The 121,896-nt window shown below is 37.6% G+C and overlaps 2 protein-coding genes and 1 pseudogene across 5 annotated transcripts; 1 reads left to right on the top strand and 2 right to left on the bottom strand.

The window, feature by feature from the left end:
* Positions 1–18,995: 18,995 nt before the first annotated feature.
* LOC101787133 (zinc finger and BTB domain-containing protein 44-like) lies at positions 18,996–20,252 on the bottom strand (annotated as a pseudogene).
* A 3,681-nt stretch (positions 20,253–23,933) lies between these two features.
* Positions 23,934–92,306, top strand: Znf699 (zinc finger protein 699). 3 transcript variants are annotated; one of them, XM_063228609.1, is made up of 8 exons: positions 23,934–24,094; positions 24,318–24,404; positions 26,096–26,148; positions 27,253–27,379; positions 35,023–35,133; positions 67,490–67,615; positions 90,430–90,508; positions 92,133–92,306. In XM_063228609.1, the coding sequence occupies exons 2-7, from the start codon at positions 24,329–24,331 to the stop codon at positions 90,501–90,503; spliced, it is 567 nt and encodes a 188-aa protein (XP_063084679.1). In that variant the 5' UTR covers positions 23,934–24,094; positions 24,318–24,328; the 3' UTR covers positions 90,504–90,508; positions 92,133–92,306. The 3 variants fall into 3 exon arrangements, with proteins under 3 accessions (XP_063084679.1, XP_013004645.1, XP_063084678.1); XM_013149191.3 differs by lacking the exons at positions 67,490–67,615; positions 90,430–90,508; positions 92,133–92,306 and adding exons at positions 35,519–35,708; positions 36,525–40,191 and having other exon boundaries at positions 23,937–24,094; XM_063228608.1 differs by lacking the exons at positions 67,490–67,615; positions 90,430–90,508; positions 92,133–92,306 and adding exons at positions 35,519–35,708; positions 36,525–40,191 and having other exon boundaries at positions 23,962–24,017.
* On the bottom strand, positions 84,478–87,752 carry LOC100723305 (olfactory receptor 4A5-like). 2 transcript variants are annotated; one of them, XM_013149258.1, is made up of 2 exons: positions 86,852–87,752; positions 84,478–84,524 (listed from the first exon to the last, which is right to left on the bottom strand). In XM_013149258.1, the coding sequence occupies exons 1-2, from the start codon at positions 87,750–87,752 to the stop codon at positions 84,478–84,480; spliced, it is 948 nt and encodes a 315-aa protein (XP_013004712.1). The 2 variants fall into 2 exon arrangements, with proteins under 2 accessions (XP_013004712.1, XP_003461225.1); XM_003461177.1 differs by lacking the exon at positions 84,478–84,524 and having other exon boundaries at positions 86,823–87,752.
* Positions 92,307–121,896: the final 29,590 nt, after the last annotated feature.

Raw genomic sequence — 121,896 nt, 5'->3', positions numbered from 1 at the left:
GAATATGCCTAGAAGTGGAATAGCTGGAATAAATGGGATTTCCAATCCCAACTTTTTGAGAAATCTCCAGACAGATCTCCACAAAGGCTGTACCAGTCTACACTCCCACCAGCAGTGCAGGAGAGTTCCTTTTTCCCCACAGCCTCTCCAGCATTTGTTGTTGGTTTTCTTGATCCTGGCCATTCTTTCAGGAGTGAGATGGTATCTCAGTGGTTTTAATTTGCATTTCTCTAATGACCAATGATGATGAGCATTTTTTCATGTATTTATTTGCCATTTGCATTTCTTCATCTGAGAATTGCGTATTCATCTCAGATGCCCATTTTTGGATTGGATCTTTGAATTTTGGAGGTCTGAGTTTCTTTAATTCTTTATATGTTTTAGACAAGAGGCCCTTGTCTGAGAGAGAGTTCACTAAAATCTTTTCCCAGTTTGTGGGTTTTCTTTTCACTATGCTGGAGATTTCTTTTGACATGCAGAAACTTTTTAATAAGAAGTGGTCCCAGTTATTGATTCTGGGAAGTATTTCCTGTGCGGTTTGAGTCCTGTTCATGAATTCTTTACCTACTCCTATGTCTCCAAGGTTTCTACCTAATTTGTCTTCCAATAGATTTAGTGTTTCTGTTTTAATATTCAGATCTTTGACCCATTTAGATTTTAATTTAGTACATGGTGATAGACATGGGTCTAGCTTTAGTTTTCGGCAAATGGAGAGCCAGTTTTTCCAGCACCATTTATTAAAGAGACTGTCGTTCTTCCAGTGAACCTGCTTGGCTCCTTTATCAAAGATAAGGTGGTTGAGTGTGTTCGTAGTTGTGGTTGTATCTTCTAATCTATTCCACTGATCTTCGGCTCTGTTTTGATTCCAATACCATGTTGATTTTACTACTGTTGCTTTGTAGTATAACTTCAAGTCAGGGATTGTGATGCCTCCTGCTTTGTCTTTGCTGCTTAGAATTGCCTTTGCGATTCTAGGTCTCTTCTGGTTCCAGACGAAATCTAGGAGTGATTTGTCTAGATCTATAAGGTATGTTGATGGTATTTCTATTGGGATTGCATTGAATCTGTATAACAGTTTTGGGAGAATGGCCTTTTTCACAATGTTTGTTCTTCCTATCCATGAGCAAGGGATGTCTTTCCATTTTCTGAGATCATCTTCAATTTCCTTTTTCAGTGTATTATAATTTTCACTGTATAAGTCTTTCACTTCTTTCATAAGAGTAATTCCTAAATATTTCATTTTTTGCTTGCTAATGTGAATAGTCCAGTTTCTCTTGTTTCCCTCTCTGTAATTTTGTTGTTCGTGTATAGGAATGCTATTGATTTCTGAGTATTGATTTTGTGTCCAGCCACATTACTGAATTTATTTATTGCATCTAAGAGTCTTTCAATGGAGTTTAGGGGGTCTTCTATGTAGAGTATCATGTCATCTGCAAACAATGATAATTTAACTTCTTCTTTTCCTATCTTTACCCCTCTTATTTCTCTTTCTTGCCTAATTGCTCTGGCTAGTACTTCCAGTACTATATTAAATAGGAGTGGTGATAAAGGACATCCTTGTCTTGTGCCTGATTTTAAAGTAAAGGCTTTCAATTTTTGGCCATTTAGTATGATGCTGGCTGTTGGTTTGTCATAAATGGCCTTTATTATATTGAGGTAAAGACCATTTATTCCAATTTTCTGTAAAGTTCTTATCATGAATAAGTGTTGGACCTTATCGAAGGCTTTTTCTGCATCTATAGAAATGATCATGTGATTCTTATTTTTGGCTTTATTGATATGGTGGATTACATTTCTTGATTTGCGTATGTTGAACCATCCTTGCATTCCTGGGATGAATCCCACTTGGTCATGGTGTATAATCTTCTTGATGATTTGCTGGATCCTATTTGCCAATATTTTATTGAGGATTTTTGCATCTCTGTTCATTAGGGAGATCGGTCTATAGTTCTCTTTTTCAGTGGGGTCTTTCTCAGTTGGGTCTTTGGTACTAGAGTAATATTTGCTTCCAGGAATGACTTAGGAAGGATTGCTTCCCTTTCAATATCATTGAATAGTTTGAGGAGTGTCGGCATTAGGTCTTCTTTATATTTCTTGTAGAATTCTGCAGTGAATCCATCTGGGCCTGGTCTCTTCTTGGTGGGTAAGGCCTTAATTACATTTTCAATTTCATTAGCAGAGATTGGGTTATTCAACAGTTTTACATCCTCTTGCTCTAGCTTGGTACTTCATATGCTTCTAAGAATCTGTCTATTTCTTCTGTGTTATCAAACTTTTGAGAGTAGAAGTTTTCGAAATAGGTGTTGATGATCCTCTCTATTTCTATTGGGTCTGTAGTGATTTCTCCTTTTTCATTTCTTATTGCATGAATTTGAGCTTTTTCTTCCCTTTTTAAAATAAGGTTGGCTAGGGGCTTATTGATTTTATTTATTCTTTCAAAGAACCAACTCTTTGATTCATTGATTCTTTGGATTGTTTTCTTAGTCTCTATTGCATTGATTTCTGCTCTGATTTTTATAATTTCCTCTCTTCTTTTGGCTTTGGGCTTGACTTGCTCTTCTTTTTCTAGCTGTTTGAGGTGTAGCATCCAGTTATTTATTTGTATTCGTTCTGTTTTCCTGATGTGGGAACTCAGTGCAATAAATTTTCCTCTCAGAACGGCTTTCATTGCATCCCACAGATTCTGGTAAGTTGTATCTGCATTTTCATTTTCTTTTAGGTATTGTTTAATTTCTTCTTTAATTTCTTCTGTGACCCACTGATTGCTCAAGAGTGTGTTATTCAGTTTCCATGTGTTTGCAGAATTTTTGCAGTATCTTTTATCATTAATTTCTAATTTCAGAGTGCTATGATCTGATAATATGCAAGGGATGATTTCAACTCTTTTGCATTTGCTTAAATATGTTCTGTGAGCTAATATATGGTCTATTTTAGAAAATGATCCATGTACTGCTGAGAAGAATGTGTATTCTGATGTTGGGTGGAACATTCTGTATATGTCTATCAAACCCATTTGTTCACAGGTGTGATTCAGTTCTGTTATTTCTTTGCTCATTTTCTGTCTGGTTGATCTGTCCCTTGGTGTCAATGGCGTATTAAGGTCTCCTGTTACAATTGTGTTACTGATAATTTGAGTTTTCATTTCTGTTAATAATTGTTTTATATAACTGGGTGCTCTCGAGTTTGGTGCGTATATATTTAAGATATTTATCTCTTCCTCTTGGAGTTTTCCCCTTACAAGTATGTAGTGACCTTCTTTGTCCTTTGTGGTCATTGTTGGTTTAAAGTTCACGTTGTCTGCAAACAGAATGGCTACTCCTGCCTTTTTTTGGATTCCTGCTGCATGAAGAATTGTTTTCCATCCTTTGACTTTCAGTCTGTGAGTATCCTTCTGGGTTAGATGGGTTTCCTGTAAACAGCATACGGTTGGATTTTGTTTCTTGATCCATTCTGCTAATCTGTTTCTTTTGATTGGTGCATTGAGACCATTTACATTAATGGTTATTACTGTTAAATGCTGGTTAATTGTAGGAATGTTATCTCTCTGCTGTTGCATCTTTATCTTTCTGTTCTGTTTAATTATTTGCTTTGCTTAGTGTTTTTTTCCTTTGTGTATCTAAACTGTCTTTCAATATTTTTTGCAGGGTTGGTTTGGTGTTCATGAAGTTCTTCAGCTGTTCTTTGTCATGGAAGTATCATATTTCACCATCTGTTTTGAATGATAGTTTTGCAGGATATATCAGTCTTGGTTGGAAATCATTTTGCTTTAGGATCTGGGAAACTTCACTCCATGCTCTTCTTGACTTTATCGTTTGTGCTGAGAAGTCTGCTGTGATTCTGATAGGTTTTCCTTTATAAGTGATCTGTCTTTTCTCTCTGACAGCTTTTAATAATCTATTCTTGTGTTGGATTTCTGGGATGGTGATTATTATATGTCTGGGTGTAGTTTTATTTTGGTTATGACTGTTTGGAGTTCTATAGGCTTCACTGATCCTGATGTCAGTTTCTGATCTCATGCTTGGGAAATTTTCAGCTATTACTTCTCTAAATATCCTCCTGACATCCTTCATGTTGTCTCCCTCTCTTTCATTAATCCCTATCATTCTTATGTTATTCTTCTTTGCATCGTCTTGCAGTTGTTGAATTGTTGTTTCCTGATTCCTTGTTATTTTCAAAAGATCTTTCCTTTCCTGTTCACTAGCTGCAATCCTGTCTTCAAGGTCTGAAATTCTATCTTCACTTTCATTAAGGTGGTTTTTACAACTTTCAGTGGAGTTTTTTATTTCCTGTATATCTCTGTGCATCTGCATTATGTATTCTGTTTGTTTCTTGTATTGCTCGTCTAGGGATTCTATCTTTTTCTTTAGTTCCTCCAATTTTTTATCTGTGTTTTCTTTAGATATATTTAGAATCTCTTTCATTTCTTTTATCATTTCTTCTTTTATCTGGGAGATTATTTCAAATTTCAATTTCTTTAAAGCTTCCTGGAATTGCTTGTCAATTTCAGTAGCTATTGTGTCCGATATATGAGGTGGATGGGAAATATTTTCTTCTATATACATCGCTCCTAGGGTTTCTTGAGATGGGCTGGAGGTTTGAGGTTGTAATTTGGTCTTTTGTTTTGTCATTTTCCTATATTTCTGTGTTTCAAGTGTTATTTGAAAGCTTCCTCAGGATCTGTTGAAAATCCCCTTCTATGTTTGGAGCTACTGAGACTCTGGCACTGTGCTACCCCAAGCCATTAGGCCTACCAGTGGCCCTCCTCTGCCTGCTCAGAACTCTGCAGTTCCAGACAAGCTGGGCCTCAGGGACACTGTGCGCCCACCTGCCCCTTGGAAGCTCCACAGTTCTTCAATCGCAGCCGGGTTAGGGTACTCACCACAGGCCGCAGTGCCTCAGTAACCTGTGGACCCTCCCTGCTTGCAGAGATATCCACAGTCCTCCAGACACACGGAGAGGCCGATGCAGGCACCCCAGATCCGCCCAGCTCCTCCTCTGTACACTGATGGCTCGGCGTGGCCGCAAAACAGGCTGGGCTCGGCTCATAGTGTGGGCCGGCCCACCCGTCGGGAGCTCAGCATTTCTCCAAGTGTAACCGGAATTGGGAGGCTGATGTGTAAGCCTCAAACCCACCTCTCCCCTTCACTGCACCTGGAAGCCTGGGGGGACTCCAGCAGTCTGGGCGGAGATATCCAGAGTCCTCCAGACACGCAGAGAGGCCGGCGAGGGCACCCCAGATCTCGCTTCTGTACTTTTAAAATCTGTCTTCTCTAATTATGCTGAGAAGTTCATCATTTCTTTTTTTACCTGAGAAATTATTTCTAATCTGATTTCCTCTATAGCCTCATGGACTTGTTTCTTTATGTCACTTGTCTTTTCAGAAATTTCAGGTGCGTGACTTCCAGTGTCCTTAGTTTTCATGTCTCCTCAGATGGGCTTGGCATTTGAAACTGCATTATGCAGTTTTTCCTTTATTGTTTTGTCATTTTCACCTCTTGGTTAATATTTTGGTCTTTTTCAGTCCCATTGGTCTTTACTGCCCATCGCTTATGGCTGACATTCACCCAGCTGCTGGGTTCTACAGTGTAGGGGAGGTGCTAGTTACCTGAATTCCTCCTGGGGGTCAGTTGTATAAATCCTATATTCTTCCTAGGATGACTAGCTTAGGTGTACTGATGTGAACCAATGCTCAGCCTGTGTTATTACTGTGGCTTTAGGCTGTTGTAGGCTGTCAGATGCACCTGTGTATAGTGTGCACCCCAGCTAGGATCCTACTGTGTCACTGGGTTCTTGCAGGTCCAGAAGGGTTCCTGAGTGGAGGGAGGCTTTGTAGCCCTCTTACCAACCCACCCAGGTTTCTCTGTATGGAAGGACTCACCCGTGGTCTCACCAGCTCCCAAGGTCCTCTGGGTGGGGAAAGAGTTTGGTGAGTCTCCTGTTGACCCACTGAGGTCCTCTGCTCTCCTCACCATGCTGTCACCAACCTGCTGAGGTCCTCTGAGTCAGGCGAGGGAATGCTGTGACTCCCACCAGCCCACCAAAGTACTGTGGTAGTAGAAGGGGTTGCTGATGGTCTAACAGCTGCTGAGGTCTTTCAGGTGCCAGGGATCGTTGGCCAAGGCTCTCCCCTCCACCGTTGAGGTAGGTGTGTGGAGGGAAGGGTGGGTGAGGCTCCACTTAGCTGCTGAGGTCATCCAGGTCAGGAGAAAAGTGACCAGTGGTCCTGTGCACTTCTGAAGTCATCTGGGTGCAGGGAAGGATGTCCAAGTCTCCCCTTGGCTGCTGAGGTCATCTGGTTGTGGGGGAGGGGCAGCAAATGATTCTATTGGCTGCTGAGGTATTTCTCCATGTGTTAACTTCTTACCATAGAGCTTTATCCCGTTAAAAGCTTCAGGACCTAGAGAGGTTTAAGATCACTGGGGCCTGCCTTGATGGGGATAGAGAGACCCAGCTCCTCCTGTCCTTTCCTGTTTTGCTTTCTGGCTGTGAAGTATCTTTACCACATACCTCCTGCCATGATGGGCTGCCTCACCACAGGTCCAGAAGCAATGGGGCATTCTTTCTTATATTGTTCGTTCAAGGTTTCCATCATTTTGAAGTGCTCCTGTAGTTTTTAACTATGTCTGCTTTAGGTGTGTTCTGCATTTCCTTCATTTCATTTATCATTTCTCATTTTAGCTGGGCAATTATTTCTGAGCGGAGTTCCCTTATTAGCTTCATGGAGTTGTTTCTTTACTTCAGTTGCTATCATTTCAGAGGTTTCAGGTATGTGACTTAAACTTTCTTTTATGTCCATATCTTCTAGGCTTGTTTTAGCTGGACTGGAGGTTTGAGATTGCATTTTTCTCTTTCATGTTTTCATTTTCCTGTATTCTCCTGGGGCAGCTGAATGCAAGTCTCATTGTTTTCTGGGTTGAGGATGGCTGTCTGTACTTAAGGGAGTTTCTCTAGCTGGGTGGGGTTGTTAGGCAGGCCTTATCAGGTCTTAAGTAATACTCAGAGGCTTTCTGAATGGGGGAGTACATTGGGTGGCCCCTCAGCAAACCCCACATGGTACACCAAAGTTCCCCAGTTGCTTGATGTTGCTAGATGGGGCCCTTCCAGGTTCTGAGTGGCATACCAAGGCTGCACATCTAGGTAGATTATGCAGTGCAGGCCTTCAGCTCACACCACATGGCATACTGAAGCTCCCCAGTTGCTTTGGACAGCTGTGTGGGGCCCTACCAGGTTCCAAGTGACTTACTGAGGTGGCATGGCCAGGTGGAGTTTGCTGTGTAGGCCTTCAGCTCACACCACTTGGCACACAGAGGTTCCTTGGCTATCCACATTTTAATTCTATTTTTGATCCCCTTCCCTCCCTCCAAGCCTGCTTTCCCTTCTCATTTTAAAAAAAGTGTTAGTAAGATATTTTAATAAGGATAAAACAAAACAAAAATAAGTCTTAGTCTCATTTTATCCAAAAACATGGAAGACTATTTTTTCCTTGTCGAACCCTTCCAACTGCCACTTTTTCATCATGTAGTAAAGGTCAGTGTAATGATTTTTTAAAAAAAATTTAAATCCTTTTAAAAATTTAAGTAACTAAGTATATTTAAATTTTTTATTCTAAAGAGAACAAAACAAAACAAAACAAATCAGAACAGAATAGAACAATGCAAGCAACAAAGGACTTCAAAACAAGACAAGAAATCAACAGTGGCTACCATAATGTCTCTTGTTTTCTTTGAAATAGTGGTCCAAACCTTCACACACAATAAATTCAAACAAAACAAAATAGCATAAAACCAATTAAAGGAATGAAAGCATTATGGGACTTCAAAGCAAGACAATAGGAATGAACAATGCCAACCATAATGTCTCATGTTTTCTTCCATACCTTCACACATAATAAAACCAAATAAAACACAACAATAAAACCAATCAAAATGAGAATAAAAGCATTATAGAACTTCCAAACAAGATGATAGGAAATAAAAAATGGCTACCATAATGTCTCATTTTCTTCAAAATAGCTATTCATACTCTCATACATAAATGAAATCAAACAAAACAGAATTAAACCAACTAAACAAAAGAGTGAAAGCATTATAGGACTTCAAAACAAGATAATAGGAACCCAACAATGATTACCATAATAAACTCTGCTATGTTCAAAATAGCTGCCCCTACCAGCAGACAGTAAAATTTAACAAAATGAGACAGAACAAAGCCAAACCTAACAAAATTGTGAAAATGATACAAGAGTTCAAGACAAGACAATAAGAAATTAAGAGCTGGAGGTTTAGCTTAGTGTCTCAAGTGTCTGCCTGGTAAGCATGAGGTCGTGAGTTCAATCCCCAGTACCGAAAAAACAAAATTAATAGTGGTTACCAACTTCTCCTCCTAGGTGTTTCCTCCCCTATCACTTTCAAAATATTTACTGTGCTTTTTAGATCTCATTAACTCTTTCTGTTTTTATGGTAGGGTTCAGCCATATAAGTTCAAATTTTTTTTGAACTTGATCTCCTGTTGCATCTATTTACCTACAAGAGCCTTGATATTACCCTATTTTATAGCTGGGTAGCTTCCCACCACATGAAAATACCATATCTTTCTTACCTCCCTTAGCTGATATTAATTTCTTCTATATCACTGAATTCTGGCCTTTCATCTCAATCTGACTTTCTTATTATGCTGTCATGGAAAAAGAATACTTCCTAAACCTAGAAAAGATGAGAACCTTAAAGGTGAGAACACAGGAATAATAAAGTAAAAACTGTTGTAAAAGTATCTACTTAGGGGCTGGGGATTTAGCTCAGTGGCATAAGCGCCTGCCTTGCAAGCAGGCAGTAGTGAGTTCGATCCCCAGTGCTGATAAAAAGGAAAAAGACAAAAAAAAAGTATCTACTTAAATATTAAAATAGCTATCTAGGATTTTTATAAAATGGGTTTTAAAAAGTTAGCAGAGGCACAATGAAGACATACATGATCCTCCAAATTGGACATAAAAATGCCAGAAAGGTGCCCTTCAAAGAGGCAGGCAATCTCTATCTGATGCAACAGGAATCAGTAGTAACAGAAAAATTATATATATATATATATATATATATATATATATGTGTGTGTGTATATATATATAGTATAATATATTATATATTGTATATAATAATATTATATTATATGTGTCTTGTTAAGGACTTTTTGAATAAGAATACCCCATCTTGAGAATATATAAATATAATAATATATTATGTATAATATGTATTATATTATGTATAATATAATTATATAATGCATATTACATATATATATATATATATATATATATATATATTTTTTTTTTTTTGGTACCAGGTCACCAGATAGGCACTTATGCTGCTGAGCTAAATCCCCAGCCATGTATATATATATATATATATATATATATATATATGTAATTTATTTATTTATTATTATTTATTTATTAAATATATTATATTTATTTATTACTGGGAATATGGATGAAAACAAGTTACTATATGAGGCAGTGTTAGTTTTTAAAAATAAAACCTTTGAAATACAAGCATTAGAGGCCATAATTTTATACAAGGAAGATAATGAAAAAGTTTACTGAAAGGGTTTTGGCTCACACATTCACTGTAGCCAGGAAAACCTCAACCAGAAGCAGGAAGCCCCTATCTCTCCCACCCCTAGGAATTTACCTGTGACGCCATCTTCCCCACCCCTGGGAATTTGCCTATGGTGCCAAACCTAGGACCAATGGGCTACCCGTGCATCTCTGATGCCACCTTAGGTTCCACCCCAAACCGAGGCTACTTATATACACATATGTGTCTGTCAGAGAGATCGCCGGACTCCAGCGGTGGGGGTGCTGGTCATTTCTCTCCGTGTTCTCAAAATAAAGGCCTCTTTTTGTGTTATACCTCTCATCTTTTGGAAATAATCCTATCATTTGGTGCTGTGACTCAATTGGCAGGCGATTGACTCCTGGGACACACCCAGTTGAGTCCCCCAGCCAATTCACAAACCAGATAACATCCTGGATTAATTCCATGCTTTTTCCTCTCCCAAGACGTCCTTGTTACCAGCCGCCTGCACTCACCATCGGCCAGATATTTCAGGTGAGCACTCTCTGGGGAACTCTTGACACTGGGCAGCCCCAGTCCACTATTCTCCCCGTTCTCATGGGTCTGTGGCATTTTCACGTCCTTAGGACAGCTGAGGGCAGGGTTCTTTCTGGGAAAACCTGTGTCCACACTCTAAAATCTCTCATGTTCTTTGGGTTCAGATAGCCCAAAGCAGAGATTTTTGGACTGCCCACACTGAAAGACCCTTACTTCCCTTAAAGCCTCGCGCTTTCATGGGCAAAACTGTTATTGACCCCATGTGAACTCCACTCGTAAATCTCTCAGTGATGACTGGAATATACAAGTTTTTGGAACCTTAGCCACTGTGTGGTGCCACAAACGAGTAATGGCTTGTTCTCTGGACCACGGCTTATTTCTTGCTTGAGTCAGTCATGGGAAACCTATTTTCTAACTCCCAAAAAATGCCTTTACAATGCCTAATTTCCAATTTACATACTCTAAAAATTAAAAGTACCATAAAAACTAAACAATTAACTTTTTACTGCCGGGAGGTCTGGTCAACCTACCCACTTAGTGGCAATTGTTGGCCCAAGGAAGGAACGTTCCTCCAGTGTTTTCCCAGCCGCCGCCTCCCTACCCCTAAAATGGTTCCTCGTCGTTATCTCCTGCTATGCGATCAACTTCCCCTCTGACTCCCGTGACTCATAACTCTCCCAGCGGCTCTAATCCCTCTGTTAGCACTTCCTCACAGTCTCTGACTTATTCTCCTGAGAATTCTCTACCCCCTACAGCATTCTCACCGCCCACCCACCATACTAGGTCTCAGTTGCTATGTCCTTCCAGCAGGCCGCATGATTGTTCCAGCTTGTGCCAGGAACAGCCGCCATGTTGCAACCCTCCACCACGTGACAGTGTGCTGCCATCTTGGGATGGAACTCATGGTCAATGGGTGCCCTCTTGTAGCTCCACTTGTGAACAGCAACAGCCACCGTGTTGTGGTCCACATGACGGTTCATTGTGCTGCCGACAGCAATTCTCTTGCTGCAAGGCACACAGTGAGATGCCATCTGCCTGTGTTTCCTCGTTCCAGGATAACCAGCAGCCGCTCTGTAGCTGCTCTACAGATAATTGCTCACAGGGATCTACCAGACGGATGGCTACCCAATGGCCCTCTACTCTGAAATCTTCTCCTCAAGTTCTGCTACCACTTCAGGAGCAAGCTGACCCCAAGGGACTTGTTAATATACATGTGCCTTCCCCTTTCTGACCTATTTCAGATTACTCATAAATTAGGTAGCTTCTCTGTTAACCCACAGAATTATACCAGGCAATTTGATAACAAACTTTTACAACAGGTCCAGGAGGGCAATCAAAACCCAGCTGTGTCCCTAAATTGGCTCTCTAATCCTCCCGCCCCACAAGCAGTTCCAGCTTCGTTGGGCCGCCTCCCAGCCCCTCCCCCATGCGCCATCCCAGCCCCTCCTTCCCCCATGCACTGTCGTCACTGCTTCCATACGCGTTTCTGGGGGCTGTCCCAGCCCACCCCTGCGCGCTACATCCCGACGCTCGCCCCACCCCCATGCTGGGCGTGCTCTACCGGCGTGCCACAAAACAGCAGCTCAGCAGCTCCGCTCAGACATGCTTTTTTTACAATTCAGCTCCACTCAAGAGAGGCTATTTTTTATTGCAATTCTTAAACCATTTAATCAAGGTTAGTGGCCTCCTGGTAATTTTACCAGCCTTATTTATCAATGAAGGCCTTCACTAATCTCCTGTTTTAACGACTAAAATTAAAAGATATTTATCAATTCCTTTTGCTGTAGACCACCACTACTGTTATATGTTGAGCTTATTGCCTGCATCTTATTGCCTGCATTATACTCTTGTTGCCAATCTCCTGTTTAGGTTTAAAAACAAATAAATGTGTTCAAAATTTGACAGTATTAGATCAGCTTTGATAGATTTATTCATAAGATTGGTAAACCTTTACTGCAAAATGTTTCCATTAAGATTTTACTCCAAAAGGGGGAGGGCAGACCAAAGCCTTTTTTGTTAATTCCACGTGGCACCCTATTAAAAAAAAAGCAGTGTGCCATCCAGATAAAGGCTAGTCCCTGATCTAAAATGCCAATATTAAACTCCTGCATACTTACTTAATTCTACTGTAGTCCAAATCCCAAACAAAAAGGCAAAACTTGACCTTCAAACCTTAGAGAGATCTTAATATGGTTTTTCATATTTTTAACACTGTGACACTTGGAGCTCTGAGGCAGGTAAGCCTACACAAGGTGAAGCTGCCCCCCCCACCATGGACCACACTCAAATGCAGCAGGAGACATTGGGCAAGAGAGTGCCCCATCCTGGCGTTCTTTGAGACCTTACTCCAGGGCTACTGGACTGTCCTAGCCACCAGAGAGTGGGTAAGCCATCCTAATTTCTAGCCCTCACAGGAAATGTTGACACTGCCAGATTCATTGCTGACAGAAAATTGCTGCCGAAGACTGAGGGGGTTCAGGGCAACAACAGCCTCCTTTAAGGTGTCGGTCTCAGAGTCCAAGTCCCACTAAGTCTCAAGTAAGACAATTTTCTATATTTGTGGACATAGAGGCCATATATACAGAGGTCTTCCTAAGTTTTCAGGCTGCTATATTAAGTCCTCAATCTCTATGATGGGGTATTGATGGTCAACCTATGCCACTTATAAACAGGGCCTATTTTGTGCAGGTCCCAGTCCTAAATCTTAAAATGCTTTTATTCCCTTTTATACAGTCTGACAGATACATTTTGTCTTCTCACTCTGTTTATACTTTTTCAGGTTACATAAAAGCCTTTCCCATGGGGCTGGGGATTTAGCTCAGCGACATAAGTACCTGCCTTGCAAGCAGGCAGCCGTGAGTTCAATCCCTGGTACTGATAAAAAAGAAAAAAGAAAAAAAGAAGTGTTTAAAAAAAAGCCTTTCCCACAACCAGGTAAACTGCTGATACAACCAGGTTACAGCGGCCCATGCCTAAATCAAAGTTGCTAGACTGCCATCCTGGTTTCACATCACTCAGGCCCTAGATCTGACCATCCTTTTCCTACTCATCTCTGCCTTACCAAGGCCTCACGGCCACGACTCACAGGTTATCATGTTTTGTTATCCACTTTGGTTCCTAATTTCTTACATTCTATTAATGATCATTTTTACAGCAAGACTCTTTAACAGTATTGCCTACAGACTCCAATGTCATGCATACCAGAGACAAGCCTTACATACCTACCCTTTTTAACTTTTATGCTTTCAGATGGGGGAGTAAGCACCTCTCATAACTTCACTCCTCCTAATCCCGTGTTTAATTTTCAGAATTCTGCCTTACCATGGAACATGTCTAAATCAAAGGCACCTTTCCCTCTACCTCACCTGGGTCCTTAAATATGACAGTGCCATGTCTCTTCATAACATCTTGTCTCTTTGTTTTTCCAGTCTAACATACATGCATTCACCAGTGAAGTTGTCCTGGCTAAAACATCTGGCACCAGCGTCTACCTGGGCATCAACCTTCATCCCGCTGACTCCTCTAGGCTCCAGTATAGTGCCCTCTGCCAGCAGGAAGTAGTTAAAGAGAGAAATCTTCACCCCTTTTCATAATAATAATCATAAGATGGGATATGAAAGGGTTTTGGCCCAGACAGGACTCTGTAGCCAGGAAAGCCTCAACTGGAAGCAGGAAGCCCCTATGTCCCCCACCTCTAGGAATTTACCTGTGATGCCGTCTTCCCCGCCCCTGGGAATTTGCCTATGGCACCAAACCTAGGACCAATGGGCTACCCATGCATCCCTGATGCCACCTTAGGTTCCATACCAAACCAAGGATACTTACATACCCCCCACGCCACATGTCTGCCAGAGAGATCACTGGACTCCAGCAGTGGGGGTGCCGGTCATCTCTCTCTGTTTCTCAGAATAAAGGCCTCTTTTGGTTTTATACTTCTCATCTTTTGGAAATAATCCTACCATTTACGACCTTATTCCTTCCTGTCATGGTTTATGCCTGTGTCCCCCAGGCCTCATGAGTTTGAATTGTGCATTTGTTATTCATTCAGTGTCTAGTGCTTGGATTGATGGTGTCAGTGCTCCACTCACAAAGGGGTGGAGCCAGGATGTGATGTAATGGCAGGAAGAAGGTGTGTCTTGCTCTTTGCTGGTTTCTGTTTGCTGTTTGCAGCCGCCATGAAAGGCAGCCCAGCCATGCCCGCCTGTCTTGGAGCCAACTAAGTGTGGACTAAAACCTCCAAAAACTGTAAGAAATAAACCTTTCCTTTCCCAACTTGGGCTTCAGGTATTTTGTCTCAGCAGCGAGTAAAAAGTAACTGAGACACTTCCAAATACATGATGCCAATTATTTTAGGTACCTGAAAGATGAAAAACCAACTTTCAGAAATTTAATGGACTACTTCTCAGTATGAGAGACTTTACATAGCATCTGTCCATTTGAAAATTAAATTGATACTGAAATAAAAAGATCTAATAAGAAAACACTCCATAACCTAATTGTAGAAAAGATTTTCTCTAGAAAGCAGATGTTTCTAAGATCTTCACAAAAAGCTTCCCAGCTCATGAACATAACCTCTGCTAATCTGAAGGCAACAATGTCCATCTCAAGGAGATAGCAGGCTTCTCTTAGAGCAGGGAAGATGCATCCTTCCTCAGCAGGTGGTGCATTGTGGAAGGCTGAATATTCTCTTATGGAATTCTTTCCAACTTATTTAATCAAATAAAATCTGGATGATCAACTGCCATTTGAGAAAACAAAAAGTTTAATAAAAGCCATGATGCTGCAGCCCATTAGATAACTAAGCAGTGATTATATCAATTTATTTATTCATTTATTTTTTGGTTCCAGGGATCAAACTCATGATCTTGTGTTTACCAGGCAGGCTCTTACACTGTTGAGTGAAATCCCCAGCCTGATTATATCAATTTAAATTAAACCACCACAAGTGAGCTCATGACTTCAGACTTAAGTCAGCAAAATTTGTCAATTTAGGAGAGAAAGGAAATAAATTGATTTTTAAAAATAAATTGATTTCACAAACTAGTCATTTCAAACTAAACACACACTAAAGTTAAGAAAATTTTTTTCCTGAAGTTTTTTTTTCCATTCCATGGTCTGAACTCTTAGAGAAGTAGTGTCTAGATACTCTACTGCCAAACTCAGATTCTGTTAACAGTGTTTGAAATTTCTGAGAGAACTATTTTCCAAAAACATAGAATTATTTTTTTCTATAATAAAAATATAACCATGACTCTTGATGGTAACTATTACTATACTATTACTCTATCTGACATATGGTTTTACTCCTCATGAATACAGAGACACCAATTTCAACATATGTAATTCAAGAAGAAACATCCATGCAGTATTCCACAGCTCAGTCTGAGGACTGGTGCAATTCTACTTCATTGTGTTAAGATGGATCATTATTGTTTTTGGCTAATGTGTCTTGTTAAGGACTTTTTGAATAAGAATACCCTATGTTGAGAAGCAGCAGGCAGCTCCACCCTTGCACATACACCTGCCACCATCAGGGAACTCCCTACAGGTAGCCAGCTTGGTTGGAAGAGAAACAGCCAGCCCTGCACCAGCATACCTGCTGGCCACCATGGTTACCCATAGCCAACACTGGCTGGGAGAACCAGTCAGCCATGCCTCAGAGAAATAATAGACAACATGGGAAGTGCCCACCCCACAACTCACTTGTCTGGAAGAACTCAGGATAAGGTAAAGATGAAGGAGCAAAAGGTAGTCTCTGGCCTCCAAACCATGCAGAACAAGTTCAGGAGACATAAATATGGAAAATATTGGAAGTCACACACCTGAAGTTTTTGAAGCGATGGCGGCAACAGAAACAACTTCATGAGGCTACAAAAGAAATTAGATCAGAGATACTATGTCAGGTAAAAGAAGTGAAAAACATACTAAAAGAATTGCTAAGCATCTCTAAAGAAAGACATAGATAGAACATAGACATAGAACACAGAGGAGCTTAGGAAAATGAGGGAATCACCAATATAAGAAAGATTTAGAATGCATGAAATAGACTCAAAGACATATCCAGGAAATTGAAAACTCTATTTAAAGCTGGAAAAACCACTCAAAAGAAACTGAAGATAAACTTTCAGACCTTGAAGACAGGTATGCAGCTAGCAATTGCAAAAGGAAAGATCTCTTAACAATAACAAGGAGCCAGGAAACAATTCAACAACTGGAAGACAACACACACACACACAAAAAAAAAACAAAACAATTTAAGAGTGATAGGTGTCAGTGAAAAAGCAGGGCTCAACACAAATGAATTAAAAGCTTATTTACAGAGGTAATAACAGAAAACTTCCCAAGCATGGGAAAAGGACATGACACACAGCTAAGTGAAGCATGTAGAACTCCAGCTAGCCATAACCAAAATAAATCTGTAATGCAATACATAATAATCAAGATCTCAGAACTTCACCAAAAGAAGAAAATACTAAAAGCTGTTAGAGAAAAGAAACAGATCACCTATAAAGAAAACCCATCAGAATCATGGCAGACTTCTCAACAAAAACCATCAAATCAAGAACAGCTTGGAGTGAAGTATTTCAGGTCCTGAAAGAAAACAACTTCCAGCCCAGATTGATGTAGCCTGCAAAACTATCATTCAAAATGGAGAAGCAAGATACTTCTATGACAAAGAACAACTGAAGGAACTCACGAGCACCAAACCAACCCTACAAAGATTGCTGAAGGACATTCTAGAGAGAGATAAAAATATCCATGGTTCCAGGTACAGTGGCAGAGGGGGATCACCAAGCAGGGAAAATGATTGAATGGAGGGGAAAAGTAGGGAGCCAATGGCAGGAAAAGAGCATGGCCGAGACCAGCCTGTGCATGTTGGCTATAACCATTAATATAGATGGCCTCTGTTCACCAATAAAAGGCAGCACAGCAGAGTGGATCAAGAAACAGGATCCACTAATACGCAGTATACAAGAAACACAATGACTAAAAAGGAAAGTTAAAGGAGAGAAAACAATGCTCCATGCAACAGGAAACCAGAAAAAAGAAACAGGAGTAGCTTGTCCATAAATCACAGAATGGATAAGAAACATATGGTGTTTTTATACAATGGAAAGCTATCAACTATAAAGAAGGATAACCTCAAGGCTCTTGTAGGTAAATGGCTGCAACTTGAGATCATGCTCATGGGTGAAATGATTCAGTCACGTGGGTGAACATCATGTTGTCTCCCTAATATACAAAGGTGAAGGTGTTAGGGTCCAAAATGCACAATAGATATTGTGAAAGGGGAAGAAATGTCTAAAAAGGGAAGCTGATAGCCATTGTTAATTTCCTATTATCTTATTTTAAAGCCCTGTATCATTTTCATTATTGTTTTGTTTCCTTTTAGTCTGTTTTGTTTTGTTTGACTTTTATTACATCTGATGGCATGGGCAGCTATTTTAAAGATAGCAAGATATATTATGGTAGTCATTGTTGATTTCCTGTTATCTTGTTTTGATGCCCTGTATTGCTTTCATTGTTTTGTTCAATTTCATTAGGTCTGATGATGTGGACAGCTGCTTCAAAGATAATGAGAGGCATTACGGTAGCCATTGTTGATTTCCTGTCATGTTATTTTGAAGTCCTTTATCACATTTACTGTTTTGTTTTGATGGAAACTATTCTGTTTTATTTTGTTTGGTTTTTATTCTCTTCAAAATAAAAAAAAAACAAAACCCTATGTCACTACAATCTGTTGAACAAAAATAATAACATACGAAATAAATTTAAATTTTGATGCTCTTAAAGCCTGAGACTATGCTTATCTCTAAATATTCCTTATAGATATGTGTCTTAGTTACTTTTTACTCATTGCTTGAGACAAAATACCTGATGGCCAAAGTTAGGAAAGGAAAGGTTTATTCCTTACAGTTTTTGGAGGTTTCAGTCCATATTCAGTTGGCTCCAAGGCAATGTGGCATGGTGTGGCTGCAGTTCATGGTGGCTACAAACAGCAAGGCAGAAATCTGCGAGAGAGCAAGACACTGCTTCTTCCTGCCATTATATCACATCCTGGCTCCACCCCTAGGCCAGTATAGCACTCACACCCCCATCCAAGCTCTAGACAATGAGCAAATCACAAATGCATAATGCAAATGCATGAGGCCTGGGGGCCACCGACATAAACCATGACAATATGTTTACTGAAACACAATGCCCCATCTCGCCAAATTTGTTTCACTATTTCAGAAACTAAAATCTAGTTTCTATATATTATTCTCAATAATTTTCAAAACTATATATTTAGTCTTTTTTTGATACAGGGTTTCCCTGTGCAGTTCAGGCTGGACTTGGACTCATCTTGTAGCCCAGGCTGATGGCAAACTCACAGTGATCTTCCTGCCTCAGCCTCCCATGTGTGGAAATTACAGACATGAGTCACCATGGGAATACTAACCTGTAAATATATAATAAAGCATCTTTTATCAATAACTTACAGTGAAAACTGTGTTTACTTCCTGTTGAGGACCTCTGCAATGTCATTTCGCAGACCCAAGTGTGATTGTGCTTACATGCGAGCGGGGCAGGCTGTATATATAGTGGACTTCTGTAAATCAGCTTTCTGTTTAGTGATTCTGGCTAAGGCTGGGTACACATCTTCATGAAACCAGTCAACTAATAGTGGACCAACATTGTTTATCACCAACCCCCAAGAAGCTCAGATAAACAAGCAGTGATACCAGGGGCCTAAGGTAGGACATAACATCTCTACTGAGGTCTGCATGACTCCAGAGGCAAATTCCTTCCCAGAATTGGCTACAGAGGTTATTCATTCACCGTTACCTAAATCTGGTTGTTCTGTCCCTTCCAAGAGAATGCAGTGTTCCCTGTGTTCCAAGCACTAGACTATGCATCTATCTTCAGTGCGTAAGCCTTGGTGAAACTTTACCTGCCGTGGTCACACTGAAAAGGCTTTTACATGGGTAAGCATGTGGTGTTTTAGGTTCTTAATATGGGTGCATTGCACCCCACAGGTTGGATACTGTAAAGGTCTGTCTGGGCCATTTGGACTCAGTTATTCTGTACTACTACACAGGAAGCCTGTGGACTAATCTGAAGGCTCCCTGGGACTTGTTTACTTCTTGGTATAGTCTTGATTGCTCAGTGAACTCTGAGATGCACTGACAGGCTGGGACACCCCATCATGGGTCTCCTCATCACTTAACCTTTGTCCTCTCAGCATCTTCTTTGGCACCCAGGGGTAAGGCAGGTTTTGTGCTCTCACAAGTCACACAGTCACTTTTCTATGTGCCTCAGATGGGCCCAGTGATTCTAAGGTCTGGGTGTTCTCTTCCTGCTTGGCTTTCTCAGGCTTAATCCTGTCAGTTCCCAAAGGAACATTTCAAGAAGCTAAAGATGAGTCAACTGTCTGATTCCTATTTTCTGTGCAGGAAGCTGAAGAATTCAATACCTGGGGTGAACTTGTTTGTATGCTACCCTTTGCAGGACTTTCAAGAGATGCAGCAGTGTACCTTTTGCCCTTTACCTGGTATTCTCAGAAGACAGTAATGGTTGGGCTGGGGATTTAGCTCAGCGGCATAAGCACCTGCCTTGTAAGCAGGAAGTTGTGAGTTCGATCCCTGGTACTGATAAAAAAAAAAAGAAGACAGTAATGGTTCTTTCCACACTGAAGATACTGGAGAAATGCTTCTATCTTGAGAAGTAAAGTCGCAGTTAGAATTATTTTCTTGTCCAGCATCTAGACGCTTTTCTGGCTGGCTATTGGATGTATTCCATAAAATACCTGATTTTATCAACTCTGACCAGGTACTAGAAACACCAAATGTTTGTATATAGTGGCTGCAGCTAGAACATGAGAACATTTTCTTTGTTAATTGACAGAGTGGTTGTGGAAGCATATTCTTTTCTTTTCTGTACCAGGGATCGAACTCATGTCCTCACACTTGCCAGGCAGGCTTTTAGGCCACTGAGCTAAATCCCCAGCCCCCAAATAATCTGTACTTTTGGTTTCTTATACCAGGGAAACAATGTGCTATTTAGTCTTACGTGTCTTATTTCACTTAGGATTGTGGCCTTGAAGTAGCTCCATTTACCTGAAAACACATTGAGCACATCCTTCTTTTTGGCAGAGTAGTACTCCATGGCATACAAATATATTTTCCTTCTTCCTTCATATATCAATAGGCCTATGGGCTGTTTCCAGTATTTAGCTAGTATTAACTATGCTGCTAAAACCATGAGTATGTGCATGCCACTGTGATATGATGACTAGACCTTTGGGGAAGATGTGTATAAGATGAATAGCTGGCCAAATGGAACTTCTAGTTTTAGTTTTGTGAGGTATCACCATACTGCTGGTACCAATTTACACTTCCAACAACAACAGAGACGAGTTCTCTTTTCCCTGAAGTCTTGCTAGGCTTTGTTATTGGTTGAGTTCTTGATGATAGCCACAGTTTTTGGAGTAAGAGGGAATGCCAGTGTGACTTTAATTTACACTTCTCGAATGGCCAGCAATGTTGAGCATTTTTCTATGTACTCATTGGGTGTCTGTGCTTCATTTGAGAAGTGTCTATTCATTTCCATGCCCATTTTTGGACTGAGTCCTTAAATCTGAGGCAACTACTTGTTTTGTGTTATTTCTATATATTATAGATATTAGTCCTCTGAGGAGTAGCTGGCAAATTTTTTTCCTCATCATGTAGGCTGTCTCTTCACTCTGTTGGTGGTTTCCTTTGCTGTGATGTCTTTTAATTTGATGTGATATCATTTGTTGACTGTTGGTAATATTTGTTGTGCAATTGGAGAGTTTCTTTATACAATCTTTGCCTATACCTTTGTCTTTAACAGTTTTTCCTGTTTTTTTTTCTCCCAGCAGATTGTTTCAGTTTTAATATTTTAGATCTTTGATCTCATTCCATTTCAGTTTAGTGCGTGGTGAGAGATATGGGTCCATGTTCAATCTTTGGCATGTGAAAAGCCAGTTTTCCTAGGACTGTCTGTTTCATAGACTTATCTTTCCTCTAGTGAAAAAGTTTGGCCCTGTAATGGTTGATACATTGTGTCAACTTGGCAAATTTAGAAGTTTAACTAAGAGACTCAACAGAGAGCCAGGGTCCTCCAAGTCTATCAGCCTGTAGTTGATGTCTTGCTCCTTTGACCCAGCTTCAGAGGACCCTTTAGTCCACATCTCCCCTTACTCACAATGGCTCCTTTCTGACTCCCCTCCCCATAACAATCACCCTATTGCTTGACTATAAATTCTCCAGTGCCTACGATATGTCCAGAACTCAGTCCAATTATACAATGAGGTCTCTTTCCAAACTATAATTGTCTTGAATAAAATCCTGCTGGCAGCTGGGTTGTACTTCAGTGATAGAGTCTAGCACGTGAGGTCCTGGGTTTAATCCCTTGTATTGAAGAGGTACGGGATGGGGAAAGAACACAAGTCAGTATTTCCTTTATACAAATGGATGAGAATCAGCTGAATTAATGGTAATTAAGTTAATGCATGTAAAACTCAACACACTGCCTGATCCATAGCAAGTAATGCTTTTCACTCTGTATAACAAAGAGGAAGAGAAAAACAGCCTCCAATAGTAGAAGAATGGTTGCCAAGAATCAAGACTTGGTGGTGTTAGGGGCTGTTTTGTTGCAAAATGTAACAAAGGCAAAGCTATGTGTTCACCATTGTCCTAGTTATGGATTTACTACCCCTGTTACATAGTTGCACTTTTTTGCCTGCTCTCTGATAATGGAGCTGGGCCTTACAACTATTTCTCCCTTACCAGTTACTGTCCTAGGGTGCTGGGAGACAAGGAAGAGCAAGAAGCTTCCTGTCCAAGTCTGACTAAGGGCGTTTCCTTCAACTTTGCTCTGTGTGTTCTTTAGTGCTAACTTCCTGTAGGGCTCAGCCTTTAGATGTTGCAAGCTTTCTCTGGAACTCAATGTGGGTAGTGCTGGCCCATATCCTTGGGTTTGTGGACTAACCCTGATTGTTATAGTCCACATCCTTTCCTTAGAAATGTGGGGTGCACCCACATTTTTTGGGTGAGCTGCCCACTCAAACTTCCTCTCTTGTACTCAGCAGCCAACACATGAGCTGGTTTTCTCCAGAAAAGTGCTTGTCTGGATCTTATCAACTTGAGTTACTCTTTGCTGGTGGGAACAGCAACCTCTTGGAAAAATACATTGGTTGTTTCTTATGGATTAAAACTATGCTGTCAACTTGAATAAGAAATGCCTAGTGGATTAGTTTAGCACAGTTCTGGCTGAGTCTGGACGATGGATTTCTTGGATGAGTATTGCGCTAAGCAATAGGCATCTAGCCTGAACGGAAAAAAATAAAGTCTGCCCTTTTGCTTTTTCAGAGGAATTGCAGTCTTTTCCATGGCATTTGGATGTTTGCCCAAGCTTCCAGCAGACTCTAACTACAGCCTTTCAGTGAAGACCCTTTAGCTTTCCAATATGCACCCACACCAGACTCTGTAGAGCATGACTTCATCTTTTGACTGTGTGAGAGTCGACCCCCCTGCTACAACCCCCTCCCCAGAGCGGGGAATAAAAGGGTTAACTCCCTAACTCCCCAGAGCGGGGAATGAAAGGGTTAACTCCCTAACTCCCCAGAGCGGGGAATGAAAGGGTTAACTCCCTAACTCCCCAGAGCGGGGAATAAAAGAGTTGACTCCCTAACTTCCCAGAGCTATCAAAACAGAGCAGTAAAGAGTGCTTCACTCCCTAAACCTTTTCCCAGGAGATAGTCAGAGCGGGGCCAAAAGGAATGTCTCTGCTAGTCATTAGCCACTAGATGTTCTGTTCTTTGTAAAGATAGAGATAAGCAAAAAAATGTACTGTATAAACAGGACCAGGGAGCACCTGGCACTCTAAGGTCAACCCAAGACCCTCGGTCTCCATGGTTACTCAGCCCCAGACCCTCAAATCAGCGTTAGCCAGGTCCTGCGCCGCTCAAAATTAACCAATGCGATTTGCTTCTGTAAACTTGCTTGCCTCCTGCGTGTACCTTTAAAAACCCTGCACAAATTCCCCTCGGGGCCCCTCCGCACACGTTTGCCTGAGGGACCCCATGCGCATGGAAATAAACTTTCTTTTCCTCACCAAGAGCTGAGTCCTTGGGGTCTCTTTCCCTGCGGCGTTGGCCCTAACAACTGGATCCTCCAGCTCTCCAGCATATACATGGTCCTTTTGCATTTTTCCACACTGGACTCTGCAGATGGCCATTGTATGCTTCCCTTGAAGACATTAGTGTAGTGAAATAAGCCAGTAAAGGGACAAATATTGTACTATTCCTTTTCTGTGAAGAGTCTAATAAAGACCTAAAGTAAGATGGTAGGTGCCAAGGGTTAGAGGCCAGGGTTATGGAGACTTAGTATTTAACGGGCCCAGAATTTCAGTTTGAGAATACAAAAATGTTCCGGAGCTGGATGGAGGTGATGGCTACATAATATGAATGTACTTATAGCCAAGAACCATACACTTAAACATGGTTAAAAAGGAGATATCTGCTATATGTATTTTACTATTAAAAACCCTACGTATGCATATTTATGGAAGTTTTATTAATAAAAACTGAAAACAATCTGAATTGATTGAACATTCGCTTCTTTGGCCCAGGCGGACCTGGATGGGGAAGTCTTAACCTGAGCCCCTCTTCTCTGCCTCATCTAGTAAGCCCCGCCCCACTTCTCCCTTGGTCCCAGGCTAACCTCGCCCTCTTGGGGTAGTAAGCCACGCCCCTAGGCCTCCCCGCCCCTCGAAGTCCCGCCCCTTACGCCGTGCATCGCCTAGGTGCCGGAAGCAGAAGTGTGGTTCTGCGCGTGCGCGAGACCCTGTCTTGTCACCTTGCGTCTGTGGCAGCCATGTCAACTTGCGTGTCTGTGCGCGTCTGAAGTAAAATTTGGCCTTATTTTGTAACCTGCTAGTCCTGGCCTCGCCCTATCCGTTTCCCAGGCCCTGGAGGCGGAGAGGTGGGCCTGGGGGTCCGTGGTCAAAGTGCTTTTCCTCGGCGCTGCCCGCTGCCGGGATCCTCTTGGCCTCCCGCGAGCCTCGTCAGCCCCGCCCGCGGCCGCCCCGACCCCAACCCCTCCTCGGGGACTCCGGGCGGGCGCGTCCCAAGAGGGGCGGGCTCGAGTTGGAGGACCACTGTGGTCTCTAGTTAGTCTCCAAACACGTCCTGTGCTCTCTTTGCAGAAAGAGAAAGCATGTCTGCTTTGGAGCCGGGGACGAGAATCTCCACGTCGCTGTTGCTGCGCAGGTCCCTGGATTTCTGCACGCTGGGTGAGCTGGGTCCCCGCCTCGCTTCTCCCGGTGCATTGCGCAGAGTTTAAGCTGTGAATGTTCCTCTGCCTGCTATCAACTTGGCACATTATATTCAGATACATAAAAACGAATTGATTTATTTTACATATCGTGTAACCTGCCTTCTTTCCAACTGCATTCAGTGTATAATAAAACGATACATTTTAGTCACTTTTCTATAGATTCTTAAGTTTTACACAGAAAATTTGCCCAGTTTCTACTTTGTCCTTTTTAATTCTTGTGCCGTACATTTTTAAAAGAATGTTTAATTTCTCTACTGCACCTGTCAGGATTTTCAGTTGGGTGGAGAATAGTATATAATCTACATCCTTGCTTTGTTTTGGCTTCAGAGGGAGCTGATCTTATCTGCTATCACTATTACATAGGATGTTCCCATTAAAACAACAAAGCACCTTTTCTCTTTCAGTTCTTCTGGTCCCCTATCCCCGGGGACCAGATTGACTCCAGGGTGCTGTACTACTGAGCTACATCCCTCCTCTTTTTTATTTTAAATTTCGAGACAGAATCTAACTAAACTGCCCAGGTTGCCTTTGAATTTGTCATCCTCCTGCTCTCCCCCCACCTTCCTCTGAAGCTGGGATTACAGGTGTAACAGAGCTGTTGATATCAATGTCAAGAATGACACAGATCAAGCATTCTGCTGTGATTGTACTGTAGAGGCAGGTTTAGCATGTGAATCACAGCAAAAAGAGTCTTCTCAGTCTCCTGCATATGGAATTTTAAAGATTCATGCTGTTTCTCAGAAACTAGGTTTTGGTGACCCTGCGGCTCAAGGGTAGGGGGATCTGATTTGCCAGGGGCTGAACAGTAAAGCTATTAGCTTGTCAAAGAGTCCAAAACTAAGAAATATTGAGAGTAAAACCCTCAGAAGCCTGGTGTATGAATAATTAGTGCTTCCTTAGATTCCAAATAGGGAGTGTGTATTTTTATAGTTCAAGGTACTCTTTGATACAATTTATGTTTTTTGTTATCTTTGGCAAACTGACAGCCCAGGGTTTTAGACTGCAGTTAATTTAATTCCAAAATGTTACTCTTAACCCTTTTTTTTTGTATGTGTGCATGGGATTGAACTCAGGGTCTTTACTCTGAGCTACCTATCTATCCCTTCTTTACTTTTTATTTTGAGACAAGATCTCACTAAGTTGGTTAGTTACCCAGGCTGGATTTGAACTAGTGATATTCCATCCTCAGCCTCCCAGCATGCTGGGAGCATAGCCTGGTGTCCCTATACTTGGCTTTACCATTTTCTTTTTGATCAGCGAGGACCAGCTGTTTTGTGGATCTAAGGTGGAGATAAGTTTGCTCTATCATCTTTCTTTCTTTTTCTTCTTTTCCGGAGACAGCATTTTACTATGTAGTTTAGGCTGATCTTGAACTTACTAGGTAATCTACGCTGCTCTCAAACTTGGAGTGGTCCTCTTGCCTCACCCTCTTGAGTGCTGAGAATACAGGTATGCACAACCACACACACAAGAGCAGCTTGTATTTTCTTGGGCATCTTAGAGTGTGTTGTATATTTTGAAGTCATTACTCCTAGTGGGGTGTTGCAGTATCCAGGCTTATAAGTGTGGGAACTTTGGGGAGCTTAGATTATCATGCTGGCTGCTAGTTGCTTATAATTTTTCAATGTCCTACTTTTCTTCATAAAGGGGATATGGAGAAAGCAAGAAGAGCTACCAGGATACAGAAAAATATGACACAGGTAAGCAAAAGGTACTAATTCTCCAAAGGATACATCCCTTCCATTAGTTGCCTTCCTAGTTAACACATGGGGGGGGGTCCTTGGATTGTAATGCTCTGGTAGGGTGTAGAGCTGTGTACCTCTTCCTGCCATGCCATCCACTGACCATCTCTTTGGCTGTACATTGGCTCTACATTTTAAATAAACCAGTAAACAGTATTTCTTTGAGTCTGTCTGCCCTCCCAGCACATTGAGCTCAAGTACAAGATAGTATGGGCCCTGATGTACAACTGGTCAGTCAAAAATGTAGGTGACAACCTATTGCTTACAACTGACCTCTCAACTCAGGGGCAGTGTTGTGCCCTCAGCTCGTGAGAGGATGCTGTCTCCAGGTGTGTAGTGTCAGGATTGAATTGCATTAAAGGATACCCAGCTGGTGTTCTCTGGAGAAGTGCTTGGAGTGTGCATTAATTAGTTTCCTGTCACTGGGACAAAATACCCTGCCTTTGAACTTTAGGGAGGAGAGGTTTATTTTGGCTCACAGTGGGGTTCACTGGTTCGGTGAGTTCAGTCTATTTCTGGCTACAGGGTAGAAACAGTGTGACAGAGAAAATTTATTCACTGTATGGTGGCCAGGAAGCAGAGAAGGTGGGAGCCAGAGATAAAAATATACCATTCCAAGTGATGCCCCAGGGACCCAGCCCTTCTGACCAGCCTCCCCACTGAAAACGATGCTCTTGGGGGAACATTTTAGACCATAACAGAGAGTATGGGAAAATTCTTCACAGATGTGAGAAGCATTCCGTATCCTATCAAATGACTGAATAAGAGAGTAGGAAAAACCATTTTGACTTTTCCTTTCTTGTTACGAATCAACTGCTGAGAAAGAAATTTAGCTTTAGCAGTATAGAGGCTATAAGGAAGAATTTTACCAGCCAGGAAGTACGCATGAGCAGGAAGGGAAAGAGATAGCTATTGAGCCCCAGGGTAGATACTGGAGACCACAGGATCTTCGCAACATCCTTGGGATCATTTCTTAGTCTCCAGTGTTATTATCATTCTCCATCGTTTTGTACACAATGGAGGACTTGTGACTTCCTGAACAGAATTTGTGGGATCTTTTAGGACTTAGTGACCTTTGAAGATGTGGCTGTATACTTTACCAAAGAGGAGTGGGCTTTGCTGGATCTTATTCAGAGGGACCTCTACAGAGATGTGATGCTGGAAACTTTCCAGAACCTGGCCTCACTAGGTAAGAATGGCAGTATTTGTTTTACACAGTTGTTTAGATAGCAATTTTCTCTTGCTGATTGACCTTGTTCTAGGATTTGGGTTGAGGAATGGGAAATCAATGGTAAAAAATGTAGTCACTGATTCCAACATCCTTAACAATCTGAAAGTCCCAATATGAAAAAAAAACCATGGATGTAATTACTTTTTGTTTTTCTTGTGGTTAAAAACGTGAGGTGTATTAAGCATTGAAAGTGTGGACATTAAAGAGTCACTTTGGGTTACAGGAAACTTGTTTGAGATCGGAAAATTTTGTTGGTGTAAATGCCTTTTGCCCAAAGACTACTAGGGACACATCTGTAGTTAAACATGTTGGGCTTACTTCACAGTGCATCATGGGAGTTGTGGGGCATCTTAGTAAGATAATGTCAGAAAGTACCTATTACAAGATTTGTGCTTTGGTTGAATGATTTGGGGATGAGTCTATGGAAGCAATAGTGTTAGTTTCTTAGGCCTTCTGTAACAAAATATTACACATTGGTGGTTAAGAACTACAGAAATTTATTCTGTGATATTTCTGAATAGTGGAAGTCTAAAATCAAGGTGTCAGCTGGGCTGTATTCTCTCTGAAGGCTGTTGGGAAAATATCCTTCCCTTCTGTTACTGGCCTCTGGTTGCTGCTAGCAGTCTGTGGTGTTCTTTGGCTTATAGATGGGTCATTCTAGGCTCTGTCTCCATCATCTTTTTTGCTGTGTACCTGTTTCAAATGTCTCCTTAGAGTGACACTTGTCATTGTATTTAGGACTGAGTCTAACTCTAAATAACTTCATTTTAATGTTAATATCTGCAAAGATTTTTTTTTCTTTTTCTGAAGAAGGTAACATTCTGAGGTTCTGGGTGGACATTTTTTAAAAATAGAATTTAGTTTTTAGAGTAGTTTCGGGTTCATAGCAAGATTGAATATGAGGTAGATTTCTCGTATAATCTCTGCTCCTATCAGCATTTCATACTCCTGTACCACAATAGTAAATTTATTTAAGAAAAATTTTTAAATTTTATTTTAAAGGGAATAAAACCCAACAAAACAAAAACAATAAAACCAATCAAAACAAAGCAGTGAAAGTGGTACAGAACTTCAAAAGAATAATAGGAAATCAACAATGGCTACCATAATATGTCTTGCTGTCTTCACAATAGTTGTCCATATCATCAGCTATAGCAAAATCAAGCAAAACCAAAAATAGAACCAACCAAAGCATATCATTGAATAAAACAAAACAGTAAATCAGAACAAAACAAAACAGAACAATACTGCACATTATTATCTTCAAAATAGTTGCTCAGGTTACCAGATGCAGGAATAAAACAAAACAATAAAATGGAACCATACATTGATTTCAAAAGCAGGACAGAAGGGTGCCTTCCACAGTTGATACAATGCATCAAAAGGATACTATCATCCTTCAAGTAGATGCCCAGACCGTCAGCCCCAGGCCCACAGAGTCAACCAAACAACATAAGCATCAAGCTACTCCCTGCCCCTCAGTTGCTATTGTCTCATCCTATCCTTTAGATCAGTGTGTGAGTGTAGGAGGATGCTTTTCTGGGTTTTCAGCCCATGGACTGGCTGGCTTATGGGAAGCTGTGGTTTCTCCTCTGGCTGGGGATTTTACCCATGGAGCATGGTCCGGCTTGCTTCACAGGAAGCTGTGGTTTCTCCTCTGGCTGGGGTTTTTACCTCTAAGCATAATGGGGCTTGCTGTATGGGAAGGTGTGGTTTCTCCCCTGGCTGGGGCTCTTACCAATCAGCATGGCGGGGCTTGCTTCACAGGGAAGTGTGGTTTCTCTTCTGGCTTGGACTGTTACCTATCAGCATGGTGGAGCTTGTTTCTCAAGAAAACATGGTGGTAAATTTATTACAATTGATGAACTTACATTAATACATCATTATTCCCTAGTGTTCATTGTTAATATTAGGGTTCACCTATAGGGTTATACATTCTGTGGCTTTGGGAAAATGTATAAGGAATGTATACACCATTATAATATCATACAGAGAAGCTTCACTGCCCTGGAAATCTTCTGTGTTCCACCTGTTTATCCTTCACTTCTCTGTAACCATTCCCAACCATTGATATGTATCCTGTCTCTATAGTTTTCCTTTTACAGATTACCATACAGTTGAAATTATACAGTATATAGTTTTTTCAGATTGGCTGCTTTCACTCAGCAATATGCATTTAAATTTCCTTTATATATTTTCATGCTTTGATAGCTCACTTCTTTATAGCGCTAAATAATATTCTCATGTCAAAATGCAGTTTATTTTTCACTCACCTACTGAAGGACAGCTTGGTTGCCTTCAAGTTTGGATGATGATGAATAAAACTATCATAAACACGTGAGTGTATCGTTTCATGTGGATATAATTTTGCAGCTCCTTTGGGTAGTTGCCAATAAACCTAACTGATTTGCTAGATCATATATAAAGAGTTTGTTTAATTATGTAAGAAGCCCAAAACTGTCTTCTAGAATGACTGTATTTTGCATTTCCTCCCACAGTGAAGAATAGTTCATGTTACTCCACATTGTCACTAACATTTACCAATGTTCTGGATTTTGGCTATTCTAGGAGGTGTTGGTGGTATGTCATCGCTTTAATTTGCAAGTCCTTGATGACTTATGATATGTAGGCTGTTAGGTGCTTGTCATTTGTTTTCTTTAGTGAGATGTTTTTGAGTCATATTTTTAATCAGTTTTTAAAATATTTTATTTAAAGAAAGACTAAACAAAGCAGAAAATTGGTATAAATAATACATATTTTCAAAGAAAGAATAAATAGTAAGAAATCACTAGTTGATATTTACATATTGTCCTCTTACAAATAGTTATTGAAGATACAAAAGTGGAACATATAAAGTGGGGATTCAAACAGTGATACTGCAACCAGTTCTGTTCAACTATCCAACAAAAACTTAGTAATATGGTTATCAATCCTATCCACTTACACATACATGCAGTTATCCATATCTTGATTTATGTTGAGATTGAACAAACCCAAGCAGGCTAAAATCACTTTGAGCAAAGAATAACAGTATTGCTGGATTTCACATTATGACACTCCAGGATCAGCACTGGGTACTGCAGTGTCTCTTTTTCTTCAAAGTATTTGTTCATTTCATCATATGTCATAAGATCAGTTTTCATAAACTATTTATAGGTTCTATGCATGCATGAGTCTTAACATGTATTTCTATCCTTTCTATATTAGAGAGAGGAACAAAACAAAGCTAGACAATGCAAAACATATTCCTATAAACACATGAAATGAAAAAGACATATAAGACTGCTGTACAAGGGGTTGTACCATGGTTACTGTGTTGTCTCTTGTTCAGTAGAATTGGCTATATCATCAGGCATAGTATAATTGAATGTATCAGTACATAACAGTATTAATAAAAATACAACTTTTTATATAGTATAAAACTTCAAAAACAGGTATTAATCAAACCAGAAGGGGTATCATAGTGAGTCTTGTCATCTTCAGTGTAATTGCCTGTACTCTCAGACTTGATTCTATCAATCATATCAGTTTTGAATAAAATCTGTCGATACCAAACAGCAATCAAACAAACCAGATTTAACTAAGATCAGTCGTGATAAAACAGTATAAGTCATACAGGGCTCCAGATTAAGTTAATAGGAAATTAAAGATGATTACCATGCTATATCCTGGTGTTTTTGGGATAGCTGTCTGTGCCCTCAAATCTAATGCAAGTAGACAAACTGGGACAGAATAAAATCTATCTAAGCAGAGTGGTGCAAGTAATATGGGTTTTAATTCTTGATACCTATTAACAAAATCTTCTGCATCTTTTTAAAGACCATTCCTTCCCTTTCACTTCCCCAGGGTGCACTGTGCATTTTTGGGTCTCATCTAGACCCTCGATTTGAAATTGGGGGGGGGGGGCAGCCTGCTATTTACCTAAGTGGTTCCAAACCTTCTCCCTCCTGGACATGATCTCTAATTATACTCCTTTGTCTATTAAAGCCTGTCTTTCCAACCTATCCACAAATACTGGTCTAGTGGCCCCTATTACTCTCTGGTTCTCTGTCACATAGAGCATTGTTTTCTCATATTTGATTTTCATTCCATATAACCTTTTTCAGGTTAATTATATTTCCTATAAGGAGCATCTCGGTGGACCCTGCCTTCTGATCTACTCTACCTATGATTCTGTCTTTTTAAAAATTTAGTGTATCAAGGCCATCTAAATTAGAGATTATAACCAACCTTCTCTGCTTCATTTCTGTTATGCTCTTTTTTGCCATCAGTTGTCTGCTTGTGTTCTTCATTCTACTTTCCGCTCTATTCATTGAGACCTCTCTGCCACTGTTCCTGGAATCCTGGTACTTCTCTCTCTCTCTAGAATGCCCTGCTGTATTCTCTGTAGAGTTGGGTTGCTGGTTGTGAATTTACCAAGTTCCTCTTTGTCTTAAAAGCATTTTGTTTCTCCATTAATTTGTAGAGACAGTTTAGCAGGGTATATCAATCTGGGCTGGAGGTTATTTTCTTTCAGGGCTTAGCATATTTCGCTCCAAGCTCTTCTTGACTTGATGGTTTGTGTCGAAAAGTCTGCTGTAATTCTGATGGGCCTTCCTTTATAGGTGATCTGTTTCTTGTCTCTAACAGCTTTTCATATTCTGTTCTTATATTAAATTTCTGGGGTCTTGATTATTACATGCCTGGGTGTAGCTCTGTTTTGGTTGTAGGTGGCTGGAGTTCTATATGCCTCATATATCTGAATATCATTTCCTTTTCCTATGTTTGGGAAGTTTTCCTTAATTATTTCTGTGAATAGCCTTTGTAGTTCCTTTGTTTGTACCCCTGCTTCTTCATTCACATTCTTTATTCTCAATTTATAGATCCTCTTGTCAGCTTCTAGCCTTTGTATTGTTACTGCTTGTTTCCTTGTTATTTTAAAAAAGTTTTTCCTTTCATAATCCCACATTGCAAACCTGTCTTCCAGTTTGGATAATCTATCCTTAGTTTCTTTCAAGCAGTTTTGCCAGCTTTCAATGGAATTTTTAATTTCCTGGTAATCTCTTTGAATCTGCTTTATGTATTCTATATTTTTTTTTATATTTTTCATCAAATGGTTCTCTCCTTTTGTTTGTGTTCCTCCATTCTCCTGTCTTTCTTGAGAAGTGCTTAGCATTTTTCTTATTAATCTATTTATATCTTGCTTTACTTGGTTAAATATTTCCCTTTTGAACTCATCTATGAGGTCCGGAAGGTATTTCTTCATGTCCACTGATGCCGTGTCTGATATTGCATGTTTGCTGTCCTCAATCTCTTTTGTATTTAACTTTCTTGGATCAGTGTTCTCAGGGCTGCGTGCTGGGGGCTTTTTCTTACTGCTTCCTCTTCTCATATTTTTTGTTTCTTCCATACAAGCATATAGAAGAGGTCCCAGTCCTTTTTTTATTTTTATTTTTATTTTTTTAGTTGATTCTGGTTCTTCTAAAGTGCGCTGGCTATGTGACCCTTCCTACTTCAGTGTGCTATTGAGGTGCAAATAGGGAAGGCGTATGCTGACCTCTCCCCTCTGGGTCAGCCAGTGCACGGAGGCCTTCACTGTGCCTTAGCGTGTAGGGAATTGGTCTGAGACACCCTACTGGTTCCAGCCAGGGCGTGATTTAGGCCAAGTACATCTCACCAATCCCGTCTGGGAAGGGAACAACTGACTGAAGTCTCTGCTGTACCTTGTTTCTGCCAGTCCTGCCCAGTTCCAAAATGTCATCCCCTTTCCTGTAGAAAGGTTTTATTTCCAACACTCACTGCAGGTCAATGCAGGTCCCCTACTGGCTCCATGGCTCCAGCCAGTCAAAGGGGCAGGAACACGGGGAGTTCACCGAGTCACAGCTGCGCAAGTTCAGACTTGCCAACCAGTGCAGTTCCTTGGTTTGCTGCTCCCTTCTGCACTTACATCTCCTCATCACAAGGCCTTCAGGCTTGCCTGCCACCAGCTTCACTGTTCCTATGTATCTCCGGGTTCCAACAGTGCTTCTGGCACGGGGACTGGTTCTGGTGAGAGCACCACCAGCTACCACCTTCTGTTCAAGTTTTTCTTTTTTAAAATTCTTTCTGTGGGCTTCAATTCTCACTTTAGTTTCTTCCTGGTTCAAGGGGACCTATGTCTTTCCTGCTTTTCCTTCTCTAGAATGCTATTTTCCAGCATCTGGGCTGTGTCTCTGAGAGGCTTTTTACTTTGCTGGTTACTTTTCCACCATCTTCCCAGACCACAATCAGCTTGTTTTATGATTGTTGAGCTTTAAAAGTTCTTTGTGTAACAGAACAGGAAATAGTCTCATGTCAAATAAATCTCCTATAAATGTTTTCTTTCAGGCTGTGACTTATCTTTTTGGTGTCTTCATAGAGCAAAATATTTTAATTTTAATGAAGCCCAGTTTATCAAATCTTAGTTTCATAGGTCCTGCCTTTTAGAATTGTAGCTAAAAATCAAATGTCATCTAGAATTTTTCCTCTGTCTTAAACTATTATACTGTACATTTAGGTCTGTGAACCATTTTGAGTTAATGTTTGCAAAGATTTTTTTTTTCTTTGCATAGGTATGGTACTTGTTTGAGTATCATTAGTGGGGAAAATCTTATCTTTTTGCCATTGGATTGGTTTTGTTCTTTTTTCAAAAGATTAGTTAACTCTGTAGTTATCCCTTGGTCTTTAGGGTATTGGTTTCACAACATACCTCCTTACCAACATCTGTGGATGCTCAAATCTCTCTTTTTTAAAAAGATGATATGGTATTTGTATAAAACCTGTACATTTCCTCTCATTTACTTTAAATCATTTCTAGATGATTTAAGACACCTAATACAGTGTTAAAAGAAAAGTCTATACATGTATGGATGAATTTATTTTCCATAAACATCTTTTACATGTGGTTGGTTGAATCCATGGGTACAGAAACCTGGCTGTATTTATGTGGATCTGGCCTTTGCATTCTGTTTCATTGATCTGTTGTGACATGGATTTTGGGGGGACACTGTTCAACTTTGATACTGTTTGTAAACTGGATGCTGACATAAGATAAGAGCAATTATATAGGCAGTGATAGGGAACCTTTTAGAGCTTTCAGTGATAACAACCAAATGGTTACACTACCTATGCCATAGATTTGCCACCACTGGCAAATTCTGTTGGTTGTGTAGTACCTTCTTTTTATCTGTCTTGAACAGGATTATGAAGTGTTCTAATTTTGCTACGTTTTAACAATCTTAGAATAGCATTGTCCAAGGTTGATCTTCTGTGATATTATTTAGGAAAACAGTATGTCTTGACTATATCAAACTAACTAGTAATAACATTGTGGTTTAGATGCGGATGTCAGATTAGTTCCTGGTCTCAAAACTTTATTCCCTGACCTCAGCTTTTTAACTTTGTTTTTCTTTTTAATTCTTTTTCATGGATTTCATTGACATTTTCAAGGCCTTGTGATGAGGAGATGTAAGTGCAGTTAAACTCACACATCCTTAGATGCATGTGTTTAGAGTATGGAGAGACCAATATTTTGACCCTGCCTTATGGAGCTGTTTGTGGTTCTTCATTGTTTTCCTTGGTGATACGTGTTTCCTTTCGTGCAGGGTACCAGCTACCCACATCTCACCTGATCTCCCAGTGGGAACAAGAGGAGGACCTGCTGAGAGTAGAGGAAGGCATTATCCAGCCCACTTGTATGGAGGAACGACAGGAAGGTAAGAACCCTTAGGAGAAACTCTTTTTGGTTAGGGAAAAAATTCAAATGAAACAAAACAAAACTTCATCAGAGAAGGCTCATCTTCCATAGATACCTCTGATTTCTATTATGACTTGTTATTCTCACACTTTCTGTGTTCTTGAAAAAGATTTCCATATTCATTTTACTGTTTCTTAAGTTAGTTTTGGGTAATTGGCATTTTATCCAATCCTGTCTGTTTTGTACTCATAATGTTCTACTTACATCACCATTGGTGTCGGTCTTCAGAGAGCTATGTCCTAATGAATTGTTTATAGTTTTGACCCTTGTGTATATAAAAATCAAAGTCTTGAAAGAACCACAATGCTGAAAGTTCTTTGCTCATAGATACCTTCACTTTTCAGATTCAGGTTTTGAGACTCAACTCAATACTAATGAATTAGTTGTTCGTCAAGGGAGTGATGAAGAGAAAGTATCCAGGGAACATAAAATAGTAAGATTCAAAGGAATTGGTTCTGGTTCCTTTATTTTACATGAAAATTTGGAACCCTATGATACTGATGAGCAGAACAGAAGCCATAAGAGACATTTGAGGTGAGTACCTTTCAGAGTAGAGAAAGTAGTGCCTTAGAGGAGAATGTTAAAATGATCTGAGATTTAAGAAGTATGTATATGATTTCCTATTAACTTAATTTGAAGCCCTATATTGCTTTTACTGTCTTTTTTGACTGATTTTATTTGAATCTGTTTTGTTTGATCACTGTCTTGTTTTGACTGATATTATTTGAATCTGTTACATTTGATAGTATCAAGTCTGAGGGAATAGGCAACTACACTGAAGACAATAAGATTCACTATGATACCCATTCTGGTTTGACTATTATTTTCTTTTGAAGTCTTATAATGTCTCCAGTGTTTTGTTTTTATTGGTTTTGTTCTGTACTGTTATATTCAGTTTTATTATGCCTGATGATATGGGCAGTTCTATTGAAGATAACAAGAGGCATTATGGTAACCACTGTTGATCACCTAGTATTTTGGTGTTAAGTCATGTATCATGTCCATCTGTTTGTTTTGACTGACCCCATTTTGTTTCATTTGGTTTTATTCTCTTCAAAATAAAAAAAAAGAAATATGTATATAAACCTACATCTAGAATCATGATTTCACAAAGATTTTGTCTGGAAATTTTTGCCACAAACTATACTGATATGTAGAATATTTGACATGCATACTTCAATTATAAATAATTATCAGGCAAATTCCATAAGTCAAAAACCTGTTGACAGTATTGGCTATTGTAGAACCTTGTGTGAGAACTTTCAGCTTATAAGTTGACAGTAAAGAAAATGTACTCACAGAAACTGGTAAATATTCATCACTAATGTCGTGTCTTTTACTTTTAAAAAGTCACATGGTGGAGAACTTCGATGAATACAATGAAGAAAATCAGTGTCAACATATTCCAAATTTTACTGTGCTCAGGAGAACTCCTAAAGTAAAATCCTATGAATGTCACAAGTGTGGAAAGGCCTTCCTGCTTCATTCATCTCTGAAGAATCATATCAGATCTCATACCGGAAGCAAACTCTACCAATGTCAGGAATGTGGGAAAGCCTTCCATTTTCATGCTTGTTTTAAGAAGCATATAAAGAACCCCACTGAAGAGAAGCCCTATGAATGTAAGGAATGTACCAAGATCTTTAGCTGTTCCTCGTTCTTTAGGACACATATGAAGATTCATAGTGGAAAGGCGAATTATGAATGTAAAGAATGTGGGAAAACTTTCAGTACTTCTTCATACCTCACCGAACATAAACGAATTCATAGTGGAGATAAGCCTTATGAATGTAAGGAATGTGGGAAAGCTTTTAGTTGTTCATCATCACTCTCCAAGCACAAAAGAATTCACAGTGGGGATAAACCATATGAATGCAAAGAATGTGGGAAGGCCTTTAGTTCTTCCTCCCACCTTATAATACATATCAGAATTCACACTGGAGAGAAGCCTTATGAATGTAAAGAGTGTGGGAAGGCCTTCAGTGAGTCCTCAAAACTCACTGTACATGTGAGAACACACACTGGAGAGAAACCATATAAATGTAAGGAATGTGGGAAAGCCTACAATTGCCCCTCCTCCTTGAGTGTCCATATGAGAAAACATACTGGAGAGAAGCCCTATGAATGTCTAGAGTGTGGGAAAACCTTCTATCTTCCCACTTCCCTGAATACACATGTAAAAAATCAGAGCAGAGAGAAACCATATGAGTGTAAGGAATGTGGGAAAGCTTTCAGTTGTCCCTCATCCTTTAAAGCACATGTGAGAGATCATGCTGGAAAGGTTCGATATGAGTGTAAGGAGTGTGGGAAGGTCTTCAGTCGTTCCTCATCCCTCACAGAGCACTTGAGGACTCACAGTGGAGAGAAGCCTTATCAGTGTAAGGAGTGTGGCAAAGCCTATATTAGTTCCTCCCATCTTACAGTTCATAGAAGAACTCACACTGGAGAGAAACCTTATGAATGTAAGAAGTGTGGGAAAGCCTTTATTTATTTTTCAGCCCTTAGAATCCACATGAGAACACACACTGGGGAAAAACCATATGAATGTAAGGAATGTGGGAAGGCATTTCGACATTCTTCATATCTGACAGTCCATGCAAGAATGCACACTGGAGAAAAACCCTTTGAATGTCTGGAATGTGGGAAAGCCTTCAGTTGCCCCTCATCCTTTCGGAGACACGTGAGAAGCCACACAGGAGAGAAACCCTATGAATGTAAGGAATGTGGGAAAGCCTTTATCTGTCCAGCCTACTTTAGAAGACATGTCAAAATCCATGCTAGAGAAAATATATGAACATAAGGAATATGAGATTATCTGCAAGGCTTTTTCTTTTTTCTTTTTTTTTTTTGCAAGGCTTTTTCTAATCTTAGGCAACTTGTGAAGTTTCACACTGGAGATACCCAATGAATGTGAGAAGACTTAAAGTCACCTATGTGAAACCCTGTGTATGTAAGTGATGTGATAAAGCCTTCTTAAACATCACTTCACTTTCTGCATGTAAGAAAATTCATGCCAGGAAAGGTTACTTCCTCATTCTTCAAGCAGTCTGCTGACTCATTGATTTTTACTGTTTTGTAATGACATTAAAGATGTTAAATTTACCTTTTTAGGTCTAACTAGATGCTTTTTTACTATGAGATGTGTTTGTTTTGCCTCACATATAAGTGTTCTTTCCAGTTTTATAAAGCCTTTTAGACTTATGGGTTATTTGAAATATATATAGTGAATCTTTGACTTGCGATCATTTGAGTTGTGAACTTTCACAGGTGTACTGAATAAGACTCTCTTTGTTGACCTACATATGAGTCCAACTTATGAACAGTTCTGCTGGGACCTTGTTCATAAGTCAGGGACCTACTGTATGTATTTTGAAGCAGAGTCTTGCTGGCTTTGAACTCCTGGGCTCAAATAATCCTCCTTCCTCAGCTTTCTAAGTAGCGAGGACTGCAGGCACACACCACTGTAACTAAGTGAAGGATATTTTTTTTTGTATGTAGGTGAAGAGGGTCTTTTAAAAGTTATTTACCAATTCTTACTGTTCTCTTAAGTCTGTAGTTACAGTATGGATGCTTCAGTGTCCGTTGACCTTTTTTTTGGTCCATGATGTTAGTTGCCGCCTCTCCCTTTTCATCTTACATCTCCTCTTCCTCATTTAAACTAAGAGAATATATAGCTTTTTTGTTTTGCTTTTTGCTTTTGTTGGTACTGGGGATTGAACCCAGAGCCCTGTATAAGGTAGACTAGTCCTGTACTACTGAGCTAAACCTTTAGTCCAGTTTATTTTTAATTTTGAGATACGGTTTTTCTAAATTACCCAGACTGGCCTGAACTTATAGTCCTCTTGTCTCAACCTCCCACATGCATCGCTGCACTTGGCTATAGTTTTTGAGAATATCAGTTTTACTGTCTAAAGGTTTTCATATGTAATACTACTTTCACCAGATATTACTAAGTACAAAAATTTTGAAAGAGGATGGTCTCACCTGATACACTATTTTCATATTTTGTTCTCTGTTCTTGCCCATAGGAGGGATTTGGATCCAATATTTTGAGTTTAAAAATTGTGTTACATGAACTGGGGTGTGGTTAGGGATTTCACTTCCCAGAATCATTGCTTTTTCGAGTTCCATCCTGCAGTGTGTACAGTAATTGGTTGTAAGAGATTTGGAAGACTCCAGGGATAAAGTCAGTATTATCTGTGTAGTAGGCCTGTTAAGATGAGTAAATTTGCAGTGGTCTGGTGGGACTCTGGTTTTCAGCTAAATTTTCTGTTGGACTCACTGATCCATACTTGATCAAAACTGAACATTAAGTGCTTGACTGTAGTGTCCTCAAAGGCTATAGTTCCATAGACATCTTCAAGAGCTCCTCCATCATGACTATATATCAGCTTCTTGCATTTTCTGGCAGACTCTGGCAGTCACTCTGGTCCTTCTGCCACATTATCTGCCTTCTTAGAATTGGTCCTTATTTGGGGATAGATTGTTGTCATGTGCACAGCCCAGTGCTGTGATCATTTCGATCACGAGGAAAGACACATCTCTGCAAGCCTACCATGGTTTCAGAAGCAAGTGGAGCTTTTGGCACCATGGGAATTTATGCTAGGTACAACTGAGGCAATGATCAGACAGGCTTTGTCCTATTTTAGTAGAGAAAATTTTTATTTGACATCTTGAAAGAGAGAAGATTTTACTGTCTTTATCTGAGATAAACACTAAAAGTGTTTTGAGTAAATGTAACTCCTCCTATTTTTGTCTGTTAAAAAATAAATTTCTTCTCATCAATCAAGTTTTACTAGTTTTAAGGCATATGTACACTAATATGCACAAAGTGCTAATCTGTGTACAGCTTGATGAAATTTCACATTATGCAGCATGACAAACACATTTCCAGGACTTGAAGAAGTTCATTTTCCCTTTTGTCAATAACTCCAGAGAAGCAATCCAATTATTACTCATTACAATTGATTAGATTTGCTTGTTCTTAGTTTCCAAATAAATGTTAAATTACAATGTGTATGTGTTTCACTTCTTCTTGCTCAATATAATGTCTAATTTTTGTTTTTTGTTTGTTTGTTTGTTTGTTTTGGAAACAGGGTCTCCCTATGTCATGTAGGCTGACCTTGAGCTGGAGCTCACTTAGATAGCCCAGGCTGGCCTCAAACTCACGGTGACCCTCTTGCCTCAGCCTCCTAGTGCTGAGATTACAGGCCCACATTGGCTAGTTTGTGTTTTAATCCTTTTGATAGATATATACACTTAGTTTTCTTGGTATATGCTACACGTGGAGGGCTGTGATTACTAACAATCACATGTAATTTTGGTTGATATTCCAGATTTTAAAATCATTGATTCCAGGGGCTGGGGATTTAGTTCAGCAGCATAAGCACCTGACTGGCAAGCGAGGGTCATGAGTTTGATCTCTGGTACCAAAAAACAAAAAAATTGTTGATTTCACCTATAATTCCCCAAACTGCACCAAAATTTTAGTTGTTCCACATACCCAGCTAGCATTTTATAATTTTAGTCACTTAGCTGAGGGTACAGTGATAATTGTTTGTAGTTTTAGTTTGGACTAACTGGTGTGTAATGATTTTTTTGTGTGTGTTTACTGAATATTTAAGTACCTTTATGAGGGCACACATATGAGACATTTTACCTGTTTTTTTGGTACCAGGAATCAAACTCAGGACTTTGCACTTTCCAAGCAGGCACTGTGCTACTAAGCCACAACCCCAGCCCATTTTACTTGTTTTATTGAAGATTTTTCCTTCTGCCTACTTATCCTTTATAATATGTGTATGTTTCTTTATATCTAGGTACATAAATGTTTATACATGTCTACATATATATGATATGTATAACATTATATATACATGTATAGCAGATAACTTCCCAGTCTCTGACATTCTTATGTCCATGGTGAGCTTTAAAAGGCACTTATTAATCACCTATTAAAATGTCTCAGATAAAACTTTCAATCTGGATCCTTGGGGCTCAAAATAGATCCAGGGAATATGTTGTGTGTTGGCTGTGTGGAGTAGGTCCCTGAACTGCCTGGCCTGATTTCTGCCCAGGTTAGGCCTCAGGTAGCAGGGAGTGGCCACCCTTTGTGAATAGGTTCAACATAATTTTCAGAATCAAATCTGATTGATTTACCTCGCCTGTGAAACTAAATCAATCTGTCTGGAAGAATGCAATGCTGTTTCTTCAGGACTCACTTGCTCCAGGCTTATTCAGAAACTAGGGTTAGAACCTGTATTGGAGATTTGGCCCAATCTCCAACCTCCTAAAACAAGTTATGGTAAAGGCTTACATCCCAGAGTCAATGGAATATGGTTTCAGAGTCAATGGAATATGTGGGGAATCCAGGAATATCAGAACTCTCTGGGAACAAAGCCGAAGAGTTTTCCAAATCACTGTTATTTATCGGGTTTCCACACATTTGGGCTTACAGGAAGTGGGTGGCATGAAAGCCTATGAAGTCAGAGCAAAGGCAGTAAATTTTGCTAGTTAAGAGAATGGTTTGGTCTCTAAGAATGACAGTTTTATTGCTCTGTCCTCCTCTGCTTCAGCTGTGGTGTTATTTTGAGGTCAGAGCACTATGAATATGCTCTTTTCCCACACAGCTAGAGGTCCCTGGGCTCAACAACTTAACCCTGTGCAGCCTGGTCTCCAACAAACCCTTTCAGGAGTTCAGTCAATACCAACAGCTATGGATATAGTGAGTGCTACTACCATGGCTGGGGTGATAGCCAGGGTCGCATACTTTCTGTAGAACCAGAGACAGTTCTTTTACTATCCTAAGTTTTTAGACTGTGGAAGGGTATAGAGGACTAATAGTGGACTTCAGAAAGTGGTTCAAAGAGGAGAGATTTTCTTAATTTTATGATGAGAGAAAAGGTAAAAGAAATTTTAAAATTAGTGAACTTTTACTCTGTGATATTCAGGTATTAATTAATTTGCTCATCACCAAAACCTCAGGAAACAATATTTAGAATAGCCACAGTGCACATGGCAAGAGAGAGGCACAAATTAATTTAGATAATTTAATGGCAGTACAGTGTGTCTGAATCTGTGAACCATGCTTTCCATTACTGCAGTGAATTGCCATCAGAGACCAGAGACTTCCAGATACAGCACAGTACATCTCCAATTGAATGCTGGAGTTGCAAACTTTCATAGGTATTACGGGACCTCGCATTACAAACATTCACAGATTTGAACAGATCGTGGAAGTAGTTTACATGTCTGCCAGACACTGAATTTGATTTATAAATATTCTACTGGGATGGAGCTCATTCATAAGCTGAGGACTCATTGTAGTAAGTAATGACATTCAGAAATAATTGTTTTATTGGCACACATTTGCAGTTTGCACAGTTTACAATCATCTTGGGGGTGGTTATGTCTATATAATACAGTATTGTTTTGCTTTTAAAATCCCTTTCCCTCCCCATCCTCTTTAATCCTCCTGTTCCCCTTTCTCCCATGTTTTTTTGGTCTTTTTTGAGGCAGGGTTTCACTATGTGGTTCAGCTTGGCCTTACAGTCACTGTGTTAACCAAGGCTGGCCTCGAACTCAACAATCTTTGTGCCTCAGCCTCCTGAATGTTGAGTGTGCACCACCACAGTCAGCTCCCATTTTTCATTCTTCTTGATACTAATTTTAGTTAATATTTATATAATGTTTACATTAATTGAGGTTTTTTGGTTTCTGTGCATGGCATATCTTCATTCTACTTATTTCCCCTTCCTCTCCACCTTACCCCTGCCATTTTCCTTGGCCCCTTGGGCCACTTCCCTACTGCAAGAAATCTATTCCCTTGAACTATTGTAATCCTTGAAGAGGTATCTTGGGCATTTTGACAGAAACAAGATGAAAAAGAAGCCCTGCATTGATGCTTATTCCATATAATTCCATTCAAGGAAAAAAACTAGAAAAATTCTTAACTGTGTTAGTTTAACTTTTAAATAGTTAAGTAAAACAAATCAATGTGTAATAAATGAAACAAATGATGTCATTCAAATTGGTGACAAAAATTAATAAGGAGTAAACTCTACAAGAAATGAGAAGGGCTTATCTTAAAAGTCTGAGCTGGGCATGGTGGTACAAGCCTGTGATTCCATTACTCTGGAAGGTTGAGGTACTGGCATAAGCCCAGACTGGGCAGGTTAGTACCTTACTCATGTCCTGTTCCAAGATAAATAAGAAAATAACTGGGGTGTATCTCAGTGTAAAGGGCTTTGGTTTCATCCCCAATGGCTCCCCAGTTCCCCTCCAAAATTCAGTACAAAGCTCTTCATGAAGGCAAACATGTCCTAGAATGGGAAGTATTAAGACAATAGAGAGGTAAGTATTCTTGTTATTATGTCATTATTAGTACAATTTTAGCTAATAAAAACTGCAATCAAATTTTTAATTGGAAATAATTAATGTTGGTAGGAAGACTCTTCCTTTTGGCCATGTGACTGGAGGAAGCCAAATGAACCTCTTCTTGGGAACAGTAAGTCTCAGAAGTCATTGAGCTAGACCAAGAACACTGAATTTTTTTCCTGCAGTTTCCATAAGTTTGGGACTTTTTAGGGAATGGAGTACATGGACCAGTTTGATTAATAATCAGCTCTGCCTTGAGGCAGAATTAAACAAATGGATGAATAAGTTTCTTGTGCAAGGGGGTGAGTTCAAGGCTACACAGCTGCACATCACAGCCTGTGTCTCCAGCTCTCTGCTGATCCCAACCTAGTGAACTCCATACCTATGTTTCCTCCTGGAGACATGATTTTCATAAGTACGCTCCAGCCTGACACTGGCTTTGTGAAACTCTTGAGGGGAAAGCATCAGCCTTCATCACTCATTTGGCCAAAAGACACAGTGGATCAGCAGTCTTTGGCCATGTTTCAGCTGAGGGCCCACCTTCTAGGATGAGTACAGGAGGCACAGAAGGGCTGTGTTTTCTCAAAATCAGGACAGATGAGCAGTCGGGGCAGCTGGACGGGCGATTCCAAAATGCAACGTGTGTGCTTGGAAGCTTGTGAAGTTTATGTTTTAGGTTCTGGTGGAGGAATCTGAGAGCTCTTATTGAATTCTGATGTCCTCTCACAATGCTGTAGTTCTTTTTTTTTATTTAAAGAGAAAAACAAAAACTAAATGAAGCAAGACAGTAAAAGGCTAGAAGCAACACAGAATTTCAAGAGAAAAAGCATACGGTAAGAGTTCACCAGTTAATATATCACACATTGTTAATTTACAAACAGCTGTCCAGATTACAAAATTAAAGCATACAAAGTGGAGATTAATACAGTGAGATTGCAGTCAGTTCTGTTCAATGATCCAAGAAAAACTCAGCAATATGGTTCTCTTTTCTACACATTTAAATAAACTTGCAGGTATATCCTTGAGATAAACTTTCCTTCCTCTCTTTTTTACACTAACAATCGTGCGTTTTAGTTTCCATTACTTCCACAGTTTTTTTTTTAACTTTTTCTTTGAAGAGGAAAAGAAAAAAGATTGAAAAAAAGGCCAAAAAAAACCAAAAAACAAAACAAGACGGACCAAAGAAAAACCCAATGTGACAAAGCAAAACAGAGTCATTTAGATCAGGAGGATGGACATAGTATAAAATGAAAAAAAATAAAAAAAAATAAAGGGGGGGATTACTAGGTGATCAACAATGGTTACCATTATGCCTCTTGTTATCCTAAAAAGAGTAGCCTATATCAGCTAGTATAAAAGAATTGAGCAAAACTGTACATAAGACCAATAAAACCACATTGGAGAGCTTATAGGATTCCAAAAAAGATAATAGTCAAATAATAATGGGCATCATAGAATATCTGGTTGCCTTCCAAATGGTTGCCTATACCCTCAAACTTGATATTATTAAGCAAAACAGAATATAATAAAATCAGTCAGAACAAGATATGGAGAACACTACAGGGGTTCAAATCATGTTAATAGGATAACAAAAAAATTACTATAACCTATCGCACTATTTTTAATTTAATTTTCCCTTAGTTAAAAGATACTAAGAAATAAATTAATTTAAAAAAAAACGAAAGAAAAAAGGGGGGGAGACTGAGATAAAAAAAAAAAGAACGTATCAATATAACAACACCGGTCAGAATCGAAAAATTTAACCATCATTGTGTTTCACTCCCAGATAGCTTGACATTAATAGTAGTTACCATAGTGACTCTTTCCTTGAAATATTTGAGTCTAACTTCATATACTATAGCATCAAATTTATCAAGACAGTGTGAGACCGTTCAAGAGAATGAAATTGTTGCAGGGAATTTAGAACCAGCTAGCAGAAACCAAATATCAATTTCTATATTATCTCTTTGTCTATAAAAAACTTGCTTATACTATCACATACATTAAGATATAATAAAGTACCACATGTTAGAACCAATGGAAACAAATGAACAAAAACTTGATGGGGCTTCAAAACAGGATGATATTAAATCAGCGCTAGCTATTACGCTCTTATTCTCTTCAAAATAGTCATTTGTAGTATCACAGGCAATAAAATAAAAACACCCAAATTAAAACCATTCCAAGTAATGAGTGAAAACATTATATGGCTTCAAACCAGTGTGACTGGGAATCATGCTTACCATGTACTTTTATGTATTCTTATCATTTCTTACACTAGGGAAACTATTCGGTATTCATACAGGTGAGTTTGATTTATTTCACTTATAAGTATGGTCTCGAGCTGCGTCCATTTATTTATAAATGTCTCAGTGTGATCATTCTTTATAGCTGAGTAGTACTCCATTGTATAAAAATACCACAACTTTTTTTATCCATTCCTCAGTTGATGGACACTTAGGTTGTTTCCAAGATCTGGCTATTACAAATTGTGCTGCTATAAACATGGGTGCACATATATCACTGTGGTATGATGCTTTCAGTTCTTCTGGGAATATGCCTAGGAGTGGAATAGCTGGGTCAAATGGTGCTTCCAGTCCCAGCTTTGTGAGAAATCTCCAAACTGACCTCCACAATGGTTGCACCAGTCTAGACTCCCACCAACAGTGCAGGAGAGTTCCTTTTTCCCCACAGCCTCTCCAGCATTTGTTGTTGGTGGTTTTCTTGATCTTGGCCATTCTTTCAGGAGATGAAATCTCAGTGTGGTTTTAATTTGCATTTCTCTAATGACTAGTGATGCTGAACATTTTTTCATATATTTATTTGCTGTTTGTATTTCTTCATCTGAAAATTGTTTATTCATCATCAATGCCCATTTTTGGATGGGGTCTTTGAATTTTGGGGGTCTGATTTTTTAAAATTCTTTGTATGTTTTAGACAGAAGTCCTTTGTCTGAGGGACAGTTCACTAGGATTTTTTCCCAGTTTGTGGGTTTTCTTTTCACTATGTTAGAGATTTCTTTCGATGTACAGACTTTTTAATAAGATGTTATCCCAGTTATTGACTCTGGGAAGTATTTTCCGTGCGGTTTGAGTCTTGTTCATGAATTCTCTACCTACCCCTATGTCTTCAAGGTTTTTACCCAATTTGTCTTCCAATAGATTTAGTGTTTCTGTTTTAATATTTAGATCTTTGATCCATTTAGATTTTATTTTAGTATATGGTGACAGGCATGGGTCTAGTTTTAGTTTTTAGCATATGGAGAGCCAGTTTTTCCAATACCATTTATTAAAGAGACAGACTGTCATTCTTCCAGTGAACCTGTTTGACCCCTTAATCAAAGATGAGGTGGTTGAGTGTGTTTGTAGTTGTGGTTGTATCTTCTAATCTATTCCATTGGTCTTTGGCTCTGTTTTGATTCCAGTACCATGTTGATTTTACTACAGTTGCTTTGTAGTATAACTTCAAGTCAGGAATTGTGATGCCTCCTGCCTTGCCTTTGCTGCTTAGAACTGTCCTTGCTATTCTAGATCTCTTCTGGTTCCAGATGAATTTTAGGATTGATTTCTCGAGATCTATGAGGTATGTTGATGGTATTTTTATCGGGATTGCATTGAATCTGTATAACAGTTTTGGGAGAATGGCCATTTTCACAATATTTATTCTTCCTATCCGTGAGCAAGGGATGTCTTTCCATTTCCTGAGATCAACTTCAATTTCATTTTTCAATGTATTATAATTTTCCCTGTATAGGTCTTTCACCTCTTTCGTAAGAGTAATTCCTAAATATTTCATTTTCTTAGTTGCTAGCATGAAGGGTGTGGCTTCTCTTATTTCTCTCCCTGTGATTTTGTTGTTAGTATATAAGAATGCTATTGATTTTTGAGTATTGATTTTGTATCCAGCCACATTGCTGAATTTATTTATTATATCTAGGAGTCTTTCAATGGAGTTTTTGGGGTCTTCTATGTAGAGTATCATATCATCTGCAAATAGTGACAATTTAACTTCTTCTTTTCCTATCTTTATACCTTTTATTTTTCTTTCATGTCTAATTGCTCTGGCTAGTATTTCCAGTACTATATTAAATAGGAGCAGTGACAGGGAACATCTTTGTCTTGTGCCTGATTTTAAAGTAAAGGCCTTCAATTTTTGGCCATTTAGTATGATACTGGCTGTTGGTTTGTCATAGATGGCCTTTATTATGTTGAGATAAAGACCATCTATTCCAGTTTTCTGTAAGGTTCTTATCATAAATGAATGTTGTACCTTATGAAAAGTTTTTTCTGCATCTATAGATATGATCATGTGATTCTTACTTTTAACTCTATTTATATGGTGGATTACATTTATTCATTTATGTATATTGAACCATCTCTGCATACCTGGAATGAATCCCACTTGGTCATGGTGTATAATCTTCTTGATGACTTGCTGCATCCTATTTGCCAATATTTTATTGAGGATCTTTGCATCTGTGTTCATTAGGGAGATTGGTCTGTAGTTCTCTTTTTCAGTTGGGTCTTTCTCAGGTTTTGGTACTAGAGTAATATTTGCTTCCAGGAATGACTTAGGAAGGATTGCTTCCCTTTCAAATTCATTGAAGAGTTTGAGGAGTGTCGGCATTAGGTCCTCGTTGTATTTCTTGTAGAATTCTGCAGTGAATCCATCTGTGCCTGGGCTCTTCTTTGTAGGTAATGACCTAATTACATTTTCAATTTCATGAATAGAGATTGGGTTATTCAGCAGTTTTGCTTCTTCTTGGCCTAGCTTTGGTACTTCATATGCTTCTAGAAATCTGTCTATTTCTTCTGTGTTATCTAACCTTTGAGAGTAGAGTTTTTTGATATAGGTGTTGATGATCTTCTGTATTTCTATTGGGTCTGTAGTGATTTCACCTTTTTCATTCCTTATTGCATGAAGTTGAGCTTTTTCTTTACTTTTTAAAATAAGGTTTGCTAGGGGCTTATCAATTTTATTTATTCTTTCAAAGAACCAACTCTTTGATTCATTGATTCTTTGGATTGTTTTCTTAGTCTCTATTGCATTGATTTCTGCTCTGATTTTTATAATTTCCTCTCTTCTTTTGGCTTTGGGCTTGACTTGCTCTTCTTTTTCTAGCTGTTTGAGGTGTAGCATCAAGTTTTTCATTTGTATTTGTTCTGTTTTCCTGATGTGGGAATCCAATGAAATAAATTTCCCTCTGAGGACAGCTTTCATTGCATCCCACAGTTTCTGGTAAGTTGTATTTGTGTTTTCATTTGTTTTTAGGTATTGTTTAATTTCCTCTGTGACCCACTGATTACTCAAGAGTGTGTTATTCAGTTTCCATGTGTTTATGGGATTTTTGCAGTATCTTTTATCATTAATTACTAATTTCATAGCGCTATGATCTGATAACATGCAGGGGATGATTTCAACTCTTTTGCATTTCTTTAAATATGTTCTATGAGTTAATATATGGTCTATTTTAGAGACCGTCCCATGTACTGCTGAGAAAAATGTGTATTCTGTTGTTGGGCGGAATACTCCATATATGTCTATCAATTCCATTTGTTCACAGGTGTGATTCAGTACTTTTATCTGTTTGCTGATTTTCTGTCCTGTTGATCTGTTCATTGGTGTCAATGGTGTGTTAAAACCTCCTGTTATAATTGTATTACTGCTGATTTGGTTTTTCATTTCTGATATTACTTGTTTTATATAACTGGGTGCTTTGGAATTTGGTGCATATATATTTAAGATAGTTATCTCTTCCTCTTGAAGTTTTCCCGTAACCAGTATGTAGTGACCTGCTTTGTCTCTTCTGATCATTATTGGTTTGAAGTTCACATTGTATGCAAACAGAATAGCTACCCCCACTTTTTTTTGGGTTCCTGTTGCATGAAGTATTGTTTTCCATCCTTTGACTTTCAGTCTGTGAGTATCCTTTTGGGTTAGATGGGTTTCTTGTAGACAGCATATGGTTGGATTTTGTTTCTTGATCCATTCTGCCAGTCTATTTCTTTTAATTAGTGCATTGAGACCATTTACGTTAATGGTTATGTGTTATATATTGGTTTATTAGTGGCATGTTATATTTCTGCTGTTGCATCTTTATCTTTCTGCTCTATTTGTCTGCTTTGTTAAGTGGTTTTTTCTTAAGTGTATCTAGACTGTCTTTCAGTATTCTTTGTAGGATTGGCTTGGTGATCATGAATTTCTTCAGCTGTTCTTTGTTGTGGAAGTATCTTATTTCTCCATCAATTTTGAAGGACAGTTTTGCAGGGTACACCAGTCTAGGATGGAAATTATTTTCCTTTAGAATCTGAAATACTTCACTCCATGCTCTTCTTGCCTTTATTGTTTGTGTTGAGAAGTTTGCTGTGATTCTGATAGGTTTTCCTTTATAGGTGATCTGTCTTTTATCTCTGACAGCTTTTAATATTCTATTCTTTTGTTCAATTTCTGGAATGGTGATTATTATATGTCTGGGTGTAGTTTTATTTTGGTTATGGCTATTTGGAGTTCTATATGCCTCATTGATCCTGATATCAGTTTCCAATTTCATGTTTGGGACGTTTTCAGCAATTACTTCTCGAAATATCCTCTTGACATCCTTTGTATTGTCTCCTTCTTTTTCATTTATCCCTATCAACCTGATGTTGTTTTTCTTTGCGTCATCTTGCAGATGTTGTATTGTTATTCCTTGATTTCTTGTTATTTTGAAAAGATCTTTCCTTTTCTGTTCACTGGCTGCAATCTTGTCTTCGAGGTCTGAAATTCTATCTTCGCATTGATTCAGGTGGTTTTTACAACTTTCAATGTTGCTTTGATTTCCTGTATATCTCTTTGCATCTGTTTTATATATTCTGTTTGTTTCTTATATTGTTCATCCAGAGATTCTATCCTTTTGTTTAGTTCCTCCAATTTTTTAGCTGTGTCTTTAGATATGTTCAGCATTTGTTTCATTTCTTTTATTATTTCTTCTTTTACCTGATACATTATTTCTAGTTTGAATTCCTTCAAAGCTTCCCGGAGCTGCTTCTTTATTTCTGTTACTATGGTTTCAGGTATTTCAGGTATATGGCATGTATTTTCTTCTACGTACATGGCTGCTAGGCTTTCTTGGGGAGATAGGTTGGGTGTTTGAGATTGCATTTTGGTCTTTCGTTTTGTCATTTTCCTATATTACTGTGTTTCAAGTGTTTCAGAGTTTCCCCTGGTTGTGTTGTAAATTGACTCTTATTTCCTGGGCTCTTGGGACTCCTCTTGTAGTAGCTCCCTCCTTGGGAAGCGGAGCCCCTGGATTAAAAGAGGCTTGCCAGGCTCCTCTCAGGTAGACTTAAAGCTTCCTCAATTTGCACAGTTTCGCAGCCTGTTTAGCTGCCGCGCCTGGCCATAGGTCTGCAGAGGAGGAGCTGGGAAGATCTGGGGTGCCCTCACTGGCCTCTGCATGTCTGGAGGACTCTGGATATATCCGCCCAGACTGCTGGAGTTCCCCCAGGCTTCCAGGTGCAGTGAAGGGGAGAGGTGGGTTTGAGGCTTCCAAATCAGCCTCCCCATTCTGGCTTCACTTGGAGACCTGCTGAGCTACCGACGGATGGGCGGGCCCACACTATCAGCCTAGCCCAGCCTGTTTAGCTGCCGCGCCTGGCCATTGGTCTGCAGAGGAGGAGCTGGGCAGATTTGGGGTGCCTGCATCGGCCTCTCCATGTGTCTGGAGGACTGTGGATATCTCTGCAACCAGGGAGGGTCTACAGGTTCCAGAAGCACTGCGGCCTGTGGTGAGTACCCTAACCCGGCTGCGATTGAAGAACTGTGGAGCTTCCAAGGGGCAGGTGGGCGCCAGTGTCCCTGAGGCCCAGCTTGTCTGGAACTGCAGAGTTCTGAGCAGGCAGAGGAGGGCCACTGGTAGGCCTAATGGCTTGGGGTAGCACAGTGCCAGAGTCTCAGTAGCTCCAAACATAGAAAGGGATTTTCAACAGATCCTGAGGGAGCTTTCAAATAACACTTGAAACACAGAAATATAGGAAAATGACAAAACAAAAGACCAAATTACAACCTCAAACCTCCAGCCCATCTCAAGAAACCCTAGGAGCGATGTATATAGAAGAAAATATTTCCCATCCACCTCATATATCGGACACAATAGCTATTGAAATTGACAAGCAATTCCAGGAAGCTTTAAAGAAATTCAAACTCGAAATAATCTCCCAGATAAAAGAAGAAATGATAAAAGAAATGAAAGACATTCTAAATATATCTAAAGAAAACACAGATAAAAAATTGGAGGAACTAAAGAAAAAGATAGAATCCCTAGACAAGCAATATAAGAAACAAACAGAATACATAATGCAGATGCACAGAGATATGCAGGAAATAAAAAACTCCACTGAAAGTTGTAAAAACCATCTTAATGAAAGTGAAGATAGAATTTCAGACCTTGAAGACAGGATTGCAGCTAGTGAACAGGAAAGGAAAGATCTTTTGAAAATAACAAGGAATCAGGAAACAACAATTCAACATCTGCAAGATGATGCAAAGAAGAATAACATAAGAATGATAGGGATTAACGAAAGAGAGGGAGACAACATGAAGGACGTCAGGAGGATATTTAGAGAAGTAATAGCTGAAAATTTCCCAAGCATGAGATCAGAAACTGACATCAGGATCAGTGAAGCATATAGAACTCCAAACAGTCATAACCAAAATAAAACTACACCCAGACATATAATAATCACCATCCCAGAAATCCAACACAAGAATAGATTATTAAAAGCTGTCAGAGAGAAAAGACAGATCACTTATAAAGGAAACCTATCAGAATCACAGCAGACTTCTCAGCACAAACGATAAAGTCAAGAAGAGCATGGAGTGAAGTATTCCAGATCCTAAAGCAAAATGATTTCCAACCAAGACTGATATATCCTGCAAAACTATCATTCAAAATAGATGGTGCAATACGATACTTCCATGACAAAGAACAGCTGAAGAACTTCATGAACACCAAACCAACCCTGCAAAAAATATTGAAAGACAGTTTAGATACACAAAGGAAAAAACCACTAAGCAAAGCAAATAATTAAACAGAACAGAAAGATAAAGATGCAACAGCAGAGAGATAACATTCCTACAATTAACCAGCATTTAACAGTAATAACCATTAATGTAAATGGTCTCAATGCACCAATCAAAAGAAACAGACTAGCAGAATGGATCAAGAAACAAAATCCAACCATATGCTGTTTACAGGAAACCCATCTAACCCAGAAGGATACTCACAGACTGAAAGTCAAAGGATGGAAAACAATTCTTCATGCAGCAGGAATCCAAAAAAAGGCAGGAGTAGCCATTCTGTTTGCAGACAACGTGAACTTTAAACCAACAATGACCATAAAGGACAAAGAAGATCACTACATACTCGTAAGGGGAAAACTCCAAGAGGAAGAGATAACTATCTTAAATATATACGCACCAAACTCCAGAGCACCCAGTTATATAAAACAATTATTAACAGAAATGAAAACTCAAATTATCAGTAACACAATTGTAACAGGAGACCTTAATACACCACTGACACCAAGGGACAGATCAACCAGACAGAAAATGAGCAAAGAAATAACAGAACTGAATCACACCTGTGAACAAATGGGTTTGATAGACATATACAGAATGTTCCACCCAACAACATCAGAATACACATTCTTCTCAGCAGTACATGGATCATTTTCTAAAATAGACCATATATTAGCTCACAGAACATATTTAAGCAAATGCAAAAGAGTTGAAATCATCCCTTGCATATTATCGGATCATAGCGCTCTGAAATTAGAAATTAATGACAAAAGATACTGCAAAAATTCCGCAAACACATGGAAACTAAATAATCAGTGGGTCACAGTCTTGAGTAATCAGTGGGTCACAGAAGAAATTAAAGAAGAAATTAAACAATACCTAAAAGAAAATGAAAATGCATATACAACTTACCGGAATCTGTGGGATGCAATGAAAGCCGTTCTGAGAGGAAAATTTATTGCACTGAGTTCCCACATCAGGAAAACAGAACGAATACAAATAAATAACTTGATGCTACACCTCAAACAGCTAGAAAAAGAAGAGCAAGTCAAGCCCAAAGCCAAAAGAAGAGAGGAAATTATAAAAATCAGAGCAGAAATCAATGCAATAGAGACTAAGAAAACAATCCAAAGAATCAACGAATCAAATAGTTGGTTCTTTGAAAGAATAAATAAAATCGATAAGCCCCTAGCCAACCTTATTAAAAAAACGGAAGAAAAAGCTCAAATTCATGCGATAAGAAATGAAAAAGGAGAAATCACTACAGACCCAATAGAAATACAGAGGATCATCAACACCTATTTCGAAAACCTCTACTCTCAAAAGTTTGATAACACAGAAGAAATAGACAGATTCTTAGAAGCATATGAAGTACCAAAGCTAGATCAAGAGGATATAAAACTGTTGAATAACCCAATCTCTGTTAATGAACTTGAAAATGTAATTAAGTCCTTACCCACCAAGAAGAGCCCAGGCCCAGATGGATTCACTGCAGAATTCTACAAGAAGTCTAAAGAAGACCTAATGCCGACACTCCTCAAACTATTCAATGAAATTGAAAGGGAAGCATCCTTCCTAAGTCGTTCCTGGAAGCAAATATTACTCTAGTACCAAAACCTGAGAAAGACCCAACTATAAAAGAGAACTATAGACCGATCTCCCTAATGAACAGAGATGCAAAAATCCTCAATAAAATATTGGCAAATAGGATCCAGCAAATCATCAAGAAGATTATACACCATGACCAAGTGGGATTCATCCCAGGAATGCAAGGATGGTTCAACATACGCAAATCAATAAATGTAATCGACCATATCAATAAAGCCAAAAATAAGAATCACATGATCATTTCTATAGATGCAGAAAAAGCCTTCAATAAGGTCCAACACTTATTCATGATAAGAACTTTACAGAAAATTGGAATAAATGGTCTTTACCTCAATATAATAAAGGCCATTTATGACAAACCAACAGCCAGCATCATACTAAATGGCCAAAAATTGAAAGCCTTTACTTTAAAATTGGGCACAAGACAAGGATGTCCTTTATCACCACTCCTATTTAATATAGTACTGGAAGTACTAGCCAGAGCAATTAGGCAAGATGTTGTCCTAAGTTGTATTTCTATAATGACCAATGATGATAATGATCATTTTTCATGTATTTATTTGCCATTTGTATTTCTTCATCTGAGAAATGTGTATTCATCTCAGATGCTTATTTTTGGGAAGGGTCTTTGAATTTGGGGATTCTGATTTTTAAAAATTCTTTGTATATTTTAGACATAAGTCCTTTGTCTGAGGGACAGTTCAGTAAGACTTTTTTTCCCAGTTTGTGGGTTTTCTTTCACTATGCACTTTTGACGTGGAGAAACTTTTTAATAAGTCGTGATCCTAGTTATTGATTCTAGGAAGTATTTCCTGTGTGGTTTGGTTCCTGTTCATGAATTCTCTACCTACCCCGATGTCATCAAGATTTGTATCCAATTTGTCTTCCAACAGATTTAGTGTTTCTGTTTTAATATTCAGCTCTTTGATCCATTTAGATTTAAGTTTATTATATGGTGATAGGCATGGGTCTAGTTGTAGTTTTCTGCATGTGGAGAGCCAGTTTTTCCAGCACCATTTATTAAAGGGACTGTCATTCTTCCACTGAACATGTTTAGCCCCTTTATCAAAGATAAGGTAGTTGAGTGGTTTGAAGTTGTGTTGGTATCTTCTACTCTATTCCATTGATCTTTGGCTCTGTTTTAATTCCAGTACTGTGTTGATTTTATTACAGTAGCTTTCTAGTATAACTTCAAGTCAGGTATTGTGATGTCTTCTGCCTTCTCTTTGTTGCTTAGAACTGCTTTTGCTATTCTAGGTCTCTTCTGGTTCCATATGAATTTTAGAAGTGATTTCTCTATATCTCTGAGGTATGGTGATGTTATTTTCATTGGGATTGCACTGAATCTATACAACAGTTTTGGGAGAATGTCCAATTTCATAATATTTATTCTTCCTATCCATGAGCAAGGGATGTCTTTCCATTTTCTGAGATCCTCTTCTTTTTCTTTTTTCAGGGTATTGTAATTTTCCCTATATAGATCTTTTACTTTCTTTTGTGAGATTACTTCCTAAGTATTTCAGTTTTTTGAATGTTAGTGTGAAGAGTGTGCCTTCTCTTATTTCTCTCTCAGTGATTTATTTCATATTAGTGTTTATAAATACTGTTGATGTTTGAGTATTGATTTTATATCCAGCTACACTGCTGAATTTATTTATTATGCCTAGGAGTCTTTCAATGGAATTTTGGGAGTCGTCTATGTAGAGTATCATGTTGTCTGCAAATAATGATAATTTAACTTCCTCTTTTCCTTTCTTTACCCTTTTTCTTTCTGTGTCTTGTCTACTTGCTCTGGCTAGTCTTTCCTGTACTATGTTGAATAGCAGCAGTCATAAGGGACATCCTTGTCTTTTTCCTGACTTTAAGGTAAAGGCTTTCAGTTTTTGGCCTTTTAATATGATGCTGACTGTTGGTTTGTCATAGATAGCCTTTATCACATTGAGGTAAAGACCATCTATTCCAATTTTCTGTAAGGTTCTCTTCATGAATGAATGTTGGACCATATCAAATGCTTTTTCTGCCTTTATAGAAATGATCATGTGATTCTTACTTTTGGCTTTATTGATATGGTGGATTACATTTATTGATTTGTGTATGTTGAACCATCCCTGCATGCCTGGGGTAAATCCCACTTGGTCATGGTATATAATCTTCTTGATGATTTGCTGCAACCTGTTTGCCAATATTTTCTTGAGGATTTTTGCATCTGTGTTCATTAGGGAGATGACCTACTGTAGTTCTCTTTTTCAGTTGGGTCTTTCTCAGGTTTTGGTACTAGAGTTATATTTGTTTCCAGGAATGACTTAAGAAGGATTGCTACCCTTTCAATTTCATTGAAGAGTTTGAGGAGTGTCAACATTAAGCCTTTGTATTTCTTGTAGAATTCTGCAGTGAATCCATCTGGGCCTGGGCTCTTCTTTGTAGGTAAGGACTTAATCACATTTTCAATTTCTTTAATAGAAATTGGATTATTCAGCAGTTTTACATCTTCTTGACCCAGCTTTGGTGCTTCATGTTTCTAGGAGTCTCTGAATTTGTTCTGTGTTATCAAAACTATGGGAGTAAAGGTTTTTGATGATTTTCTGTATTCCCACAGAGTCTGTAATGATTTCACCTTTTTCATTCCTTCTTGCATGAATTTGAGCTTTTTCTTTCCTTTTTTAATAAGGTAGATAGGGACTTATCAAGTTTATTTATTCTTTCAAATAACCAACTCTTTGATTCATTGATTCTTTGGATTATTTTCTTACTCTATTGCATTAACTTCTGGTCTGATTTTTATAATTTCCTCCCTTTTTGGGCTTTGGTCTTGACTTGCTTTTATTTTTCTAGATGTTTGATATGTAGCATCAGGTTATTTGTATTCATTCTCTTTTCCTGATGTTGGAATTCAGTGCAATAAATTTTCTTCTAAAGATTGCTCTCATTGTATCCCACAGATTCTGATAAGTTGTGTTTGTATTTAGTTTGCTTGTAAGCATTGTTTAATTTCTTCTTTAATTTCCTGTGTGACCCACTGATTGCTCAAGAGTGTATTACATTAATGGTTATAACTGTTATATATTGGTTTATTGTTGACATGTTATGTTACTGCTGTTGCATCTTTGTCTTTCCATTCTGTTTAATTGTCTGCCTTGCTTAATGGTTTTTTCCTATTTGTATCTAAACTGTCTTTCAATATTCTTTGCAGGGTTGGCTTGGTGATCATGAAGTTCTTCAGGTGTTATTTATCATAGAGGTATCTTATTTCTCCATTGATTTTGAAGGATAGTTTTGTAGGGTACATCAGTCTAGGTTGGAAATCATTTTCCTTTAGGATCTGAAATACTTCACTGCATGCTCTTCTTGAGTTCATTGTTTGTGTGGGAAGTCTGCTGTAATTCTGACAGGTTTTCCTTTATAGGTGATATGTCTTTTTCTCCAACAGCTTTTAATATTCTGTTCTTAAGTTGAATTTCTGGGATGGCAATTTTTATAAGTCTCTGTGTAGGTTTATTTTGGTTATAGCCATTTGGATTTCTGTATGCTTCACTCATCCTAATGTCAGTTTCTGTTCTCATGTTTGGGGAATTTTCAGCTATTACTTCTGTAAATAGCCTCTTGATATCATTTTGTTATCCCCTTGTTTTTCATTTATCCCTATGAATCTTATGTTGTTTTTCTTTGCATCATCTTGCAGCTGTTGAATTGTTATTTCCTCATTCCTTGTTAATTTTTAAAGATCTTTCTTTACCTGTTAACTAACTGCAATCTTGTCTTCGAGTTCTGAAATTCTATCTTCAATTTCATTCAGGCAGTTTTGACAACTTTCAATGGCATTTTTAATTTTGTGTATGTCTCTTTGCATCTGCTTTATGTATTGTTTGTTTTTTATATTGTTCATCCAGGGATTCTACCTTTTTGTTTAGTTCCTCCAATTTTTTAACTATGTCTTCGTTAGATATGATCAGCATCTCTTTCATTTCTTTCATCATTTCTTCTTTTACCTGGGAGATTATTTCTAGTTTGAATTCCTTTAAAGCTTCCCAGAGTTGCTTTTTTATTTCAGTTTTTATTACTTCAGATATTTCAGGTGTGGCATATATTTTCTTCTATGTGCATGGCTCCTAGGCTTTTATGGGCTGGGCTGGAGGTTTGGGATTGTATTTTGGTATTTGGCTGTGTCATTTTCCTATATTTCCTTGTTTCAAGTGTTGTTCCAAGGCTTACCCTGGGCATGCTGGAAATAATCTCCTATGTCCTATGTTCCTTGGACTGAATGGAGGTTGATGAGCATTGTCCAGTCAGGTCCACAGTACCTCCCATGCCACCTCCAGTGTTTTGGGAAGCTGGACAGACACCTAACTACTGTGAATGATGGTTCAAAACTATCCCTGGGCAAGGACCAATGGGCTGGAACTCACTTCACATGCTCTCAACTCCCCCGACTGTGGAAATTTACTGAGTGTAATCTAGTATTTTGTGATGGAAGTACTGGGTGTAATCCTCCCTCCTGTGGCTGCTAATCCTTCCAAGCCTAGTCTAGTGTGGCTGGAAGCTAGGCAGGTCCTTGACCCCTGAGAACGATGATCTTAAACTCTCCCAGGGCTCCAGATGGTGAGCAAGAACTCATCTCCGCTGGCAGGCCAGTTCCCTCCTCTGGCAGCACAGTTCTCCAGATTGAAAGGTCACTGGGTGTGGCCCAGGCAGGCCTGAAATCTGAAGAGCCCAGTCTAGTATGGCTGGGCGCAGAGTGTGTCTTTGGCCACTGGAAGCAATGATCTTAAACTCTCACAAGGCTCAGGATGGTGAGCAGAATTCACCCCCACTGAGATCCCAGTTCCTTCTTCTGGCAGCGCAGTTCCCGGATTGAAAGAAGGTCACTGGACATGGCCCAGGCAGGCCTGAAAGCTGCAGAGCACAGTCTGGTGTGGCTGGAAGCTGGGCATGTCCTTGACCACTGGGAATGATGATCTTAAACTATCCTCAGGCTTGGGATGGTGAGCAGAAACTCACCCCCACCAGCCGCCCACTTCCCCTCATTAACACAAAATTTAAAACTGGGTTTTGTTTAGAAAAATTTACTAAGTATCAGTAAAATTTTTCTCTTTAAGTTGCATGATATTAAGCTTTCAAAATAGCCTCCACATTTTTCAAGTTTTGTTTCATTCCCTTTCTCTCCCTTCCAATCACTATGCTCTTCATCTCGGTCCCTTTCCCATTTGCAAAAGATCATTCACTGTATCACTTATTAACTACATTTTATGTTATTTATTTACTTATGTTTTCTGTGTTCATTTTAAGAGAACCATGAATCTTCAAGCTTTCATGTCTTGTTTCTTTTGCTGAAAATTAAGGCCTTAACTGCATCTATTGTCTTATAAATTACTTGTTTACCTTGTGACAGAGTAGTATTGAAATGTATGTAAATATTATATGTGTTTTCATCTATTGATCTGTTAATAGGCATAAAAGATGCTTCTAAGGTTTATCTATAATGCAGAATGGCATTTTTATGTAGAAAAAAAGTATACTCTTGAAAAATAAATATTAAAAAAAAGTTATTTTTAAATGGCTACAGTGTCTATGGCATGATAAAATAAGTAATTTTTATTGGATTTCCAGAAAGATAGTAGAGTATGAGTAGTAGAAAAAGTGCATGTCTGAGTTTTGCTGTCTAGACAGTGGCAAATAGCAACATGAGGAAGCATGAAGGAGAGAAGTGGGTCCTTGAGAACTAAGAAGGATGTGAAGGAAAAATTAAAGCACACAGGAAGAGCAAAGAGAGAGACTTTGTTATGGTTGATACATTGTGCCAATTTGAGAAGTTTAGAAGCTTAACTAAGAGATATCCTCATTCTGAACAATAGGAAAGCATACAGATTTTATGAGTGCTACATCTGCCCTGGGGGTTGGCCTGCATACAATGTAAGGGAAGAAAACAGGCTTGCTCTCCTTCCCTCTTGTTCCTGCTGCTTTTGCTGGCTGCTGCTTGAATTGTTAGCCCAGTGCCATGTCACCCTGCCTTGGAGTTAGCTGATTAAGAACTGAAACCTCCATAAACAGTGAGCACCTTTCCTTCCTCATTTTGGGTGTCAAATATTTTGTCCCAGCAATGAGAAAAATGTAACCAAGACAGAATTTAACACAGAAAGAGCAGGTGGTAGGCAGCACTTTCTTCCTGAGCCTGTACTCACTGTACAAGAGTGGCAGCTGTAACCTGCAGATGCATGATGATGCTTGGCAACACTAGAGGCCTCTACAGAAAGACACACCAGTAGAATAAAACATTGAATGCAGTGTGTTGCAGTGACTCGTGATTTATTTGGTTGTACACATTCCCCAGGATAGGGTGATTGACTGGAAGCCATCTTGGAGAGGGACCAACTGACCTCAGACCTCAGAACAACTGAAGGTCAAGCTGCAGATTTCAAGTCAGGGAGTTCAAGGTCAAAGACCTAAGTTTAAACAATAGGGAACAAAGTTGAAGCCAGCAGGAGGCTCATTCACTTTTTCACGCTGAAAAAATCTGTTCAGAAACCTCCCTGAACTTCAGTGCAACTAAAGATGCAGGCTCCCTGCAATTATGCACTACCCTACCTAAACCTATGGATGGTTTCCGGAATTAATCAACTCAGCTCTGGGTTCTTTCTGTCTACATGGCCTACCATGACATCAGAGACATTCCTTGAAGTGATCTTTATTCATGTCTTTTAGAGACTGAGTTTCAGTCAGTCTGGGCTTGAACTTACTTTGCAGTTCAGTCTGGGCTTGAACTCACCTTGCAGCCCACCTGGCCTCAAATTCACAGTAACCCTCCTGCTTCAGCCTCCAAAATTCTGCATCACAGATGAAAATAAAGAAGTTAGACAGTTTCCACAATTAAACAATAACTCTGATACAACATACTAGGATTTATAGGATACAATGAAAGCAGGCACTTTATAGCAGTTAACAACTGTATCATGGAAACAATGTGAGCTGAAATGTTGAACCACAAGCCTCTGGATAAAGAAGAGAAGGTCAAAGCCAAAGTTTGTTAAAGGGAATAAGTTATAAAGATCACAGTAGAAATTAAAGCAATGAACACTAAGAAAACAGTACCAAAAAACCAGATTTAATCAAAAATTTGATTCTTTGAAAGATTAAATAAAATTGATAAGCCATTAGCCAATTTTATAAAAAGGAAAAGACTAAAATCCATGCAATTAGGAATGGAAAGAGTGAAATCACAACGGACCCTGCAGAAATACACAGACTTCCAATACCTATTTTGAGAATCTGTATTCTGATAAAATAGAAAACAGAAGAAATGGACAGATTCTTGGGTACATAAAAATTGCCAAAGCTAATGAAGAAGATATAAAAATTCTAAATAAACCAACATCCATCAACGAAATTGAAGATGTAATTAAAAACCTACTAACAAACAAAGGTCTGGGCCCAAAGGATTCACCATTGAATTCTACAAGATATTTAGAGATGACCTTATGCCACTATACCTCAAAATCTTTAGTGAAATTGGAAGGGAAGTAACACAGCCAGATTCATTCCTGGAAACAAGAATTACCTAGATAACCAGACCAGAGAACAATCTAACCAAAAGGAAAACTACAGGGCAATCTCCCTAATGAATATAGACACAAAAATCCTTAGTGAGATACTAGAAAACAGAGAATACTGAAAGTAATCAAGAAGAAAGCACACCATGACCAAGTTGGACTCATTTTAGGGGTGTTTCAATGTGCATGAATCAGTAAATCAATGCACCATATTAAAAGAGCAGAGGACAAAAACCTATAAAAATCTCAACAGACAGAAAAAATCAATTGACAAAGTCCAAGACATATTCATAATAAATGCTCTACAAGTAATGCAAATAGATGGTCTTTTTATCTCAATTTGATAAAAAAATCTATGATAAACCAACAGCCTACACCTAATAAAAAAGGACAAAAACTGAAAGGTTTCACTCCAAAATCAGGAACTAGAAAATGATATCTACTGTAGCCACTATTTTTTAAAATTTTTAAATTTTATTTAAAAGGAAAAAGAGAAAAAAACAGAAGAAAACAAAACAGTGTAAGGGTACAAGTAATACAAAACTACAAAAAAAAAAAAAAACCAGTAAGATATCACCAGTTAATAGATTACACACTATCATCTTAGAGACAATGGTTCAGGTCACAGGATCAAAGCTTACCAAGTGAACATTCAAACAGTGAGACTGCAAACAGTTTTGTTCAATGATCCAATCAAAAACATTAATATGGTCATCTATTTAACACACCTAAACACACTTGCTGTTGTATCGTTAGGGCAGTTTTTGCCCCTCTCTTTATTACAACAAAATTTACACATTTTGGGTTTTATTACTCCCATAGATCTTATTATTTTTTTGGAAGAGAATAAAATCAAACATGATAAAACAAAGCTCTTAGTCAAAACCAAGGATAAACATAGCACATGATGTAAAAACAGAGTACAAGGTTATTAACAATGGTTACCAGAGTGCCTCTTGCTTCCTTAAGAATTGTCTATCTCATTAGGTATTATAAAGTTGAACAAAACAGTAGAGAACAAGACCAATAAAACCTAAACATTGTAAACATCACAGAACTTCAAAAGAGGAGAATAGTCAAACCAGAATGGGCATCATAGTGAATCTTATTGCCTTCAAAGTAGCTGCCTATATTCTGATCCTTGATACTATCATACAGAATGGAACAGAGTCTAATCAGTCAAAACAAGATAATGGGACTATTACAGTATTTCAAATCAAGTTAATAGGAAATCAAAAAAGTTACTATAATATATCCTGCTAGTTTTTTTTTTATTTTTCCCCTTAATTTAAAAAAGTAATAAAAAATAATTAAATAATATTTTAATGAATAAGGGAGTGATTGAGATAAAAGAGGGCATAACAACAAAACAATACAGGTTAAAGCATGGCAGTTTCAGCAACCTAGTGCTTCATCGCCAAATAACCCAACTTAATAGTAGTTACCATAGTGTCTTTTTCCTTGAAATATTTGAATATAACTTCATATACTATAGCATCAACATATCAAGACAGTGCAAAACCATTCAAGTGGATGAAAGCATTGTAGGGTATTTAGTACCAGCTAACATAAAAACGAACAATGGTTTCTATATTATGTCTTTGCCTATAACAATTTTTTTGTTTATACATCACATATAATAAAATGCAACAAGATACAGCATGATAAAACCAATGGAGACAGAAGAACCATAGTTTGGTGGGGCTTTAAAACAAGATGGTATTAAATCAGCACTAGCTATTATGATGTCTTGTTTTCTTCAAAATAGCTGTTCATTGCATCACAGGCAATAATATCAAACAGCCCAGAATAAAGCCATTCCAAATAATGAGTGAAACCTTTATAAGGCTTCAAGGCCACATAGTGGGGAATCATGGTTACCACATACTTTTATATATTTGAATCATTTCCTACACTAGGGGAAACTATTCGGTATTCACAGATGCGAGTTTGATTTACTTCACTTATGAGTATGGTTTCAAGCTGCACCCATTTATTGATAAATATCTCAATGTGATCCTTCTTTATAGCCGAGTAGTACTCCATTGTATAGAAATACCATAATTTTTTATCCATTCCTCAGTTGGTGGACACTTGGGTTGTTTCTAAGATCTGCCGATTACAAATTGTACTGCTATAAACATAGGTGCACATATATCACTGTGGTATGATGCTTTCAGTTCTTCTGGGAATATGCCTAGAAGTAGAATAGCTGGAACAAATAGGACTTCCAATTCCAGTTTTTTAAAAAATTTTATTTAAGTAGAAAAAAAAAGCAGAGAAAGGGTACAAGTCAGATTTACAGAATCTGATTTACAGATTTACAGATTTACAGAAAAATATAAACAGTAGGAAATCACTAGTTAATGGATTACATACTGTCATCTTAGAATTAATTGTTCAAGTTACAAAATTAAAGCTTATAAAGTGGACATTCCAACAGTGAGACTGCAAACAGTTCTGTTCAATGATCCAACAAAACTCAGTGATATTATTATCTATCTTATACACTTAAATATACATGCAGTTATATCGTTTAGAGCACTTTCTTTTCCTCTCTTTTGTACAATGACAATTACACATTTTAGGTTTTGTTGCTCCCACAGTTCTTATTACTTTTTTGGAACAGAGTAGAACCAAACATGACATAACAGAACAGAGTCAGTCAAATCAAAAGGGTGGACATAATAGATAATATAAAAGCATAATACAAGGTGATCAACAATGGTTACCATAATGCCTCCCGCTATCTCTAATAGAATTGCCTATATCATCAATTATAATAAAATTGAACAAAACAGTAAAGAACAAAACCAACAAAACCAAAACATTGGAGATATTATAGGTCTTGAAAAGTATATAATAGTCAACCAGAATGGGCGTCATAATGAATCCCACTATCCTTACAGCTGTTGCCTAAACTTTCAAACGTGGTACTATCAAGCAAAACAGAATAGAGGGACATCAGTCAAAACAAGATGGTGAGAGTAATACAAGGCTTTAAATCAAAATAATGGAAAGTCAAAGTGGGTTACTATAATATATCCTGCTATGTTTTATTTATTTTTCCCTTAATTAAAAGGATAAAAAAAGTAAATAATAAAATGGAGATTGAGAGAAAAGAGGGCATAACAGCAAATCAGCGCAGATCAAAACATAACCATTTAAGCAAAATAGTGTTTCACCACAAGATAATCCTGACATAAAAGTAGGTACCATATTGTCTCTTTCCTTGAAATCTTTGAGTATAACTTCGTATACTGTAGCATCAAATATATCAAAACAATGTAAAACCATTAAAGAGAATGACAACATTACAGGGTATTTAGAATCAACTAACAGAAAATGAACAATGGTTTCTGTATAGTCTCCTTATCTATAAAAGTTTTTGTTTATACTCTCATACATAATAAAATCCAATAAGATACACCCTGTTTAGACCAATGGAGACAGAAAAGAAAAGCTTGATGAGACTTCAAAACAAGATGATACTAAATCAGCATTACCTATTAAGACGTCATTTTCTCCAAAATAGCTGTTTCTATCATCCAATCTTCTCTGCCTCATTTCTGTTGAGCTCTTTTTCTGTCATTAGTTGTCAGTTTGTCTTCTTCATTTTGTTTTCTGCTCCATTCATTGTGGCCTCTCTGTCACTATTTCTGGATTCTTCATATTTTTCTTTTTTAGAATATCCTGCAGTATTCTCCAGTAGAGTTGAATTGGTGGTTGCATATTCCCCTATTTCCTCTTTATCATGGAAGCGCCTTGTTTTTCCATCAATTTCCAGGGATAGTTGTGCAGGATATATCAATCTTGGCTGGAGATTATTATCTTTCAAAGCTTGAATTATTTCCCCCCACGCTCTTCGTGATTTGATGGTTTGTGCCGAGAAGTCTGCTGTAATTCTGATGAGTGTTCCCTTGTAAGTGATCTGTTTCTTGTCTCTGACAGCTTTTAATATTCTGTTCTTGTATTGGATTTCTGGAATTTTAATTATTATATGCCTGGGTGTAGCTCTGTTTGGGTTGTAGGTGGCTGGGGTGCTGTATGCTTCATACAACTGAGTGTCTTTACCTTTTGCTAAATTAGGAAAATTCTCCTGGATTATTTCTGTGAGTAGCTTTTGTATTCCATTTGTTTGTGTCCCTACTTCTTCTTTTGTGTTCTTAATTTTTACGTTATGGATCCTCTTATCATCTTCTAGTCTTTGTATTATTGGTGTTTGTTTCTTTGTTATTTTAAAGAAGTTTTTCATTTCATTCTCCCACATTACAAATCTGCCCTCCAGTTCAGGTAATCTGTCCTTAGTTTCTTTCAAGCTGTTATGCCAGTTTTTGATAGAGTTTTTAGTTTCCTGGTAATCTCTTTGCTTCACGTATGCTATGCTTTCTCTATTTTCTCCATCAAACAATTCTACCCTCTTTTTCTGTTCTTCCATTCCACCATCTGTTTTTTCTTGGGTGGTGCTTAGCATTTCTCTAACTATTCTGCTTATGTGTAGCTTCAGGTCATTAATAACTTCATTCCTGAACTTGTCTATGAGTCTCTGGAGATAGTGCTTTATATCTATTGGTGCTGTGTCTGCGGTTGCCTCTTTCTCAGGATTGGGGGCCGAGGACACTTTCTTGTTGCTGCCGCTTCCCATATTCTTTGTTCCTTATATATGCAAGCATATATAAGAGGCCCAGCTTCCTTCCCTGTCAGCCACAGTCTGATTGAATTGCACTGGCTAGGTGTTCCCGCCCACTGCAGCACACCAGGAAGTTGAAGACCAGGCAGCCTATGTGGAGCCTGCCCCTCCAGGTCACCTTCAGGCACTGGGATCTGGGTTGTGCTAGCCTACTGGGTCTCAGCCAGCAGCATCATGTAGGCTATGCACTGCTCACCAATCCTGCTTGAGAGGGGATATGGGGCTGAAGTTACTGCAGCACCCTGTTCCCGCAGGTCTGCCCGGTCCCAGAATGTCCTCTGTTGGAGTCTCCTAAACCGTGGAAGAGTCCCAGTTTCTCTTACTCACCACGGTCGATGCACAGCTCCCTGCCCATCCTGCTTTCAACTCCTGTCACTGATTCCCATTCTCAGAGCTTCTGTGCATCTCTCTCCCTGCTGAGCTGATATAGACACAGCAGCGGCGTCGGGAAACCCAAATCGCGGCTTCCAATGCCGCGGGCTCCAGCTTCCACACTGAGGCTTTTCTGTTCCTGGTATAGCACCAGGATTGCATTCCCAGTTGGTTTCTCTCAGCCCAGTTCGTTCTTGGGTCAGCAGGGGATATCTCCACTTGCTTATGATTCCTTACTCCGCACCATTCCTGAATTCTAAGCTGGGTCTTTCAGAGAGCCTCTGTAGCTGCTGCTCTCTGTCCGCCATGATCTCCCAGAAGTCCCAATTCCAGTTTTTTGAGAAATCTTAAGACTGACCTCCACAAAAGCTGTACCAGTCTACATTCCCACCAACAATGTAGGACATTTCCTTTTTCCCCACAGCCTCTCCAGCATTTGTTGTTGTTCGTTTTCTTGATCCTGGCCATTCTTTCAGGAGTGAGATGCAATGACAGTGTGGTTTTAATTTGCATTTTCTGAATGACCAATGATGATGAACATTTTTTCATGTATTTATTTGCCATTTGGATTTCTTCATCTGAGAAGTGTGTATTCATGTCAGATGCCCATTTTTGGATTGGGTCTTTGAATGTTCGGGGTCTGAGTTTTTTTAATCCTTTATATGTTTTAGGTGCCTGGCCATCAGTGTGCAGAGGAGGAGCTGGGAAGATCTGGGGTGCCCTCATCGGCCTCTCTGCGTGTCTGGAGGACTCTGGATATCTCAGCCCAGACTGTTGGAGTCCCCCCAGGCTTCCAGGTGCAGTGAAGGGGAGAGGTGGGTTTGAGGCCTCCACATCAGCCTCCCAATTCCGGTTGCACTTGGAGAACTGTTGAGCTCCCGACGGGTGGGCCTGCCCACACTAACAGCCGAGCCCAGCCTGTTTTGCGGCCACACCTAGCCATGGGAGGAGGAGCTGGGCGGATCTGGGGTGCCTGTATCGGCCTCTCCGTGTGTCTGGAGGACTGTGGATATCTCTGCAAGCAGGGAGGGACCACAGGTTCCTGAGGAACTGAGGCCTGTGGTGAATACCCTAACCCGGCTGCGATTGAAGAACTGTGGAGCTTCCAAGGGACAGGTGGGTGCACAGTGTCCCTGAGGCCCAGCTTGTCTGGAACTGCAGAGTTCTGAGCAGGCAGAACAGGCCCAGTGGCTTGGGGTAACTGGGTGCCAGAGTCTCAGGAGCTGTGAACATAGAAGGGGATTTCCAACAGACCCTGAGGGAGCTTTCAAATAACACTTGAAACACAGAAATATAGGAAAATGACAAAAGACCAAATTACAACCTCAAACCTCCAGCCCATCTCAAGAAACCCTAGGAGCAATGTATATAGAAGAAAATATAAGCCATTCACCTCAAGTATTGGACACAATAGCTACTGAAATTAACAAGCAACTCCAGGAAGCTTTAAAGGAATTCAAACTCGAAATAATCTCCCAGGTAAAAGAAGAAATGATAAAAGAAATGAAAGAGATTCTGAATATATCTAAGGAAAACACAGTTAAAAAATTGGAGGAACTAAACAAAAAGATAGAATCCCTAGATGAGCAATATAAGAAACAAACAGAATACATAATGCAGATGCACAGAGATATACAGGAAATAAAAAACTCCACTGAAAGTTGCAAAAACCGCCTCAATGAAAGTGAAGATAGAATTTCAGACGTTGAAGACAGGATTGCAGCTAGTGAACAGGAAAGGAAAGATCTTTTGATAATAACAAGGAATCAGGAAACAACAATTCAACAACTGCAAGACGATGCAAAGAAGAATAACATAAGAATGATAGGGATTAATGAAAGAGAGGGAGACAACATGAAGGATGTCAGGAGGATATTTAGAGAAGTAATAGCTGAAAATTTCCCAAGCATGAGATCAGAAACTGACATCAGGATCAGTGAAGCATATAGAACTCCAAATAGTCACAATCAAAAGGAAACTACACCCAGACATATAATAATCACCATCCCAGAAATCCAACACAAGAATAGATTATTAAAAGCTGTCAGAGACAAAAGACAGATCACTTATAAAGGAAACCTATCAGAATCACAGCAGACTTCTCAGCACAAACGATAAAGTCAAGAAGAGCATGGAGTGAAGTTTCCCAGATCCTAAAGCAAAATGATTTCCAACCAAGACTGATATATCCTGCAAAACTATCATTCAAAACAGATGGTGAAATATGATACTTCCATGACAAAGAACAGCTGAAGAACTTCATGAACACCAAACCAACCCTGCAAAAAATATTGAAAGACAGTTTAGATACACAAAGGAAAAAAACACTAAGCAAAGCAAATAATTAAACAGAACAGAAAGATAAAGATGCAACAGCAGAGAGATAACATTGCTACAATTAACCAGCATTTAACAGTAATAACCATTAATGTAAATGGTCTCAATGCACCAATCAAAAGAAACAGATTAGCAGAATGGATCAAGAAACAAAATCCAACCGTATGCTGTTTACAGGAAACCCATCTAACCCAGAAGGATACTCACAGACTGAAAGTCAAAGGATGGAAAACAATTCTTCATGCAGCAGGAATCCAAAAAAAGGCAGGAGTAGCCATTCTGTTTGCAGACAACGTGAACTTTAAACCAACAATGACCACAAAGGACAAAGAAGGTCACTACATACTTGTAAGGGGAAAACTCCAAGAGGAAGAGATAAATATCTTAAATATATACGCACCAAACTCGAGAGCACCCAGTTATATAAAACAATTATTAACAGAAATGAAAACTCAAATTATCAGTAACACAATTGTAACAGGAGACCTTAATACGCCATTGACACCAAGGGACAGATCAACCAGACAGAAAATGAGCAAAGAAATAACAGAACTGAATCACACCTGTGAACAAATGGGTTTGATAGACATATACAGAATGTTCCACCCAACAACATCAGAATACACATTCTTCTCAGCAGTACCTGGATAATTTTCTAAAATAGACCATATAGTAGCTCACAGAACATATTTAAGCAAATGCAAAAGAGTTGAAATCATGCCTTGCATGTTATCGGATCATAGCGCTCTGAAATTAGAAATTAATGATAAAAGATACTGCAAAAATCCCGCAAACACATGGAAACTGAATAACACACTCTTGAGCAATCAGTGGGTCACAGAAGAAATTAAAGAAGAAATTAAACAATACCTAAAGGAAAATGAAAATGCAGATACAACATACCCGAATTTGTGGGATGAAATGAAAGCCGTTCTGAGAGGAAAATTTATTGCACTGAGTTCCCACATCAGGAAAACAGAATGAATACAAATAAATAACTTGATGCTACACCTCAAATAGCTAGAAAAAGAAGAGCAAGTCAAGCCCAAAGCCAAAAGAAGAGAGGAAATTATAAAAATCAGAGCAGAAATCAATGCATTAGAGACTAAGAAAACAATCCAAAGAATCAACAAATGAAAGAGTTGGTTCTTTGAAAGAATAAATAAATAGATAGGCTCCTAGCCAACCTTATTTAAAAAAGGGAAGAAAAAGCTCAAATTCATGCAATAAGAAATGAAAAAAGAGAAATCACTACAGACCCAATAGAAATACAGAAGATCATCAACACCTATTTCGAAAACCTCTACTCTCAAAAGTTTGATAACACAGAAGAAATAGACAGATTCTAACAAGCATATGAAGTACCAAGCTAGAGCAAGAGGATGTAAAACTGTTGAATAACCCAATATCTGCTAATGAAATTGAAAATGTAATTAAGTCCTTACCCACCAAGAAGAGCCCAGGCCCAGATGGATTCACTGTAGAATTCGACAAGAAATACAAAGAAGACCTAATGCCGACACTCCTCAAACTCTTCAATGAAATTGAAAGGGAAGCAATCCTTCCTAAGTCATTCCTGGAAGCAAATATTACTCTAGTACCAAAACCTGAGAAAGACCCAACTATAAAAGATAACTATAGACCGATCTCCCCCTGAACACAGATGCAAAAATCCTCAATAAAATATTGGCAAATAGGATCCAGCAAATCATCAAGAAGTTTATACACCATGACCAAGTGGGATTCATCCCAGGAATGCAAGGATGGTTCAACATATGCAAATCAATAAATATAATCCACCATATCAATAAAGCCAAAAATAAGAATCACATGATCATTTCTATAGATGCAGAAAAAGCCTTCGATAAGGTCCAACACCTATTCATGATGAGAACTTTACAGAAAATTGGAATAAATGGTGTTTACCTCAATATAATAAAGGCCATTTATGACAAACCAACAGCCAGCATCATACTAAATGGCCAAAAATTGAAAGCCTTTACTTTAAAATCGGGCACAAGACAAGGATGTCCTTTATCACCACTCCTATTTAATATAGTACTGGAAGTATTAGCCAGAGCAATTAGGCAAGAAAGAGAAATAAAAGGGGTAAACATAGGAAAAGAAGAAGTTAAATTATCATTGTTTGCAGATGACATGATACTCTACATAGAAGACCCCCTAAACTCCATTGAAAGACTCTTAGGGTTAGGGTTAGGGTTAGGGTTAGGGAACCAGAAGAGACCTAGAATCGCAAAGGCAATTCTAAGCAGCAAAGACAAAGCAGGAGGCATCACAATCCCTGACTTGAAGTTATATTACAAAGCAACAGTAGTAAAATCAACATGGTATTGGAATCAAAACAGAACCGAAGATCAATGGAATAGGTTAGAAGATACAACCACAACTACAAACACACTCAACCACCTTATCTTTGATAAAGGAGCCAAGCAGGTTCACTGGAAAAACGACAGTCTCTTTAATAAATGGTGCTGGAAAAACTGGCTCTCCATTTGCCAAAAACTAAAGCTAGAGCCATGTCTATCACCATGTACTAAATTAAAATCTAAATGGGTCAAAGATCTGAATATTAAAACAGAAACACTAAATCTATTGGAAGACAAATTAGGTAGAAACCTTGGAGACATAGGAGTAGGTAGAGAATTCATGAACAGGACTCAAACCGCACAGGAAATACTTCCCAGAATCAATAACTGGGACCACTTCTTATTAAAAAGTTTCTGCATGTCAAAAGAAATCTCCAGCATAGTGAAAAGAAAACCCATAAATTGGGAAAAGATTTTAGTGAATTCTCTCTCAGACAAGGGCCTCTTGTCTAAAACATATAAAGAATTAAAAAAACTCAGACCTCCAAAATTCAAAGATCCAATCCAAAAATGGGCATCTGAGATGAATACGCACTTCTCAGATGAAGAAATGCAAATGGCAAATAAATACATGAAAAAATGCTCATCATCATTGGTCATTAGAGAAATGCAAATTAAAACCACACTGAGATACCATCTCACTCCTGAAAGAATGGCCAGGATGAAGAAAACCAACAACAAATGCTGGAGAGGCTGTGGGGAAAAAGGAACTCTCCTGCACTGCTGGTGGGAGTGTAGACTGGTGCAGCCTTTGTCGAGATCTGTCTGGAGATTTCTCAAAAAGTTGGGATTGGAAATCCCATTTATTCCAGCTATTCCAATTCTAGGCATATTCCCAGAAGAACTGAAAGCATCATACCACAGTGATATATGTGCACCTATGTTTATAGCAGCACAATTTGTAATCGCCAGATCTTGGAAATAACCCAAGTGTCCATCAACTGAGGAATGGATAAAAAAGTTGTGGTATTTCTATACAATGGAGTATTATTCAGCTATAAAGAAGGATCACATTGAGATATTTATCAATAAATGGGCGCAGCTTGAGACCATACTCATAAGTGAAATAAATCAATCTCGCATGTGTGAATACTGAATAGTTTCCCTAATGTAAGTAATGATATAAATATATAAAAATATGTGGTAATCATGATTCCCCATTATGTGGCCTTGAAGCCTTATAAAGTTTTCACTCATTAATTAGAAAGGCTTTACTCTGGGCTTCTTGATATGGAAATATTTGAAGCTAGAGTATATGAAGTTTTATCCAAATATTTCAAGGAAAAAGACAGACACTATGGTAACTACTATTAAGTAGGGTTGTATGGTGGTGAAGTACTAGGTTGCTGAAACAGTCATGCTTTGACCTGTATTGTTATATTGTTATGTCCTGTTTTATCTCAATCTCCCCTTATTCTTTTAAAAAATTATTTAGTCATTTCTTATGTTTGTCTTACTTAAGGGAAAAAATTTAAAAAATTAGGATATATAAATAGTATCTCTTTTTGATTTCCTATTAACTTGTTTTGAAGTCCTGTAAGACTCCCACGATCTTGTTTTGACTGATTAGACTCTGTTCCATTCTGTATGATAGTATCAAGTTTGAGGATATAGGCAACTACTTTGAAGGCAATAAGATTCACTAAGATACCCATTCTGGTTTGACTATTGTCTTCTTTGGAAGTCCTGTAATGTTTACAATGCCTAAGTTTTATTGGTCTTGTTCTCTACTGTTTTGTCCAACTTTATAATATCTAATGAGATAGACAATTCTTTTTAAGGAAACAAGAGACAACGTTGATAACCATTGTTGATAACCTTGTACTCTGTTCTACACCATGTGCTATGTCTATTCTTAGTTTTGACTGACAGCTTTGTTTTGCCGTATTTGACTGTATTCTCTCCCCCCCCCAAAAAAAGTAATAAGCACTAAGGAGTAATAAAATCCAAAATGTGTAAATTTTGTTATAAAAAATAGGGAAAAAAATAAAAAGAGCTCTAACGGATATAACAGCAAGTGTACTTAGGGGTGTTAAATAGCTGACTATATCAATGTTTTTGGATCATTGAACACAGCTGTTTGCAGTCTCCCAGTTTGAATGTCCACCTTGTATGCTTTGATACTGTGAGTTGAGCAACTATTTTCAAGATGATAATATGTAATCTATTAACAGGTGATTTCTTACTGTTATGGTTTTTTTTTTTTTTTTGTAGTTCTGTATTACGTGTACCCTTACACCGCTTTGTTTTGTTTTGTGTTTTTCTCTTTTTCCTCTTAAATAAAAAAAGATCCTTTATATGTTTTAGACAAAAGTCCCTTTTCTGAGAGGGAGTTCACTAAGATCTTTTCCCAGTTTGTGGGTTTTCTTTTCACTATGCCGAGATTTTTTTGACATGTAGAAACTTTTTAAAAGAGGTGATTCCAGTTATTGATTCTGGGATGTATTTCCCGTGCAGTTTGAGTCCTGTTCATGAATTCTCTACCTACCCCTATATCTTCAAGGATTCTACCTAATTTGTCTTCCAATAGATTTAGTGTTTCTGTTTTAATATTCATATCTTTGATCCATTTAGATTTTAATTTAGTACATGGTGATAGGCTTGGGTCTAGATTTTTTTTGATAAATGGAGAGCCAGTTTTTCCAACACCATTTATTAAAGAGACTGTCGTTCTTCCAGTGAACCTGCTTGGCTCCTTTATCAAAGATAAGGTTGTTGAGTGTGTTTGTAGTTGTGGTTGTATCTTCTAATCTATTCCATTGATCTTTGGCTCTGTTTTTTTTTTTTTTTTGTATTTTTACAGGTATCAGGGATCAAAGTCATGACTGCCTGCTTGCAAGACAGGTGCTTATGCCACTGAGCTAAATCCCCAGCCCCCTTTGGCTGTGTTTGATTCCAGTACCATGTTGATTTTACTACTGTTGCTTTGTAGTATAACTTCAAGTCAGGGATTGTGATGCCTCCTGTCTTGCCTTTGCTGCTTAGAATTGCCTTTGCTATTCTAGGTCTCTTCTGGTTCCAGATGAATTTTAGGAGTGATTTCTCTAGATCTATAAGGTATGTTCATAGTATTTTCATTGGAATTGCATTGAATCCGTATAACAGTTTTGGGAGAATGACCATTTTGACAATGTTTGTTCTTTCTATCCATGAGCAAGGGATGTCTTTCCATTTTCTGAAATCATCATCACTTTCTTCTTTCAGTGTATTATAATTTTCCCTGTATAGGTTTTTCACTTCTTTCATGAGAGTAATTCCAAAGTATCTCATTTTTTTGCTTTCTAGTGTGAAGAGTGTGGCTTCTCTTATTTCTCTCTCTGATTTTATTGTCAGTGTACAGGAATGCTATTGATTTCTGAGTATTGATTTTGTATCCAGCTACATTACTGAATTCATTATATATAAGAGTTTTTCAGTGGAGTTTAGGGGGTTTTCTAAGTAGAGTATCATGTCATCTGCAAACAATGACAATTTAACTTCTTCTTTTCTTATCTTTACCTCTTTTATTTCTCTCTCTTGTCTAATTGCTCTGTCTAGTACTTCCAGTACTATATTAAATAGGAGTGGTGATAAAGGACATCCTTATCTTGTGCCTGATTTTAAAGTAAAGGCTTCAATTTTTGGCCATTTAGTATGATACTGGCTGTTGGTTTGTCATGAACGGCCTTAATTATATTGAGGTAAAGGCCATCTATTGCAATTTTCTGTAATGTTCTTATCATGAATGAATGTTGGACCTTAACAAAGGCTTTTTCTGCATCTATTAGAAATGATCATGTGATTCTTACTTTTGGCTTTATTGATATGGTGGATTACATTTACTGATTTACATATGTTGAACCATCCCTGCATGCCTGGCATGAATCCCATTTGGTCAGGGTGTACGATCTTCTTGATGATTTGCTGCACCCTATTTGCCAATATTTTATTGAGGATTTTTGCATCTGTGTTCAATAGGGAGATTGGTCTGTAGTCCTCTTTTTCAGTTGAGTCCTTCTCTAGTTTTAGTGCTAGAGTAGTATGTGCTTTGAGGAACGATTTGGGAAGGATTGCTTCCCTTTCAATTTCATTGAAGAGTTTGAGGAATGTTGGCAGTAAGTCATCTTTGTATTTCTTGTAGAATTCTGCAGTGAATCCATCTGGGCCTGGGCTCCTCTTTGTAGGTAAAGGTTTAATTACATTTTCAATTTGATTAATAGAAATTGAGTTATTTAGTAGTTTTACATCTTTGTGACCTACCTTAGGTACTTCATATACTTCTAGGAACCTATTTCCTCTGTGTTATCAAACCTTTGAGAGTAGAGGTTTTCGAAATAGGTGTTATGATCTTCTGTATTTCTATAGGGTCTGTAGTAATTTTGCCTCTTTCACTCCTTATTGCATGAATTTGAGCTTTTCCTCCCCCTTTTAAAATAAGGTTGGCTAGGGGCTTGTGGATTTTATTTATTCTTTCAAAGAACCAGCTCTTTGATTTGCTGACTTTTTGGATTGTTTTTTTGGTCTCTATTGCATTGATATCTGCTCTGATTTTTTAAATTTCTTTTCTTCTTTGGGCTTGACTTGCTCTTCTTTTTCTAGATGTTTGAGGTGTAACATCAGGTTATTTATTTGTATTCATTCTATGTTCCTGATGTGGGAACTCAGTGCAATTAATTTTCCTCTGAGGACAACTTTCATTGCATCCCACAGATTCCGGTAAGTTGTATTTGTGTTTTCGTTTGTTTGTAGGTTTTGTTTAATTTCTTCTTTAATTTCCTCTGTGACCCACTGATTATTCAAGAGTGTGTTATTCAGTTTCCATGTGTTTGTGGGAATTTTGAAGTATCTTTTATGATTAATTTCTAATTTCATAGTGTTATGGTTCGATAGCACACAAGGAATAATTTCAACTCTTTTGCCTTTATTTAAAAATGTTCTGTGAGTTAGTATATGGTCTATTTTAGAGAATGTCCCATTTACTACTGAGAAGAATGTGTATTCTGTTGTTGTTGGGTGAAATACTCTGTACATGTCTATTAAGTCCTTTTGTTCACAGGTGAGATTCAGTTCTTTTATTTCTTTGTTGATCTTCTGTCTGGTTGATCTGTCCATTGGTGTCAATGGTGTGTTAATATCTCCTGTTAGAATTGTGTTACTGCTAATTTGCTTTTTCATTTCTGTTGGTACTTGTTTTATATAACTGGGTGCTCTGGAGTTTGGTGCATATATATTTAAGATAGTTATCTCATCCTCTTGGAGTTTTCCCGTAATCAGTATGTAGTGACCTTCTTTATCCCTTCTGATCATTATTGGCTTGAAGTTCACATTTTTTGCAAACAGAATAGCTACCCCCACTTTTTTGGGGGTTCCTGTTTCATGAAGTATTGTTTCCATCCTTTGACTTTCAGTCTGTGAGTATCCTTTTGCATTAGATGGGTTTCTTGTAGACAGCATTTGGTTGGATTTTGTTTCTTGATCCATTCTGCCAGTCTGTTTCTTTTAATTGTTGTATTAAGACCATTGACATTAATGCTTATAAGTGTTATATATTGGTTTATTGTTGACATGTTATCTTTCTGCTCTTGCACCTTTATCTTTCTGCTCTGTTTAATTGTCTGCTTTGTTTAGCAGTTTTTTCCTAAATGTATCTAGGCTGTCTTTCAGTATTCTTTGCAGGGTTGGCTTGGTGATCATGACGTTTTTCAGCTGTTCTTTGTCATGGAAGTATCTTATTTCTCCATCTATTTTGAAGGACAGTTTTGCAGGGTACATCAGCCTAGGTTGGAAATCATTTTCCTTTAGGATCTGAAATACTTCACTCCATTCTCTTCTTGACTTTATTGTTTGTGCTGAGAAGTCTGTTGTGATTCTGATAGGTTTTCCTTTATAGGTGATCTGTCTTTTCTCTCTGAAAGCTTTTAATATTCTATTCTTTTGTTTGATTTCTGGGATGGTCATTATTATATGTCTGGGTGTAGATTTATTTTGGTTATGGCTATTTGGAGTTCTGTATGCTTCATTGATCTTGATACCAGTTTCTAATCTTGTGTTTGGAAAATTTTCAGCTATCATTTCTCTAAATATCTTCTTGACATCCTTTATGTTGTCCCCTTCTTTTTCATTTATCCCTATCAACCTTATGTTGTTCCTCTTTGTGTCATCTTGCAGGTGTTGAATTGTTATTTCCTGATTTCTTGTTATTTTTAAAAGATCTTTCCATTCCTGTTCACTTGCTGCAATCTTCTCTTCAAAGTCTTAGATTCTATCCTCACATTCATTGAGGCGGTTTTTACAACTTTCAATGGAATTTTTGATTTCCTGTATATCTCTTTGCATCTGTTTTATGTATTCTGTTTGTTTCTTATATTGTTCATCCAGGGATTCTATCCTTTTGTTTAGTTCCTCCAGTTTTTAAATTGTGTCTTCTTTAGCTATGTTCAGCATCTCCTTCATTTCTTTTATCATTTCTTCTTTTACTTGAGAGAGTATTTGTAGTTTGAATTCCTTTAAGGCTTCCCAGAGTTGCTTCTTTATTTCAGTTACTATTATTTCAGGTATTTCAGGTATGTGGAATGTGTTTTCTTCTATGCATGTGTTTCCTAGGCTTTCTTGGGATAGGCTGGTTGTTTTAGATTGCATTTTGGTCTTTTGTTTGTCATTTTCCTGTATTTTTGAACTTCAAGTGTTGTTCCAAGTGTGGGAGAGAGTTCCACCAGCCTGGGATGGGATTCACTGAGGCAGCACCACTCACTGGACTTGGCAGGAAACTGTGGCCCGGCCCCCACACCAGGAAGAGAGTTCCCCCAGGTTGGGGTGGGATTCCACACCACTGGTGCTCCACTCATGGGTCCCAGCAGGGAACCAGCCTGGTCCCCAGGCCAGAAAGAGAGTTCTCCCAGGCTGGGTGGGATTCCACACCACTGCTGCTCCACTCACGGTTCCTGGCAGGGAACCGGCCTGATTCCCAGGCCAGGAAGAGAGTTCTCTCAGGCTGGGGTAGGATTCTGCGCTGCTCCACTATAGCCACTCTTAATAGAGTTCTAGAAATACTAGCCAGAACAATTAATTTTTTAAAAAAGAAGGCCCCTCACAAGTAGCAGGAATCTGCCATGTGTGATCTGAAGCCTGCCACAGAAATCCCTACCTAGCTGTGCAGCCATGGGACTTGCCTGGAACCTGGTGTGCCCCTCCCTGGCATTCCAGAACACTGTGGGACCTCTGTGTCATCACTACAGTTTGGCTAGGCCCTGCCCAGCAACTTCCAGGTAGCAGGGAGCCACTGCATAATAGCTGAAGCCTACCACAGTGTATCCTACCTAGCTGAGCAGCCACTGGGCTCTGCCTGGAACCTCTGTCCTGCATACCCAAATACTGGGGGACTTCTGGGTCATCACTCTGGTCTTCACTGGACCTTACTAAGTGACTGCTAGATAGCAGGGAGCTGCTTCATATGAGCTGCAGCCCACCTCAGAAATCCCTGCCTCACTGTGCTACTACCTTTGAGCTTAAGTCTAACACAGTGATCCCTACCTAGCTGTGAAGTGGTGGGTCTTTGCTTGGAACCTGGTAGAGCCACACCAAGAGATCCCAAGAAGCTGGGGAGCTTTGGTGTGCCATGTGTCATGAGCAAAAAGCCCTTCCAGTATACTCCACATATGATTCAGCCATACTATACCGCTCCCAACCTGGTACGGCCCTACAGTGACCTGAAGCAGCTGGTATACTTTGGTGAGCAATGTGGAGAGTGCTAAAGGTCCATGCAGTGTACATCCTCCATCTTGGGAGTCTCTAAGTGCCACTACAGAACTGGGGAATATAGGAAAATGACAAAACAAAAAAGCAAAATGCAATGTCAAACCTCCAGTCCATCCCAAATAAGCTTAGGAGACATGGACATAGAAGAAAATGTAAGTGATACACCTGAAACTTGGGAAATGATAGCAACTGAAGTAAAGAAGTATCTCCATCAAGCTATAGAGAAACTCAGATCAGAAATATTTCCCAGGTAAAGAAGAAATGATAAACAAAATAAAAGAAATGCTGAACACATCTAAAGAAGACTTAGCTTAAAAAAATCAAGGAGTGCTACAAAAAGATGGAATTCTTGCATAAACAACATAAGAAAACAATAGAATATGTGAAATAGATTCAAGACGACATCCCGGAAATCAAAAATACCATTGAAACCTGGCAAAACTGCATGAATGAATGTGAAGATAAGACCGTCAGACCTCAAAGAGAAGACTGCAGTTAGTGACCAGGAAAGGAAGATCTGATAAAAATAACAAAGAACCAGGAAATAACAATTGAACAGTTTCAAGACAATGCGAAGAAAAATATTGTAAGATTGATAGGCGTAAATGAGAAAGAAGGTGACAACACACGATATCCAAAGGCTGTTTACAGAAATAATAGCAGAAAATTTCTCAAACATGGAAAAGGAAACTGGTATACAGATAAGTGAAGCGTATCGAAATCCAATTAGCCAAAACTAAAATAAATTTACACTCAGACATACAATAATCAACATCCCAGAAATTCAACATAAAAATAGAATATTAAATCTGTTATAGAAAAGAGACAGATCACCTATAAAGGAAAGCCCATCAGAACAACAGCAGACTTCTCAACACAACCAATGAAGTCAAGAAAATCATGGAATGAAGTATTTCAAATCCTAAAGGAAAATGACTTCCAACCCAGATTGATGTAGCCTACAAAACTGCCCTCCAAAATTGAAGTAGAAATAAGATACTTCCATGACAAAGAATAGCTGAAGAATTTCATGACCACCAAACCAACTCTGCAAAGAATACTAAAAGATACACTAGATAGACATAAAAGCAACAACTCCAAGAACTCCAACAGAATGAAGCCATTAAGCAAGCCAGACTACTAAACAGAGATGGAAGGTAAAGAATCAACAGCAGAAATGCAAAATACATGACAAAAATGAGCCATATATATATGTTATAACCATTAATGTAAATGGCCTCAATGTATCCATTAAAAGAAACAGACTAGCAGAATGGATCAAGAGACAAAATTCAACCATTTGCTGCATAGAAGAAACCAACCTAACCCAAAAGAAAATTCATAGACTGAAAGACAAAGGATGGAAAACAATACTTCATGCTATAGGAACTCCAAAAATAGCAGGGATAGCTGTGCTGTTTGCAGACAATGTGAAGTTGAAACCAAGAATGATCAGAAGAGATAAAGAAGGTCACTACATGTCAGTTAAGAGAAAACTTCAAGAGGAAGAGACAGCAGCCCTAAATATATATGCACCAAATACAGGAGCACTCAGCAATGTAAAACAAATATTAATAAAAATAATAAACAAGCAATAACATAATTATAACAGGAGACTTTAACACCCCTTTGACATAAAGAGATAGATTTACTGGACAGAAAGTCAGAAAAGAAATAACATAATTGAATGAAACTTCTGAACCAGTGGACTTAGCAGATGTGTACAGAGTATTCCACCCAACAACATCAGAATATACATTCTTCTCAGCTACACATGGAACATTCTCTAAAATAGACCATATACTAGGCGATAGAACATGCTTAAATAAATGAAAAAGAACACTATCCCATGCATATTATCTGACTATAGTGCTATAAAACTGGAAATTAATGACAAAAGAAGCTGCAAACACAAATGGAAATTAAAAAACACACTCCTGAACAATCAATGGCTCATACAAGAAATTAAAGAGGAAATTAAACAATATCTACAAGCAAATGAAAATATAAATATAGCTTGCCAGAACCTGTGGGATGCAATGAAAGCAGTCTTCAAAGGCAAATTTATTGCAGTGAACTCCTACATCAGGAAAACAGAATAAACACAAATAAGCAACTGGATGCTACACCTCAAACATCTAGACAAACAAGAGCAAGTAAACCCCAAAGCCAAAAGGAGGGAAGAAATTAAAAATCAGGGCAGAAATTAACACGACTGAGACTAAATAAACAGCACAAAGAATTAACAAGTAAAAGAGTTATATCTTTGAAAGAATAAATAAAATTTTAAGTTCCTAGCCAACCTTATTTTTTAAAAAGGAAGAAAAAACTTAAATTCATGTAAAAATGAAGAGTGAAATCACTACAGTTCCTGTGGAAATGAAGATCATCAATACCTACATTGCAAAACTTACTCTCAAAGTTTGATAAAAAGAAGAAATGGATAGATTCCTAGAAATATAAGAATTATCAAAGCTGAATCAAGTAGATGTAAAATACTTAATAACTCCATTTCAGTTAATGAAATTGGAAATATAATGAGAACCTTATCAACATAAAAAGCACAGGGCCTGATGGATTCACAGCTGAATTCTACAAGAAATTCAAGGAAAACTTAATGCTAACACTCTTCAAACTCTTGCAATTCTTCCTAACTCATTCCTGGAAGCAAGTGTCACCCTATTACCAAAACCAGAGAAAGACCCAACCAAAAAAGAAAACTATAGGCCAATCTCCATAATGAACATAGGTGCAAAAATCCTCAATAAAATACTGGCAAACAGAATGCACCAAGTCATCAAGAAGATCATACACGATGACCAAGTGGGATTCATCCCAGGAATGTAGGGATGGTTAAACATACACAAATCAATAAGTGTAATAAATCATATCAATAGAGACAAAGATAAGAATCATGTGATCATCTCAATAGATGCAGAAAAAGCTTTTGATAAATCCACACTCACTCAGGATAGGAACCTAATGGAAAATCATAAAGAATGGTCTTTACCCCATTTTGATAAGAGCCATCTATAACAAACCAATAATCAGCATCATATTAAACGGTCAAAAACTGAACTCTTTCACTCTAACATCAGAAACAAGACAAGTCTATCCACTATCACAACTCCTATTTAACATAGTGCTGGAAATATTAGCCAGAGAAATTAGATGAGAGAAATAAAAAGAATAAAGATAGCAAAGAAAGAAGATAAACTATCATTAATTGCAGATGACATGATACTCTACATAGGAGATACCCAAAACTCCACTGAAAGGCTTCTAGATGTAATAACCAAATTCAGTAATATAGCTGGATACAAAGTCAACACTCAAAAATCAATAGCATTCCTGTACACAAACAACAAACTCATTGAGAGGTAAATAAGAGAAACCATATGATCCATAATAGCATCCAAAAAAACTAAATACTTAGGAATCAATCTAACAAAGGAAGTGAAAGAGCTATTTAGTGAAAATTATAGTATTCTAAAACAAGAACTCTAAGAGGATCTCAGAAAATAGAATGATATTCCTTCTTAATGGATAGGAAGAACAAACATTGTGAAAATAGTCATTCTCCCAAAGTTGGTAAACAGTTTTAATGCAATTCCAATTAAAATACCATTAGCACACTTCACAGATCTAGAAAAATCATTCCTAAAGTTTATCTGGAACTAGAAAAGACCTAAAATAGCAAAGGCAATTCTAGACAACAAAGGCAAAGCAGGAGGCACCATAATCCCTGACTTGAAGTTATACTACAAAGCTACTGTAATAAAATCAGCATGATACTGGAATAAAAACAGACCTGAAGATCAATGGAATACATTAGAATATACAACCACAACTATAAACACACTCAGCCACTTTATCTTTGACAAAGGAGCCAAATATGTTCACTGGAAGAAAGATAGCCTCCTTGATAAGTGGTGATGGAGAAACTTGCTTTCCATATGCCAAAAGCTAAAAGTAGACCCATGCCCATAACCATGTACTAAACTAAAGTCAAAATGGATCAAAGATCTAAATATCAAACAGAGACACTAAATAAACTGGAAGACAAAGCAGGTAAAAATCTTCAAGACAGGTGTCAGCAGAGAATTCATGAACAAAAATCAAACTGCACAGGAAATATTTCCCAGAATCAACAACTGGGATCTCATCTTATTAAACAGTTTTTGCACATCAAAAGAAATCTTCAACAGGGTGAAAAGAAAGCCCAAGAATTGGGAAAGAAATCTTAGTCAACTGTCCCTTAGACAAAAGACTTCTATTTAGAACATATAAAGAATTTTTAAAACTCAGACCCCCAAAATTCAAAGACCCAATCCAAATATGGGTATCTGAATTGAATACACACTTCTCAGATGAAGAAATACAAATGACAAATAAATAAAAGAAAAAACATTCAATTTCATTAGAGAAATGCAAATTAAAACCACACTGAGATTCCATTTCACTCCAGGAAGAATGGCCATGATCAAGAAAGCCACCAATAGCAAATGCTGGAGAGGCTGTGGGGAGAAAGGAACACTTCTGCACTGTTGATTAGGGCGTACAGTGGTGCAATAACTGTGGAAATCATGTGGAGTGTACTCAAAAGGCTAGGATTGAAAGTCCCATTTGATCCAGCTATTCCACTTCTGGGCCTATTCCCAGAAAAACTGAAAACATCATATCACAGTGATACATGTACACTCATGTTTATAGCAGCACAATTTATAATAGCTAAATCTTCGAAACTACCCAAATGCCCATCAACTGAGGAATGGATAAAAGAGACATGGTATTTTTATACAATGGAATACTACTCACCTATAAAGACCACATTGAGGCTTTTATATGTAAATGCATGCCACTTGAGCCCATACTCATAAGTGAAATAAATCAAACTCACATGTGTAAATGCCATTTGTCTCCTTAGTGTAAGAAACTGAAAGAGCAAATAAAATACAAAATCTTCAATAAATATTTTGAAAGGATAAGAAACTGCTCGAAGAGGAAAAAGTAACTCAAGGAAACAAAGAAAAGCAGGAAGATAATAAAATAAGTTATAAATTCATATAAATATTATATATATATACTTAAGATTACAAAGATGATTTTAGTACTAAATTCTATTAGTTCTTGAAAAAAACAGAAACATCAGTAGGATTAGATCAATTTAGCATGACTGTATCTGGTAATGTAAATAAGACTTATAAAGATAACTGAAAAACAACAAAAATTGTTATGTTCCTACCACCTTGTTTTCAAAGTCTACATTGTTATTGTTTTGGGTTCTAAGGTATAGTTATTTATTTATTGTTTTTGTTTTTCCTCTAATACACAATGGATAGATGCATAGGGTTATATATGCCTAGAACTTCACCTAAAGATTTGATGAGAATTGTTTTTAGCATGTGTGATAATATGAACTATACTGAAGAAAACAAGACACAATAGTAGTCACTTATGATTTTTCATCATTTTGATTCAAAAGCAAATAATTTCTTCTTGGTTTTGATTGATTTTAGTCTATTTTTAATAACTTTATTCCAATATATATGAAGAATGGACAGCTATTTTGAAGAAAACAGGAGATTATGGCAGCCATTATTGATTTACTAGTGTCTGGTCTTGAAAAGCCTTATGGCTCTCATTCTTGTGCTTTGATTGCTTTTATACTATTCTGACATGTATTAATCTATTGTGTGTGAATGTATGGACAAGTATTTTGAGGAAAACAAGAGGCATTTTGGTAGCCACTGTTGATTTCCTGCTGTCTTTTACTGAAATCCTGTGTTATTTGCATTGTTTTGCTCTGCTCTACTCTGCTCTACTTTTATTTTACAATAAAATAAAAAAGATAAGAAAAGTAATAAAGATAGGAAGGAGAAGAGTCAAATTAGCATTTCTGCAGATGACATTTCATTCTACATAGAAGATCCTAAAAGCTCTACAAAAATACTTATAGATTTAATAATCAGCTTCAGTAAAGGAGTTGGATATAAACTAAAGACTCAAATATCAGTAGCATTCCTATACACATATAAGAAACTACTGATTTAGGAAGTTTCTTATAGGAAACAACTTTCACAATATAATTTTAAAAACTGAAATACTTACAAACCAATTTAATGAAGAAGATAAAGCACCTCTACATTGAACACTATTGTACTCTAAACAAGCAGATGAATAGGATATTAGAAAAAGGAAGAATACCCCTTGCTGCTGGGTAGGACGAACTAATATAGTGAAATGACCACACTTTCAAAACTTATACAGATTTAATGCATTCCCAATCAAAATACCTTTAGCTTATTTTACAGCACCAGAGAAAACATTCATAAAATTTATTTCAATGCATAATAGACCTATTCTACACAACAAAGTCAAGGCAGGGAGAATCAGTCCTTGATTTGAAATTACCCTGTAAAGCAATTGTGACAAAAACAGCATGATACTGGCAAAATAATAGACATGAGTACCAATGGAACAGGTCAGAAGATGCAGAAACAATTGTAGACATACCCAGCCAATTAGTCTTTGACACAGCAGCCAAATACACTCACTGAAAGAAAGCCTCTTTGATAAATGGTGCTGGAAAAACCTCTTTCCACATGCCAAATTCTAAAACTAGGGCTATGTCTGTCATGATACCCTAAACTAAAATAAAAATGCATTGAAGATCTTAATATTAAAATAGAAACACTAACTTAGCTGGGAGAGAGAATAGGTAGAACTCTTGAAAACATTAATATAGGGTAAGACTTCATGAACAAAACATTGGGCACTGAAAAATTATTACATAAGAATCAACAGCTGGGATCTCATCTCATTGAAAAACTTTTGTGGGCAAAAGAAACCATGAAGAGATTGCAAAGATAACTCAAATTTGGAAAGAAAATTTGCCAGTTGTTTCTGAGACAAGACTATCTAGAACATATAAAGAACTGAAAAAAACCAGACAACTCAGATTTAATGATTCAATCCAAAAATGGGTATATGAGATGAATTCACACTTCTAGATGAATAAATACAAGTGGAAAATAAATACATAAGAAATTTTCAACATCACCAGTCATTTGAAATATGTAAATTAAAATTATGCTGAGACTTCATCTCACTCCAGGAGGAATGTAAATTATCAAGAAATCAATGAATAACAAATGTTGGTGGGGCTGTGGGGAAAACTCTGCTCTGCTGCTGGCACAACTACAGTGGAAATCAGTGTGGAGATTCCTCAAAAATCTAGGGCCTGAAGTCCTTTTTGACATAGCTATGCCCCTTGTGGATATCTTCCCAAAACAATAAAAAGTATCATAGCACAGTGATATGTACACACCCATGTAAATAGTGGCACAGTTTGAAATAGCTAAATCTTGGGGAAAATGCAATTGTCCATCAGACAATGAATGGACATAAAAATGTGTTTTTTAATACAATGTAGTAATGGGGTACTACTCTGTCATTAATTTTAAAAACCTGAGACATTTCTAGGTATATGGATGGACTGTTTGTGGAATTAGTAGCAAATACGCTTGGTGTGAGACATACATATTTATATTTGATCTGTATTTAATGTTATACACCAGAGTTTACTCATAGCACTTTTCATTTCTGAATTTCTCAGAGTATATATTAAAGGATTCAGCATGGGAGTAATAACTGTGAAAACCACACTTACAGATTTATCAATGGGAAAGGTAGAAACAGGTCTAACATAAACAAAAATACAGGGAACAAAAAAGAGCACAACCACAGTGATGTGGGAGCTGCAGGTAGAAAAGGCCTTTTTCCGTCCTTCCTGGCTGTGAGTTTTAAGGGAATTTAGGATGAAGCCATAGGAGATAAGCAGAAGGGTAAATACCACCATGCAGATGGCTCCACCATTAGCAATCACAGTGAGGCCAATAAAGTAGGTGTCTGTGCATGCAAGCTCCAGCAATGGGTACATGTCACAGATGAAATGATCAATGACATTGGGACCACAGAAAGGGAGACTAGACACAAACACAAGTTGAACTGCTGAGTGTACAAAACCTCCAGTCCAGGTTACCATCAGCAGAAGGATGCAAACCCGCTGATTCAGGATGGTTAAATAGTGTAGAGGCTTACAGATGGCCACATAGCGGTCAAAGGCCATCACTACCAGAAGGAAGACCTCAGCACCACCAAATAGGTGCTCTACAAAGAGTTGGCCCATGCAGGCTGGGAAGGAGATGGTCTTTCTGTCACTGAGCAGATCTATAAGCAACTTGGGTGAAATGGCTGTGGAATAAACAGCATCCATGATTGATAGATAGGCAAGGAAAAAGTACATTGGAGATCCCAAGGAGGGGCTGGCAAGGACAGTGACCATGATGAGCAGGTTGCCCAGCACTGTCACAGTGTAGATGAGTAAAAACAAGACAAATAATGCCCTTTGGACATTGGGATCCTGAGAAAGGCCCAGGAGGATAAATTCTGTGACATTGTTACTATGTGCCATTTAGGCTTCTAGAAGGATTGTGTCAGAGTTGAGAGTACAGGAGCATATGACCTGCCAGGAAAACATGAATAGAGTTATTAATCCATTCTATCATACAGTATGCCTTCATCATTATGTGTTATACAGTAGTGAATAGATAGAGGACCTTCAGTAAATTGTTTTGAATTCCTGTATCAAAAAACCATGAAATGCTTTCCTGGTAATTCTGTGTCTCCTCTGGTGATTATTTTTGAGAGGGGAGCCTGTTGTTCTGTTATTAGTTCTTCCTCTGTCATAAATGATAGACTATAGGGAATTGTTGAGGACAACCTGGAGAAGTCTCCTTAAATAAGCAGCAATTACCTCCACTTTGGCTAAACCTGGCCCTATCTCCATATACTGATGTGTACAGAGCTGGCTAAGCTATTTCCCTTTCCCTTCAGTTGGCTCTATGCAGTGTCAATAGGGCTAACTGAAGTTCTTATGCATAATCTTTGAAGCTAGGAAACAGTCACTGTTTCCTCACCCCAGTGTCTTCCTAAACATGGTTGAGCCGGGATGTATGGCAGAACTGTTATTCCATGGCTGTTGACTCAATTCAAGCCTTGAGATAAAAGGTTATGGCTTCCCAGGCACAACAAACCTAAAATACCATCCTACAAGACACTAACTACTACCTCATTGTGTTACATAAATTGATTTTCTCCATATCCTTCTTTCTGCATACTAGAGAGGTGCTTTCTGACCTCCTAGCTAGCCCCACTCATAGTACTCATGTAATTACTGCTATTGACATAGTCACTCATCCTCTAGTCACTCCTTTCTTCACAAATTAATAAAATCCAGCTTTGAGCCCTGGCTTGAGGTCTTTGTTCTGATGAAATTTCATGATGGTCAGACTTAGGCCCCCTTCACCACCCATAATTATAAATATGCTGTAGTGTTTTTATTCTCACCATGGGTTGTGCTGGAAATGGTATAGTAAAATAAACTAACTGTAATTTCAACAACCTTTCCATGGGATTAGATATATAAACTTATCAAGTGATGATAAGGATGAAAAAGAAATCTCTATGGAGAAGAATAGTAAAAAACTTCATCACCTTTGCATATTAACTCTTCGTTGTAAATATGTCATGTCTTGATATAGAAATCAGCAGCAATGAACTTGGATAGTGTTTCTGATGTCCCAAAATATTCTCTTTAGTGGTGATAATAAATTCTAGATTATAAGATCACATACACTCAGTCATTTTAGTTTATAATATTTGTGTGGAATAAGTTCACCATATGATCTGTGCCACAGTAAAGATACTTCCTCTTTTGGGATAGTCACCTGAATACTATTGCATCATACTTCACATGTGATGATCAGTCTTTCACACATCAAAGAAGTTTCAATATTTTAAATATCTTGATAAATCTCCAGGTAATAAGATTTGAAATGTGTCAAATAACTGCCAAATTATTTAGTCCATTAATGTCTCTAGTGATTTATTTAAATCTGACTTTTTAACTTTCTATACCTATAATCTTGTCCATCTAATTTTTGCTGGCATCAAGTTCCCAGCAAATTGTCATTCTCTATCCTGATTTTCAGCAATCATATTTAACTTAACTGAAGTAACTCATGACTAGAAATGACAAAATTATTATACACTGTAAGGACTCAGTATAAGCCAGGTACTAAAAAATGATAAAAATAGAACATAAAAAATGAGGTAGAGAATAGTGCAACATGGTGCTAGATAGAAGACTTCCTATGCACTTAAATGCTTAACACAGAATTTCAATGTGCAGATTCCAAAAACAGTCTACTCAAAAACAGTGATTCATCCATACCACCAAAAGGCACAGGTGTGAATGAATTTCTAAACATAACAACAAGTATTTTAGAGCAGATCAAAAAATGAAGACTTTGAGTTAGATGAGGTCATAATTGTTTCCACTCCAACTATGTACAATGCTCTTATTGCAGACCTATCAATTCTTACTCTGGACATTTGACTTTTTTCACATTTTAAAAGTAAATGGTATTTTGAAAGTTTATTACTATTACTTCTAAACTGCCAGCCTGTAGCAAATGACAAATAATACTCTGATTTCCATTCAGTGTCCACCTAAGCAAGATCCAAGATATCCTTGGAGAGAGTATAGCACAATCCTGAGCACAGTGGCTGCTGGGCTGTGATGCTTGTCTTACTATCTTAGCTTAGTTCATTTACTGTCTATGTGACATTTGCCAAAGTAATGAACACTCCTAAATCCCCATTCCACCATGTTAATGTGGAGATACCTGCATCATCTACCTCTTAAGGTTATTTTTTATTACATGTTTAGAACACTATAGAATAGGACATCTGATAAAATCTAAAACTTTATTATTCTTGTTTTTCAATGTTCCACTATAAGCATTAATTTGTGCAAATTTAATCAGAATTATACAAATAGTCCAGAATATAAAGAATAGTATATTTATAACTATGAATCTTTTTTTGAATATAAATTAAAATTGCATGTCTTAGAAATCTATTTTATTGTATGTAAGTACTAACACTATTTACCTGGATGTATTATGGTTAGAAGCAAGAGAATTCCATGCACATGGACTTGGTAGGGGGAGAAGACATGAGCAGGAAGAATCTGATCTGCCTTCAGAAGCCAGCTGTGAGGAACCTTTCACATGTCTCTTTTGCAGAACTTCTCCCCCCTCAGGAGATGTGCCACAGTGGTTCAACCTACGGACAAAAATCTATGCCTGTTAAAGAGTAAAAAGGGTTTGTATAATACTTTTATTTTCTAAAAACTTTCCCTCCTTAACTGTCAGTGTAAATTTTACTAGTCTATAGCTATTAGCCAGTTAAATCATCGACATGTTAAAAAATAAGATATATAAAGTATACACTAGTCTAAAGTGCATGTGGTCAAAAAACTGAAAGGTATTGTATGATTCATTTCTCAAATTGAACTTTTAAAATTTTTCTAGAAAAATATATCATAGGTTGTTAAGATAAGTTGTAATTTAGTCAAAGCATACTAATAGTAACAAGAAAACTGTATATGGTATTTAACAATAGAAGACTTTTAAAACTCTCTAAATGACAGTAGATGAATTATTTCCTTGAGTGTGGGTGTCTCTATTCACATGTACTAATATATTTTCTGAAACATCTTTAAGATTCACCAATAAAAACCTACATAATCATGCAGAACTTAGATATTTATTCCATTATTCAATTATTTTCTAGCATACTTCATCTGGTACATAATTTTATGTTTCTAATTCATATATATATCTAAAATAAATTATACTTCTTTGTTACCATATTATGAAACATAATATGCTATGAATTTAGGTAAAACTTTATTATTTTATCTGTTACGCATGTAATATGAATCACTTGCCATTTTTGTACTAACACAAAATGTACTTATCATGGCTCTAATTAATGTTTATGTTTTGTGAGTTTTATTAGTCCAATTCAGATAACTACAATGAGAATATAAGATGTTCTTGCACTTCAGTATGTCCCAGGAATTTCCAACTAGTGTATGTATTGTCAGTTTTTTTTATAAGCTCACATCTTGTGTCTTGTCCTGAGTTTGACAAATCAAGGCTTTTTACACTGAGGATAACTGTAGATGTGTCATGTAACTCCATGTGATAGAAAACATGTAAAAATGTGAGGCTGATCTGCGCATCTAGAAATAGTTCCAAGTGGTTATACCTTCCATACATCAAAATACTATTCTCATTACCTGCACTTCTCAATAAAATCTTAAATTGTAAAAAGAAGATGCCTAAGATATGAAGACATTCAAATTAAAACATTTACCATATAGAAATAGTAGAATATTCTCACCTGCTGGAAGAATTTCTTGAGGGAAAAACTAACATTCTACACTTTCCATGACTTTGTAAATTTGATCTATCCAGAGGAAATCAACCTGGCCAAGCCCATTATTTGGTAGAATAAATAAAACTTTTAATAATACTAAAATTAACTTTACAGAATTTTCTCAAATATGATGAAAAAAAGAAAATACTTTATTGGCAGACATTGTTAATTTGCCCACATATTAAATTCTGCACCTAACAAAGCAAAGACTGACATACAACTTCCTGACATTTATAGACACATACAGATATTTAAATACAATGTTAGTATTTATAGCACAAAGTAGTTTACAATTTTTACCTGCTAGGAAACATCATGAGAAAAGAAAACTGCTGTGTGTTCAGTTGTGTAAAAGGTTGAAATTAGTGAAAAGTTCCGTGACTAAATGCATCATTGGATGATCACTTAAAGAAAAAAATTCACAACATAAAAGTAGGCTGTGTGATTATATTTGTCCTTTGAATCCTTGTTGCAAAATAATCCAAAAATCCTTTGCTTTCAGGGTTTCCAGTGATGTTCATGTACCTGATTGACAAGTCCTATACCTAAGAAGAAAATGTTGTCATTCAATTTTTCATACAGCCACAATGGAAGTCTTCTCACAAGTAGAAGAACTGTTCAGTCCTTCAGTCATTCAAGTGACATTTTCCTAAAGTCTGTTTCTTCCACAATAAAAACATGTTCCCATAACCTTTAAATTCACTCTAATAACCTGAGTTATTCTACCAACTCCTAAAAATGATGACATAAGAAGAAAGCACAGGATATTATATCAGATTAACACATACTTCAAACTGGGGCAGAATTTGAGTGTTCAGAAACCCCCTGGGTCATTCTAACAGGATTTATAGATGCAAATCCAGTCTACGATGTTTTTGCATCATCACTATTTTTAATAGATCCATTTGTTAGAGTATTTGGAACAGATTCAAGTGAAGTAAACTCCCTTGAACAGGTTTATTCCCATGTCAATTCCTAGAGGATAAAGATTTGGGTTTTGACAGGAAAGAGTATCTAACTACAAGTGACATGAAAACCTCTAATGGGAAAAATTTCAAAGTGTAAGATTAATAGAGAATTGATTGAAATATTTAGAGAATATGCAAACCAGCATGAAACAGCCACAAATTCCTCACCAAGTCACAACCCAGCAAAAATGTTCCTACTCTGAAACCGTGAAAATTCAATGAAATGCTGCATTGTGGGCCTTTATTTTCAATATTAATAATTCTAAAAGCCACAAATAAAACCTGAAAATATGACAGTTTATTCTGAGAGAAAACAAATTAGAGGTAGGCCAAGAGGAACATCTTTTGGAAACAGACAGGATTTCTCTGCAGAGCACAAAGCAGCTTACTGTTTTTTTTTTCCTCTCTCTATCGGTACCAGGGATCAAACTCACGACCGCCTGCTTTTAAGGCAGGTTCTTATGCTGCTGAGCTAAATCCCCAGCCCCTAAAGCAGCTTACTCTTGGTGTAGGAGTAGTAAAATTGAATACTCTTCAAAGGAACTCAACCTCAGCTTGACTGATCTAAATTTTATTGAATTAAAGTTAATTGGGAATTTTACTTTTCCAACATATCTACATTTATTGCAGCACAATTCCAGTAGCTAAGCTATTGGACAGCTAGGTTGCTAGTGGTGCAGCTGTCCAGATGAATGGATAAAGAAATGTGTATATGTACAATGGAATATTCTTCAGTCACAAAAATGAATAAAATCATTCAACTTGAAAGAAAATAGATGCAACTGGAGACCTTCATGCTAAGAGAAATAAGTCAGACTCAAAACTCAAATATCAAATACTTTCTTTAATATATGACACCTAGAAAATAATTACAGATATTTTTTTTAAAAGATGACATAAAAGTAGGAAGGAAGACCACATTGTGCAGCTAGAGCAGCTGTGTACCTGATTTGGTGGTGGGGGAGACAGTGAAGGTAAATTTGCTCCTCCCTGGTAGACAGAGGAGAGACTTGTGCAGTTGGAGGCAGCAATGATAACAGGAGACACTGTTTCCCAAGCAGTGCCCCTGTCCCCACCCCCATCAGAGGCAGGGATTGGTGCATGAACTAGAGTGGCACTGATACATGGTTGTAAGTGGGAGCAGCCATAGGTGAGAAAGATGGCCATTTTATTTAAAAGGTCTTGGAGCTTGAACTCCAGCAGCAGAACAGCCCAAGACTGATTCACTGCCACCCTTGTGGAATGGACTGATGGAAGGATTATTCACACCCATTCACGGTAGACAGCCAGTGGTACAACAGCAGACTGGGAGAAATGGTGCCGAGAGGTAGGAGCTGGGTTCACCTAGACTCCATTCAGGCAGCTAACAAAAGCCAATATTAGCCTTAGCCAAAAAGGACTGGAGGCAGCCTCCTCTTCTGTCTGACAGTGCAAGCAGGCAAATGGTCTTGTACAGCCAAGGGGCAAGCGCACTACTCTCTGCCTTAGAACCAACACATGAGAGGAGTCATTGTGTAGCAAAGATCAGCTCCACAGACAGCAGCAATTTTGCTGCAGACATAGTGGGGTTAGTATGAATTTGGATGCAGATTAAGGAACTCAAACATAGGTGGGAACTCCAAGGAGGAATTTTTGTTTCACTTTTATTAATTTGCTTTTATTGGGGAGGTTGTTTAGGTTTTGACTTTTAATTTTGGTTGGATTTCCATGCCCTGTCTCTCTTTCCTCAATGGTCTTTGTTGAATTTCTGACATCATCATGTGGATAAACATTGTCTATAGTCTTTCTGGTTTACCTTAATATTCTTTTGCTTTCTCCTTCATTCTTTCTTTGCTGGCCTTTTTCTCCCCAGCTTCTCAAAATTTGGGCTATCACCCTTTGTTCATCAGCCTTCTTTATATTGTATTTCTCTTTAGTTATCACTATATTTTGTTCCCTGCCCCTCTTCAATTGTCCTTCTGCATGGGATAAAATCATTTCACCATGGAGAAATTCACTGCAAACAAGTTCCTGGTTAATGTCGCATGTTGCTGTATAACTATAGGTCTTACTCCTATGATTAGAGATACTAAATTAGCAGTTAAAATGGGTTGTCAGTTTTTAGACTGTGCTTGATGATAGTGGGTACAAAATCAACATTCAAAAATCAATAACATTCCAGTACACAAACAATAAACTCAGTGAGAGAAATTATGAGAATAACATTTTTCACATTAGCATAAAAAATTTGAAATACTTAGGAATCAATCTAACAAAGAATGTAAAATATTTATAATTAAAATTATAATTCTCTGTAAAATGAGATTGAAGAGGATATCACAAAGTGAAAAGATATCTCTTACTCTTGGATAGGAAGAGCCAACATAGTGAAAATGGCCATACTCCTAACACTGTTATCCAGATTTAATGCAATCCTGCTAAAAATATCTCTAGCATATTTCATGTATCTACAGAAAACATTTCTAAAATTCACTTGAAAACAGAAAATATCTAGAATGGCAAAGACAATCCTGGACAACAAAAGCAAGGCAGGAGGCGTCACAATCTCTGACTTGAAATTATACTATAAAGCTACTGTGATAAAATCAGCATGGTACTAGCAAAAAAATCGACCTGAGGATCAAAGAAACAGATTAGAAGATTCACACAAAACTACAAAAACTTTCAGCTACTTTGTCATTTGAGAAGTGCGTGCCCATTTTTGGGAGACCTTTTAAAATATTCTTTATAGGAAGAGTTGGTTAAAAATTTTTCCATTCTGTGGATTTTCCTTTCACTACATTGGTGATTTCTACAAGCCATAACACATCCTGTGGAGTCCAACAGCCAATGAAATCCTTCTTTCCAGCAGAAACCTCTTAAGACTGGGTTTTACCAGCAGGCTTTCTCTTAGTCTTTCTATCAATCTTCTGGTCTCCTGAGCTGTCACCAGAATCTCCCCTACAGAGCAGTTTAAGCTGTTCCAGTTCTATGCATTTAGGCAACATCTCTGATTCTTTCCAAACTCTTTCCACAAGCCCTTCCCAGAGGCTCTTGAACCTCATGCTCAGGTACAGTCACAGCAACAACCTAACTCCACTGGTACCAAATTCTATCTTGGTTAATATTCTCTTGCTGCTGTGACAAAACACCAGACTCTCAAAATGAAGGAAGGAAAGGTTTATTTCTTACTGTTTTTGGAGCTTTCAGTCCACAATCAGCTGGTAGGGTGGCATGGCACTGGGGCAACAATTCAAGGCAGCAGCCAGAGTGAAAAGGAAGGAAACAATCCTCTTTTCCTGGCTTATGTTGTGCACAGGCCACCCCCACCCAGGGCGGGTGTAGCACTCAGGAGATCTCCTTGCTCTCCTTTTTAAGCCATGAGGATATTTACAAAGTAAGAACTCTGGCTTCCTGCTGAGTCTCTCATTTAAACTTCTCAAGTTGACACAATGTATCAGTCATAACATCTTGGCATTGTATTGTATTTTTGTATTTTTTTGTGCCAGTTCATTGTATTTTTTGTAACAGTTCATTGTTTATGTTGACAATATATTAATGCTATTCCTTAATTTTTGGTAGCAAATCTTTGATAACTGGAACTTCAATTTGAACTTTAATTGCTCTATTTTTTTGTATTATGCAGACAATTATTCTAGTCAGCTGAGGATTTGTCTCAGTGAAATTCAGAATTGGTACTGAAAGTTAAGACACTAAACACTACTGAAGGTGTGGGAAAGAATTGGACATCGATTACTTTGTATCAATATATTTTTCAACAGTTGTACTGTTTTCTCTATAAAACTTCAGCACAGTCAGATTTCTGGAGGGTGATGCACAGTATTGTGAGTGAGACACGTGGAAGGGTCAGTACAAGTAGCTTCAGTGACAGCTCTGACACTGCACATCTTCCTGTATCCCACATCTATGTGTGTGGAATCCTGCTTCCTCTTAGTCAAAATATAGTTGCTTATAGGAAAATATTTAGTACTGATATTCATAATAAAATATGTAAGTCCTAAGACATACAATTTTATCTTGTTTCCCCTAAAAGGATTAATGAGTTAAACATATATTTTTCCTCATATCCTGGCCTATGTCAAAAAATTTGTACTAAATCATGAGATTCTAGTGATCTATTCTGATACAATGCTCACAGTAAACCTTCAGAAACAGCAAAAATAGTTATAATTTATTTAAATTTTTACCTGGTGCCCCACAGTAGTCTAGCTACTGCACAACTAGTGATAATTCCAGGAGTAGATGCTCTGAGTACCAGCATGTTAAATCAGTGAAATGAAAACATAGGTGACAGATGTTTCCCCATCTGCAGGCTAACAGCACCTCCCTTTGGCTTTGTAGAGTGCCTCCCTGCGTTCTTGCAAACCCAAAAGTTGAACTCCCCACTTTTCAAGCATGTAACAATACTCTTCCAAGCAGCTGTCAACATGTCATTCTACCCATCCCTTAAGCTCCACCTTAGTCAATTCCAAATGAAGCCCATGTTTTTTCCCCTGAACTTTCCAGAGGGTGCTTGTGTCTCTTTGGCAGCCCTACAGTTATGGATTAAGAACTGGTGGTCAATTTAACACCATCCAGATTACATCAGCATGGCACTGAACTAAGATGCTCCACCTGAGAAAGGTTGCCAGCATGAGTAGAGAGGTTGAGAAGGAGAAGGAAGGCATTAATGTGTTATTGCGTTGAGGCACTGAGGTATTGTGGGTTCTCCTACAAGTTGCTGTTTGAGCCATTGGTTCTCCTGGAGAGGCTCTCTCTGGTCCTCATGTCAAGCATTGCTTCTTGGCTCCAGAGGGGAAGGCATGTGCTGCTTGGACTCCAGGATGAACTCATCACGCTGTCTTGATGGCAGGTACTCAGCTGTGCTTGTCATCAGAGGAGCTCGGGGCCTCCATGTCGCTGAGGATGGCTGTGGTGCTTTTCAGGACATTCCTGGTCTTTATTGTGAGTGTGACTTCTTGGCTCCAGGGTAGAACCCTCAACCTATCAGCACAGCTCCTTCACCCAGCTGGCATAGACTTTCTGGCTTCCACCACTGACCTTTGGGCCTTCCCAGCACGGATCCATAAAAGAGACTGGTGTGAGTCCTTCTTCTGGTCTCTGGACCTCCAGTTGGACTTGTGGGGGGCATTGTCATGAGCTCTGGGTTTTCATCTTTACTCATGTGGGGCATTGCTGTGGGATTAAGGCCTTTGGCTAAATATTTTATGTCTTTGGTGTTGCAGATAGATTTCCTGTGGTTTCTTGTGTTATTTCTGGATGAACATCATAAAACAATATTATAAACTCCATGTACTGATTCTAACTGTTCTCTGCACAACCCTTGACTATAACACCTACTATGCTACAATTCAGCCCTTTTTTTTCCTTCTGATTTGTCTTTCTTTTTGCCTCTTACACATTGGAAGACCAAACAATAGGAATGTTTGTTAAGTTTCTAAAAGTCATCTAGATAGAAAAAGAATTAACCTGAGGTTGTAGCACAAGTACTGCCTTTCCAGGATACACTTTATTCCTGACCATGATATGCTCTAGCTCTGCAGATGTGTTGGATGCTGACTACATTCATGTCAAATGGGAACTCTGAAGTCATTATTTGGTTTCTATAGCTGTAGCATCCAACTTTACACTGGGTAGCATTTTTCAGGATCCAGTAATGGCCTGGAAAACTTTCACTTGATTATACAACTATGAAAAATGAAGAAAATGTTACCAGATTAAAAGACATCAGGGCTACATTACCAGTGTTTCAGACAGTTTCATTGGACAGATTCTGATAACATGTAATTCAATCCCTTTGATTTTTTGCAGCATGTATAATTGCATTTTTAAAGAAAGTCACTGATATCTATGCTGCCTTACACAGGATGGACTTATCCCTTCAGGAGGCTATGTTTTTAGAGTCTATGTAATGAGGTTCTTATGCAGTATTTGAGTGCTGATGCAGTAGTCAGTAACAGTCAAAGGTCACTTCAGATTAGTTAAAAATATTACTAAAATCAGGATAGCTGATGGAAAGTCATAAAATTGGTACACATAAGGATGAAATGGAAAGAATCTGAGATCTTCAAAAAGTACATAATCAGATTCATACAAACATTTTTCTACAAAGGGTAATATGCCGAATAATTTCATTTTTTATGTCATGATTCAGCCTCTCAGTACTGAATGAGAGATTATGAAGACCAAAGTCCTTTTAGATTCACCTCATACTGAACTATCATGGTACTGACCTGGACCTTCTCAGACAGATGTCATTCTTGGTGTGTAAATTGTGTTGTAGCATTATTTGCCACAAATGCCATCAGTATGAAGGTCTAAATCTACTTTAATTAATGGACTTAGTTTTCATTTCCATTACTAGAGAACAGGTGTCTCAAAATCAGATTCTTTTCTATTTGTCCCTTTTGATTTCTGTGTCATGAAATAACATATTTGAAAAAGATGAAATGTGTGAATGACTGAAATGATTTAATCTCTCTTCTTTACAAATATTCACTAAAAAATAACCTCTTATTTGTAGCCTCAACAAAGCCATCCAGGGAGAATTACAGTGATCCACAGAAATATTGGGCAATTTATGAGGGTCTCAACTGACGCTTGCTAAATGTTTACTGTGCTCACCACTGTATGATGATGAAGATACACTCTGTGACAGACATTGTCCTATTCTCAGTTCACTTTCAGGTTCTGTTTTTCTCACCACTCCTCTCTGAAGCTAGTCTTCTGGAGGACTAACTGTTGCATAGTAAAAATGTCACAGAATTTGTGCTCCTGGGACTCACTTAGAATCCCAATGTACAGAAGGTACTATTTATCGTTTTTATCATCTATAGTGTGAAAATGGTTGGTAACTTACTCATCATCATCAGACAAGGCAGACCTCAAACCAAGACTTATCATAAGAGACTAAGAAGGTTGTTATGCTCTGGCCAACAGAACAATTCAATAGTACAAAATAACAATTATAAATATATATGCATCAAATATCAGTTCAACCAAATTTATAAAACAAAAGATATTGGAGTAAAAAGACACATTTAAACCAAACAACTATAAGAGAGGACTTCTACAACCATTTCATAAATAAACAGACCCAAAATTAACATGGTGGTGCACTCTTGTAATCCCAGCACTTGGGAGGCTGAGGCAGGAGGATTTTTGGAAGTTAGAGACCAGCCTCGGCTACAAAGTCAGCCCAAAGCCAACCTGAACTGCATGCATCCTGATACCCTGTTTAAAAATATATAAGTGAATAAACAAACAAAAAAATAAACGAGTCCTCTAGTCAATAAATCAACAAAGAAATATCAGAATTGAATGAACAGGTAGATTTATCAAAGATCTAGAGGGTGTTTCACTCATCCAAAGCAGAAAACATACATTTTTCAGTAGACTGTTAGAAGTTCCCAAAAATATACCATAGGCTAGACAATAAATCATGCTGAAAGAAATAATAAAAATCTCCTGCATAATATTGGATATAGAAGATAACAGCAAGCAATGGAGGCTCTCTGAGATAGTCAACTTAGATTCCAAAACTAATACAGCATGGGGAGTGCCTAACAGAGGGAGATATACCCTCCCAATCCAGGAACAAATTAAGCTGAGAAAAACCAATTAAAAATACAGTCCTGGTGATTGGAAGAGTTACAGTCTCAGCGCTGCCACCTGAACTCACTGCTTGGACTTGCTGCTGCTGCTGTGCTTGAACTGGTGCAGCCAGGATATCCCACCAACTTCAACTTACTGGAGAGGCGTTCGCACCGAGGGTAGGTGTTGGTGAACCGAATTGAGAGCAGAGCTGGCGGGGAACCCTGCATCCACCTGCGGTGAGTAAGAGGAGTGAGAGGAATAAAAACTCTTCCATAGAGAAGGGGGAGCTCCAACAAATGCTTGCACTGGTGCAGCTGAGATAGTCCACCAGATTCAACTGACTGGAGAAGCGTTCACACCAAGGGCAGAAGTTGGTGAACTTAATTGAGAGCAGAGCTGGTGGGGAACCCTGCATCGACCTGCAGTGAGTTAGTGGAATAAAATCTCTTCCATAGAGAAGGGAGAGCTACAACAGACAACATTCTGGGACTGGGTAGATAGGCTAGAACAAGGAGCAGCGGTGACTTCAGCCAGCTACTCCCTTCTCAAGCAGGATTTTTGGGAAGCACTCGACATGGGTAATGCTGTGGACTAAGACCCAATAAGCTAGCTCAAATCAAATCCCTATGCCTGGCAGTGTACCCTAATGCAGTGAAGCCTTCAGCAGATTGACTGACTTGGAGGGGTGGCTGCCCCTGTCTGTGTCTCCCTAGTACACTGCAGTGGTCAGGAACACCTAGCCGGTGCAATTCAAACAAACTATAACCGACAAAGAAAGAAACCGAGCCTCCTATGTATGCTTGTATGGAAGGAACAAAAAGGATGGGAAGAGGGAGCAACAAGAAAGGGTCCTCAGTCCCCAATCCTGAGAACATTGATCCAGGTAAGGTAAATGCAAAGGGGAATGAGGACAGTAAACATGCAATATCAGACAAGGCACCAAAAGGTATAAAGTGATATCATTGGGACCTCATAGATGAGTTCAAAAGTGAAGTATTTAACCAAGTAAAGCAAAATATAAGTAGAATAGCTAAAGAAATGCTAAGCTCTGAAGAAAAAAACGGAAGAATGGAAGAACAAAAAAAGAGGGAGAATTTTTTGATGGAGAAAATAGAGAAAACATAGGATACATGAAGCACGTTCAAAGAGATTACCAGGAAATTAAAAACTTCATTGAAAGCTGGCAAAACTGCTTGAAAAAAACTAAGAATAGGCTATCCAACCTGGAGGACAGGTTCCCAATGTGGGAACATGAAAGGAAAATTTCTTTAAAATAACAAAGAAAAAAGTAGTAACAATACAAAGGCTACAGGATGACAAGAGGATCTATAACTTAAGAATAAAGACTGTGAATGAAGAAGCAGGGGTACAAACAAAGGAACTGAAAAGGCTGTACACAGAAATAGTTAGGGGAAACTTCCCAAACATGGGAAAAGGAAAAGATACTTAGATGTATGGGGCATAGAGAACTCCAGCCACCTACAACCAAAACAGAACTACACCCAGGTATATAATAATCAAGATTCCAGAAATCCAATATAAGAACAGAATATTAAAAGCTTTCAGAGACAAGAAACTGATCACTCACAAGGGAAAGCCCATCAGAATTGTGCCAGACTTCTTGGCACAAGCCATCAAATCAAGAAGGAGTGTGGGACAAAATAATCCAAGCCTTGAAAAAATAACCTCCAGCCAAGGTTGATCTATCCTGCCCAATTGTCCCTAAAAATTAATGGAGAAACAAGATGCTTCCAAGATGAAGAGGAACTGGAGGAATTTGAAACCACCAATCCAACTCTACAGAGAATAATACAGGACATTCTAAAGAGAGAGAAAAGCACCAAGATTTCAGGAACAGTGGCAGAGAGGCCCCAATGAATGGAATAAAAAGCAAAATGAAGAAGACAAACAGACAGCTAATGATGGAAAAAGGGCACAACAGAAAGGAGGCAGAGAAGGCTGGATATAATTTCTCATATAGATGGCCTGGATACACTAACTTAAAGGAAAAAAGAGAGAATCACAGAAAGAGTGGATCAAGAGGTAGGGTCCACTGAAATGCTCTTTGTAGGGAATATAATTAACCTGAAGAAGGGTATATGGACCCAAATCAAATATGAGAAAACAGAACTCGATGTGATAGGCAACTAGAGAGTAATAGGAACAAATAGACCAGTACTTATGGATAGGTTGAAAAGAGGTTTTAATAAGTGAAGAAATACAACTAGGGATCAAGCCCAGGAGGGAGAAAGTTCAGAAACACTTAGGAAAATAGCAAATTGCCCCCTAATATAAAACCAAGAGTGTTGAGGAGACCCAAAAATACAAGCACATCCTGGGAGAGTGGAAGGGGAGTAAGAGTCTTTAAAACATGACAGCCGAAGGTAGTGCTAATAGTGTATCAGGAATTAAAACCCATATTACTCACACCACTCTGCTTGGATGGAACTTGTTCCATCCCAGTTTGTATATAAGCACTGGATCTGAGGGCACAGACAGCTGTCCTGAAGATATCAGGATATAGCACAGTGGTCATCTTTAATTTCCTATTAACTTAATCCAGATCCCTGGATGACTTATGCTATTGTATCTTGACTGATCTTAGTTAAATCTGATTTGTTTGATTGCTGCTTATTATTGACAGATTTCACTCAAAAGTGATCAGCTGATGGTATCAAGTCAGAGAGTATAGACAACTATACTGAAAATGACAATAATTCACTATGATACCCATTCTGATTTGACTACTACCTGCTTTTCTAGCTTTACACTATCTACAAAGTTGTATTTATATTAATTCTGTAATGAACAGATATATTCAATTATACTTTATCTGATAAAATAGCCAATTCTGTTGAGGATAACAAGCGATAGCACACATGATAGAACTTCTTGTATAGCAGTTTTACATGTCTTTTTAATTTTATGTATCTATAGGAATATGTTTTGTTCTGTCCTGTTCTGTTCTGTTTCTCCCTCTAATATAGAAAGGATAGAAATAAATGTTAAGACTGATGATTGCATAAAACCTATAAACAGTTTATGAGAACTGATCTTATGATACATGATGAAAAGAACAAATACTTTGAAGGAAAAAAGGGGCACTGCAGTACCGAGTGCTGATTCTGGAGTATTATGATGTGAAATCCAGCAATACTATTAATCTTTGTTCAGAATGATTTTAATCTGCTATGTTTTGTTTGGCCTCAACATAAATGAAGGTATGCATAAATGCGTACATGTCTAAGTGTATAGGATTGATAGCCATATTACTTAGTTTTTGTTGGATAGTTGAACAGAACTGTTTGCAGTTTCCCTGGTTCAATTCCCATTTATATGCTCCAATTTTGTATCTTGAACAGTTATTTTGTGGGAGACAATATGTAAAAATTAACTAGTGATTTATTACTGTTTATATTTTTTATTTAAAGAGAAAAAAGAAAGGACATAAAAAACAAAGCAGTAAAAGGGTACAAGTAATACAGAATTTCAAGAAAAACATATACAGTAAGAAATCACTAGTTAATAGGTTACATATTGTCTTCTTAGAAACAGTTGCCCGAATCATAAAATTGAAACATACAAAGTGGACATTCATACAATGATATTGGAGACAGTTCCATTCAATGATTCAACAAAAGCTCAGTTATATGGTTTTCCATCCTACACACTCAAACATAACTGCAGTTATATCCCTTCATCCACCTTCCTTTCCTCTCTTTTTTACAAAAACAATTACACTTTTTGGGTTTTATTACTCCCACAGTTCTTATTACTTTTTTTGAAGAGAATAAAACCAAATGTGACTAAGCAAAACAGAGTCAGAACAAAAGGATGGGCATAGTACATGATGCAAAAATAGAATACCAGGTGATCAATAGTGGTTATCATTGTGCCGCTTGCTATTTTTAAATTGAGTTGCCTATATCATCAGGTATAATAGAATTGATCAAAACAGTACAGAACAAGACAAATAAAAACTACACTGGACACCTTAAGGACTTCAAAAAAAGATAATAGTCAAACCATAATGGGCATCATAGTGTATCTTACTGCCTTCAAAGTGACTGCCTATACCCTCAAACTTGATACTATCAAACAAAATAGAATATAGTATAATCAGATAAAACAATGGGGAGAATATAGTATAATCAGATAGACAGAACATAGTATAATCAGATAGAACATGGGGAGAGTAATACTGGGGTTCAAATCAGGTTAATAGGAAAACAAAAAAGTTACTATAATATATCCCACTTTTTTAAAATTTAGTTTTCCCTTAATTAAAAAAATGAGAAAAAACAGATTAACTTAAAAAAGGGGGGAGATTGAGATAAAAGAGGACATTGTAACAGAATAATGCAGGTCAGAACCGAACAATTTAAGCATCATTGTGTTTTAACACCAGATAATCTAACATAATAGTAGTCACCATAGTGCCTCTTTCCTTGAATTATTTGAGTATAACTTTGTATGCTATAGCATCAAGCATATCAAGACAGTGTGAAGCCATTCAAGAGAATGAAAAAATTACAGTATATTTAGAACCAGCTAATAGAAAACAAACAACAGTTTCTATATTATCTCTTTGCCTATAAAAATTTTTGTTTATACTATCGCATATAGTAAAATATAGTAAGATACAACATGTTAAAACCAGTGGAAACAGATGTACAACAGCTTGATGGGACTTTAAAACAAGATGATATTAAATCAGCACTAGCTTTTACGTTGTGTTGTTTTCTTCAAAATAGCTATTCAGGCAGATCTGGGGTGCCCTCACTGGCCTCTCTGCGTGTCTGGAGGACTCTGGATATCTGCACCCAGACTGCTGGAGTTCCCTCAGGCTTCCAGGTGCAGTGAAGGAGAGAGGTGGGTTTGAGGCTTCCACATCAGCCTCCCCATTCCCGGCTTCATTTGGAGACCTGCTGAGCTCCCCATAGGTGGGCTGGCCCACACTACCAGCCTAGCCCAGCCTGTTTAGCTGCCGCGCCTGGCCATAGGTCTGCAGAGGAGGAGCTGGGTAGATCTGGGGTGCCCTCACTGGCCTCTCTGCGTGTCTGGAGGACTCTGGATATCTGCGCCCAGACTGCTGGAGTTCCCTCAGGCTTCCAGGTGCAGTGAAGGAGAGAGGTGGGTTTGAGGCTTCCACATCAGCCTCCCCATTCCCGGCTTCATTTGGAGACCTGCTGAGCTCCCGATAGGTGGGCTGGCCCACACTACCAGCCTAGCCCAGCCTGTTTAGCTACTGCGCCTGGCCATTGGTCTGCAGAGGAGGAGCTGGGCAGATTTGGGGTGCCTGCATCAGCCTCTCCATGTGTCTGGAGGACTGTGGATATCTCTGCAACCAGGGAGGGTCCACAGGTTCCTGAAGCACTGCGGCCTGTGGTGAGTACCCTAACCCGGCTGCGATTGAAGAACTGTGGAGCTTCCAAGGGGCAGGTGGGCGCACAGGGTCCCTGAGGCCCAGCTTGTCTGGAACTGCGGAGTTCTGAGCAGGCAGAGGAGGGCCACTGGTTCTGTAGGCCTAATGGCTTGGGGTAGCGTGGCACCAGAGTCTCAGTAGCTCCAAACATAGAAGGGGATTTTCAACAGATCCTGAGGAAGCTTTCAAATAACACTTGAAACACAGAAATATAGGAAAATGACAAAACGAAAGACCAAATTACAACCTCAAACCTCCAGCCCATCTCAAGAAACCCTAGGAGTGATGTATATAGAAGAAAATATATCCCATCCACCTCATATATCGGACACAATAGCCACTGAAATTGACAAGCAACTCCAGGAAGCTTTAAAGAAATTCAAACTTGAAATAATCTCCCAGATAAAAGAAGAAATGATAAAAGAAATGAAAGAGATTCTAAATATATCTAAAGAAAACACAGATAAAAAATTGGAGGAACTAAACAAAAAGATAGAATCCCTAGATGAGCAATATAAGAAACAAACAGAATACATAATGCAGATGCACAGAGATATACAGGAAATAAAAAACTCCACTGAAAGTTGTAAAAACCGCCTTAATGAAAGTGAAGATAGAATTTCAGACCTTGAAGACAGGATTGCAGCTAGTGAACAGGAAAGGAAAGATCTTTTGAAAATAACAAGGAACCAGGAAACAACAATTCAACAACTGCAAGACGATGCAAAGAAGAATAACATAAGAATGATAGGGATTAATGAAAGAGAGGGAGACAACATGAAGGATGTCAGGAGGATATTTAGAGAAGTAATAGCTGAAAATTTCCCAAGCATGAGATCAGAAACTGACATCAGGATCAGTGAAGCATATAGAACTCCAAACAGTCATAACCAAAATAAAACTACACCCAGATATTTAATAATCACCATCCCAGAAATCCAACAGAAGAATAGATTATTAAAAGCTGTCAGAGAGAAAAGACAGATCACTTATAAAGGAAAACCTATCAGAATCACAGCAGACTTCTCATCACAAACAATAAAGTCAAGAAGAGCATCGAGTGAAGTATTCCAGATCCTAAAGCAAAATGATTTCCAACCAAGACTGATATATCCTGCAAAACTATCATTCAAAATAGATGGTGCAATACGATACTTCCATGACAAAGAACAGCTGAAGAACTTCATGAACACCAAACCAACCCTGCAAAAAATATTGAAAGACAGTTTAGATACACAAAGGAAAAAACCACTAAGCAAAGCAAATAATTAAACAGAACAGAAAGATAAAGATGCAACAGCAGAGAGATAACATTCCTACAATTAACCAGCATTTAACAGTAATAACCATTAATGTAAATGGTCTCAATGCACCAATCAAAAGAAACAGACTAGCAGAATGGATCAAGAAACAAAATCCAACCATATGCTGTTTACAGGAAACCCATCTAACCCAGAAAGATACTCACAGACTGAAAGTCAAAGGATGGAAAACAATTCTTCATGCAGCAGGAATCCAAAAAAAGGCAGGAGTAGCCATTATGTTTGAAGACAACGTGAACTTTAAACCAACAATAACCATAAAGGACAAAGAAGGTCACTACATACTCTTAAGGGGAAAACTCCAAGAGGAAGAGATAACTATCTTAAATATATACGCACCAAACTCCAGAGCACCCAGTTATATAAAACAATTATTAACAGAAATGAAAACTCAAATTATCAGTAACACAATTGTAACAGGAGACCTTAATACACCACTGACACCAAGGGATAGATCAACCAGACAGAAAATGAGCAAAGAAATAACAGAACTGAATCACACCTGTGAACAAATGGGTTTGATAGACATATACAGAATGTTCCACCCAACAACATCAGAATACACATTCTTCTCAGCAGTACATGGATCATTTTCTAAAATAGACCATATATTAGCTCACAGAACATATTTAAGCAAATGCAAAAGAGTTGAAATCATCCCTTGCATATTATCGGATCATAGCGCTCTGAAATTAGAAATTAATGACAAAGGATACTGCAAAAATTCCGCAAACACATGGAAACTAAATAACACACTCTTGAGTAATCAGTGGGTCACAGAAGAAATTAAAGAAGAAATTAAACAATACCTAAAAGAAAATGAAAATGCAGATACAACTTACCGGAATCTGTGGGATGCAATGAAAGCCGTTCTGAGAGGAAAATTTATTGCACTGAGTTCCCACATCAGGAAAACAGAACGAATACAAATAAATAACTTGATGCTACACCTCAAACAGCTAGAAAAAGAAGAGCAAGTCAAGCCCAAAGCCAAAAGAAGAGAGGAAATTATAAAAATCAGAGCAGAAATCAATGCAATAGAGACTAAGAAAACAATCCAAAGAATCAACGAATCAAATAGTTGGTTCTTTGAAAGAATAAATAAAATCGATAAGCCCCTAGCCAACCTTATTAAAAAAACGGAAGAAAAAGCTCAAATTCATGCAATAAGAAATGAAAAAGGAGAAATCACTACAGACCCAATAGAAATACAGAGGATCATCAACACCTATTTCGAAAACCTCTACTCTCAAAAGTTTGATAACACAGAAGAAATAGACAGATTCTTAGAAGCATATGAAGTACCAAAGCTAGATCAAGAGGATATAAAACTGTTGAATAACCCAATCTCTGTTAATGAACTTGAAAATGTAATTAAGGCCTTACCCACCAAGAAGAGCCCAGGCCCAGATGGATTCACTGCAGAATTCTACAAGAAATCTAAAGAAGAGCTAATGCCGACACTCCTCAAACTATTCAATGAAATTGAAAGGGAAGCAATCCTTCCTAAGTCATTCCTGGAAGCAAATATTACTCTAGTACCAAAACCTGAGAAAGACCCAACTATAAAAGAGAACTATAGACCGATCTCCCTAATGAACAGAGATGCAAAAATCCTCAATAAAATATTGGCAAATAGGATCCAGCAAATCATCAAGAAGATTATACACCATGACCAAGTGGGATTCATCCCAGGAATGCAAGGATGGTTCAACATACGCAAATCAATAAATGTAATCGACCATATCAATAAAGCCAAAAATAAGAATCACATGATCATTTCTATAGATGCAGAAAAAGCCTTCAATAAGGTCCAACACTTATTCATGATAAGAACTTTACAGAAAATTGGAATAAATGGTCTTTACCTCAATATAATAAAGGCCATTTATGACAAACCAACAGCCAGCATCATACTAAATGGCCAAAAATTGAAAGCCTTTACTTTAAAATCAGGCACAAGACAAGGATGTCCTTTATCACCACTCCTATTTAATATAGTACTGGAAGTACTAGCCAGAGCAATTAGGCAAGAAAGAGAAATAAAAGGGGTAAAGATAGGAAAAGAAGAAGTTAAATTATCATTGTTTGCAGATGACATGATACTCTACATAGAAGACCCCCTAAACTCCATTGAAATACTCCTAGATACAATAAATAAATTCAGTAATGTGGCTGGATACAAAATCAATACTCAGAAATCAATAGCATTCCTATACACGAACAACAAAATTACAGAGAGGGAAATAAGAGAAACTGGACTATTCACATTAGCAAGCAAAAAAATGAAATATTTAGGAATTACTCTTACAAAAGAAGTGAAAGACTTATATAGTGAAAATTATAATACACTGAAAAAGGAAATTGAAGATGATCTCAGAAAATGGAAAGACATCCCTTGCTCATGGATAGGAAGAACAAATATTGTGAAAATGGCCATTCTCCCAAAACTGTTATACAGATTCAATGCAATCCCAATACAAATACCATCAACATACCTTATAGATCTAGAGAAATCACTCCTAAATTTCATCTGGAACCAGAAGAGACCTAGAATCGCAAAGGCAATTCTAAGCAGCAAAGACAAAGCAGGAGGCATCACAATCCCTGACTTGAAGTTATACTACAAAGCAACAGTAGTAAAATCAACATGGTATTGGAATCAAAACAGAGCTGAAGATCAGTGGAATAGATTAGAAGATACAACCACAACTACGAACACACTCAACCACCTTATCTTTGATAAAGGAGCCAAGCAGCTTCACTGGAAGAACGACAGTCTCTTTCATAAATGGTGCTGGAAAAATTGGCTCTCCATTTGCCGAAAACTAAAGCTAGACCCATGTCTATCACCATGTACTAAATTAAAATCTAAATGGGTCAAAGATCTGAATATTAAAACAGAAACACTAAATCTATTGGAAGACAAATTGGGTAGAAACCTTGGAGACATCGGAGTAGGTAAAGAATTCATGAACAGGACTCAAACCGCACGGGAAATACTTCCCAGAATCAATAACTGGGACCACTTCTTATTAAAAAGTTTCTGCATGTCAAAAGAAATCTCCAGCATAGTGAAAAGAAAACCCACAAACTGGGAAAAGATTTTAGTGAACTCTCTCTCAGACAAGGGCCTCTTGTCTAAAACATATAAAGAATTAAAGAAACTCAGACCTCTGAAATTCAAAGATCCAATCCAAAAATGGGCATCTGTGATCAATATGCAATTCTCAGATGAAGAAATGCAAATGGCAAATAAATACATGAAAAAATGCTCATCATCATTGGTCATTAGAGAAATGCAAATTAAAACCACACTGAGATACCATCTCACTCCTGAAAGAATGGCCAGGATCAAGAAAACCAACAACAACAAATGCTGGAGAGGCTGTGGGGAAAAAGGAACTCTCCTGCACTGCTGGTGGGAGTGTAGACTGGTACAGCCTTTGTGGAGATCTGTCTGGAGATTTCTCAAAAAGTTGGGACTGGAAATCCCATTTATTCCAGCTATTCCACTTCTAGGCATATTCCCAGAAGAACTGAAAGCATCATACCACAGTGATATATGTGCACCTATGTTTATAGTAGCACATGTAATTGGCAGATCTTGGAAACAAACTAAGTGTCCATCAACTGAGGAATGGATAAAAAAGTGGTGGTATTTCTATACAATGGAGTATTATTCAGCTATAAAGAAGGATCACATTGAGATATTTATCAATAAATGGGCACAGCTTGAGACCATACTCATTAGTGAAATAAATCAATCTCGCATGTGTGAATACCGAATAGTTTCCCTAATGTAAGTAATGATTCAAATATATAAAAATATGTGGTAATGATGATTCCCCATTAGGTGGCCTTGAAGCCTTATAAAGTTTTCACTCATTAATTAGAAAGGCTTTATTCTGGGCTTCTTGATATGAAAATATTTGAAGCTAGAGTATATGAAGTTTTATCCAAATATTTCAAGGAAAAAGACACTATTGTAACTACTATTAAGTCAGGTTATAAGGTGGTGAAGTACTAGGTTGTTGAAACAGTCATGCTGTGACCTCTATTGTTATATTGTTATGTCCTGTTTTATCTCAATCTCCCCCTTAGTGTTTCAAAAAAAATTATTTAGTCATTTCTTATGTTTGTCTTAATTAAAGAAAAAATTCAAAAAAATTAGGATATATAAATAGTAACTCTTTTCGATTTCCTATTAACTTGTTTTGAAGTCCTGTAGTACTCCCACGATCTTGTTTTGACTGATTAGACTCTGTTCCATTCTATATGATAGTATCATGTTTGAAGAAATAGGCAACTACTTTGAAGACAATAAGATTCACTAAGATACCCATTCTGGTTTGACTATTGTCTGCTTTGGAAGTCCTGTAATTTTTACAATGCCTAAGTTTTATTGGCCTTGTTCTCTAGTGTTTTGTTCAACTTTATAATATCTAATGAGATAGACAATTCTTTTTAAGGAAACAAGGGACAACGTTGATAACCATTGTTGATAAACTTGTACTCTGTTCTACACCATGTGCTATGTCTATCCTTGGTATTGACTGACAGCTTTGTTTTGCCATATTTGACTGTATTCTTCCCCCCCCCAAAGAAAGTAATAAGCACTAAGGAGTAATAAAAAAAATAGCTATTCATACTATCACAGATACTAAAATCGAACAACCCAGGTTAAAACCATTGCAATTAATTAAGAAAACATTATATGGCTTCAAAACAATATGATTGGAAATCATGATTACCACATACTTTTATGTATTCTAATCATTTCTTACACTAGGGAAACTATTCAGTATTTATACATGTGAGTTTGATTTATTTTACTTATGAATATGGTCTCAAGCTGCGTCCATTTATTTATAAATATCTCAATGTGATCATTCTTTATAGCTGAGTAATACTCCATTGTATAAAAATACCACAACTTTTTTATCCATTGTTCAGTTGATGGACACTTAGGTTGTTTCCAAGATCTGGCTATTACAAATTGTGCTGCTATAAATATGGGTGCACATATATCACTGTGGTGTGATGCTTTCAGTTCTTCTGGGAATATGCCTAGAAGTGTAATAGCTGGGTCAAATGGGGCTTCCAGTCCCAGCTTTGTGAGAAATCTCCAGACTGACCTCCACAATGGTTGCACCAGTCTAGACTCCCACCAACAGTGCAGGAGAGTTCCTTTTTCCTCACAGCCTAGCGCTGATTTAGTATCATCCGGTTTTGAAGCCCCATCAACAACAACAAACAAGTTGTTCATTTGTTTCCATTGGTTCTAACATGTATCTTATTATATCTTAATGTATGCAATAGTATAAGCAAATTTTTTATAGACAAAGAGATAATATAGAAATTGATGTTCGGTTTCTGCTAGTTGGTTCTAAATACCCTGCAATAATTTCATTCTCTTGAATGGTTTCACACTGTCATGATAAGTTTGATGCTATAGTATACGAAGTTAGACTCAAATATTTCAAGGAAAGAGTCACTATGGTAACTACTATTAATGTCAGGCTATCTGGTGGTGGAACACAATGATGCTTAAATTTTTCGATTCAGACCAGTGTTGTTCTATTAATTTGTTCTTTTTTATCTCAATCTCCCCCCTTTTTCTTTTCTTTTTTTAAATTAATTTATTTCTTGTATCTTTTAACTAAGGGAAAACTAAATTAAAAATAGTGCAATAGATTATAGTAACTTTTTTGTTTCCCTATTAACCTGATTTGAACCCCTGTATTGTTCTCCACATCTTGTTCTGACCGACTTTATTATATTCTGTTTTGCTTAATAGTATCACATTTGAGGGTATAGGCAACCATTTGGAAGGAAACCAGATATTCTATGATGCCCATTATTGTTTGACTATTATCTTCTTTGGAAGCTCTCTGTAAGCTCTCCAATGTGAGTTTTATTGGTCTTCTGTACTGTTTTGTTCAATTCTTTTATACCAGCTGATATAGGCAACTCTTTTTAGGATAACAAGAGGCATAATGGTAACCATTGTTGATCACCTAGTAATCTTTTTTTTTCATTATATACTATGTCCATCCTCCTGTTATAACTGACAATGTTTTGCTTTGTCACATTGGGTTTTTCTTTGGTCCGTCTTGTTTTGTGGCTTTTTAAAAACCTTTTTTCTTTTCCTCTTCAAAGAAAAAGTTATAAGAACTGTGGGAGTAATGGAAACCAAAATGTGTGATTGTTAGCATAAAAAAGAGAGGAAGGAAAGTGATCTAAAGGATATAACTGCAAATATATTTAAATGTGTAGGATAGAGAACCATGTTGCTGAGTTTTTCTGGGATCATTGAACAGAACTGACTGCAATCTCACTGTATTAATGCCCACTTTGTATGCTTTAATTTTGTAATCTGGACAACTGTTTCTAAGATGACAATGTGTGATTTATTAACTGCTGAATTCTTACTGTATATTTTTTCTCTTGAAATTCTGTATTACTTCTAGCCTTTTACTGTTTTGCTTCATTTAGTTTTGTTTTTCTTTTTAAATAAAAAAAATTCATTTTTTTGGTTGCTAGTGTGAAGGGTGTGGCTTCTCTTATTTCTCTTTCTGTGACTTTGTTGTTAGTGTATAGGAATGCTATTGATTTTTGAGTATTGATTTTATATCCAGCTACATTACTGAATTTATTTATTATATCTAGGAGTCTTTCAATGGAGCTTTGGGGATCTTCTATATAGAGTATCATGTCATCTGCAAATAACGATAGCTTAATTTCTTCTTTTTCTATTTTTATGCCTTTTATTTCTCTCTCTTGTCTAATTGCTCTGGCTAGCATTTCCAGTACTATATTAAGTAGGAGTGGTGATAAGGGACATTCTTGTCTTTTTCCTGATTTTAAGGTAAAGCCTTTCAATTTTTGGCCATTTATTATGATATTGGCTGTTGGTTTGTCATAGACAGCCTTTATTATATTGAGGTAAAGACCATCTATTCCAATTTTCTGCAAGTTTCTTATCATAAATGAATGTTGCACCTTATCAAAAGCTTTTCTGCATCTATAGAAATGATCATGTGATTTTTACTTTTGGCTCTGTTGATATGGTGGATTACATTTATTGATTTACATATATTGAACCATCCCTGCATGCCTGGGATGAATCCCACTTGGTCATGGTGTATAATTTCTTGATGATTTGCTGCATCCTATTTGCCAATATTTTATTGAGGATTTTTTGCATCTCTGTTCATTAGGGAGATTGGTCTGTAGTTCCCTTTTTCAGTTGGGTCCTTCTCAGTTTTTGGTACTACAGTAACATTTGCTTCTAGGAATGATTTAGGAAGGGTTGCTTCCCTTTCAATTTCATTGAAGAGTTTGAGGAGTGTTCACATTAGGTCTTCTTTGTATTTCTTGCGGAATTCTGCAGTGACTCCATCTGGGCCTGGGTTCTTCTTTGTAGATAAAGATTTAATTATGTTTTTGATTTCATTAATAGAAATTGGGTTATTCAGCAGTTTTACATCTTCATGATCTAGCTTTGGTACTTCGTATGCTTCTAGGAATCTGTCTATTTCATCTGTGTTACTGAATGTATTTATTATACCTAGGAGTCTGTGAGTATCCTTTTGGGTTAGATAGGTTTCTTGTAGACAACATATGGTTGGATTTTGTTTCTAGATCCATTCTGCCAGTCTGTTTCTTCTTTTACCTGTGAGATTATTTCTAGTTTGAATTCCTTTAAGGCTTCCCAGAGTTGCTTCTTTATTTCAGTTACTATTATTTCGGGTATTTCAGGTATGTGGCATATATTTTCTTCTATGCAAATGGCTCCTATGCTTTCTTGGGATGGGCTGGATGTTTGAGATTGCATTTGGTCTTTCATTTTGTCATTTTCCTATATTTTCAAGCTTCAAGTGTTGCTCCAAGTGAGGGAGAGAGGTCTGCCCAGGGTTCTGTGGCTTGGCTGGACTCACTGTTCATGGCAGGAAGCTGTGGTCTGGCCCCCAGGTGAGGAAGAGAGTTCTGCCAGGCTGGGATGGGGTTCCCTGCCTCTGCTTGACTCACTGGTGCTGACAGGAAGCCGGGGCCTGGTCCCCAGGCAAGGGAGACAGTTGTGCCAGGCTGGGATGGGATTCCCTGCCTCCACTCGACTCACTGATCTCGACAGGGTGCCGTGGCCTGTACCCCAGGAAAGGGAGAGAGTTCAGTGGGGCTGGAACGGGGTTCCCTGCCTCCGCTTGACTTACTGGTCCTGACAGGAAGCCTCAACCTGGCCCCTAGGCAAGGGAGAGTGTTCCACCAGACTGGGCACTGCTTTTTTTTTTCTTTGAAAGTATGTACTATTTCTGCCCATTTTCTGTTTTGTTTTGTCTTTCTTTAAATAAAAAAAATTGGATATAGAGGAATAAAAGTAGATATTAACTGCAAAAGGAATTATAAAACCTATGCAAACACATGTAGATTAAATAATAATATCCAAAGTAATAATTGTATCACAAACAACTGAGAGGAACATTAAAAATTAAGTTTTAAGATCATCCAAGTCTTCATACTTTATGGATTGTTCATAGAATGAAAACCATTGATGCAGAAGTCATTTGAATTTGTTCCAAATACCGTGCCAAGCTAATCTATTAAAATGGTGATAATATGAAAATGCTACAGAATGAATCTGCATATAATTGGAAGGGTTGATTTCCTGTTAGAATTTCAAATGAGTGCCTATCCTTAAGGTGTCACTTTATATAATAGTCATGTTTTCAGTCACACAGACAACATAACTGACATTCACAATTGCATTCATTTATGAATTGGGAAAATTCATTTTATGGTTAACTAATTTCAGGCAGAAGAGGCATGATGAAAAGGCATGCCTGAGGTAAGTTGCTCAACTCATGGCTGCTGAGAAGCAGAATGAGGCACAAAGGTCAATAATACACTCAGGCAAGTTTCTCTGAGTAAACACTCCTGATCAGACCCTACCTCTAAGCACATGGAATTTTGGAGAGGACAGGTAGATTTAAACTATAATCCTCTGCTCCAACCTCTGTAATGTTCAGGTTTCTCTCACTTAGTGTATCTAGTTTATCTCTGAGAACAGCAACTTCAACACTTCACCATTGCCAAAATGTTCAAACTCAAAATCTCTTCTAAGATTCAAGGAAAACTGTTAGCTATGGGTCTGTGTAAAAATAATAAAAAAAAAAACTTAAGTACTTCCAATTCGCAGAGCCATGATTCCCTTTCCAAATGTGTAGGAATAGACATAATGAAAGGATAAAAGCAAAACCACACTAGAATCTAGCAGGACAAATATTAAGTGCTATGCCTCCAAATCTATCACTGGGACACATATTAGTAAGGTGTGACTTTCACAGGACTTGGATAACTCTGTTTGTATGTCTTTGCTGGCAGTCAGCCACATATCCTTTCTCTTAGGCTTGCTCTACACATATTCCACAGCTTTTTTGGAGGACATTCCATGTCCCAATCATGTCTAGCTCTCTGGGGTTTCCACTAGACTTTCAGCTGTACTTTTACAGCTTTCTATATCACCCTTTATGGTGCACATTGCATAGTCATCTAAGATTTCTTTTGAAATCAGGCAAATCCTCAATGGTCACAGTCTTCTAAGTATTTAGTTAGCCAAACTGCTGATTCATCTTTTATATATTTTGATTCTAATATTTGCTTATGACATTATATATTTTACTAAAATTTACTAGCATTATGCATACCACAGCTTGAACATCAGTTTGCTTTGAAATTACTTTTGCAAGAAATTTAAACTCCACACAGAATTTAGAGTTTGGAGGAAATATACAGAAATTTATTTCCAGAAAGTAACAGAGATGAACCAGAGAGAAGTAGGGACAGCTCATCCAGCAGCTGCAGATAGGCTGGAAAGTCATGACACTTTTGTGCAGTGGAGAACTACTGTTACAAGGAGGGAAAACCTTGAGGCTTTAGTAGGTAAAGGAATACAGCTCAAGATCAAGGTCAGGGGTAAAAAAGTTCAGAACCACTTAGGTAGATAACAGGTTGCCCCCCTAATCTAAAAACTAAAGGAGTTAGTGGAACCCAAAATGTACAAAGCACCTTGAGAAAGGGAAAGGGGATGAATTGTCTAAAAAAGGAAGGCAGAGGACATTGTTAATAGTGTATCAGGATTTAAAAGCCACATTATTCTTATCATTCTGTTTAGTTAGATTTTATTATTTCAGTCTGTCTACTCATACTAGATTTGAGGACACAGACAGCTATCCCCCAAAATAGCAGGATATACTATGGTAACTATCCTTAATTTCCTGTGAATGTAAACTGAAGCCCAGTATTACTTACACTGTCTTACAATGACTGATCTTATTTGAATCTGATTTGTTAGATAACTGTTTTGTTTTGACTGATTTATGACAAGATTCAATAGGGTACCCATTCCAGTTTGATTATTAACTGCTTTTGAAGTCCTATAAGGTTTCCATTGTTTTGTTTTTATTAATATTGCTATGTACTGCTATGTTCAATTATATTATGCCTGATAATATAGACAATTCTATTGAAAATAACAAGAGACATCATAGTAACTACTGTGGATCACCTAGTATTGTGGTTTTGTATGTCTTTTTCATTTCTTGTTTTTCTAGGAATTTGTTTTGGTGTTATGATTTGTTTTTCTAATACAGAAAGGATAGGTGTACATGTAGATATTCATGCATGTGTAGAACTTATAAACAGTTTATGAGAGTTGATTATGTAATGCACAATGTAATGAACAGATACTCTGAAGAAAAAGAGACACTAAGATACCCAGGGCTAATTCTGTAGCATCATGATATAAAATCTAGCAATACTATTATTATCTGTTCAGAGTGATATTGGTCTGTTTTCTTTTGTTTAATTTTAACATTATGTAAAGATATGGACAGCTAGGGGCTGAGGATTTAGCTCAGTGGCATAAGCGCCTGCCTTGCAAGCAGGCAGTTGTGAGTTCGATCCCTGGTACCAATAAAAACGAAAAAGACAAAAAAAAAAAAAAAAGATATGGACAGCTATTTTGAAGAGAATGAGAGACATTATGGCAGCCATTGTTGGCCTCCCTATTGTCCGGTCTTGAAGACCTAAAATACCGTCATCATTCTGTTCTGATCAGTTTAGTACTATAATGTTTGGTATATATTCACTGTGTGTGAAGATACGGGCAACTATTTGGAAGAAAACAAGAGACAATATGATAGACAGTGAAGATCTCTGATGGTCTTGCTTTGAAATTTGTGTTTCTTAAATTGTTTACTTATGATCTGTTTTGTTATGTTTAATTTTATCCTCTTTAAAATAAAAAAAGTAACAGGGATGACTCAATGCCCAGTTTTCAGTAGAGTCATGCTCCTAACTGAAAGCTCATGAATATTGTCTTTATTGTCTACATTCTCACAAGCATTCTAGTCTTGGGAGCTCTTCCATTGTTGTAGAATATCCCTAAGCAGATCCTGCTTCTGATTCTAGAATAAGAAACAGAAAATAAATCTAAGAGACAATTAATGGTACAGTTATGTCAGTGGATTACTTAGGTATGCATCTTTTTATTATGCAAGCCATAACAAGAAGAATAAAGTATATTTTAGATTGGAATCAACTTAACTGAGTGGGAGAGTTAGAATTTTGTTCTCTGGCAAGTGAAGATAAAAATAAGACTAAGCTTACCAGTAACTAACTCTCTTTTTCTCCATTTTGGCTGAAATTTGTCTATGTAAATTTGGTGTATTCTTTTCAAAGGAAAAGAAACAAACTACTTTTGGCAATTTCCTACCATCAACATTCATAACAATGGAATATAGTAATGCTGATAAAATATTTGGTAGCAAAATAGAAGCTTTAAAATTATATTCTTGATTATTTTGTCAGCAAAACAATTACATAACTGTGTTCTGCTGAATGATTTTAGATTACTTCCATTTCTCAGGTCAATGTCTGTGAATATCCAGTTCTGGTTTCTTGGATAGCAGATGATATTGTGTTTAGCCAAAGACTACTGACAAGGAATAGTTTTGTTAGATGAAGATGTTGTTCATAAGCAAATGTATTTGGTCTAGTGAAAATTTTGTTTTCAATGTTAAAAATAGTTTTTTTTTTCACTCTAATAACAGTATAAATCAGGTTTGTCACCATTTGGACAAAGTGCCAGGCATAAAACCTAAAGAAAATTAATTTTGCTCATGGTTAGGGCTTTCAGTCCATGACTGGCTGACCACAAGGAAGAAACATGCAGGAAGACATGATGGAATAAAGTTGTACATTTTATAACAGTTGGGAAGCAGAAGGTAGGAGACAGAGAAAAATATATTACCCTCCAGAAACACATCAATTGACACAGTTTCCATCCAATAACCACCTCCACACAACTACTTAATTATGATCCAGTGTTTGTGATGTCCATGGTACCACCATTTTCTAGAATTGTTACCTCTGGATACAGGAGAATTTGGGTGGATATTTTCCATGTAACCTATAATAGTCCATCTAAGATCCCCAAAATATTCACACCCATCTCATGTAAAATGCATTTTACATGAGAGTTACCCAAATCTTGAGAATCCCAGCCCTCCTAAAATGACAATTCCAGTCTCATTTGAGAATCAGTGAGTGTTTTCAGTTGTGCTGTTGTGGGTGCCTCAGTGTCTTGAATGAATTCAAAATGATTACCTTTCTAGATAATTTTAACTTTGGAGAAAATTCATTTGTTTTCAGTGTTCTTCAAATTGCTTCCAATTTGTCATTTTTTTAAATGACAAACAATTCCGCAAAACATAGCTTATGAATTAGTCTAAAACAAACTTTTGAAATATGTCAACATATGAGTTCATAGACACTGCATTGTATTGTTGAAGCAATTGATATGTATATTTAAATGGTGGATATCATAATTATTGAAAAAAGTGTCATTCATGAATTTACTATCAGATAATCACTCCTTAGAGTCTTCTAGAATATTTTTGTCTACATACCCTTTTTTGTTGTTATTGATTATATGGTATAGAGATATTTGATTAAATAATTAAGTCATCTACTTTAACAGAAATTAAGTTTAATATAACGTTAGCATTATCTCTGTTTCAGTTCATTTGTTTTTCTTTTCTATGAATTATCTTTCAGAGACTTTACCTATTTTCAATTTATTGCTGAATTTTTCTGTTAGCAATTTAAATTGTATATTAGCAATTTTTACATTCCCATATAATTATTTCTTAGAATGGATTTGTTTGTGATATTGTATTGTGTTAAGTAATTTGCCTATAGTTAATATTTTTGCATTTCCTTGGTTAAATCTATTCATATTTCTCTTTTTAATATCGTTTGAAAGAAATTTCCTCATTTTTTGTTATGAAAACATTTTTCTATAATTTTTCATAATTTTCAGCATTTTTTCATTTAATATTTTATATTTAAATTTTTGATCCATCTGGAATTTGCTTTGATATGAGGAATTTAAGTATGGATTAAATTTTACATTTTTCCAAAAGGACATTTTTATAGGGCACAATTATTTTTTTCCCAGTGTTTTGAAATTGTAGCTTTATTGTACTCTAAAATCTTGCATGTGTTTGAATCCAATTCAGGATTCCATTCTTTTCTATAGATCTCTGCTCACATGGGGTTTAAGGTACAATGGGGTTTAAGGTACAATTCATAAGATTACATTTGATAGAATATAGACTTTGATAAATGCTCTGCCTAATAATAATTTGTCTTTGAAATTTAGTCCTAATGGAATTTTATCTTTTCTTTCAGTTTCATAAATGGGAACTTTCTTCTATGTTGCAGGGGTTTGTGGTTTAAATATAGGAAATTTATGATTCTCTTCATTTTTTGGTAAGACATGATTTTCATAGGTTATAGTTTATCTTTTTAAATCTGTAGTTTTGGGAGTTGGCAAGTTCCTACAGACATGGACACACTGCAGACAATAAACTGAAAGTTTTATCACTCTAAATGCTTTCCTAGATCTTTTTGTGACCAACACTTTCTTCCATATCCTGGCAAATACTGATCTGTTTTTGTGCACCTAGTTTTATTTTGCTAGGGTGTCATATAAATAAATACATACCTTAAGTGTGAAGTCTTTGGAATATGGCATTATTTATTACAGTGAAATAAATTTGAGATATATATTTTTCTATATTGAAAAGAAATAAACTAACAATTGATAATAAATTAAAATTATTACTTTTGTTGCATACAAATGACAAATTCTGCTGTTCAGATATATTTAAAAGAACAATCATAAGATAGCTAAAATGACTATACTGCTAATTCTATTAGTTCTTGGCAAGGAACAGTTAATACTCATATGATTAGATCAATTTTGCATGTTTATATCTGGAAACCTAAACAATTGTTTTGAAGATAACAATGTGCAATAAATAGCCATTGTTAAATTTCTTTCATGTTTTTGAAAGCCTTTGTTATCATCTTAAGTTTTTTGTTCTTTGTCTCTTTTTGTTTTTCTTTTATGCATTTTTCTCTTTTAAATAAAAAAGAATAATAAAACCAGCCACAAATGGAGACAATATAATGTGCAAAACATAAAGTTGGTAACAGTCTTACTTCCACAATATATAATGAAATAATAATATTTTTGGTGCATGTTTATGACATAATGTTTCATTGATTGTATTTGGTATATATTTTGGTTACTTTTCTCTCATTGCTAGAACAAAATACCTGATACTCAAAATGAAGGAAAGAAAGGTTTATTTAGCTCATTGTTTGTGGAGGTTTCAGTCCATAATCAGCTAAATCCAAGGCTGGCACAGGGGCAACACTTCAAGGCAACAGCCAGTGAAAGCAGTCAGAGTAAAAGGGGAAAAGCAAGCCTCTTTTCCTCTTTTATACTGTACACAGGCCACCATCCCCTCTCCAGGGCCTGTGTAACACTCAAAAAATTTCCTTGATCTCCTCTTGCACAGGATGACTATATTTACAAAGTAA

Source organism: Cavia porcellus, unplaced genomic scaffold (assembly GCF_034190915.1).
Source record: "Cavia porcellus strain 051 isolate PalLab524CR breed Dunkin Hartley unplaced genomic scaffold, mCavPor4.1 scaffold_17, whole genome shotgun sequence".
Taxonomy (NCBI): Eukaryota; Metazoa; Chordata; class Mammalia; order Rodentia; family Caviidae; genus Cavia; species Cavia porcellus.
The sequence above is the reverse complement of the archived record's forward strand: the minus strand, read 5'-3'. Positions and strand labels throughout refer to the sequence as shown.

Coding starts and splice junctions, on each gene's coding strand:
- LOC100723305 (XM_013149258.1), bottom strand. CDS start 87,752: ATGGCACATAGTAACAATGTCACAGAATTTATCCTCCTGGGCCTTTCT. Junction 84,525..86,851: donor TGCTATGAGTAAACTCTGGT/GTATAACATTAA, acceptor TTTGAAAACAAG/GTGGTAGGAACATAACAATT.
- Znf699 (XM_013149191.3), top strand. CDS start 24,329: ATGTCTGCTTTGGAGCCGGGGACGAGAATCTCCACGTCGCTGTTGCTG. Junction 27,380..35,022: donor CCAGAACCTGGCCTCACTAG/GTAAGAATGGCA, acceptor CCTTTCGTGCAG/GGTACCAGCTACCCACATCT. Junction 35,709..36,524: donor AGCCATAAGAGACATTTGAG/GTGAGTACCTTT, acceptor ACTTTTAAAAAG/TCACATGGTGGAGAACTTCG.